Here is a 144,179-nt window from a genome sequence, read left to right on the forward strand (position 1 = left end):
GACGTTGTGGTCATGACGATGCCAGGAGTCGCTGGTGCAGCAGTGGGCAATGCCCTCTGCCGGCCGGTCTCCGGGGGCAACGTCACTACTGATGACGACGACGTAACAGCGACTGAACGCCCAGTCTCTCGAACTGATGCCAACGCCCACCTCTGATGCCATTAAATAGTGCAGACCACTGCTGAATCTGCTGGTTACACAGCGCTGTGTTTATTAGAATGTTCTCGATGAGTTGGCTAACGTAACTGCACCACACATGGCCCGCGCCTGCTTAATTCTGCTAATGCTGTGTTCTGGCCGTTGATGGCTGCCGCCCACATACACACATACCTACGCTTGTTGCAAAGCTGTGTCATCTGCATAACGTGCCAACCAGCCCTCATCCGCTGTCTGCTGTGAGGCTGGCACATCGCCCATTGAAACACACTAAATCACAATTTCGCACCATATTTCCTAAAAATAATCCCTTGCCCTCTACAGTACTGTGGAACTGTATCCATGGAACAGAGTTAAATTTATCAAAACAGTACTAATTGGAGTGTTTTTTTGTGTCTGAACTGAAACTGAATCTGTTTTCTGTAGGAAATTTGTTAGACAAAGATATGTGTTTAGTATCAAACAAGAAACAGTGTGAATTCTTAAACAGTAAGGGTGGAGTTTGTGCATTATCCAAACATGTCAACAAAATGTATTATATGTTGTTTTCACTAAATGAAACACAATCAGAGCTGCCAGTAGTTACTTTGACATGTGCAGATAAAACAGACACTGTGGTTGACAGCAATGGCACTTGTGAGCTTTTGTCATTCAATATTGATAGTGGTCTGGTCAGTTTGTCTAAAGATGTTGAAAACGTGTGTGTCTGGCATGAAAAATTGTACAGGAGTGCATTATACAAATGAAAGAGTTTTTGTCATGTAAAGGAGTGAGCTTCATTGATGACTTTGTCACTTATGAAGAATGTTTGGCAGGTAAACAACATCACTCGCCTTTCTCTGTCAGTTCATTGAGAGCTAATGCTGCATTTGAACTGGTTCATGCAGACGTCTGTGGACCAATGGAGATGCATTCACTTGGAGGAGCAACATATTTTTTGCTTTTGAAGGATGACTGCGCTGGTTATCGCAAAGTATTCTTTATGATACAGAAGAATGAAGTTAAAGGTTTGATTAGAAACTGTAATGCAAAAACTGAGAGAGAAACTGGTCTGAAAATTAAAGTTCTAAGGAGTGATAATGGAGTTTATGAATATGACTTGGTGCATTTCTGAGTGAACATGGCACAACCCATTAAAGAAGCATTGTGTACACATCACAATAAAATGGAAAAGCTGAAAGGGAAGTGTGCACCTTGGTTGAAGCTGCTCGGTCAATGTTTTCAGGAATGCCCAAACATTTTTGGACTGAAGCACTTAACATGGTGGTTTATGTACTAAATTGAACTGGTCCAAGTCCTGTAGAAGGTAAAACTCCTTTTGAAGCTTTTTCTGGCAGAGAGTTACCCTTAGCAGATTTGAAAATGTTTGGAGCTTGTGTGTCTGTCCTGGTACCCAAAGAAAAGAGACTGAAACTAGACCCCAAAAACCAGATAGGTTTATTTACGGATTATGACAGTGATGTGAGGGGGTATAGAATATTTATAACTTCCATAAAGAGCATTTAGGTGCATCAAGACATAATTTTCTTGCCATCAGCAGTATCTGAAAGGGACAAGAAAACAGATGATTATGTGAAATAATCAGATACTATCTGTTTTGATGAAGAGAAAACAGATAAAGCTTCAGATTCAGAGGACCAGAAAAAAGTAATAAGGACTGAGGCTGTGGAAGAAAATAAAACTCACCCTAGAGAAGAACAAGAAATCAGTAAAGATTGTGAAAACAGAGACGTTTCTTTCGAGGATGCAGAAAAGGATGTAGCTTTTGATGACAAGAAGACATACAATCTTAGAGCCAGGAGGAAAATTCAGCACACAAATTACTTGTAGGATTATGAGCTGACAGCAGTGAATGATGAATACATCAGCACCTACACTGAAGCAATGTCTTGTAGTGAAGCTAAAAATTGGAAAATGTGATAGCAAGAGAGCTGCAAGCCCTGGAAGAAAACAGCACATAATATTTTGTGTGTAAGCCAAATGAATATGATGTTATTGACACAAAGTAGGTTTTTAGATGAAAAAGGTAATGTTGTTTCTTATAAAGCTTGTCTTTTAGCAAAAGCTTTTCTTATTCAGAAATATACAGTCCAGTAGCAAAACTAACTACAGGGAGACTTTTCTTTTTTAAAAAATGAGAATAACATTCGCATCCATCAACTCGATGTTTATAGTGCATTTCTCTGTGGAGAGATAGTTGGAGACTTTTATGTTAAATTACCTACTGGATGTTGCAGTAAGATGAATGATAAAGTTTGTAAACTTAGAAAGGCCCTTTATTGTTCAAAAGACTCCCCAAAAAATTGGAATGTTAAATTTCACATGGTAATAACTGGCTTAGGATTTGTGAGAAGTGATTTTGAGTACTGCTTGTATGTAAAGACAGGAAATAGCCATAAAGCATATGTACCTGTTTACATTGAGAATCTGCTGATAGCTTCATCTTCCCAGAGTGAAACTGATAATTTAAAGCTGTTACTGAGTGACAACTTTAAAATGAAAGATTTGGGTGTGATGAGGAACTATTTGGGAATGAATATTATTCAAAATTTAAGGGAAGGTGCTGTGGCATCTCTGACGTGAAGCAACAGTTCTTTGACTATGCTCTTTGGTTTTGTTTCCTTGTCTTTGTGTTCTAGCACTATGTTTGACAGTCATCTCTCTGTATTCATTCTATAAAGTGACAAAATAAATGTCGTTTTGATCCTAAAAGTGTATTATAAAGATTCAATGCCACGTAAAACTCACAGTGGTGACCCTGACTTCAACGTTGTGCATTCAGGAATTATTTTGTGCTTATTTTCATCAGTAACAGACTCAATGTGCCAGCACACATTATCTTGAGAACAGTACATCTACCTGGTTGTTTTGTGCTAGTGCCCCATGCCCTTTTAACTGTGCTCACACATGTACAAGTGTACCTAATATGCGTTTAGTTGAAAGTGAACAATTACTGGGCCCCAGTCATGCCAGCGGCTACTTAACCATTACTGGCCCAACATGGCCACTGTCAAATGCTACTGTGCAGCAATTCCTGCAGGAATTGCTGCACAGACAGTGCACACCACTGTGAATGATAATTGTGTGAAGGACGTTGTGTTTCAAGCCTCAGCTAAACAGTCTCCTTTGGTTTGGTTTGATGCACCAATGATGTTCGAGAATTGTAATTCAAACAATCAAGTGCATGGGGTCACACACTCTTATATGTGTGATGTCACAACCCCCCACCCCCCTGTACACCATCTCGGTGATGCCAGTCGCCTTGACTGTGCTGGTTTCCACGCCCACCACTCTGTGGTCACACCACGATTACCTTCCACCTGCTTTCGTAATGGCTACAGCCATTCCGTCTGCGCCGGTTACCAGATAAGCCCCCCCTGTGGCTGCACCACGACCGCCTTCCGCCTGCTGCCACAACAGCACTGGCCGTTACACCCACGCCATGTTTGCCATCGGGCCTGCCATTGGGACACATCGAGCTGTCGGTTGCTCTGGCTCACTCCACATCGTGTGCTGCTTGTGGCCACCCCCCATACAGACCTCGGGCGATGCACCGTCCACTGCTACTGCACTCCTGGTGTTGGGTGCTTCCTACCCTGCAAGCACAGATATTCACCTGCCAGTGCTGCATCAACATGTGTTACCCGACAGGTTTCCTAAGCTGCCTGCTTTGCAAAAGGACAACCCTAGGACTCAGTTCACATTGATGGATCACATACTGGATATCCACGGGATTTTGGGGTGACGATGCACATTTCGTCTGCCTGGTGAGCCACCTCCATGCTCATCCAGACCTGATCTGAGATCTGCTACTCTCGCCGCCCGCCTCACCCAAGTATTTAACGGCCAAAACATTACTTATCAAATGCCTTTCTCACCCTCTGGCAGAGGCTATCCACCAGATCATCCACCTCGATGACTGCAAACTTTCGCAGCTTTGGCGGCACTTTCATGCATTGGTAGATGATCATACAATACCAGACATCGCGCTTTGGACTTTGTGGTTGGTCAAACTGCCATCAGACCCGCAACTTCACCTGCTATCTCACGTCACCAATCCTCTCGAGGTTCACCTATGCATGGCCGACTGGGCATATGCAATCATTCTTCCTCGACACCGCCTGTCACAGACGACATCCCCGTCGCCATCAGTTGGCATGCCTGCACCTTCACTTCCACGCTCTGCTGACAGAGACCAGTGTGCTCGCCTCATCACCATAGCTGCCTATCAGGAACTGCCACCTAGTGCCTACAGGAGGTACTGCCTGCGGGCCCCTGACAGCCCAAGCTGCAACCCGATTGGCTTCCAGCCTTGTGCTGTTTCCACACTACTTACAGGGACGCCACCGGCAACTGTTGTGCACCTTGAGCCTTTTCCAACTGAGACAGGTGGGCATGCTTAGGCACCACATCCTGCCATGATTCTTCACGGTGCCTATCGTTTGATGCTGCACCACTTGCTCTGGCGACGCGACGCCTCTATGTCACTGACTTGTCATCAGGCGCTTGCTTTCTCATCAACACCAGCACTGCTGTCAGCGTTACACTGGTCAAGCATGCAAGCAACATGCTTTCTCCTGCTAACCTCTATTTGATCACTGCAAATCACTCTCCTAATGTGGTCCTCGGCTCCATCAAGATGTTGCTTCATCTATCACTGAGCATAATGTTTCCTTGGACCTTCCACATCATCAACATGGACAAACCTGTAATTGGGTTTGACTTTTTACACCATTACAAACTTTCGCCAGACCTACAGGTCACTATGCTCTGCCATGTGTCTGGTTCTACTGTCCCATGCTTGAACAAACTTGGCATGCCTCTGTTCTCCACCTCCTTGACAATGCTTTCCACATGTGCACCTCTGCTCGAAGGTATTATGGCACGTCTCTCTGATTTAGCGGACATCAGCAAACAGATCAATGGGCTCCGCACACATAATGTGGAGTTACACACCCACATTGCTACCAACTCCGCTGAATTGGCTCATGCACGGAGTACCTTATGTAGCCTCTCTGCAGAGCTGCTTCTTTTGATACCACCTCCCTCTCCTAATGCATTTTCACTCTGCTTCGCTCCTGTGTTGAGCTACACTTTCCCTGCTGCCGGTTCCGCGCTGATGCAGTTGGACCGGCAGGGCACTCCTGTTCTCACTTTACGGGAACCTTTGCATTGTGTGGCTGCCACACTACACCCTCCATCCTCATCTTCTGCCAACACCCTGTCCACTTCACTCTGGCCTGGCACGGATGCTCATGTTCTCACTTTGCGGGATCCCTCACATTTCATGGCTACTGCGCCGCATCCTCAATTGTTGCCTGCTGACGATGCTCCACCCATGCCATCCCGGCATGCCGAGGTCAGTCATCCGCCGCCATTCATGCCCTCCTCTAGCCCCTCCACACATGCCTCCCTTTGCGCGTTTTGGCAATCAGCAATGGCACTGGTCACTGAAGCCGCACCATGGATGGCCTGCCCATACATCACAAAGCTCGACGTCTTGATGCTTCAAAACTGCTATGAGCAAGTATGGTTTCTGTTCAACAAGATCCTGCAACAACAAATACTTCTGTTATAGAAGCATACAAAACCCTGCTTTACCTCTGTACACAGATGTCAGCCAACAAGTACTACGTCTCTTGCCTGTCAGTAGAGGACCACCCAGTAATCGCAAATATTTCTGGAGTTTCTCTTCTTGTGTCTTCAGATATATCCATAGCATTGCCTTCTCAATATATATCCAAGACTTTATGCAGAATTTCATATCATTTGGACAGAACACAGTTTTGTCTTCATGTACAGTTCAAAAATAGGTTCCACAGATAATGTGACCTACACATTTTTAAGCCTACAATCATAAATATTTAGAAAAGTTAAACTCCTGGCAGTTTTTACAGCTGAATAAATTATTATTTTGGAATCACTGAAACACATATCTGAAATAGCTCCAACCAAAATCTTGTTTATATGACATTATATGTCAGATTTAAGAGTAATGATCTCAAAAAACTCGAAACACAACTAAAATAATTGTACCTTTGGTGTCATGGAGATATGCCACCAGTGTAAAGAACAAGGTAAATCAATTTTGGCACAATGGATTAAATCTCACTGTGTGAAAAGCGTAATGAGGTGGATCTTCTTATGAAAGATATAATCACAACAGGGTCGCCTTTACTTGTTTTGCAACCTGTTATGGACACATTCAATCTTATTAACATCTGCTGAAGAAAGGCAAGGCAAGAAGAATGGGGTACACCAAGAAAGATGAAAGGCAATCTATATTTCAAAATTCAGTACATGATTCCCAGATGCCTTGACTTAGTAAAACCAACTACAGCTGTTAAAACACTACTATCTTAGTTAGAATGAAGTAAAACCATGGCTCTTTCCTAAGGCATTAATACTGACTTTCTTGTGCATACTTCCATGTACTGGTGAAATGCTACTAGCTTAATTAGAGTGAGGCCCAAACACACATTTTTCCCCAATTCATATGTGCTAACCTAGACTGTGAGCAATGCCAAATTTTGAATATGACTAGGGAACAGTGACGGACATTGGACATCTACTTTTCTTGTGATGCCTTTTTTATCCTCATCAAGAAGAATTTATCAATAACTTATCATGCACCATTTCCCTTTACCCGTATCCAGTAAAAGTCCTTTAGGTTCAAGAGAACTAGACATATACAACATAACTTAATAGAACATAATCAATAGCAACTTATCAACATAACATCTCATCAACTACAGGACAGTGGGCTGCATGATTCAGCTAAGCTTTGCATTTAAGACATTTCCTGAACCTTTTAAAATATTCTAATTCTGTTTTCACATGATTGAAGTGTGAAAAGGTCCTCATTAAATGACAAACAGTTTCTTTTCATAGCTATAAATATCACCATCACCTTGAACAGTTTGCAACTACAGGTTGGGTCTGTTTGGAACATAATCCTTGCCATCTAGTCCTGTTTTCCCATCATCTTTCTGTAATCAGTGTGGTCCAGCCCTCACCTCTTTTTTCAACACAAACCTCCACACCTTTCAGCCATGTATCCCTTAGTCTTTCACTTGGTCATTTCCTTTACATCTCTATTTCATGTATCTACTAGGGAATCACCTTATTTTCCACTATCTTTAAGTGCCCATACCATCTTAGCCCTGTTGTTTCTCTCCTGCTCTGCACGAGTTCCTCTTTCACTATTTACCTCATGCTTTCATTCCTTATCCTATCTGTCCTTTTTACTCCTATCCTACTTCTGAGGAACTTCATTTCACATGCCAGTAATCTGCTTACATCTATTTCCTTCATTACCCATGTTTCAGATGCATAGATCAGTACTGGGATATAGTAATTACTATATACCATTTCTTTACTTTTCGCTGGGACATCTTTGTTCCAGACCACACTCATAACAGTTCACAGGAATGCTTCTGCCTGTCTGACATATTCACTTATCTGTTTCTTATTTCTTCCATTTTGCTCTGTCACACTTTCCAAGTACTTGGCACTTTCCACCATACTCAATTGTTCACCTCCAATCCTTATTCTGCTTGTTTGGTCTATTTTTCTTACTAGTTTAACCAGGATCTCACATTGTGTACATGATATTTCATTCCATACTGTCTCACAGTTTCTTCCCAAGCATCTAGCTGCTCCTGAATCTCCTCCACCTTGTATTCCCAGATCGTCAAATCAAATAACACTGAAGTGTTATTAATCAGTGGATGAATACATGCAAGACAAACTGGAAGTTTGAGGTAGATACAATGTGTTACATATTCCAAGAAATATCCTTATAGTGTAATTCAGTCAGTTCTCAGGGGAGAGAATGATGTGGCAGATGAACAAACATGGCCTCTGTGTTGCACTGGACAGTGATGTGTCAAACAACAATCATAGGAACAGCAGCACTTTGTACTCTCATCTTGTTAATACTGTTTCATGCAACATGACAGTGCCATGTGCTGTAAATACTGGATGACTTGTAACTGGTATAGGAAAAAAGAACATCTAGCATCTTCGTGTTGCTTCCAGCTACACACATGGATGTGGGCATTAATTGTGTGCCTCCAGTGCTCAGTGCCGATCAGTTCCAGTCATTCCACCAGGAATGAGGTACACAGCTCGTGTCATCTGTAGTTCAACCATGCCTAGACGGTCAGTACTGTGGTTCAATCACATCTGCATTGTTACTTTGCGCCAGTAAGGGCTCTAAACAAGGGAAGTGTCCAGGTGTCTCAGAGTGAACCAAAGCGATGTTGTTTAGAGATGGAGGAGATACAGAGAGACAGGAACTGTCGATGAAATGCCTCACTCGGGCCACCCAAGGGCTACTACTACAGTGGATGACCACTACCTATGGATTATGGCTTGGAGGAACCCTGATAGCAATGCTACCATGTTGAATAATGCTTTTTGTGCAGCCACAGGATGTCATGTTATGACTCAAACTGTGCGCAGTAGGCTGCTTGTTGCGCAACTTCACTCCTGATGTCCAGGGCAAGGTCCAGCTTTGGAACCATGGCACCATGCAGGATGATACACATGGGCCCAACAACATGATGAATGGACCGCTCACGATTGGAATCACGTTCTCTTCACCAATGAGTGTCGCATATGCCTTCTACCAGACAATCATCAGAGATGTGTTTGGAGGTAACCTGTTCAGGTTGAACACCTTACACACTGTCCAGCGAGTGTAGTAAGGCGGAGGTTTCCTGCTATTTTGGGGTGGCATTATATGGGGCCGACATACGCCACTGGTGGTCATGGAAGGTGCTGTAATGACTACACGATACATGAATGCCATCCTCCGACTGATAGTGCAAACATATTGGCAGAATATTGACGAGGCATTCATCTTCATAGATGACAATTCATGTCACCATCATGCACATCTTGTGAATGACTTCCTTCAGGATAATGACATTGCTCAACTAGAGTGGCCAGCATGTTCTCCAGACATGAACCCTATCAAACATGCCTGGGATGGAATGAAAAGGGCTGTTTATGAATGACGTGACCCACCAATGACTCAGAGGCATCTATGCCAAATCGCCATTGAGGAGTGGGAACCATTTGAAGGCTAGTCCCTGGACCGAGTAACAATCTAGTATCATTAGCAGTAAATATGGCTGATTATGTCAAATGTTTTGATAAAACTAAGCATATCCCACAGCTTAATTCATTCCTGTCAAAGGCATTTAGGACCATTTTCATGAACTGTAAGACTGCTGTTCCTGTTGAACTGTTCTTTATAAACTCATTTTGAGTATTAGCCAATATTTTATTTTTATTCATGGAGTCTGCTAGCCTTTCATATATTAGTATTTTAATTACTTTAGAAAAAACCTGTCAGCAGTGACAAAGGTGAATAACTATATATGTAAGCTATGTTATCCTTTTTGTGGAGTGGCTGTATTATGGATAACTTTAAGTCTGATAGAAACACCCCAGCCCTGAAAGAAATATTAATGTCAGTTGACTGAGAATCTATACTGGTGGAACTATGATTACCTTGTCTGAAATTCTCTCAATACTACTAAATATTTTAGTTTTTAGTTTATTAATACAATTTATCACCTTATATTTTGTTGCTCGGTACGGAAACATTGTCTTTTCACAAGTTGGCACATTTAGATTTTAATTGTTTGAATTGCACATAATTTTAGTTTGGTTTGGTGTCATGTTCGCATAAAGTTCATTGAATATATTGGCAATTTGTTGAGCATCTTATGTCACTTCATCCTCACTTTTGATTTTGAATTTATGAGTTTTTGTTTTACATTTTCCTGTGCTGTTGTCCACAGCCTTCCAAATTGATTTTGTTTCATTGCTTCCCCTGTTGATATCTGAATCACTGATTAGCCTTTTTGCAGCCTATAAAACTTCCCTGCCTGTATTTTCTATAGCATAGTTTTATTGTTTTATTTATTTTGGCATGTCAGCTTGGGTGTCTAAGGTTGATTTCTGATTTTTTTATATAGTGGTGATCATTATTTTGTTACTTGCTTTCCTTCCATGATAGATTGCAATTGTTACTTGAGGAGTTAATAATTTTCCCACAAGTTTACTCTATTGAAAGAGCTATAATACCAGAAAGAGAATTATTATTTAGATTTTACATACTGTGGAAAACAAAGAAGTCTATACTAGGGGTACATAATAACATAAACAGATTTGGTCAAAAACTGTTATATATAAGAAAATCACTAAACAATGAAATAACTACCTCCAAGATTTTAACATTAGAAAAATATATAATTCTGTGTAAAGGCTGCAGCAAGAGGGAGAAGTGTATTTCGTTTTAAATATTGTTGTTCTCTATATTTGTATGTATTTTTTGGATCAAGTATTGATATCTTATATGACGCTTTTCCTATTCTGTCATTTCCCTGAAATGTGTTCTTTGTAAAGAACTTTACTTTGGCACTTAAAAATTTAATTACTGCAGCAATAAGTTCTATAATGCTTAGACTATATGCCTACTGACTGTAAGTCAGACAGCCCCTTACAACTGTTTAGTACTGGTCAGTGTGATGTGGGGTGGATATTGTCCTCAGGCAAAGTGACTGTCACTTAACTGGATGAAACTGCTGGTGTCCACTGTCATGTGGAGCTTTGTAGCATCATTCATTGACTAGAAAATATCACTTAACTAGCAGCATTAACAATATCACAAGAAGTTGTGGCAGGCAGCAGCTCTTTCCTGAATAATCCTATTGCTGGGACATGATAGTGACCACTGAGAAACTCTGAATTCCAATCCTGACGCTGTTTTGCTAGAAGGCCTGAATGTTTAAATAATCTTAGGAGTCATTTCTGGCTCATGTAAACTAGATGTTGTCCAGCAACCATTGTAGATACAGGAGGCCATTGTAGGCTCTCTGGGGTTGGGATGGTGTTCAAAAGTGTTTCATACTTCTGAATTTGGGAGTTAGTTGTTTTTAGTAATCATTAAAGTTATTAAGGCAGTATAGAAAACTTGGAAGTTTTACAAATGAGTTCCTGTGCAATGGCAAGAATTATTTTTTTAATTATCTTTTGGACAAGTTTCAGCACTTTGTGAATGTGCACTTGACCAGCAAGAATAAGACTCACATGTGATCATGGAACCATTTGAAAGTTGGAGATGGTATGTAATCAGAAAGACAGTCTTGTCAAGCTGTAGTTAAAACTAGTAAACTGCATTTGTTTCTGTAGAAACTTTAGCTGTTGTGTATTTGGTGTGGCTGTTCACCTATATAGCTGTGAACTGCTACCATATTTTCTTTATGTGGAGATTCTCTGCATAAGCTGGAAGTGTAATGTAATAGACTGAGATTCATCTGTGGTAGAATACACTATACTTTGTTTACAACACAGTACATGATGTTTTTGCTATGTACTTATATATTTATGATTGTGAATTTACTTTCAGCTTAAAATAAGCATTATTTAACGACATTTACTATGGAAAATAATTTAGTAGAAGTTTTTTCGATATTACAAAGAGATGAAATCAGTTACTGAAAACATAAAGAGTTACCACATTCTCAGTATTCAGTAATTTCAGTAAATTGGCATTTATATTGCAGATGTTGAAGGAAAGTAGACTACTTATTTATTGTCAACAAAAATTTACATATTTCTATAGTAATTGTTAAAGAGATTTATTTTATGCAGATTCAATAGTAATTGTTAAAGAGGTTTATTTTATGCAGACTGATCTAAAGGTTGTGATAATCATGAAGACCAAACAAACAAACAAAAATATCTGCTAACAGAAACTGATACAAATTTTACAATTTTTGACTCTGTTTCCTTGTTCAAAGCAAGGCTGATGACCCATGTTAACACAATTTTGGAAGTTTATAAGTCACAATGCACTTGTTTGGGACAATGAACAACACTGTCACAGAAATAAATTAAAAATAATTCCAATCCCTGGATTCTGACCGAGGTTTTCAGGAGGTTTTCCTGGGACTCTTTAGCAGTGATGAAGTTAGAGGCCATTGTTCGGCACTATGTACTAATAAACTTCAAACCATGGAAAATCCTGGATGGAATGTAACAATACTATGAGAAGGAAACTTGCTACTCACCATATAGCGAAGATACTGAGTCACTCTCACAGTTAGAGCTTTTGGCCATTGGCCTTTGTCAGCAACGGATACACACACACACACACACACACACACACACACACACACACACACACACACACACACATATTCACACAAACGCAACTCACACACACAAGTGCAGTCTCAGGCAACTGAAACCACACTGCGAGCAGCAGCACCAGTGCATGATGGGAGAGACGAGTGGGTGGGGGTAAGGAAGAGGCTGGGGCGGGGAGGGGGAGGAATAGTATGGTGGAAATGGCAGACAGTGAAGTGCTGCAGGTTAGACAGAGGGCAGGGGAGAGGTGGGGAAGGGGGGGAGGAAGTAGCAGAAAAGGAGAGAAATAAAAAGACTGGGCGTGGTGGTGGACTGATGGCTGTGTAATGCTGGAATGGGAACAGGGAAGGGGCTGGATGGGTGAGGACAGTGACTACCGAACGTTGAGGCCAGGAGGGTTACGGGAATGTAGGATGTATTGCAGGGAATGTTCCCACCTGTGCAATTCAGAAAAGCTGGTGTTGGAGGGATGAATCCATATGGCACAGGCTTGAAGCAGTCATTGAAATGAAGGATATGTTTGGCAATGTGTTCAGCAACAGGGTGGTCCACTTGATTCTTGGCCACAGTTTGTTGGTGGCCATTCATGTGGACAGACAGCTTGTTGGTTGTCATGCCTACATAGAATGCAGCACAGTGGTTGCAGCTGAGCTTGTAGACCACATGACTGGTTTCACAGGTAGCTCTGCCTTTGATGGGATAGGTGATGTTAGTGACTAGACTGGAGTAGGTGGTGGTGGGAGGATGCATGGGACAGGTTTTGCACCTAGTTCTATTACAGGGACATGAGCCATGAAGTAAGGGTTTGGGAGCAGGGGATATGTAAGGATGGACGAGTATATTGTGGAGGTTCAGTGGACGGTAGAATACCACTGTGGGAGGGGTGGGAAGGATAGTGGGCAGGACATTTCTCATTTCAGGGCACGATGACAGGTAATCAAAACCCTGGTCGAGAATGTAATTCAGTTGCTCCAGTACTGGGCAGTACTGAGTTATGAGGGGAATGCTCCTCTGTGGCCGGTCAGTAGGACTTTGGGAGGTGGTGGGAGACTGGAAAGATAAGGCACAGGAGATTTGTTTTTGTACAAGATTGGGAGGATAATAAAGGTCAGTGAAGGCTTCAGTGAGACCCTCAGTATATTTTGTAAGGGACTGCTCATCACTGCAGATGCAATGACCACAGGTGGTTAGGCTGTACGGAATGGGCTTCTTGGTATGGGACTGGTGGCAGCTGTCGAAGTGGAGGTATTGATTAGTAGGTTTGATATGGATGGAGGTACTGATGTAGCCATCTTTGAGGTGGAGGTCAACATCTAGGAAGGTAGCTTGTTGGGTTGAGTAGGACCATGTGCAGCAAATGGAGGAGAAGTTGTTGAGGTTCTGGAGGAATGTGGATAGGGTGTCCTCACCTTTGATCAAGGTAGAAAAGATTTCCTCAATGAATCTGAACCAGGTGAGGGGTTTAGGATTCTGGGTTTTTAGGAAGGATTCCTCTAAATGGCCCACGAATAGGTTGACGTAGGATAGTGCCATGTGGGTGCCCCTAGCCATGCCCCGGATTTGTTTGTGGGTCATGCCTTCAAAATAGAAGTGATTATGGGTGAGGATATAGTTGGTCCTGGTGACTAGGAAGGAGGTTGTTGGTTTGGAGTCCCCAGCCTCCTCCTTACCCCCACCCAGTCACCACCCCCATCATGCACAGGTGCTGCTGCTTGCAGTGTGATTTCAGTTGCCTGAGACTGCAGTCATGTGTGTGAGTTGTGTTTGCGTGAGTATGTGTGTATGTGTGTCTATTGTTGACAAAGACCAATGGCCAAAGCTTTAATTGTGAGAGCCTTTTTGTTGTGCCTATCTGTGACTCAGAATCTTTGCTATATGGTGAGTAGCAACTTTACTGCTCATAAAATTTTTATTTCATTAATTTAAGCACCAACAGATTCTGTGTTGCATGATTTTTGTACCATTATCTGAGAAATATAATCAACATCACTCAAGACACTAAAAGCGACTGGCAAAGTTCACTTTAATTATGAATATTGGGCCTAACGATTACAAAAGAGAGTAGAATTTTTGTAAGACTACCTACTGAGGTCGTGTATACACTGAAACTGATCAAGTGACCAAGGAGCTCATACTTTTGTTTCCCAGTATGACAAGCTGTTTCGAATGAAGTCGAATCACTTCAGCTGATATCAATAGCTTTCAAGATATGATGAAATTAAAGATGTGTGACTGGGATTCGAACCTTGGTCTCCTCCTCACTAAGCAGATGCACTGACCACTATGCCGTCTGGACACAATGGTCAACACAACTACATGGATTACCCTACCACTTCTCCCATTAGACCCAAATTCTCAACTTAGCCACACAGTTCTGATGTAGTGCCCCTTGTCCACTACTGTCTTTGCTTGTGACATTTCACTGATTTCCATAAGAGTTCAAGATTGGTGTGCATCTTCACTGGAGGACTTTTTAGCCATCCTCACCTTAATTATTTATGCGTGCTAGGGTAGTATGTGCAGTTGGGTTGACCTCTGTTTCTTGGTGGTATAGTGCTCAGTAAATCTGCGTAGTAAGTAGGGGACCCAGGATTGAAACGCAGTCCTGCATTTTCAGCTTGTACCATTGATATAAATCAATGCCCAGTGACAGCTAATGACAGTAATTCCTTTGTGTCTTGATTCATAGTAGCTGCAGGATCAAAACGGTATCTTTTCTTTCAGACAAGGTGAGGATGACCAATGATCCTTTAAGTGCAGATGCACACCGAGCTCAAACTCTTCCAAGGACTGGTGAAATGCTGTGATCATGAGCATAATGGGCAACATCAGTAGTGTGTGAATAAGTTGAGAATTTGGGTCTGTCAGAAGGCATGCTGGGGTAGCCCATGCAGTTGTGTTGATCACTGTGTCCAGGTGGCTCAGTGGTCAGCACATCTGCACAGTAAGCAGGGGACCCACGTTCAAATCCCAGTCTGGCACAAAATTTCATTGCAGTCTGTCTTCAGCAGTGGTGAGGTGACCACATCTTGGTTGCGCCTTGCCTGTAGTGCTGCTCGTGAGTGAGTGTGCATTTGTTTACTTTCGCGTAGTGGTTTACCTTCATGTTTATCAACTACTGTGGTGGTTTTCCTATCACTAAGCCAAGATTAAATTACATTTTCCTTTGGGTCACGCAAAACCAAAAGCATATGAAGTCAAACAGTTTATACAGGACAAATGTGTTTCTCACTGCAAGATCCTCTTGGAAATTATTTTTCAAACACTGTGTGTATCAAGATGGTGAATGAAAAGCTGTGCACGAATGTGGTGTGGTGCCATGCTCATGATTCCAAGCTCTGATAATCTGACGGCCACAAAGGGGTTGTCATGGTTGATCATGCTGATTTTGGCCTCGAAACACTGAGGGTTTTCGAACTTGTGTTTGAGGTACCATCAAATATTGTGGTAGCTGCCTTTAAACCTTGCAGTAACATTGTCAGTCACGTTGCTCAAATGTGGAAAACATTCGTAGCCCACCATGTCCTCAGTGGTGTCCATTAGATAAAAACTGGATTGAGGAAACATGTGCCTTCTTATCTGGCTATTGACAGCTGCAGGGCTACACACTTGTTCAGGTTGTGGCCAGGAAGGCCACACCCACTCGGAATGACCCCAACACACACTGGTGCAGAAGCTAATTAGAGATGTTGCTCTCTCTGCAGCACCCACTGTGTTACCATTATTATGTGTGCTTACGGTGGGGCTCCCTTCTGTACTCACTTTGCATCAGTTAACAACAGCATTGACTCCTCTCAATGATGCAATGGACATTTTCCCTGTCTCTCCTACACTGTTGATGGCGGAAGTACCAATGTACAATAGCTGACAGCAGCAAAAAGACATCTGTCCTGACCCAATGATTGTTGATTTTGGATCTGTACCAACCTCCACTTTTCTCCCATCTGGCCACATGACAAATGACAGCTGTCCACCATCCAACACAGAACAGCATGTTAGATAGTAACGATTGCTGAGAGAACAAAAGAGACAGCATCATACCCCACATGATGACAGCATCCACCTACAGACACCAACCATCCCATGCCTGCATCTGACGTGGTTGCCCCTCTTTCTGTGTCTAACACTACCTGTGGATGCACATCTGAAAGTGTTCTACTGAACTGGCCTGTTGAGATGTCTGGCCCCTGTGCAGACAATGTTGATGCTGAGGATGAATGTACTTGAGGTGTACCAGATGATGGAACTCCCTTGGCTCAACAGTGCTGTGCCTTTTCACAGGGGCCTAGTGGGAGCTCCCTGTACGTCCTCTATGCCTGAATCGCCCACCTGCCTGGCAATAGCAGCTTTTCAGACTTATAACATACCCATGGTCAGAGTCAATACCAATTGTGTGTGCCATAAATGGCATTACTCCACGAAATATTGTACACTGCAGACATTGATGTTGCTTTTTATTTTTTTTTTATTTATTGTATTTTTTTGCATGGAGACACCAAATGGTGTCTTTTGCAAACGTCATAGCATTTTTTTACAAGTTTAGTACAGTCATATATATGATTACATATACATGTACAAATGTACCATTGTAGCTAATAAGGCACAATATTGGGTGTTACATCGTACCTATTACAAATATTCAGATTTTATATATATATATATATATATATATATATATATATATTTCCCCCTAAGGTAAGTCTTTCCGGTCCCGGGATTGGAATGACTCCTTATCCTCTCCCTTAAAACCCACATCCTTTCGTCTTTTCCTCTCCTTCCTTCTTTCCTGATGAGGCAACAGTTTGTTGCGAAAGCTTGAATTTTGTGTGTATGTTTGTGTGTCTGTCGACCTGCCAGCACTTTCATTTGGTAAGTCACATCATCTTTGTTTTTAGATATACTTTTCCTATGTGGAATGTTTCCCTCTATTATAACTAATATATATATATATATATATATATATATATATATATATATAGTTTAATATTAATATTCACTTAAAGAATATAAACGCTTGTCAATCAAGAAATATTTCAGTTTCACTTTGAATAAGTCCCCTTTGTGGCACCTTATAGAGCTCGGTAATCTGTTGTACCATATTTGACCACTAATGCATGGACTATGGTCTGTTGTTTTTAATTTTGTTCTTTGTCTGTAGTAGCAGTCTTTATTTCTTGTATTATAGGCATGCATATCAGAGCACTTTGTTACTTTGTTTTGATGTGTCACAAAAGATACAGTGAGTAGACTGTGAGGTATTTATGATGAACAAAGATTTCCCTGCATGAATCTCTATACCCTAATCCATGGATAATTCTGATTGCTCTTTTCTGTAGGGTTAATATTCTGTTCATATGTATGTCGGCAGCACAACCCCATATCTCTATCCCGTAATTAATCTGTGAAAAAGTGGTTCCATAATAAATTGGTTTTAATGTATGATGTGGGACTACTTTTGATAACTGGCTGATTAGATGTAATGAACTGCTAATTTTATTGCATAAAAATTTGATATGGTTTACCCATCTTAGATTTTCATCTAGGTGAATACCTAGAAATCTGCAGCCTTCTGTGTCCACTACTTCAATTCCACCTATGTTACTGATAGAGGTTTGGTGTGAGTTTGTAAGTTTAAATGGCAATAACTGAGATTTACTGATATTAACTTTCAAACCTTGATCTTGGAAATAAGTAGTTATTTGATGTAGGCCCTCAGTTGCTACCAACGTTAACTCATCATTTTGTTTACCAAGAAATAACAGTGAGGTATTGTCTGCATAGGTTACCAATTGGGAGTTGAAAGGTTGCTCTATATCATTTATGTAAACTAGGAAAAGGAAAGGGCCCAAAATTGAGCCTTGGGGTACACCTTGTGTGACTGTCTCATATTTGGACTGGAAATTAATGATCTGATTATTGATTTTGTAAGTCAGCTTTGTACACTGCTTGCGGTTAAATAAATATGTAGCCAGCAATTGCATGGATGCACCATTTACATTGTATGACTCAAGTTTACTTAAAAGTAACTCATGGTTTACCGAGTCAAAGGCTTTAGTGAGGTCTAGAAATATGCCAGCTGTTTGCATTCCTTGATCAAGGGCACCACACGTTTTGTGAAGAAATTTCGTAATTGCTGTGATAGTACTATGATCTTTTCGGAATCCATGTTGTGTGTCTGTTAGGAACTTATTTTTCAAGAAATAGTCACTAAGTTGTGTCAGCAGCATAACTTCAAATACTTTGCTCTCCTTCAGGGGGTGAATGTTGCAGCTTTTGACACCCTGCCTGGCTTTACATCACATGTCTCTCACTCTTCCTCCACTTGTAGTGGGGTGGCGGTCCTCTTATGTGATGGTATCCTCACTGAAGCAGTTGCCTATCTTCTGGATGCCCAAGGTATGACTCTCACATTTGATGGTGTCAGGATCATCAGCGTCTATATACCATCTGGTCTGGGTCACCACTGCGAATGTTCCACTTGCTTCTCCAAGGTGGTCACACCTCTTCCTGGTCAGCAGGAAGCATTGATCGTGGCAGGCAACTTCAGCTCTACCCAGGCATCACTCTTCATGTGCGGCACTAGCAGCAATTGTCCAGTGCATCAACCCTGTGGACTCTTGGGAGCATCTTCATGGCAATCGTCTGGGGTTTACCCATTTCACTAGCCATTATACCAGTCGCCCCGATCGTGTTTGTACCTCCTGCAATATTGTCGGTGGAATTCTGCCTGCTGAAGTCTGGCCCATCACCCCTAAATCTGTGCCATCATTCTCTGCCACCAGGCCAGGGACCATGGAAACTGAACACATTCCATCTACTTCACTGCCCTTCGAGACCGTGTGGACAGCCTGTCAATATGCCTCGACATAGCCTGTCCTCTGAGCAAAGCGTGGGAATCAAACATGATGCCAGGTAACGGAGATGCAAAGGCACAGTTCATTGCTCTCTCTTGACACTACATTGAAGGAGCTATGGTCAGGGCATGCACGCACGAAGGGTTTATGCATGAGTGTCTGTCTATGTACCATGTGGTAACGAAATAATGCCACTTTCAAGGGACATTGATTAATGTTCTTATGGTTCATGACAGACGGCTTTTGGATAACCAATGTGATATAGGGTCTGCCCTACATGCACACAATGTTATGCTTATCCACACAATGTCACCACCCTGCCTACCCTGGCAGCGACCTCCTGACTCTCATTTGGCCTTGTTCGTGGGAATGCAATGATGGACCTGCTAACCATTGTCACAGAGAAATAAATCCATGATGCACTCAAATTGGATTCTATGAACAAGTCGCCTGACCCTTACCGCCTCCCACTTAAGTTTTATCAGATACTTCGTCCCCTGATGTCCTCTGTCGTGCAGATCCCTGACTGTTTCCATGACTATCTCCTCATTCCCATCCACAAGCCTTGCAGTACATCAAATATTTGCAGTTATTGCCCCTTGGCATTGTTCTACGTGATACGAAGATCTTTACTTGACTATTGGCTGCACAGCTTAAATGGTCGCCCTGGTATATGGTTTCCTCTGCTCAAGCCTCTTTGGGAGGTGCCAATAACATCCGCACTGCCCTCTGTCACTATCGAGACATAATCACTCTTGGTCAAGCTCGTTATGTGCCTGGGCTTTTGGCCACTCTTAACTTCAGCCAGGCTTTCGATCAGGTTGATCACAACTACATGGAAGGAGTGCACTGTCGATATTGTGATGCGTCTCCTTAGTGGAGTGATGGCCCATGTACTCTACAATGGCGATGTCACTCCTCCCATCTTGATGCGTCATTCGATGCATCAAGGCTGCCGGCTATCTCTACTGTTGCATCCTTTGTGGTCTCCATTAATGCATGTCTGGGATGTCTCTTGGTGGCCACATCTTTTGCTGCACTAGTTACATGGATGATCTCATCCTGATTATTTACAGCAGTGCAGAGGTCAGGAAATCCTTAGCAAGGGTTATCAGTTACGATGAAGCTTCTGGTAGCTGCCTTAATGTCCACAAATCGAGCACTATGGCTATAGGTGCGGGGCTTCCTGAGGACAGCACTGATCCATTGCATGTAGCTGCTACTATCCGATGCTTAGGACTCGATTTTATGGGAGATCGGCAGCACAAGATTGCCCTCAACTGCTAGCTCCTAGATCATCGTTTATGAGCCTCAATTTTCTGCAACAGATGCAACATGTTAATGTGCATTTGGCGCCAAGTACCCCCACGTGGGACAGACATTTCTCATACTGCCCACTGCTCCAATACATGCTAGCAGCATTGGGTTCATATGTTTCCCACAGCTTACTGTTCAAGATTCGGTATGAGACTTTCACCCTCCCACGGTGCAGGTACAGTTTAGGCTCTGTCCTTGACAGAATGATGGCTCTTTTCGTCAGCTCTCAGATGGTGCTCTGGCGCTGTTGTCCAACGAGCCTCATCAGACTGTTTCTGGAGACCCTTGCTCCACGCTCTCTCTCAGCCCCTATTCAACATTCAGACTTCACGTCATCCTTCTTTTACTTCTGCTTTCTTTCCCTCGAACTGAGCTATCTCCATAAAACGCTATTGCAAATGCGCTTACGTCAATGTGCTTATTCCACGAAGGCGATCTATGGCTTTCTCCAGCAGAACGGGACACCAAATGTGGTTGAGAGGCAGCAGCGATTGGCGTACCGTCCGGCGGATGGTGTGCGCTACTTATCTTGCACTGATGTCCAGTCTGCTTGGTACCTTACAGTCAATGGGAAGCAAACCATGCCTTCACAGGATTCACCTTGCAGAGACAGAATAATCGGTACTAAGAGTGGCAAATGTGTAGATGACCTGCTCATCGAAGTAACACCCCAGCTCTGGGGTGGTTAAGAAGAACACTACAAAGAAAATTAGAGAAAAATTTCTGTGGTGTTCTGGACACCGACGAGCGTCGCTTGGTGTGCAGATCAGTGATAGGTGTCTGCTCCCTGATGCGACAGATGCTGGTCTTTCGTAACCATACAGCTTCTCATCAGATGTGACCTCACCAGCTCCTCTTTGCAGACTCAGGATACTTCCCACAAACAAAGACAAACTCCGTAAAGTGGATTTTTAGACATGCAGTTCATTAGTTGTTTGCTGACGTTGAGAAAAATTTCCTTCAGTTATGGCAGTTCCTAAATGAATGGCATTGTGCAGTTGTCTGCAGTTTCAAATAAAGAAACTTCCTCTAATTTTCTTTGTAGTTTCTTCTTAACCCATCCCACAGCTCGGGGTGTTATTGCAATGAGCAGCTGATCCATACATTTTCCACTCTTAGTACCGATTATTCTGTGGTCATTGGAATGCTCTTCCCTGAGAAAATATTCACTGATAGTCCCACTGAGTGTGTGAATTGACGCTCCCTCCTCCTTGTGACGTATGTTTCCTGCTACTCTTGGTGGCGTTAAAAAAAAACCCTTGTCTCATTGACACACATTGTACCTCTACTGGTTTTTATTCCCTATGCTATCCTTGGTTCCTGGGGGGGAGGGGGGGGGACATTTTGTCCTTGCCATTTTGCCGCTGTCCCTCCCTTTGGTGTCAGGAAGGTTCCACTGGAAAAAAAAGAAAAAAAGGATAACATAGTGGTCAGCGGATCTGCCTAGTAATCGGGAGACCAGGTTTTGAATCCCGGTCCAGCACAAATTTTTAACTTCCCCCATTGATATACACGCGTGCTCATAAATTAAGGATAATGCTGATACATGGTGAAACAACGCTCTGGTGGGCGGTTTGCGGGTTTAAGTCACCTCGGAGTATGATCATGCGGTGCATTTGACCTGCGGTCGTCGCGCAGTGGCGCTGGCAGCAGTCCAAATACACAGAGGCGTGTTGGTGCATGTCAGAGTACGGTGCAGCGAGTAAGTGTGCAGACGTTTTCAGACGTGCTAATGGTGACTGTATTGAAAATGGCTCAAAGAACACATATTGATGACATTATTAGGGACAGAACACTAGGGCGACTGGAGGCTGGTCAAACACGGCAGGTCGTAGCACGGGCCCTCTGTGTGCCACAAAGTGTGATCTCAAGATTATGGCAACGATTCCAGCAAAGAGGAAACGTGTCCAGGCGCTACAGAACGGGATATCCACAGTGTACAACACCACAAGAAGACCGATATCTCACCATCAGTGCCCGCAGACGGCCATGGAGTACTGCAGGTACCCTTGCTCGGGACCTTACTGCAGCCACCTTAACAGCTGTCTCCAGACACACAGTCTACAGACGACTGAAAAGACGTGGTTTATTCGCCCTGAGTCCTGCAAGGTGCATTCCACTGACCCCTGGTCACAGGAGAGCCCGTAAAGCCTTGTGTCAGGAACACAGTACATGGTCATTGGAAGAGTGGTCCCAGGTTATGTTCACGGACTAGTCCCGGTATAGTGTGAACAGTGATTCTCGCCGGGTTTTCATCTCGCGTGAACCAGGAACCAGATACCAACCCCTTAACGTCCTTCAAAGGGACCTGTATGTAGGTCGTGGTTTCATGGTGTGGGGTGGGATTATGATTGGTGCACGTCTACACCCCTGCATGTCATTGACAGGGGAATTCTAACAGGTCAGGTGTATCGGGACGTCATTTTGCACCTGTAAGTCCGCCTTTTCAGGGGTGCAGTGGGTCTCACCTTCCTCCTGATGGATGATAACGCACGGCCCCACCGAGCTGCCATCGTGGAGGAGTACCTTGAAATAGAAGATATTAGGCGAATGGAGTGGCCTGCCTGTTCTCCAGACACAACCCCATCGAGCACGTGTGGGATGCTCTCGGTCGACGTATCGCTGCACGTCTTCAAACCCCTACGACACTTCAGGAGCTCAGACAGGCACTGGTGCAAGAATGGGAGGCTACACCACAGCAGCTGTTCGACCACCTGATCCAGAGTATGCCAACCCGTTGCGTGGCCTCTGTACGTCTGCATGGTGATCATATCCCATATTGATGGCGGGGTACATGCGCGGGAAACAGTGGCATTCTGTAGCACATGTGTTTCGGGACGGTTTTCTCAACTTATTGCCAATACCGTGGACTTAAAGATCAGTGTCGTGTGTGTTCCCTATGTGCCTATGCTACTAGCGCCAGTTTTGTGTAGTGCCACGTTGTGTGGCACCACATTCTGCAATTATCCTTAATTTATGAGCATGAGCGTAAATCAATACCAACTGGCAGCTAATGTCTTTAATTATTTTGTGTCTTGATTCATAGTGGCTGCAGGATCAAAGTGGTATCTGTCCTTCCAGACATATCCAAAAGGGCAGATACCACATATACATTCACAGCTTTCTCAGCACAGCTAACATAGTCAAAGGTAGCTAGCAGTCGGCACTGCACTCTGTGCAGCTCGATAAATGTAAACGAAACGGTGTCATTAACTGCAAATAAGGACATGTGGCTGTCCTCTGTATATGATCATAGTCACAGGGTGACCGTAACACGGAATCAAAAATGCTGCAACAATACTAGTGTATTGGCATAAAGTATTTGAAGCTCACGTTCATGGAACAAGTGACTATCTGTCCGAAATCAAATTTTATCAAAACAGCTACTCTCGTCAGCCACCGAGCCGAGTATCTACTTACTGTGAATAATTAATATACACAATTATACACTGGAGCGCCAAAGAAACTGGTATAGGCATGCATATCCAAATGCAAGGCTATGTAAACAGGCAGAATACAGCGTTGCGGCCAGAAATGCCAATATTAGACAAAAAGTGTCTGGCGCATTTGTTTGATCTATTACTGTTGCTGCAATGGCAGATTATCAAGATTTAAGTGGGTTTGAACGTGGTGTTGTAGTCGATGCTCGAGCGATGGGACACAGCCTCTCCGAGATATTGATGAAGTGGGGATTTTCCCATACGACCGTTTCACGAGTGTACCGTGAATATCAGGAATCCGGTAAAACATCAAATCTCCGACATCGCTGCGGCCGGAAAAAGATGCTGCAAATACAGGACCAATGATGACTAAAGAGAATCGTTCAACGTGATAGAAGTGCAACTCTTCAGCTGATCGCGGCAGATTTCAGTGCTGGGCCATGAACAAGTGTCAGCCTGTGACCCATTCAACGAAACATCATCGATATGGGCTTTCGAAGTCGAAGGCTCACTCATGTACCATTGATGACTGCATAAAACAAAGCCTTACACCTCGCCCGCCAACACCGACATTGGACAGTTGATGACTGGAAACATGTTGCCTGATTAGAGGAGTCCCGTTTCAAATTGTATTAAGTGGATGGACGTGTACGGGTATGGAGACAGCCTCATGAACACATGGACACTGCATCTCAGCAGGGGACTGCTCAAGCTGGTTTTTTTATTTATTCGTATGGCTAGGTCCCCCGTCGGGCACACCGTTCGCCGGGTGCCGGTCTTTCAATTTGACGCCACTTCGGCGACCTGCAGTCGATGAGGATGATAGGATGATGACGTGGACAGCACAACACCCAGTCCGTGGGCGGAGAAAATTCCCCGACCCAGCCGGGAATCGAACCCGGGCTCAGAGGATTGACAAGCCGTCACGCTGACCATTCAGCTACCGGGGGCGGACGCTCAAGCTGGTGGAGGCTCTGTAATGGTGTGAGGCATGTGCAGTTGGAGTGATATGGGACCCCTGATACGTTTAGATACGACAGGTGATACATACGTAAGTATCCTGTCTGATCACCCGCATCCAATCATGTCCATTGTGCACTCCGATGGACTAGGGAAATTCCAGCAGGACAATGCGACACCCCACACGTCTGTAATCGGTACGGAGTGGCTCCAGGGAAACTCTTATGAGTTTAAACACTTCCGCTGGCCACCAAACTCCCCAAACATGAACATTATTGAGCATATCTGGAAAGCCTTGCAACGTGCTCCGCCCACTAGTACTCTACGGATTTATGGACAGTCCTGCAGGATTCATGGTGTCAGTTCCCTCCAGCGCTACTTCAGACATTAGCCGAGTCCATGCCACGTCGTGTTGCGGCACTTCTACATGTTCGCGGGGGCCCTACAGGATAGTAACAGGTGTACCAGTTTCTTTGGCTCTTCAGTGTATGCCGATGATGTATTATTTCAAATACTTTTAAAAATACTGCACAATTATGCGCACAAATGTCTTTACAGTGCTGTCAACGCAAAACTTCTATCAGTTTATTCCCCGGCGAAAAGTCAGTCATTGCGGTGCATTGTCCCTGACACTGCCGAGTCCACAGCATGAGCTTCTGCTTCAGCCCCACTACCAGTTCTCACGGTAATTGGTTTGAAATGAACCACGCCTTTAAAAATGTGCTGGAACTCAAACAACGTGCTCTTCTCCTTGGAGTGAAAAATAGTTCAGCAGAACCGATGTGGGATTGCCACTAAACGTTTCCTGGCTGATCTCAGGTGACAAAGCACGGGAACGTTTCAGGCGAGGAAGGTGCGAAATGAATGACACGGAGATTTATCAAAAAGAGTAAAAAATTTATTTAGAAAAGTGTCGCTATGTACAAAGAGAGCGGGGCCGCGTCAGGCGGCTTCCTGGGGCGGGGCGCCGGCGGCGTTCTCCTCTGCGACCTTGACGAAGGCGGCGCTCAGCTCGCCACGCAGCCTGCTCACCCCGCTGGCCGCCAGGTCGTACATCCAGATGTCCTTGTCCTCGCCCGCAGCCGGCTCCGACCTGACAACAGCAGGGCCGTGTTTAAGAACCGCGGGCTCCTACAATGAACCTGTGGTTCGGGCCATCGCCTGGAGAAGTTTCGTGACAAGGAATACGCAAAAATAGCATTAGAGCACAGTGCGGCTCGTACATATACATTCTCGATGTTCACAAATTTTTAAATTCAGATAAATGTGAGAGAGCGAAGTTAGTAGCATCTGCTGTATAACAGATATGCTGAGCAACATATTTATACGACTTCAGTTGCTGTCAATAATAATAATAATAATAACAGAAATAATAATAATAATAATAATAATAATCAGAGGAAAACGAAATCTTAAGGCAGCCACCAGAACAAGCACAAATAGAACACAAAGTGACACAGATATTAGATATAGAAGAAAAATTTCAGCTAACATATATAGAATACAAAGACACAAATACAGACATTAGACCATTCTTGCATAGACCACCAAATAACCCACAAGTGGAAACAACAATAAAAACTATCAACACAATCATACACAACAAAATAAATGAAAACACAACTATGGAAGAGTTACAACTACTGCTTTATATAGGAGCACTCACTACACTAAATATACACACTAGGCAGAGATCAGAACCAACCAACACACAGAAGAAACCCACAAAACCAGCATGGCAACACAGGCTACAGATCAAAATAGAAAAACTGAGAAAAGACATCAGACAGCTAACACAATTTATAAGAAATGAAATCTCGGAAAAAAAAAACGAAAAAGGTTAGGTAAAATCTCACAACAAGAAGCGACAGAGCAATTAGACGAAAAGAAGCAGAAATTACAAGCATTAGCCAAACGACTCAGAAGATACAAAAAAAGTGAAAATAGAAGGAAACAAAACCAAACAGTCAACACAAACCAAAAGAAATTTTACCAGACAATAGATAACACACACATTAAAATAAACAATCCACCAAACATAACAGACATGGAACACTTCTGGAGCAACATATGGTCAAACCCGGTACAACATAACAGGCATGCACGGTGGATACAAGCAGAAACAGACACATACAAGATGATACCACAAATGCCTGAAGTGACAATTTTGCAACATGAAGTCACCCAAGCAATTAATTCTACTCACAATTGGAAAGCCCCTGGAAATGATAAAATAGCAAATTTCTGGTTAAAGAAGTTCACCTCAACACATTCACATCTAACTAAATTATTTAACAGTTACATTGCAGACCCATACACATTCCCTGATACACTCACACATGGAATAACTTATCTGAAACCTAAAGATAAAGCAGACACAGCGAACCCAGCTAAATATCGCCCCATAACATGCCTACCAACAATATACAAAATATTAACTTCAGTCATTAAACAGAAACTAGTGACACATACAACACAGAACAAAATTATAAATGAAGAACAAAAAGGCTGTTGCAAAGGAGCACGAGGATGTAAAGAGCAACTGATAATAGATGCAGAGGTGACATATCAAGCTAAAACTAAACAAAGGTCGCTACACTACGCATACATCGATTACCAAAAAGCTTTTGATAGTGTACCCCACTCATGGTTACTACAAATATTGGAAATATATAAAGTAGATCCTAAATTGATACAGTTCCTAAACATAGTAATGAAAAACTGGAAAACCACACTTAATATCCAAACAAATTCAAATAATATCACATCACAGCCAATACAGATTAAGCGTGGAATATACCAAGGAGATTCATTAAGTCCTTTCTGGTTCTGCCTTGCTCTGAACCCACTATCCAACATGCTAAATAATACAAATTATGGTTACAATATTACTGGAACATACCCACACAAAATCACACATTTGCTATACATGGATGATCTAAAACTACTGGCAGCAACAAATCAACTACTCAACCAATTACTAAAGATAACAGAAGGATTCAGCAATGATATAAATATGGCTTTTGGAACAGACAAATGTAAGAAAAATAGCATAGTCAAGGGAAAACACACTAAACAAGAAGATTACATATTGGATAACCACAGCGACTGCATAGAAGCGATGGAAAAAACGGATGCCTATAAATATCTAGGATACAGACAAAAAATAGGAATAGATGATAGAAATATTAAGGAAGAGCTAAAAGAAAAATATAGACAAAGACTAACAAAAATACTGAAAACAGAATTGACAGCAAGAAACAAGACAAAAGCTATAAATACCTATGCTATACCAATATTGACCTACTCATTTGGAGTAGTGAAATGGAGTAACACAGACCTAGAAGCACTCAATACACTTACACGATCACAATGCCACAAATATAGAATACATCACATACATTCAGCAACAGAAAGATTCACATTAAGCAGAAAGGAAGGAGGAAGGGGATTTATCGACATAAAAAACCTACATTATGGACAGGTAGACAATTTAAGAAAATTCTTTCTAGAACGAGCAGAAACTAGCAAAATACACAAAGCAATCACCCACATAAATACATCGGCTACACCACTACAATTTCATAACCACCTCTACAACCCTTTAGATCACATAACATCAACAGATACAAAGAAAGTAAATTGGAAAAAGAAAACACTACATGGCAAGCACCCGTATCATCTAACACAGCCACACATCGATCAAGACGCATCCAACACATGGCTAAGAAGAGGCAATATATACAGTGAGACAGAAGGATTCATGATTGCAATACAGGATCAAACAATAAACACCAGATATTACAGCAAGCATATTATTAAAGATCCCAATACCACAACAGATAAATGCAGACTTTGCAAACAACAAATAGAAACAGTAGATCACATCACAAGCGGATGTACAATACTAGCAAATACAGAATACCCCAGAAGACATGACAACGTCGCAAAAACAATACATCAACAGCTTGCCTTACAACATAAACTTTTAAAACAACACGTTCCTACATACAAGTATACACCACAAAATGTACTGGAGAATGATGAATACAAATTATACTGGAACAGAACCATTATAACAGATAAAACAACGCCACATAACAAACCTGACATCATACTCACCAATAAAAAGAAGAAATTAACACAACTAATTGAAATATCCATACCCAATACAGCAAATATACAGAAGAAAACAGGAGAAAAATTTGAAAAATACATCCAACTGGCTGAGGAAGTCAAGGACATGTGGCATCAGGATAAAGTTGACATTATACCAATTATACTTTCAACTACAGGAGTCATACCACGCAATATCCACCAGTACATCAATGCAATACAGCTACATCCAAACTTATATATACAACTTCAGAAATCCGTAATTATTGATACATGTTCAATTACCCGAAAGTTCCTAAACGCAATGTAACATATACCGTACAGTTAAAAGGAAGTGACGCTTGATCAAGGTCCGCGTCACTTTCCTTCCGAACCAGACCTAAGGTCTGAGAAAGGAAAGATAATAATAATAATATGCATAACTAATCTGAATAAAGAACGAACTGTTTTTGTGGAGTTTTGTTTTGTACATAATTAAGTACGGTTTATGGCAAGAACGAAATAATGTTTAAGCTTTCGATACTGCTGCGGAAATTAGATTAGGAAATGAGACGCTTAAATTAGTAAAGGAGTTTTGATATTTGGGGAGCAAAATAACTGATGATGGTCGAAGTAGAGAGGATATAAAATGTAGACTGACAATGGCAAGGAAAGCGTTTCTGAAGAAGAGAAATTTGTTAACATCGAGTATTGATTTAAGTGTCAGGAAGTCGTTTCTGAAAGTATTTGTATGGACTGTAGCCATGTATGGAAGTGAAACATGTTCGATAAATAGTTTAGACAAGAAGAGAATAGAAGCTTTCGAAATGTGGTGCTTCAGAAGAATGCTGAAGATTAGATGGGTAGATCACATAACTAATGAGGAGGTATTGAATAGAATTGGGGAGAAGAGGACTTTGTGGCACAACTTGACAAGAAGAAGGGACCGGTTGGTAGGGCATATTCTGAGGCATCAAAGGATCACCAATGTTGTATTGGAGGGCAGCATGGAGGTTAAAAATCGTAGATGGAGACCAAGAGATGAATGCACAAAACAGATTCAGAAAGATGTAGCTTGCAGTAGGTACTGGGAGATGAAGAACCTTGCAAAGGATAGAGCAGCATGGAGAGCTGCATCAAATCAGTCTCTGGACTGAAGACCACAACACCAAAACCTCCCCGTTTCGCATTTTCGTGTAAGTGGGAGTTTTCGTGCATTTTTATTTTTATGGACAAAAGTACAAGTTCCCTAATTCATGTATTAGTTAACCAACACACCTAACGTACAGGTAATGCAGCACGATCTTAACTGATTGTTGTTATGACGAAAACTTCCGTAATCCATGCTGACTTACTGAATTCTATGGTAGTCAAGATGTACAAGAGCCGAGAGGGAATAAAAAGAGTGGAAGACCAAGAATGAAGTGCCCAGATTAAAAAGTGTGTAAGGTAGGAATGTAGCCTCCCACCCTTACTGTTCAATCTGTACATCGAAGAACCAATGATGGAAATAAAAGATAGGTTCAAGGGTGGAATCAAAATTCAAGGTGAGAGGATATCAATGATAAGATTCGCTGATGACATTGCTGTCCTCAGTGAAAGTGAATAAGAATTACAGGATCTGCTGAATTGAATGACGAGTTTGATGAGTACAGAATATAGATTGAGAGTAAATCAAAGAAAGACAAAAGTGGTGAAAAGTAGCAGAATGTGAACAGCGAGAAACTTAACATCAAGATTTATGGTTACGAAGTAGATGAGGTTAAGGAATTCTGATACCTAGGCAGCAAAATAACCCATGACAGACGGAGCAAGGACGACATAAAAAGCAGATTAGCACTGGCAAAAAGGGCATTCTTGGCCAAGAGAAGTCTCCTAGTACCAAACATTGGCCTTAATTTGAGGAAGAAATTTCTGACAATGTAGGTTTCGGCCACAGCATTGTATGGTAGTAATGGAAATGAGCGTTTGGTGTAGTAACCACAACCAACAGCGGGAACGCCTTGGGCCGCGGATCGGAACCGCCAGGCGGGGAAGCCCCCGGCGGTGGAGCACGCACCACCGGGTAAACACAGGACGAGTCGGACGACAGACCAACGACAACTGACAACAACCGGCCACGACCGACTATGAGCGACACAACAAGAAAGAGATAAACAACGGAGGCTTGTGGAAACCACCACACCAAACACCAAACGTAAATCCACTCGGAACCAGAGTCAGGCAAATGTCAACAACGAGCAACGACCAGAACGCAGTACCGCCGAGATAGAAACGAAATCCAGAGCGAGTACCAGACTGGCTGGACTAGGGCAGAGGGGGTCCCTATATACGAAACTGGAGGGAGCGGCTATTGGCCGCTGTCTGCACGCGGCTTAGCGGTGGCGCCCTCGCTGCGCGAGAGCCGCTGCGCGGAATAGCTGCCGTGGATGCGGAACCCTCTATGAGCTGACCATGTCCATTTGTTCTGCCGCGTGTTCGACTTCAACGGCGGAAGGTACTAGATCCCTCCCTCCCGAAATTGGTGCATAGGGGCAGAAATGCCCCAGACAATGCCAAGGCGGGTGGAACGAGGGCACGGGTTGTGAGACGTCCAGAGGGACCACTGAGGGAGGGGAGGGCAGACTGTCTGTGGCATCCATCAAGGTGTCACCAGAGGGCAGGGGGTCAGTGGGTGTCTCTATACCCCGGCGAGGCGGAAGGGGTGCCTGCAGAACCGGCAAGGAGATGGGGGTTGAAGGGAAGGGCTCCACCTCAAGGGACGTGTCCGCACCAGGAAGCAGGGAATGTGGTGGGGGAGGAATCAAGGCAGGGGCCCAAGTGCGGAGTTGGTTATGGTGGCGACGCTCGAGCCCTCTGTGTGTCTGTACGGCCGTCACTCGCCGCCTATGAGCCGCTGTCATCGTAGCGGGCGTCCATGCAGGTGTGCTGCCATAGGAGCGGGCCCACACGGCCATACCCGGGGCGTAGCGCTGGGAAGGGCGAGAGCGGGGCCCAGAAGGGGATGGTGTCAGCAGGTGGAGGAGGGTCCGAGGTTGTCGCCCGTGAAGGAGTTCGGCAGGACTATGACTGGCCACCGGTGTAGTGCGGTAGGTGCTTAGAAACAAGGTGAGGGCCGAGGTGGTGGCCGACGGCTCCACTGATTTCATCAGCTGCTGTTTGAAAGTGCGGACCAGGCGTTCCGCCGCGCCATTGGATGAAGGGTGGAAGGGGGGAGAGCGAATGTGTTTGATACCATTAGCGGAGCAGAAGGCCTGGAACGAGGACGCCGTGAATTGGGCCCGTTATCTGTGACCAACGTCTGAGGAATGCCTTCAATGGCCTACACCTGCGCCAAGGCGGTGAGGGTGGCTTCAGTGGTGGTGGACGCCATGCGAACCACATATGGGTATTTGGAATAGGCATCAATGATGAGGAGCCACATGGAGCCTAAGAAGGGGCCTGCAAAATCGAGATGGATCCTGTCCCAGGGTTGGCTGGGTGTTGGCCAGGGCGCGAAAGATTGTGTAGGACTAGCCTGATGACGCGCACACACTGTGCAACCACGGACCAGGTGCTCAATGTCTCCATCGACCCCTGGCCAATAGACATGTCGTCGAGCCAACGCCTTCATGCGAGACATCCCCGAGTGTCCGCGGTGTAATAAGTGCAGGATGCGGTGGCCTAAGTCCGGATGGGCGTCCGAGTCTGTGGACAACAGGAGGCGTCCTCCATCACCGAAAGTCTGTGTGAGACATCACGCCACGGGCTGAAGTCAGTTTTCAAACGTCGAGTAAGGTAGGGAGGCCAACCATGGGTCACATAGCGGAGGACTTGCTGCAGAATGGGGTCCCTGCGCGTGGAAGCGGCGATTTGCGTGGCTGTCAGAGGAAATCCATCGAGAGCCTCCTGGCGGGCAGAGTCGATGTGGAAGCACAGGACTTCCTGCTGGTCGAACGCCAGATCGGGTCCTGCTGGGAGACGTGACAAGGCATCAGCATTAGTGTGTTGACTGGGGGGCCTATAGCGGATGGTGTAAGTGTAATTACGCAAGAACAACGCCCAGCGCTGAAGACGCTGAGCCGTCCGTTCTGGGAGATGCGAGTGGGGCCTTAAAAGCGACACTAAGGGCTTGTGATCCGTGAGGAGGGTGAACTGCACCCCAAACAGGTAAATGTGAAATTTTTGAACTGCAAAAATAATGGCAAGAGCCTCCTTTTCGATCTGAGAGTAATTCCTTTGCGCAGGGGTTAACGTCTTGGATGCATATGCCACAAGTTGTTCCGACCCATTCTCATTCCTGTGTGCCAGGACTGCCCCAATCCCGTACGCTGAGGCATCGGCCGCCACCACCAAGGCGCGATCCGGAGAGAAAGGCATCAGGCAAGGGGCAGATTTCAGCATCGTCTTCAGGTGGGTGAAAGCCTGATCGCAGGCAGAAGTCCACGTGTAAGGTACCCATTTGCGACGCAGGCGATTTAGGGGATGCGCGATGTGGGCGGCTTGGGGTAAAAACTTTAAGTAATAATTGACTTTCCCCAAAAATACCTGGAGTTTGGATAAGTTTTGTGGACGGGGAAGGGCATCGATGGCTGCGACATTGCGGTCCGAAGGGCGAATGCCTTCTTTACTGAGCCAATGTCCTAAGTACTCCACTTCCGGTTGAAAAAAACTGCACTTCTCCAGTCGACAACGTAAACCCGCAGCCTGCAGGGCGTGAAATAAGGTACTGAGGTTGCCCAGATGTTCCTGGCACGTGCGCCCCGTGACTAAGATATCATCGAGGTAATTGACACAAGCCGGTATTGGTTGCGTAAGTTGCTCGAGATACCGTTGGAAAATCGGAGGGGCAGAGGAAATGCCAAACGGAAGAAGCTTGTATTTATAGAGACCGAAAGGTGTGTTGATGACGACGACGGCCTGCGATTCCTCATCCAACGGCAATTGGTGATAGGCTTCTGCCAGATCAATCTTAGAAAAGTACTCGCCACCTGCCAGTTTAGCGAGAAGGTCTTCCTGTCGAGGAATAGGATAAGTTTCGACCAAAGACTGAGCGTTGACCGTAGCCCCAAAATCCCCACAAAGACGAAGCGATCCATTGGGTTTCTTGATGACCACTAAGGGCGTTGCCCAGGCACTCGATTGTACTGGCTCGATAACCCCCGCAGCCTGGAGCCGATCGAGTTGCTGCTTGACGGCCGCGCGCAAAGCTACAGGAATAGACCGAGCCTGACAAAAGCGAGGCCGTGCGTTCGGCAGTAAAGTGATGAGTGCCTGGAAATCGGAAGCGCAGCCCAAGTCTGCCGAAAACAGAGAGGAAAAGGACGCGCACAGATCGTCTAGGTCCTGAAATGGAACCGTAGTCGAAACGAACTGCACTTCGTCTTGAATGGAAAAGCCAAACCGTGTGAACGCATCGAGTCCAAAAATGTCCGAAGCCGACGGCTGGTCCACCACAAATAAGGTAAGGGGCCGGGGAACGTTTTTATAGATGGCCATAACAGAAAACTGCCCACGGAGAGGGACAGAACCGTCGCCGTAGGCGACCAACCTCCGAGAGGGTGGGGACAATTCTGGAGACCCGAAACGCGCGTATGTCGTCAGATTGACCAAAGAAATTGTGGCCCCCGTATCGACATGGAAACGGACGTCTTCGTTAAAGATGCGTAGGGTGAGGAATAACGTTTGAGCCAATGTGTCGGTCCGAGGGGCGACTGCGTGTAAAGCATGGACGGCCTCCTGTTGGCCCGCAGGGTCGTGACGGGGGCGGGTCGAGCGGCTCTGACAGACAGATCGAAGGTGGGCCTCTTTCTCGCAGAGCGAACAGGTCTTCCAGCGATGGGGACAGTCAGCTCGAGTGTGGGCCGAGAAGCACTGGGGGCGCGACGGGAGGGGGCCACGCAGCCGACATCGAGAGGCGACCGGCGGTTCGGACGCCATAGAGACGTCAGACAGCGAGGAATCTCAACGGCGGTGCCCTCTGGAGACTGCGCCCCGTCGACGGCGATAAGGAGTGGAGCGGGAAGTGGACTCGACCGCCGCCACCTGGGGCCACGCCATGAGACGTTCGTTCGCCGCTTGAGCAATTTCGAAGGAATGGGCAATATGCAGAATGTCTTCCAACGAGGTGTTGTCCAACTTTAACGCCGCAGTGCGGACCTCTGGATCGGGCGCCAGTTGAACGACCACATCCCGAATTAACGAATCTGCATATGACGTCTTGCACTGCTGATTGGCGCACGTGAAGTTGCATTTGCGGCTGAGGCCTTGCAAATCCGTCACCCGGGAATGGCAGGACTGACCCGGCTGCTTGTAGTATTGATGGAATTCCAAGCGAGACACAACCACATGGTATCGCTGGGAATAATAGTTAGCAACACACAAATCTCGTGAAAGGAGAGAGCCACGGGGTCGGCCAATGGTACCAACTTGCAGAGCAAGAAAAACGTGTCCGGTGAGGCCCAAGACAAGAACAACGACCGCTGCAGAGAGTCATCTGACACCTGAAAGGCCGTGAAATGTTGCTTCCGACGATGCAGGTACGTTTCCCAATACTCTTGTGCGTAGTTGAACGGTGGGAACGACGGCGAACGTGGGAACGTGTCTGAAAGCGGGCCACCTGGGGAAAGAGGTGGGAGGGAATCCCGCTTATTGACCCTGTCCGAGAGCAACTGCTGCTGCTGCTGTCGCATGAGCTGCTGCTGTTGCTCTAAGAGAGTGAGCAATATCTCTTCCATACTCCTATGTTCCGTTTACCCCGTCGCCAAATGTAGTAACCACAACCAACAGCGGGAACGCCTTTGGTCGCGGATCGGAGCCGCCAGGCGGGGAAGCCGCCGGCGGTGGAGCACGCACCACCGGGTAAACACAGGACGAGTCGGACGGCAGACCAACGACAACTGACAACTACCGACCACGACCGACTATGAGCGACACAACAAGAAAGAGATAAACAACGGAGGCTTGTGGAAACCACAACACCAAACACCAAACGTAAATCCACGCGGAACCAGAGGCAGGCAAATGTCAACATCGAGCAACGACCAGAACGCAGTACCGCCGAGATAGAAACGAAATCCAGAGCGAGTACCAGACTGGCTGGACTAAGGAAGAGGGGGTCCTTATATACAAAACCTTAGGGAGCGGCTATTGGCCGTTGTCTGCACGTGGCTTAGTGGTGGCGCCCTCGCTGCGTGAGAGCCGCTGCGCGGAATAGCCGCCGCGGAGGCGGAGCCCTCTGTGGGCTGACCACGTCCATTTGTTCTGCTGCGCGTTCGACTTCCGCGGCGGAAGGTACTAGATTTGGCGTCATTGGCTGGGAGGCCCCTTGTGGGGCCACGTCCGGCCGCCTTGGTGCAGGTCTTATTACATTTGACGCCACAGTGGGCGACCTCCGCGCCGGATGGGGATGAAATGATGATGAAGACAGCACAACATCTAGTCCCTGAGCAGAAAAAATCCCCGACCCAGCCGGGAATCGAAGCTGGGCCGTAGGACGGCAATCCATCACGCTGACCACTCAGCTATCGGGGCGGACATTGTATGGTAGTGAAACAGGGACTGTGGGAAAACCGGGACAATAGAGAATTGAATGATCTGAGATGTGGTGCTAGAGACGAATGTTGAAATTTAGGTGGACTGATAAGATCAGGACTGAGGGCGTTCTGTGTAAAATCGGTCAGAAAAAGAATGTATGGAAGGCACTGACACAAAGATGGACAGGATGACAGGACGTCTGGTAAGATGTCAAGGAATAACTTCCACAGTACTAGAGGGAGCCGTAGAGGGCAAAAGCTTTAGAGGAAGACAGAGATTTGAATATAAGCAGCAAACAATTGAGGACATATGTTGCAAGTGTTACGCTGAGATGAAGAGGTTGGCACGGGAGAGGAATTCGTGAGGGGTCGCACCAGGCAAATCAAAAGACCGAGCGAGGACTAAAACGGTGGTAGCCTACGGTAGTTTTGCAACTCTAGTGACAAGCATTACCAAAAAGACGACAAAGTGATTTTCGAGGTGGAACGTTTCCTGAACAGCCGAGAGGCTATCTGGTAAAACCGAAGTCTACGTCAAGGCATCCATCGTTGGGAAAAAATATGTCATAGAGAGGAACGATCACCAAGTTTCATGTTCTCTGCTAGGTTTTCCCTTCCTACGAGGGCCACTCCAAAAGAAATGCACACTATTTTTGTAAAAATACTGTTTTTATTCTGCAAGTTTTACAGTGTGTAGATACATCCTTCCCGCTTGTTTTCAAACTTAGTTCAACCTGTTCCTGTGAGTGGCGCCATCACAGCATGTCTTCAAGATGGCTGCTACACTTGACGTTCGTCAGAAGCAACGTACTGTCATAGAATTCCTGTGCTGTGAAAACGAGACAGTGGGAAACATCCACAAGAGGTTGAAAAAAAGTATGGAGATGCTGCTGTCGATCGCAGTACAGTTAGTCGGTGGACAAGCAGGTTACGTGATGAAAGCGGGCACGGCAATATTGAGGACTGTCCTCACAGCGGCAGGCTTCGTACTGCACACACTCCAGACAATGAGCAGAGAGTTAACGAATTGGTGACTGCTGACAGACGCATCACAGTGAACGAATGGTCACGCTACGTTGGGATAGAGGAAGGAAGTGATTGCAGAATACTGAAAGTGTTGGCGTTAAAAAGGTTTGTGCCAGATAAGTTCCCAGGATGTTGACAGTGGCTCACAAAGAAACAAGAAAAACGGTATGCAGCGAATGTTTGGAACAGTACGAGAATGGTGGAGATGAATTTCTTGGAAGAATTGTGACAGGTGATGATACATGGCTCCATCATTTTTCACCAGAGACGAAGAGACAATTGATGGAGTGGAATCATGCAAATTCACCCAAGAAAAAAAATTCGAAACCACACCTTCTGCTGGAAAAGTTATGGCTACAGTGTTTTTCGATTCCGAAGGACTCTTGCTTGTGGACATCATGCCAAGTGGAACAACCAGAAATTCTGATGCATATGTGACGACACTGAAGAAACTTCAACCTCGACTGAGTCGTGTTCGACCACATCGGCAAAAGCAGGATGTTTTGCTGTTGCACGACAATGCACGGCCACGTGTCAGTCAAAAAACCATGGAAGTGATCACAAAACTCGGATGGACAACACTGAAACACGCGCCTTACAGTCCTGACCTGGCTCCATGTGACTATCATCTCTTTCGGAAACTGAAAGACTCTCTTCGTGGAACAAGGTTTGAAGATGATGACTCCCTTGTGCACGCTGCCAAACAGTGGCTCCAACAGGTTTTACCATGCGAGTATATAGGCCCTGGTTCCAAGATGGCGTAAGGCAGTTCAGAGGGATAGAAATTATGTGAAGAAATGAAAATATTGTTCCTAAAGGATGTATCTACACACCGTAAAACTTTCAAACATGTAGAATAAAAGATGGAATTTAAAAAAAAGAATAGTGTGTATTTCTTTTGGAGTGACCCTCGTATGACGTAGTGAATTTGATTAATCTTTGAAAGAGAGCCTGTAGAATGTGGCAGGTGAAATGGTGTGGGTACTCACGGCGGCGTGACGAGCAGCACGATGCTCTGCTTGGTGGAGGGCAGCTGCCTCTCGGCCGCCAGCCAGTCGTCGATGTTCTTGCGGTCGGCCACGGCCAGCACCTTGGCCAGCCTCGCGGGCAGCGATGGGGGGTCCTCGTCAGAGCGCGCGCTCGCCGCGCCCTCCTCCTGCAAACAGGGAACAGCGTCAACCGGCTGCACGGTAGCGACAGCCACACCACCTGGACGAGACTCCGTCCCGGCAGCGTAGACCTACTGTCAGCTGCCCCACTATGACCGCGTCTCGTCGTCGACTAATAACCAAAATACGATCACGTGGACAGATGCGATTAGCTAGAAGAAGTCTTAAGTAATAGAACCAGATCGTTATATCACGGCACAATAGGCCATTGTTAAACCCCCTCATAAGAGAGGTGACTGGAGAGACGTCGATAAGTACCTACCTGTTCGCTAATGACATCATTCTCCAAAATATCGGAGAAGACGATGTACTCTAGAACAGTATCTTACAATAATGTCCTTAGTAAATAGCAGTTTGGGTTTCATAAGAGCAATCACCTGAGAAGCATTAAAAGCATTTTCTGTGACCTATCTAACACATTTGACTGTAGGAATCACAGTATCATCCAGTATAAACCGAGGCTTAACGGAAGTGATGATATAGTCAAGCAGTGGATAATGCTAATGAAAAGAACGCTGGAAGCTGTATTTAGAAATTCAACCAATGTAAGCAGGAGAAATTCTTCTGAGCACACACACACACACACACACACACACACACACACACACACACACACACACACACACAGAGGCAGACACAATATTTGAACAACAAAACCCAACTCATATGCCACGACACAATCAGCCACTGTTAAACTCCTGTATAAGAAAAGTGATACATGGTGGTTCAGTTGCCCCTGCCTATAGATTTTATGCAACCTGCAACGGCTTCAAAAACCATACTTGAAATTTTATTATTCTCTTGCTCTCTATGTGCAAACTATTAGTGCTACAGAAAAAATTAACAGGACTTTTCATAGGAAATTTAATTTAGTTAGATTTTATATTGGGATATGCTTTTGCTGATTGCCAGTTTTCGTATTATTCAAGAAAAACCTGTTTAAAGTTCACTTTTGCATGTCATTTTTGAATAATTCAGAAACTATGGCCTCTGTCGAAAACTTATCATAGTACAGAATTTAACTAGATTAAATTTCTTGCGAAAAGGTCCTGTTAATTTTTTTTGTAGGACTATAAGTTTGCATGTAGTGAGCAAGAGAACATGAAAATCTAATGCTTGGTATTTGAAGTCGTTGTGGGTTGCAAACCCATAGGCAGAAGCAGCGAATATATATATATATATATATATATATATATATATATATTGCCTTTCTCCGAGCATAGAGGAAGGCAATGGCAAACCACCTCCGCTAGGACCTTGCCCAGTCGGCAGTGCAGGTCTCCTGCATCGTCCCCTACACTCCTCGGAGTGTGGGACCTCACCACCACCGCCATATATATGCTACCCATTCACAAGCTTTTCCTCTAAAAATGACTAATTATTTCGATTCAAAACCATACAAGAATTTCTCTATTGTATAGAAACTCTTGTTAAGGAGGAACATATTTAATCTACATATTAAAACACTTCTGCTACCTGTCAGATATTTTATTTTCATCAGTAGATTGTCAGAGTTGCATAGCGTCATATTTCACACATTTCTGTGCCGAAGTTAGTTACATTAAAGGGCAAATGCGGATAGTTTATCCTTCTAATCTTGTACTTCTGAATATCTCTGTTACTGTCAAACTCAGGTGGATTGTTGATAACAAATTTCAGTGAATAAATGTATTGTGGGGCTGTGGATAGTATTCCCAGCTGGTCTGAGAAGTGTCTGCAAGCTTTAGAGAAGTGAACCACGCACATAATTTTAATTAGTTTCTTTTGTGCAGTGAATATTTTTTATCTGAGAGGAGAGTTACCCAAGAATGTTATCCTTCAAGATATCAGTGAATGAAAATATGCAAAATATTTTAATTAACTGTCTTCTGCATCCCCAAAATTGGGTATTATTCTTATGCCAAAAGTAGGCAAACCTAAACTTTTTGGCAAGTCTACTAAGTAGTTTTCCCTGTTTAAGATTTCGTCAATATGGACACCTAAGGAACTGAATGAATTGCTTTTTTTCTTGTTTCTCTTCTTTTTAGTTTAAAGCTAGCACATTCATGCAAAACCATTCAGTAAATTTGAGAAAAAGATAAATTAGTATTCTCTCTGTTCATAGTTTTTTGCATGGCTTCACAACAATGCTTGTATCATTTGCAAACAGAACTAATTCTGCCTCCTGATGCAAACAAAATGGCAGAGACTTGACAAAATAAGGTGTTTCAGGGTTTTGCTTCAAACATCTAGGGGTGACAGAACAAGTCATGGGGAACAACTTTTGTCAGACAATATGCTCACTGATACCTCTCGGCAATGCTACGTTTCTTTTTACTGAATTTGCCAGCATGTGATGACGAGGTTTCTCCGAACTATCAGTATCTACTAACTACGTGTGCTGCGTTTGCATACTAACTACTCCAGTAAACTGATAGAGTGATTTCCAACAAGAAAACCTCAAGAATGAGTGTCTTTAATTTGGAAAAAAGTATTTTAGAAGTAAATCAGGAACCCATCCTACCCCCTCTCATGCAGAGCAGATGGCTGGATTATTTAAGGAGCAGTCAAATGAAAAGCGACTATGCACCACTACGGGACCATGGGATGGTTCTATTGAAAAGTGATCGCCACATGTTAATATATTTATTCCACTTGGAGACGAGATGAACAATTTCTGTTTCGTAGAACGCGGTTGCCTGTTGACAGATCCACAAACACAGCCACTCTTGCACTTCCTTGTCCGACTAAGACTGATGTCCACACACGTCTTTCTTCAGGTTGCCAAAGATTTAAAAATCGCACACTGAAAGACTGGGGTTCTACAGAGGATGTTGCAGTGTTTCCCAACCAAATTGCTGAAGAGTAGCCTTCGTCCGATTGACAGTATGGAGGCGGGCGTTATCGTGTATCTTACAGGAACTTGAGTGAATAGCTTTGGATTTCGTTGACGGTGGAGATGTCGGATATTTCCTCCGACTGCTTTGTCGTTGAGCTCGAGGTGATGGCACCACGTAAGGCCATGATGACCTCCTTGTTTGACTGTAGGCACCTTCTGGTTGTCGAGTTCCTCGAGAATGGAACCACAATCAATGCATAGTGCTACGAAGACACTATGCAAAACTGCGACGTGCCATAATATCTAAATGCTCAGGAATGGTGTCAGATGGAATCATCCTGTTGCTAACGCTCGTTCCTCAGTGCCAATCGGACGAAGGCTACACTTCGGCGATTTGTTTGTGAAATACTGCAACATCATCTGTTCAGCCAGGATCTTTCAGTGTGATTTTCACACTGGCGACATGAAGAAAGACATGCACAGACGTTGGTTTTGGTAGCTGACCACGTTCTATGAAAGAGGAATTGATCATATTGTCTCCTTGTGGGATATATGTCTTAACATTTGTGGTGATAGTGCTGGCGTAAGCTGCTGCCAGCACAACCATCGGCAAAAATGTAGCAAGAAGATCGATAGCAGGCCGAATGAAGCTCGCATATCAGGAGAGAGGCCAAAGACAGACTCACAAGCAACATGCCGTCAACGCCCTCTCGACCCCAAGTATTTAGATCGCCACCGCTGACTGGAGGGCTCAGTCTCAGTCACTAGCTCAGTCTCAGTCACTACCTCAGCCACTCAGTCACTGGTGCACTAACTCACACTATAAATTGCGATCTGTCAGTATGTTATGTTATGTGTGCCTCCTGCTTTTTTTTCTTTAACTAATTTGTGCCTGATTTTATTCTGAGAAGCTCAGTAATGTATGTAACTACCATAAATGTAAATATGATTAAACAAAAAGCGCAGCTGGAGAGCAAGAAACTCTTTAGCGCGCAGTCCCCACAACGATAGTATTAGAGAATCTTTGAGTATGGACTCTAAAAAAGAAGACAATTGATTTTATTTAAAAAAAGACTGTTAATCGGTATCTTGTGGAAAGAAGACGTGTTGCTAGGCCGTCGCTCAGAACGTGTTGTTACAGTTAATGAAAATTGATAAAACCAAGAAGACGTGTTGCTAGGCCGTCGCTCAGAACGTGTTGTTACAGTTAATGAAAATTGATAAAACCGAGTAAAGTATGTGAAAGAGTTGCCACACGGTTAAGTATGCAAATTTTCTGGAAGTGAAGAATAGAAATATCTTGTTTTTGGAATAGGACTGAACTTCATTGTCGTTGCCGTCTATCAATCGACCGAATTGTAAGTGTACAAAGTTCACTAAAATTCAGGAAAAGAAATGCATTCTCTATATCAACGTCAGGGAGAAGAAGTTCTACAGATCGACCACGGCAACTTAGCCCGGAAGAGTTTACTGATAAAGACGCCGGCCGTGAAAGCCTACATGGAATGAAAGCATTCTCTATAGTTTTCATTCAATAAGTAACAACCTCTCAGATTTCTTAATTACAGTAATTGGATTATGTTCTTGTACAATAGTATGGTGCTGAACTCCACTGACCAATTTTGATGTAGCAGGACGTGTAGTTTGAAGGAAGTTTGTGTGCTAAGCAATCTCCTTTTCTCACGGAAAGCACATTGCAATTTCATCTTTCTTACTTACAACAGTGGTCCCGTAGGTACGAAAAGCCGCGAAAACTAGGGCTCAAAGCTATCCGCAATACGGCCAAATAACTAACAGAGGCGTATTTTAAACCTTAAAGAACAATAACTTCCTCCAAATTGCAATACGTCAACAACTGGTGCAGAAGCTGATCATTCAAGGAGGCAGCAACCAAAATTCAGGTACCAGTTACGACTTAAAGCAAAAATATCAATCAAAAATCAGTCTCTCTCTCTCTCTCTCTCTCTCTCTCTCTCTCTCTCTCTCTCTCTCTCTCTCTCCAAACACAAATATAAATATTGATATTATTATTATTATTATTATTATTATTATTATTATTATTAAAAAAAGTCATTTTTATAAGTACACTGCGATCAGATTAGTGTAAATAGCGGGACTTGTACTTCACCAGCAGTGAGGCTAACGTGGATTAATATTGAAGAGCTTGTACCCAACACATGGATGCTGTTAAAGTATCTGCTATCTGTTAAAGTAAATAAAGAAGCCTGTTAATACACGTGTGCAGTTGTGTTGTAAAAAGAGGACACCGGCCACCGAACAACATCCTCTTCCTCGACTCCTATGGTACAAGACACTACCGTGGCAACGAGGATACAACAGTGATTATTTTTGAATGCAACGATACCAAGGCACCATTGTGGCGGGTGTTCTGTTTTCATTTGACTTGCCCTGATAGGTAACACACATCTCACACACAAGCTGCATGTCGCTGGAAAACGCTAGCGAGCATTTTGTCTCCAACAAAAGTCGTGCCCCATGTGATCTATTACCCCTAGACGATTAATGCGAAGACTTTTCTCTGTAAGTGTCAGTACCACCTTAGTCTGCTCTCTTGTATCTTTTCCCCCATGGGTCACACTTTCACCTTCAGTCTGGAGCCGCGCGACCGCTACGGTCGCAGGTTCGAATCCTGCCTCTGGCTTGGAGGTGCGTCATGTCCTTAGGTTAGTTAGGTTTAAGTAGTTCTCAGTTCTAGGGGACTGATAACCTCAGAAGTTAAGTCCCATAGTGCTCAGGACCATTTGAACCATTTCGAACCCACTTTGGTTCAAATGGTTCAAATGGCTCTGAGCACTATGGGACTTAACTGCTGTGGTCATCAGTCCCCTAGAACTTAAAACTACATAAACCTAATTAACCTAAGAACATCACACACATCCATGCCCGAGGCGACCGTAGCGGTCGCGCGGTTCCAGACTGTAGCGCCTAGAACCGCTCGGCCACTCCGGCCGGCTAAACCCACTTTCACAACTCCTCTAACAAATTCATTTCTAATCCTGTCCTTCCTTGTTACCTCACACATCCACCTCAGCTTCCTCATTTCCGCCCCTTCCATCTTCCTTTCCCGGGCAACTGTGATTGGGCATGTCTCTGCCAATCGCAGTAGCCCAAGAAATGGCCATGTCTCTGCCAATCACAGTAGCCCAGGAAAGGAAGATGGAAGTGGCGGAAATGAGGATGCTGTGGGGTAACGAGGAAGGACAGGATTAGAAATGAATTTGTTAGAGGAGCTGTGAAAGTGGGACCCATGGGGAAAAAGATACAAGAAAGCAGACTAAGGTGGTACAGACACTTACAGAGGAAAGGGGAAGAGAATATTGGTAAGAGAATTGAAGATATAAAGACTGAAGGAGCGAGAAGGAGAGGAAGACCATAGATGAGGTGGAAGGATAAGATATCCGGGGACCTGAGGGAGAAAGGATGGAAGAAGGAAGAGGCAATGGATAGAGTACTACGGAGGAGAAGGATCCAGAAGAGCAACGCCAACCCTACGTGACGTGGGACAAGGTGACGATAAAGAAAGAAAGAAGAAAGAAAGAAAGTTTAATACGAAGACTTCGGAACTCCCCGTATTCCGAGATCAGATGTACGCCAAAGACGTAACTTCTCGCAGCCTGCTTGTGAAACAGCGGCGGGGTGTTTCGTGGCTGACCTGGGACGGGCTCTCGAGCGGCGCGAGGATGACGACGCTCGTGATGTTGCGGCCGCGCAGCGCGTCGGGCACGGGGAAGGCGGCGCCCGCGACGCTGAGCGGCAGGTAGCGGCTGTAGCCGGCGGCGGCCTGCTGCAGCTGCGCCTCGGCGCCTGCCTCGCCCGCCACCACCACGGCGCGGTCCAGCGTCTCGCGCGCGTCCGCGGGCGCCGACAGGTGGGACTCCACCACGCGCCGGCCCTCTGCTGTGCCGGGCGTGTACCGCACCACCTGCCGAAACAACAGCACCGGCGTCACACTCGTGTTTCTCTCTCTCTCCGTACAGACGCTGCACAGTCGTTCATTCCGAGAAAATGACGTAGGGTAAGGTCGCTCACGTCCGACCCCTTAAGAGAGAATTACTTTTGGTTCTTTTTATTATTCTCGAGTCAGAAACATGCAAATTTACAGTAGCTATATATATATATATATATATATATATATATATATATATATATATATATATATATATATATATATATATAGGGCGAGTCACCTAACATTACCGCTGGATATATTTCGTAAACCACATCAAATACTGACGAACCGATTCCACAGACCGAACGTGAGGAGAGGGACTAGTGTAATTGTTTAATACAAACCGTACAAAAATGCACGGAAGTATGTTTTTTAACACAAACCTACGTTTTTTTAAATGGAACCCCGTTAGTTTTGTTAGCACATCTGAACATATAAACAAATACGTAATCAGTGCCGTTTGTTGCATTGTAAAATGTTAATTACATCCGGAGATATTGTAACCTAAAGTTGGCGCTTGAGTACCACTCCTCCGCTGTTCGATCGTGTGTATCGGAGAGCACCGAATTACGTAGGGATCCAAAGGGAACGGTGATGGACCTTAGGTACAGAAGAGACTGGAACAGCACATTACGTCCACATGCTAACACCTTTTTATTGGTCTTTTTCACTGACGCACATGTACATTACCATGAGGGGTGAGGTACATGTACACACGTGGTTTCCGTTTTCAATTACGGAGTGGAATAGAGTGTGTCCCGACATGTCAGACCAATAGATGTTCAATGTGGTGGCCATCATTTGCTGCACACAATTGCAATCTCTGCCGTAATGAATCTCGTACATGCAGCAGTACATCTGGTGTAATGTCGCCGCAGGCTGCCACAATACGTTGTTTCATATCCTCTGGGGTTGTAGGCACATCACGGTACACATTCTCCTTTAACGTACCCCACAGAAAGAAGTCCAGAGGTGTAAGATCAGGAGAACGGGCTGGCCAATTTATGCGTCCTCCACGTCCTATGAAACGCCCGTCGACCATCCTGTCAAGGGTCAGCCTAGTGTTAATTGCGGAATGTGCAGGTGCACCATCATGCTGATACCACATACGTCGACGCGTTTCCAGTGGGACATTTTCGAGCAACGTTGGCAGATCATTCTGTAGAAACGCGGTGTATGTTGCAGCTGTTTGGGCCCCTGCAATGAAGTGAGGACCAATGAGGTGGTCGCCAATGATTCCGCACCATACATTTACAGTCCACGGTCGCTGTCGCTCTACCTGTCTGAGCCAACGAGGATTGTCCACGGACCAGTAATGCATGTTCCGTAGATTCACTGCCCCGTGGTTTGTGAAACCCGCTTCATCGGTAAACAGGTAGAACTGCAACGCATTCTCTGTTAATGCCCATTGACAGAATTGCACTCGATGATTAAAGTCATCACCATGTAATTGATGATGTAGCGACACATGAAACGGGTGAAAGCGGTGACGATGTAGTATGCGCATGACACTACTTTGACTCAGTCCACCGGCTCTCGCAATGTCCCGTGTACTCATGTGTGGGTTCATGGCAACAGCAGCTAACACACCAGCTGCACCCGCTTCTCCTGTGACGGGCCTGCTACGGATCCGTTTGCGTGCTACGACCATACTTTTTGCATACAGTTGGCGGTAGATGTTTTGCAATGTGCGGCACGTTGGATGCTCTCTGTCCGGGTACCGTTCTGCATACACCCTGCAGGCTACAGCTGCATTTCGTCGACACTCGCCATAGATGAGTATCATCTCCGCCTTTTCAGAGTTCGAGTACACCATGGTCACAGTTCCTACAACTCTACACTATCACAGACGTCTGGTAACACGGTGTACTACAGTTGGTCTGCGTACGGAGACGAATGCAGAATAACAATAGCAGCAAGCGCTACATGCGGACACTGCGACAGCTAGACCAAACCACAACAGTGCACTACAGCCACACACGTAAACACGGTCGTCATCGTAAACATGTCCCTGCAGATGCTGCTCGCCGACCGTGGCCCGTGTTTGTTACAACACGCAACTGAACGTCGGAGGTTTCAAGCGTCAACTTTAGGTTACAATATCTCCGGATGTAATTAACATTTTACAATGCAACAAACGGCACTGATTACGTATTTGTTTATATGTTCAGATGTGCTAACAAAACTAACATGGTTCCATTTAAAAAAAACGTAGGTTTGTGTTAAAAAACATACTTCCGTGCATTTTTGTACGGTTTGTATTAAACAGTTACACTAGCCCCTCCCCTCACGTTCGGTCTGTGGAATCGGTTCGTCAGTATTTGATGTGGTTTACGAAATATATCCAGCGGTAACGTTAGGTGACACCCTGTATATACAGGGTGTTACAAAAAGGTACGGCCAAACTTTCAGGAAACATTCCTCACACACAAATAAAGAAAAGATGTTATGTGGACATGTGTCCGGAAACGCTTAATTTCCATGTTAGAGCTCATTTTAGTTTCGTCAGTATGTACTGTACTTCCTCGATTCACCGCCAGTTGGCCCAATTGAAGGAAGGTGATGTTGACTTCGGTGCTTGTGTTGACATGCGACTCATTGCTCTACAGTTCTAGCATCAAGCACATCAGTACGTAGCATCAATAGGTTGGCGTTCGTCACGAACGTGGTTTTGCAGTCAGTGCAATGTTTACAAATGTGGAGTTGGCAGATGCCCATTTGATGTATGGATTAGCACGGGGCAATAGCCGTGGCGCGGTACGTTTGTATCGAGACAGATTTTCAGAACGAAGGTGTCCCGACAGGAAGAGGTTCGAAGCAATTGATCGGCGACTTAGGGAGCACGAAACATTCCAGCCTATGACTCGCTACTGGGGAAGACCTAGAACGACGAGGACTCCTGCAATGGACGAGACAATTCTTCGTGCAGTTGACGATAACCCTAATGTCAGCGTCAGAGAAGTTGCTGCTGTACAAGGTAACGTTGACCACGTCACTGTATGAAGAATGCTACGGGAGAACCAGTTGTTTCCGTACCATGTACAGCGTGTGCAGGCACTATCAGCAGCTGATTGGTCTCCACGGGTACACTTCTGCGAATGGTTCATCCAACAATGTGTCAATCCTCATTCCAGTGCAAATGTTCTCTTTACGGATGAGGTTTCATGCCAACGTGATCAAATTGTAAATTTTCACAATCAACATGTGTTGGCTGACGAGAATCCACACGCAATTGTGCAATCACGTCATCAACACCGATTTTCTGTGAAGGTTTGGGCAGGCATTGTTGGTGATGTCTTAATTGGGCCCCATGTTCTTCCACCTACGCTCAATGGAGCACATTATCATGATTTCATACGGGATACTCTACCTGTGCTGCTAGAACATGTGCCTTTACAAGTACGACACAACATGTGGTTCATGCACGATTGAGCTCCTTCACATTTCAGTCGAAGTGTTCGTACGCTTCTCAACAACATATTCGGTGACCGATGGATTGGTAGAGGCGGCCCAATTCCATGGCCTCCACGCTCTCCTGACCTCAACCCTCTTGAATTTCATTTATGGGGGCATTTGAAAGCTCTTGTCTACGCAACCCCGGTACCAAATGTAGAGACTCTTCGTGCTCGTATTGTGGACGGCTGTGATACAGTACGCCATTCTCCAGGGCTGCATCAGCGCATCAGGGATTCCATGCGACGGAGGGTGGATGCATGTATCCTCGCTAACGGAGGACAGTTTGAACATTTCCCGTAAAAAAGTGTTTGAAGTCACGCTGGTACGTTCTGTTGCTGTGTGTTTCCATTCCATGATTAATGTGATTTGAAGAGAAGTAGTAAAATGAGCTCTAACATGGAAAGTAAGCGTATCCGGACAAATGTCCACATAACATATTTTCTTTCTTTGTGTGTGAGGAATGTTTCCTGAAAGTTTGGTCGCACCTTCTTGTAACGCGCTGTATATATATATATATATATATATATATATATATATATATATATATATATATATATATATATATTACATGTGCCCAGTACTTTGCAACCTCCAAGTCACTTGGAGTGGCTTGCAGATCAATCTTCGTGCACGACGCAGGATACAAAAGGCACTGGAGAATGTGGCTTGTTGTTTCTTCTTGTCGACAATCACAGGACGTATCTTCTGTTATGAAGCCCCATCTCTTCAGGATGTCTCTGGATCGTCCAACTCCTGATCGTAATCTGTTTAAAGATTTCCACTCGAGCCAGCTCTCGTTGTGTCCAGGTGGTAGTTATTCAGCTTCTGGCTTCTGCAGGTAGCGTAATTTACACTGAAGCGCCAAATAACTGGTATAGGCATGCATATTCAAATACAGAGATTCTTAAACAGCCAGAATACTGCGCTGAGGTCGGCAGCGCCTATATAAGACAACAAGTGCCTGGTGCACTTGTTAGATCGATTACTACTGCTACAATGGCAGGTTCTCAATATTTAAATGAGTTTCAACGTGGTGTCACCGTCGGCGCGCGAGCCATGGGACAGAATCTCCGAGGCAGCGATAAAGTGCGGATTTTCCCGTACGACCATTTCACGAGTGTACCGTGAATATCAGGAATCCGGTAAATCATCAAATCTACGACATCGCTGCGACCGGAAAAAGATCCAGCAAGAACGGGACCAGCGACGCCTGAGAGAATCGCTCAACGTGACGGAAGTGCAACTCTTCTGCAATCTGCTGCAGATTTCAATGCTGGGTTATCAACAAGCCTTAGCGTGCGAACCATTCAAACAAAACATCGTCGATGTGGGCTTTCGGAGCCGAAGGCCCACTCGTGTACTCTTGATGACTGCACGACACAAAGCTTTACGCCTCACCTGGGCCCGTCAACACCGACATTGGACTGTTCATGACTGGAAACATGTTGCCTGGTCGGACGAGTCTCGTTTCAAATTGTATCGAGCGGATGGGCGTATACAGGTATGGAAACAACCGCACGAATCCATGGACCCTTCATGTCAGCAAGGAACTGTTCAAGATGGTGGAGGCTCTGTAATGGTGTGCGGCGTGTGTACTTGGAATGATATGGGACCCCTGACACGTCTAAATACGATTCTGACAGGTGCGACATACGTAAGCATCCTGTCTGGTCGCCTGCATCCATTCATGTTCATCGTGCATTTCTACGGACTTGGGTAATTCCAGCAGGACACTGCGACAACCCACACGTCCAGAATTGCTACAGAGTGTCTCCAGGAACACTCTTCTGAGTTTAAACTTCCACTGGCCACAAAACTACCCAGACTTGAAAACTATTGAGCATATTTGGAGTGCCTTGCTGCTTGCTGTTCAGGAGAGTTCACAATCCCCTCGTACTCTTACGGATTTATGGACAGCACTGCGGGATTCATGGCGTGAATTCCATCCAGCACTACTTCAGACATTATCCGAGTCCATGCCAGTTCGGGTTGCGGCACTTCTGCGTGATCACGGGGTCCCTACACGATATCAGCCTAGTGTACCAGTTTCTTTGGCTCTTGAGTGTAAATAACACAACTTGCTTTGCGTACACTGGATCTTTATTTTTTAAGCTATAAATTAAAAACTCGTTCCTCAAAACCAGTTTTCAACCTTTTTAAGATCTATACCTTCGGTACAGTGAAGGCGCCAAGTTTCCTAATCCGAACCCCCTATAGCCTAAGTCGCACTTAGGATGCGAAATCAGCGACGACGTAATAAATCCATAGAATAATGCAACAAAACATCACAATAACAAATTAAAAACTATAAACGTAGGTTTACTTCCACAGCTACACGTAATTAAATTACACAAAATAAACAAAATATAAATTCTCAAAAAATTAAGTTCCTTAAATTGGCATATCTTAATTTGACTGATTTGAACATAGATTTCACAGAGATATCTCTTAATTTTGCTTTTCACGCCTAGCGCGTATGTTACATATCCAAACTTTACATTTCGTACACTGAATCATGTCATCTCAATCTTCCTTATTTAGCTGACGTAACTACTCTGTCCTTCATTTTTTCATTCCTTTTAAAGTCTTCATCCATCTGTCTTTTTTTTTTACAGGTCAGTGCAAAGAATATGTTTTTTTATTAGCCCTTTCTGTGGATTCTATTTCCTTTCTGCAAGGACTTGATGTTAATTCCATTGCTGGCTCCGGTCGTTTCGCATTTTTCTTGATTACTGTTGTTATATACGGGATGGGACGTAAAGTGTTCAACTAAGACTTTATCTATTGGCTGTTCATTTCGGCAACTGTTGCAGTATTGTTTTCGGCTCCATATTCTTGAGACATTGTAGAAAGTCCACACTGATCATATTGCAACATTAGGAGGCCTACCAGATTCTCTCATTGTCGCTTCAGTTTCACCGGCCGATTCTTGACCTGATTGATCAATAATATGTACATAATAGCTACAAAGTCCTCTTCTTTCGCGACATTTCGATCACATGGCCACAGACCTTCTGCCTGAAAACTGCTTAGTTCTGTGTCCAGGCAAACTGTTCTGAAGTATGCATTAGCCAGGAGTTCTGCAATGTTAGTTTGTTTTATGACATTCCATGGTGTGAAGGTAGCCACGGAGATGCCACGTCACTGTAGCTGGTTTTAATTATTTTAAAGAATGATCTGTCCAAAGGTTCTAGACGATGACTCGTTTGAACGGGAAATGACACTATGATTATACCACAACCATGAGCCAGCTGAAATGTCTCTAAATTTTTGGTGTGTTTACTATGATCATCCAGTACAAGCAAAATTGGTTTCTGATCATTTTTTCTACTTTTGGACGTTATATGAAATGTTCAAGTCACCGGACAAACAGTTCTGATGTTATCCATCCATTTGTCAAGCAGCCAAATGCTGTATTTGGTGGAGCTCCCCTTTATAGCACCTCATTCATTTTGCTGCACTTAAATATTAACATTGGAGGTATGAATTCGTCTGCTGCATTCATTACACGTACGCATGTCATTATAAGACTTCTTTCTCCACTTGTGATTGCGGCCATCTGTTGTTTGCTTTTCGGGCAATTTCTTTACACGGTTTGTGAACTGTGGATTGTGGGTTTTCATCCATGTTATGTATTTGGTCAGCAGTAAACTTACGTTCATCTGGTATTTCCTCATATTTATCAAAAAACTTACTACCACAATCTTTTTCAACCCCCCCCCCCCCTTCGTGGTATCGATATTGTTTCAGGAACTCGAAAGGACGAAGTGGGATGATTTTTCAGAAACCTGTAATACCATTTTTTACCTGCCATCTTTCGTTCTTTATTGAAGCGATGCGCTAGATGACATTTCTGGGGAAATTGGTAGGCAAATGTCCTTAATTGAGTAATAGTTACTCTGAAAAACTAGACTCTTAAATTAACTATATGCTGTGCTAATACATCTTCTCTTTCGGCTGTCATATCATTAGGTCTTCCAATTTTTTATGTTTTATTTAAACCCTTCAAATGCAGTGCAGGCTTTAGTATATTATATCTTCTACACGTTTCCTTAAACCAATTTCACCATTCTGATTTTTCAGTAAAGGTTCGTCCATATCCTCCTGCTTCCACTTATTATTCGCTCTCTTCGTCATATTAATCAGCTGAAACAAATAATTTTTAATTGCTATGTAATTTCCATCAACGCCTAAGTCGTATTGGTACGATTAACGAATTCCCCACAGTTACGACTTAGGCAATGAAACCTCTACCGTTTCAAACCAGAACTACAGACATAACCTCAAAGTTTTCTACCGTTTGATTATGCTTTAATGAATGGCAGAGTACTACGAAAATAGGCATGATATAAAACTATCACCACATTATTTCCGGAAATTACTTATGAATGAATGAGACGGTGTAACAAAAACAGTCAAACTTATTTGTTAATTGTTCGTCTGTCAGGATAGCCAGCGGTCCTTTTACTCGTTTTTGAGTCTTACACCACTATTTAGTTCAGTTTTATACAACTTGATGTCGCATTTTATAAAAGTGGGATCAGATATTACTGGAATACGACTTAGGATGTGGTACGACTAATACAACCTTACCCTACTTAGAGTTCACGCAAGATAACGTCGCACCAGCGCTGAAAAGCATTCTAGTCGTGAGCATTCAACTATTCCGAAGAGGCGACAGCCTCAGCTAATTGTCACCTGCCGAGCTGCAGACCTCGATCGCTACCATTTCTATCTCATTACTTTATAGCATGGCAGAACAGTCCTTGACCGACCCAGATAGCTGAGAGCATTGAAATGCTGCTTCCAACATTTGGGGAGGCAAACCTGCTCGGGACGCATCTGCCTCGCGGTTTAACAACTAGGGATGGTGAGTTGGCCAGCCTGGATATGGTTTTCACATAGTTTCCCTCATACAACTAGGTACCTGTGCTGTGCCACAGATCCACACAACGAAAATATTCTCACACTTGCACAAGCGATTTACTCTGGGTGCATGCAGATGGGGTACACGAATTTGGTCCCAGGGAGAGTGGTGGCGTTAGGAGGGGCATGTGGCCACCAACTGCCACAAACTGTGCAATGCTAACCCTTTAGAGATACAAGAAAAGGCGAGAAAGGCAGCAACACAGTCTTCACACACCTTAGTTGCAGGGAAGGTTTCCTCATAATCTGGCCCAAGAATCTGCCACTGTGGCCGAGGTCGCTAACACACACTTCTGTGGTGGCACTTGATCCAGGGGTAAGTCGGTTCAAATACTGGTGGTGGAAAAAGTTGCCACTGCGACCATTTGGCTGGTAAGGGAGTAGAGGTAGTAGTGTGATCTTCCTGGTCACCAGACTTTGCACTAATGTCCTGGTTTAAATATGAAACCTGTCTATAGTGTCTCATGAAGTGAGGACATGTGACACTGTTAATGGTGATTCGTCTGTCAGATGGGGACATTAAGCTTGGCTATCCCTTTGGCATTATTCGCAAGGAGTAGGCTATGTGGTGGCACTGGGTTCACCCTTTCCCTTCTCTCACCATCATTGTCATCATCATTATACAACAGAAATACTGTAGTACACACACACACACACACACACACACACACACACACACACACACACACACACAGTACATGCATGTAGTATTGCAAGTATTATAATGAGCATGTTGCAAAAAAACAAAAAAAAAAGAAAAGAAAATCAGGCACAAGTGATTATATGCAAGGTCATCTAATTTTTGTTGTAAGAGGCAAACGAGGAAGCAAAAATTGTTTGAGAGGGTTGCAGGGACCACTAGCAATTCTAGTTGCACTATAAAGAGAAGTAGCCTGTTCTCTGCAGCTTCGACTGTGTATGCATTTGACACATATGTTTAATGCACCTCCTTTTCACTCTACCTGTATCCACCTCTTCCTTCCTGTGTCTGTCCTCCTCATTCTCCCAACTCCACCTATCTCTGCCTTCTAACTCTCTCTGTCCATTTCCTCCCCCCCCTCACTCTGTACAGTCATCCTCTATCTATCTCAACCTGTCCCAAGCCGTACGCATCAGTACATGTAGCTCCTGCAATACAGCAAAGCAGTAAGTCAGTAAAGCAGGCTGATGTTACACCTTCAACGCACCAGACATAAAGGGCACGTTACACATCAGGGGACTGACCTTCATTTGTTTGCTCTTGAAGTACAGGCTGCCATGCAAAGCAGGCTGATACTATTACAACACAAGACATTTGCCATGGAGGGCAGCTTGCATGTTGGGGACCGGAAAAACCAGTTCTTGCCCCTGACATGTAGGCTGCCTTGTAAAGCAGCTTGATGCTGTTCCCACATAGCGTGCCTATCATGCCTGCCAGCCTATGTGCCAGGGGCTGGAATATAAATATTTTACTTAATAATTCAGTCAACATGCACATTGCAAAAGAAGTTGAAAGAGAATAGATTATCCAGGCGTTTAAGCTGATGAAGGTAGGAAAAACAGATGGGCCTGATGAGATCCTACCAGAATTCTTGAAGGAACTAGGAACATTGGGAAGAAGGTGGTTGGCCAAACTCTGCGCAGAATGCATCAGAACAGTCACAATCCCTAAGGTCTGGAAAGAAGCAGAAGTCATACCGGTGCTAAAACCCAAAGAATTTCAGACTAATATCCTGCTGTGAACCTCCTACAAACTATTTTAGACAATATTACCGACTAGTTTAACTGTATACATCGAAGTCAACTTTCCTACATACCAAGCGAGTGTTAGAGCAGGTAGAAATTGTTGCGATCAAGTGCTGTCCCTCATAATCTGTACTGAGAAAAGCTTTTAAAACAAGATGAAAACCGGTATGATCGTAGCTCTTACATCAGCTTACGATACAGTATGGACTGAGGGGCTATTGCGTAGGCTAATTAGAATTATAAGATGCAGACTATCTTACACCTTAGTCAAAAACTTGTTAACAGACAATAAAACCAAGATTTCCCTTAACGGCTTGAACAGCAAGACCATGGTTCTCAATAACGGCCTGCCACAGGGTTCGGCACTAGCACCCATTCTCTTCAAACTATATATTGCCGTCATGCCAGACACAAATGACAACTTGGCCATCCAATATCAATGTAAAAATTTTAATGACCTCGACAAAATATTGAATGCAGACCTGGAAGTACTGAAAACCTACTGCCTCAATTGGCATCTACATCCAATCCGCTGACCAGCACCATATCGCATCTTAACAATAGAGATACAAACAGAATACTACAACTCTCTATTAATGGACAGCACATCAGGCTTGAGGATAAGCCTAAATACTTGGGAGTGAAATTAAATCGCATTCTAACGTATAGCTCATCTCTAGAAGATACAAAACAGAAGCTAAAATCCCGTAATGCTATCCTGTCGAAATTGTCTGGAACGGCAAGGGGTTGTGGAGCGAGCATACTGAGGACTTAAGCACTAGCCTTTGGCTACAGTGCTGCTGCATACTGTTTGCCAGTCTGGGTGAGAAGTGCTCACATAGAGGACGTCCAACTGAAGGAGACAGTCTGGATAATCTCTGGAACACTCAGGGCTACACAATATGACGGCTCTCCGTCCTAGCAATCACAGAGCCCCCTGAAATTAGGTGATCTCAGTTAGTCACAAGATTATACCGAAAAATCCTAGACGACCCAGAACTCCTCTACACCAAGACCTAGCAAAGCTCAATAGCCTTAAATCCAGGTCGCCTTTACGGAAAACTGGGAATAACTGCAAGGCTTCGACTCGAAGACAGCTTAGAAAGAAGTATGAGCTTTAAGCAAGCATAACTTGGTGGAGGAACCCGAACAAGCAGATCGACGGATTCAATCACCCGAGGAAATAGTGGAAAACTTTGAACTGTGTTAGGACTAGTCTTCACAGATACAAACAACTGATGAACAAAAGGGACCTGTCAAACAGTGGTGAATGTGAGTGCTGGGAAATTCAGTCAATGGACATTTACTGGTCGTGAAGTTCATGGCTATGAGGGAGGTTTGAAGAACATACACAGACCCTCCGATTCAGCAACAGAGTGGCTCAAGAATATTTTTGATACTGTATGGTATTATGAGAATATTGTGACTTAGTATAGAGCAATCAGAATATTTTAATTAATACGTTGTATGATGAATACCTTTGTAAACCCCGAACGAGTAAATAAAGAAACTCTCTTATGACTTCATACGTGTATTATTAGGATCACCTGAATATCTTTTATCTGTGGGAGGCACATATACTCTACATCTGGAACTGTGTACGGAAATGTCATATGAGACGATGCACAAACTCGTACATACAGAGCATACGTAATTTGTCTTGACCTTAGTGAGAGAATACTCTTCGTATTCACATGGAGTGTTTGAGAAGACTAGCTTGTTGCTGAGCGCTTAGATTGCCTCAAAATAAGACGCGAAAAATTTGTGGAAGAGTTCTCGTATAAATGTTGCAGTCAAATTACTGGTTCTCGTCCCTTTATTTAATGCTATTTGCCACATTCGATCTGAGAACTGTAGATCGACAAAATGTTACCCATGAATGCACTGTTTACGTATTACTGTTAAGGAAGAGTAAATGCTGAACAGTCAGGAATGAGACAAAATTACGCCGTTGTTAAACTGCATACTACGGTCCTTAGATTAAGGAAAGCACGCTAGTGCCACTAACGAGAGGAATATCGTTGTGCAACAGATATCTTGTACGCTACTGGTACTTTCTTTTCGCAGTACCTTTGGGCCAAGTATCAAGGTGCTGCTGCTTTCTACACTGAAGAGCCAAAGAAACTGGTACACCATCCTAATATCGTGTAGGACCCCCACGAGCACGCAGAAGTGCCGCAACACGACGTGGTATGGACTCAACTAATGTCTGAAGTGGTGCTGAAGGGAACTGACACCATAAATGCTGCGGGGCTGTCCAGAAATCCGTAAGAGTACGAGAGGGGGGGGGGGGGTGGAGATCTCTTCTGAACAGCATATTGCAAGGCTTCCCAGATATGCTCAATAATGTTCTTGTCTGGGAAGTTTGGTGGCCAGCGGAAGTCTTTAAACCCAGAAGAGTGTTCCTGGAGCCCCTCTGTAGCAATTCTGGACGTGTGGGGTGTCGCATGGCCCTGCTGGAATTGCCCAAGTCCGTCGGAATGCACAATGGACATGAATATATGCAGGTGATAAGAAAGGATGCTTACGTACTTGTCACCTGTCATAGTCGTATCCAGACGTATCAGGGGTCCATATCACTCCAACTGAAGACGCCCCACACCATTACAGAGCCTCCACCAGCTTGAACAGTCCCCTGCTGACATGCATGGATGTGTGTGTTGTCCTTAGGTTAGTTAGGTTTAAGTAGTTCTAGTTTCTAGGGGACTGATGACCTCAGATGTTAAGTCCCATAGTGCTCAGAGCCATTTTGTCAAGCAGGGTCCATGGATTCGTGAGGTTGTCTCCATACCCGTACACATCCATCCACTCGATACAATTTGAAACGAAACTTATCCGACCAGGAAACATGTTTCCAGTCATCAACAGTCCAATGTTGGTGTTGACGGGGACAGGCCAGGCGTAAAGATTTGTGTAATGTAGTCATTAGGGGTACACGAAGGGCCATATCGATGACGTTTTGCTGAATGGTTCGCACACTGACACTTGTTGATGGCAAAGAATTGAAATCTGCAGCAATTTCCGGAAGGGTTGCGCTTCTGTCACGATGAACAATTCTCTTCAGTCGTCGTTGGTCCCGTTCTTGCAGGATCTTTTTCCGGCCGCAGCGATGTCGAAGATTTGATGTTTTACTGGATTCCTGATATTCGCAGTACACTCGTGAAATGGTCGTGCGGGAAAATGCCCTCGTCATTTCTACCTTGGAAATGCTGTGTCCCATCGCTCGTGCGTCGACTATAACACTACGTTCACACTAACGTAAATCTTGATAACCTGCGATTGTAGCAGCAGGAACCGACCTAACAACTGCACCAGACACTTGTTGTCTTATATAGGCGTTGCCGACCGCAGCGCCGTATTCTGCCTGTTTACATATCTCTGTATCTGAACATGCAGGCCTGTACTAACTTTTTTGTAGCTTCAGTGCACAAGGTGCCTCGACCGAGTCACAGACATCAACATATCAATCAGTCTGGTTGGGACGATGTTGTATTGACGAGTCTATCGAGTATTGCTACAGAGTGGAGAGCTACTCCAAGTCGATTTCTCTCTTTTAACTGAGCTCACATCTCATTTCCTGCCTCAGAAGGTGGGTGACTTCTGCTTCGCTGCTCTCGTTTCCGGAAGGACTGGTTGCGTTCTGCGTTAATTTCGGCGTAAAGCTTGTGAACCCGCCGTGAAGCGTAGGCGGAGAAAGCAAAGAAAACTTGCATCCATCCGAGCGCAGTAAGCAGTTCAAGGCCTTATTTCACGCCGCGTTGAGAACACATTCCGGCACGGAGTGAAAGTAATTTTTATCGCTACCATATTATGTGAAACAATCGCGGAAGCCGGGAGAGCACTGGTTTTTTATTCGAAAGCAATTTCGAACACCGACCATGAAATATCGTGTTGCATCGCGTGCCTTGAATTATAGGCAATGAAGCACCATTCGCCATGGCGAGTGAGATCTGATGAGTTGCTGTTGTCGAGATTACATTAAGTACTGCTGGGAATGGAAACTGCGAGCAGTAAATCTCAAGTAATGAAAGGCAGTCGACAGCACTGCATTAAATGCAGTATCAGATCGAAAGTATCCGGACAACTGTTAATGTACACTACTGGCCATTAAAATTGCTACACCACGAAGATGACGTGCTACAGACGCGAAATTTAACCGACGGGAAGAAGATGCTGTGATATGCAAATGATTAGCTTTTCAGACCATACACACAAGGTGGCGACACCTACATCGTGCTGACATGAGGAAAGATTCCAACCGATTTCTCATACACAAACAGCAGTTGACCGGCGTTGCCTGGTGAAACGTTGTTGTGATGCCTCGTGTAAGGAGGAGAAATGCGTACCATCACGTTTCCGACTTTGATAAAGGCCGAATTGTAGCCTATCGCGATTGCGGTTTATCGTATCGCGACATTGCTGCTCGCGTTGGTCGAGATCGAATGACTGTTAGCAGATATGGAATCGGTGGGTTCAGGAGGGTAATACGGAACGCCGTGCTGGATCCCAACGGCCTCGTATCACCAGCAGTCGAGATGACAGGCATCTTATCCGCATGGCTGTAACGGATCGTGCAGCAAGGTCTCGATCCCTGAGTCAACAGATGGGGACGTTTGCAAGACAACAACCATCTGCACGAACAGTTCGACGACGTTTGCAGCACCATGGACTATCAGCTCGGAGACCATGGCTGCGGTTACCCTTAATGCTGCACGAATGGCAAAACGTCATTTTTTCGGATGATTCCAGGTTCTGTTTACAGCATAATGATGGTCGCATCCGTGTTTGGCGACATCGCGGTGAACGCACATTGGAAGCATGTATTCGTCATCGCCGTACTGGGGTATCACCCGGAGTGATGGTATGGGGTGCATTGGTTACGCGTCTCGGTCACCTCTTGTTCGCAATGTCTGCACATTGAACAGTGGACGTTACATTTCAGATGTGTTACGACCCATAGCTCTACCCTTCATTCGATCCCTGCGAAACTCTACATTTCAGCAGGATAATGCACGACCGCATGTTGCAGGTCCTGTACGGGCCTTTCTGGATACAGAAAATGTTCGACTGCTGCCCTGGCCAGCACATTCTCCAGATCTCTCACCAACTGAAAACGTCTGGTCAATGGTGGCCGAGCAACTGGCTCGTCACAATACGCCAGTCACTACTCTTGATGAACTGTGGTATCGTGTTGAAGCTGCATGGGCAGCTGTACCTGCACACACCATCCAAGCTCTGTTTGACTCAATGCCCAGGCCTATCAAGGCCGTTATTACGGCCAGAGGTGGTTGTTCTGGGTACTGATTCCTCAGGATCTATGCACCCAAATTGCGTGGAAATGTAATCACATGTCAGTTCTAGTATAATATATTTGTCCAATGAATACCCGTTTATCATCTGCGTTTCTTCTTGGTGTAGCCATTTTAATGGCCAGTAGTGTACGTTAATATGGAATTTCCGCTCCCCGCCTGGCCTTTGTTTATCTCTGTTTGCTTCTTCGCGTTTCCACTTCGCAATCACATCACAAAGATTCGACCTGGGCAGTCTTAGAAGGGTCCCTGATGAATTTATTACTCAGGTGACATCCAATGACTACTCTATGTTCGAAGTCACCGAGATTTCCTGATCGATCCATGCTGATGTTACTGCTTCTTTCTGACAAGACAGTTTCTCTTTATACTGCGCGGTCTAGGTTGACCAGCCACGGTTCGCGCGGCTCCCCCCGTCGGAGGTTCGAGTCCTCCCTCGGGCATGGATGTGTGTGTTGTCCCCAGTGTAAGTTAAAGTTAGATTAAGTTGTGTGTAAGCCTAGGGACTGATGACCTCAGCAGCTTGGTCCCATAGGAACTTACCACAAATTTTCAGACTTTTTCTCTTTATACTGCCAGGCCCGCCTCTCGTGACTCGAGGGGTCTATTTGTATTACACAGCAGAGTCCGAACATTTTGCGTCAGCTAATGTATTACAAGGGACAGGATATAATGGTCGTAATTGAGGATAAATGTATTCTCGAAATTTTTATGCGTAGATAAAGCAAGCACCTATCTTTCTAGAAATAAATACAGTTTGATATACGAGGTCAGCTCGACAAATTCCTGAACATGCGTAATATCACGCCAATGGTGTGTTGGAGTGAAATGCGGTTGACATCCTTGCACACGCTTGCCTTTAATGTGTAATTGTCGGAAGTTTCATTGTTCTGTGTCTGTTAGTTATTGATCAGTGCAGTGTTGAGTAGAACATTTTGTCGCACAGTTTTCGAATTTCGAGACGGCAGAGTTAAAGGAGCAACGCGCCTGCATTAAATTTTTCGTAAATCTCAAGAAAACCTTTACAGGGACACACCAAGTAACTCAGGAAGCCTACGGTGATGAGTGCTTAAGCCGTACTCGTTGTTGCGAATGGTTCACACGGTTTAAAAATGGCCGGACGGAAGTTAAAGATGACTCTCGTGCGGCACACCCTTCGACTTCTACCGACGACGCTCATGTCATTCCTTCAACTAAATGGTGCATGGCAGTCGAAGACTGACCGTCCAAGAGATTGCAGAAGAATGTAACCTTTCTGTTGGACCATATCATGAAATCCTGACACAAAATCGGAATGCCGCCAAATTTATCCCACGACTCATGAGCAAGACGAGAAAGACCTTTGACTATTGCACAAAAAGGGAAATCACTGTTCCTGCCTCTTCCTCCGTACTCTCTACACGTGGCCTCTGCGGACTTCTTTTATTTCTAAAGTTGGAAACCCGGTTGAAAGGACGAAGATTTACAACGATAGACGAGATAAAAGAAAATTCGCAGACGGCACTTCGCGTGATCCAGCAAGAGGCGTACGGATGTGGAAACGCCGTTGGAAGCGGTGTATCAATTGTGGAGGAGAGTATTTCGAAGGAGAGTACGAACAAGAAGTACAAGGTAAGCGCAGAAAAGTTTTGTGGACAAAGTTCCGGAATTTTTTGAACAGACCTCGTATCTTCACAAGATTTACTAATTAAAGTAGCGGAACGCGATTCTGCAGCATACTGTTATCATAAGGTTCTCACAACGTGACTATACGAGGAGACTCCAAAAAGTAAGTTGCTCATTATCACGGCATGGCAAGAAACTTCAAACTGATACAGATACCTATCACTATTTTTCAAAATCGTCAGCAACTCTCTGTAAACATCGGTCGGAACGCTCTGCGGAGCATTCAGTCACCCGACGACAGAAATCAGCTCCTTGGTCGTGGCCGCAGACCAGATCTCGTGATTGAGAATGCTGACACGATACAGTGTATCTAATGATTTTTATATGATTGGCTTAACACTGCCTTTGAAAACTAAAGAAATTCGTAACGTGTAAGATGCTTTTGGAAATAAAAAAAGTCTGGTCAAGACATAAGAAAAGTTATTAAAGAAATGCGTGTACCTGAAACCGATTAATAACCTGGAAAATATGTGAATAAATTGCAACATCTCAAGATGGAGTTGCAAGGACCGTAGTGCTTTGTGTAAGAACTAAATACAGAAAATTTGTAGAAGAAGGCACTTTTTGACACATTCGTTTTGGATGTGTATGCAGTCACAGTTTGTTTTTGGTCAGCTGTCTTCTGACTAGTCTGGCGCGACCCCGCACGACTTCCTCTCTTGTGCCAACCTCTTCGTCTCAGAGTACCAGAGTACCAGCCCGAGTTCTCGATTAACTGTTGGCTAATCTCTGTCTTCCTCTATGTTTTTTTACCTTTTACAGCCTAGAACTGTCTCTAGGACCACAGACGTTATTCCTTGATGTCTTCACACATGTATTATCAACCTGTCCCTCGTTCATGTAAATGTTTCCCACCTGTTATTCTCCCCGTCGATTTTGCGGAGACCTTCCTCATCTTTTATCATTTCATCTAATTTTCAACATCCTTCTATAACGCCACATCTCAAATGCTTCGATTCTCGTTCACCCCCATTTCCCCACAATCCATGTCTCACTGCCATACAGCGCTGTGCTCCAATTTACATTCTCAGAAATTTGTTCCTCAAACTAAGGCCTATGTTTGATACTAGCAGACTTCTCTTGGCTAGGAATGCCCTCTTTGCCAGTGCTAGTCAGCTTTTCATGTCCTCCTTGCTCCGTCCATCATGGGTTAGTTTGCTGCCTCGGTAGCAGAATTCCTTAACTTCATCTGCTTCGTGATTACCAGTTATAATGTTAAGTTTCTCGATGTTCTCTTTTCTGTTACTTCTCATTACTTTCGTGTTTCTTCAATTTATTCTCAATCCATATTCTGTTCTCAGTAGACTGTTCATTCCATTCAACAGATCCTATAATTCTTCTTCACTTTCACTGAGGATGGCAATGCCAGCAGCGAATCTTATCATTGATATTCTTTTACCTTGAATTTCAGTTCCACTCTTGAATCGTTCTTTTATTTTCGCCGTTGCTTACATGATATGTAGACTGAACAATAGAGGTGAAAGACCGCATCCCTATCTTACATCCTCTTTAATCCGAGTATTTCGTTAGTGGTTTTCCATTTATTGTCCCCTCTTGATTCTTGTACATATTGTATATTACCCGTCTTTCTTTATTACTTACTCTTATTTTTCTCAGAATTTCGAAAAACTTGCAATCTTGTTTTACATCGTCTACGCTTATTCTAGGCCGACAAATCCTATAAGAGTGTCTTCATTTTTTTCGATCTTGCTTCCATTAGAAACCGCGACGTCAGAACTGCCACCCTGGCGCCTTTATATTTCGTCATCTAACAGATCTTCTATTTTATTTTCCGTTCTTCTGTATATTATTCTCGTCTGCAACATTGATGCATGAGTCATTAACTGTCTTATTTAATTGCCCTTGCTATTTAAAGGATTGTGTGGATGACATATTTTCTGGAAGTGCCTTAAGTCTCATAGAATCTATACAGTCACAATTACGACATATAATAATCGGTAAAATAGACTTGGAACAATATCGATCTCCATAGAGAGGTGTCTGCAAGACTTAGATTTAAAGGAAGAGTACTGAGTACTTGTTGGACGAACTGTAAGGTCCCAGATTCTCGGTATACAACAAAAGTAATCTCACTTGCCAAGAAATTGTAATGAGTGTAAAAACTATTGTGGCATCGGTCTTCTAACACTGGCTGCAAACTATATTCGAAGACGACCAATAACCGAGTGAGGAATATCACAGAAGCTATTCTTTCTGAAGAATAAAATGTATTTAGATCAGATCGTTCATGCACAGATTACGTGTTTGTAATTAAAAACATTATATTTAACATAGAAATACATTTAGCCTTTATCGACCATGAGAAGGTTTTTTACCGTGCGAGCCGTGACAGCCTATTGAAGATTATGTCTGAACCTAACAGAGGCAGTGAAAAATCTTAATAAAAATACACGCATTATAATAAACATAGGTAGGAATCGATTGGAAGAAATAATTAACTGTCAAGGTGTTGGACAAGGGTGTGAAGTATCATTCTTTGTAAATGGAAAAGTAAAGTAAACAAAAGAATTAAGATGGCAAATGAGCAATACCGGAATGTACTTCTGTTTGCTGGTTATTATAGCTATTAACCAAAAGAATGAAGATGACCTCCAAATATTAGTATACCAGCTGAACGGAACATACGAGAAATACAACTATAAAATGTCTGGTAATAAAGAAAAAAATTGAAACAGCAAAGATGAGGTTTCCTAGGGAAGACGAAGGGCTACAAAAGGAGAGACATAATTAGAAACTGAATCTATTAGAACAGAATAAAATATTTTCAGCATGAATACAAGAACTCAACAATGTCGTGAAGACTATAGGCAATACCTCATGAGAATGTCAGGCCACAGAATTTCCCAGAATATCCTGAACGAGAATCTGAAAGGGAGAGAGGTGTTCGAAGACCTTGAAAAAGATGCGCAGATTTTGTTTATGAGTTGGGAACAGGCAACAGCCTAATCCTTGAAAGGAAGTTGGTGGTGGTGGTGATGATGATGATGATGATGATGATGATGATGATGATGATATATTGATGATAACGATAATGATAATACTGAGTACGTGCTGTGGATATGTAAAGGAAATCGCATGCAAGATGCTAAGTCGACATGTTTTAGACTATTATTACGGCGTTGGAATTCTTATCAATTAGGCTTGGCAACATACGTTGAACGCATTCAGAGGCGCGCTGTCATGATCGCAACAATTTGGTACAGCTCATACGAAAGTGTAACAGAGAGCCCCGAGGAACCTGAAAGGCAATCTTTCGATGAAAGGCGAGGTTATTGTCGCGAACTCAAGTTGCGCAAATTAGGAGGACTGGTATTCAAGGATGATAGCACGACAATGCTTCTGATCTAACGTTTGTTTTGTGTAAGGTTCATTGGGGAAAGGGGCAACAAAAAGACTATACACGTTGGTGTGTAGAAAATATGACTCTGACGATATACCATCTGACTTTCGAAAAAATATCGGCCACATAATTCTGAAGACCGCAAGAGTGACAAGTGCTGGAATTACAGCACAGCTAGCTTAACAACTCATGGATCCGTGTTGCTGACAAGAAGAATATATAAAAGAATGGAAAAGAAAATTGATGATGTGTTAGGTGATGGTTAGATTGGCATTAGGAAAGGTAAAGGCGCCAGAGAGGCACCTCTGACGTTGCGAGTGATAATGGAAGCAAGGCTACAGAAAGATAAAGAAACGTTCAAGGATTTGTCGACCTGGAAATAGCGTTCGACGAAGTCAAATGGTGAAAGATGTTCAAAATTCTGAGAAAAATAGGGTTAACCTGTAGGAAGAGACGGGTAAGATGCAACATATGTAAGAGATGAGAATGAATAATAAGAATGGAAGACGAAGAACAAAGCGTTCGGATTAAACTGATGACATTGCTATACTGAGTGAAAAAGAATTACGGGATCTGCTGAATGGAATGAGCAGTCTAATGAGTACAGAATATGAAATGAGATTAAATCGAAGAAAGACGAGAGTAATGAAAAGTAGCAGAAATGAGAATAGCGAGAAACTTAGCATCAGGGTTGGTGATCACGAAGTAGCAAAATAACAAATGACGGACGGAGCAACGACATCAAAAGCAGACTAGCGCAGGCGAAAAGGGCATTCCTGGCCAAGAGAAACCTACTAGTCCCAAACATAGGCCTTAATTTGAGGAAGAAATTTCTGAGAATGTATGTTCGAGCACAGCAGTCTGTGGTCGTGAAACATGGATTGTGGGAAAACCAAAACATAAGAGAATCGAATCATCTGAAAAGTGGTGTTACAGACAAATGTTGCATTGACTAGAAGAAGGATAGACTGATAGGACATCTGCTAAGATGTCAGAGAATAACTTCCGTGGTACTAGATGGAGATGTAGAGGGTAAAAACTATAGTGGAAGACGGAGATTGGAACGCATCCAGCAAATAACTGAGGACGTAGGTTGCAAGTGCTGCTCTCTGAAATGAAGAGGTTGCAACAAGAGAGGAATTTGTGGTGGACTGCGTCAAGCCAGTCAGAAGATTGATAAAAAAAAAGAAAGAGAGAGAGAGAGAGAGAGAGAGAGAGAGAGAGAGAGAAGAAAGAAAGAAAGAAAAAGCATGTGAATGGAGTAGGAAAAAAATCGGAAACTGATAATTGTGGTACGATGTACCCTTCGCAGTCAGTCAGTCTGCAGTGGTTTGCGAATATATATATATATATGTATACGTAAATGCTGATTGCTCTATACGGGTCCCGATTAGGAGCAATACGCACACTCAATTTCATGTTGCGTTCAGACCGGATGGGGCCCCTTCTGTGGCGTATGGCGGTGTCCTGATCACGGAGCTAGCGACGAACTGACCACAGATACCCGGGAGAAAGGAGCAGAGCCTGAGGAAATACGGTCTGACCCAGAGGCGGCGGTTACCGCAGTGAAACTCTCACTCACTGCGGCGAGAGTTACGGTCCAGGGAGAGGCCTCACGCGCTGACTGATGGGCGAAAGTCCGCGGCTGCGCACCCTGGGAGGACATCGTCCGCGGATCACCACTGGAATACGCCTCTCGTGCAGAGCTGACAAACGATTTAATCTCATTTGTCCCGAACTGTAAGAATACAACAGCAAGGAATAAATAAGCTCACCAGTCAACATACGAGAGACGTTCAATAAGTAACGCAACGCATTTTTTTAAAGCAGGTTGGTTTTTTACGGGGTTCCTATACACTATATTATTCCCCACTATTTTGACTACAAAACCCTATTTTTCAACGTTATGTCCGTTCAATGTGACAGCCTTAAGACACCTTACCGGAAGACCCTGTATGCCCGCATGATACCACTGTGCCGGTCGACGCAGGAACCAACGTCTTGCTGTATCAGTCACCTCCTCGTCATCCACGTGCTGCTTCCCGGAGCAGTTGGAAGTCGGGAAGTGCGAGTACCGGGCTGTAGGGTGTATGAAGAAGTACAGTCTAATGAGGTTTTGTGAGCTCCTCTTGGCTACGCAGAGTTGTGTGAGGCCTCACGTTCTCATGGCGACGAGCACGCTGAAGTCGTTTCTTCAGTTTCCTGAGGGTAGCACAATACAGTTGAGAGTTGATCGTTGTACACACCTTGGAATGCCCCAAGTGGTGGACGAGTGTGTCAACACTACCAACAGAGACATACAGTTGAGTAGCACAGTGTTTTTGATCCTCCGGATCAGCTTGAATGGGAATGCCCGCGCATTCCGATATTGCAGGAGTCACAGCCATGAGGAGCCAGCCGGGGCGCGAGAGATCAGTCACGTTTGCACGACCTTGTTGCGTTGATGACAGACGCCGCGCTCAACGACTCACCGTGCTTTTGTTCACAGCCAGATATTCGTAGACATCGCGAATGCGTCTATGAATATCTGCGATGCTCTGGTCTTCCGCCAAAGGAAACTCAGTGACAGCTGTCTGCTTGCAACGCACTTCCACTACAGACGGTATTTTGAACGCTACGTGTAGCGCTACCACCTATCGGAATTTTATTCAACTATAGGGACTGAAGCGGGAATATTCCACGACGTTCCACAATAAATTTAACACTTTTTCCACCGAAACTGGCCGAGGAAAAAAGGTGCTGTGTTACTTATTGCCCCTCGTATTAGTCACCCACTTAAAGAACCACAGTGGTCGCATCGGAGCTGTATGGATGGTGGAAAGTACCAGGCGACCGCCCAACGCTGGGGTTATTTATGACGAAATGGTCTGTATGTACTAGTCGTTTGTGTGCAATCATCGCATTAAGATAGGTCAGCCGCGCGGGATTAGCCGAGCGGTCAGGCGCTGCAGTCATGGACTGTGCGGCTGATCCCGGCGGAGGCTCGAGACCTCCCTCGGGCTAATTTAGGTTAAGTAGTGTGTAAGCTTAGGGACTGATGACCTTAGCAGTTAAGTTCCATAAGATTTCACACAAATTTGAACATTTTTGAAGATATGTCGACGAAGAGATCTAACAGAATGGCAGGAAGGAGTTATCGTGTTTGGACGTCCCCGTTACCACATCGTGAATGAAGTTGGCCCATTTGTTGCTTCATGCCTGCCGATGTGGCCGAGCGGTTCTAGGCGCTTCAGTCCGGAACCGCGCTCCTGCTACGGTCGCAGGTTCGAATCCTGCCTCGGGCATGGATGTGTGTGATGTCCTTAGGTTAGTTAGGTTTAAGTAGTTCTAAGTCTAGGGGACTGATGACCTCAGATGTTAAGACCCATAGTGCTCAGAACCATTTGAACCTTTTTCTTTTGTTGTTTCATCATGGCGGAATGGGGTATCTCCCGCAGCTGTGTAACACGGTGCAAGAACACTGATCATAGAAAGATCCTAACTGACAGAGACTGGAGACGAGTGTCACGCCCTGTCAATGTAATGCGTTTCAGTCTCTACAGTAATCGGTGCTCTTAGTGAATGCTGGACCATCTTAATCAGTTTCCGAGGCAATATAGCGACGAAATGCACGCAATAGGCATTTGGTGTCAGTACCTTGCAAGAGAGCATTGCTCACACCAGCACATAAAGCTGCACGTTTTCAGTGGGTCAAACAAAACAAAACATGGACAGTAGCTGACTCTGGTCGTGTAGCGCACTCCAACGAGTCGTGATTTTTTCCTCTTTCCAAATGACACAAGACGTCGAGTACACCAGTGGCCCAATGAGACGTCTAACCTGCAATGTGTGTAGTTCAAACTGGAACAGATTCTGTGACGTTTTGAGACAATTTTTCGTAGCATGTATAGGTCCCGCTCATTCACGTTATCTTGAACATGAACCAGTATGTTTATGTCAACTTTCTCGGTGACCAAGTGTTGCCCTTCTTCTACATCTGCGTGATGAGTGTACTGTGATCACTCGCGTCTTCCAAGATGAAAATAGTAATGTCCACAGGGCTTTAACCGTACGTACCTGGTCCGGCCAACATTTAGCCACCAAATCGCACCTCGACTGGCCCGCTAAATCACCCGATCTCGGTTCAATAGAAAATATTTAGGACTACCTGGAACAGCGGGTGAAATGTAGGAATCAACTATTTGCAATTTGGGATCTAGTCATCATTGAGTAGTTTGATCTGGGTATAGCGTACATAACGGAACTTGCGGACTTTCTCCCTCGCCGAATTGAGTCCGTTACCGAGGCCAGAGGCGGCATTATCCAGTATGCTTTTGGAGGTGACTGATTTTTGTCCGTTCTGCTTACCTCGAGCTGCAGCTGTATGACTAAATCAAAATAAAGTATAACGATAAGGATGACAATGAGAGGTTGACGCTAGCCCCGATGGAAACCATGGCTAGTTTACTCACGATTATTTAACGGCCCTGTCACAAAAAAAGTCGTGTGGAACACTATGTCAATAGTTAGAAATACCGTGTCACATATTGACGACATAATATCTTGTACGTTGTTACGCTTAAGGCTATTTGGAGCCATCAAAGGCTATACAAGGTAGGAAATTAGAGACACAATGCAGAGACCAGGCAAACGTAGTAGCGGTTAGGTTACCAGAGATAAATAGTAACATTAGAGACGTTGTAATATTTCTGGCTTAGTCAGCCATCATATTAGGCTCCAAGGAGCTGTTCCCAGAGCAGTGGAGATGCAAGAAGTATATGGATGACGAAATGTGTTGTGAGGTACCTGTGACAGACGTCAGATTCGGTACCCTTCCCGTGAGAAAGACCGCCTGCATAATGCTACTGCTCTGCGATTGGCTGCTGTGTTCGGAGCAAGGGCGCCAAAACGCTAAAGTATAGTTATTATTATTAGTTAAACTATTCACTGGAATGACTTCACGTTTTAATATAAATATCTCTCAACAGCTGACTATCAATCAGTCATTTTAGAATTATTAAAAACAATTTAAACCAAAAACAAAAGACTGACGAAATTGCAGACGAAGCACTTCAGAAGCGTTCGGGTCGCGCCTTTTCTGGTATGGCGAGCGAAGTGTTTCGGGCTGCTCGTCACTCTGGATTAGGCAGTCGAGAAGAACAGACATGTTGTCTGTCGTAGGATGTGTTTCCAATTTTTATGTAAGTTCCTGTTCGTCACTCTGGATTAGGCAGTCGAGAAGAACAGACATGTCGTCTGTCGCAGGATGTGTTTGCTAGTATTCAGTATTAAAAGATTCACTCTGGTAGCCATGAGGTACAGACTCGTGCCACAAATAGTGCAAAGATGCATTTTCGTGATCATTGTGTTTGATCATGTACTTTGCTGTATCAGAAGGTGTTGTATTAATGTCATGTAGTCTTCTCGTGTGGCTATATTAAAAGACGCGAGTGGCATCCCAAAGAAGTGGTATATTATTCCAGAACAGAACCTCGCTAAAAGTCAGTTTCAGCCTCAAGATACAGAACCTACGACCTGCGTGCTGTTTTCTGCGCTGGGTACATCAACCTGAAGACAGCAGGTTAGTGAACTATAACAGAACCTTCGTATTCCACACAGTGCAGTGGGAACAACTAGGCGCCTCACGTGTACTGCATGCACAGAACAAATGTGCTCAGTGACACGTCATCTGCAGTAATGCAGAGGAGGTAAAGAAGGATGGTCGTTATTAACACCAACAAACGATTCATTCTTCCTTTCTTGCCGTAACGTGAAATATCAGACGCTCTGGGCAGCTATCTCGGGGGGGAAATATCACTTCAGAGTATTAACCGGTTAACTCCATCCACCGCCTAGACGATGTCGTAAGGCGTCACTGTAGAAGATGGTCACGAAAAGGCACGTCTTAGCAGAGGCAGCAAGCTCGATACTTGCTCCTGAGCACTGCAACGTCAGTGGGTCTACACAGGTTAGAGTACTACTACAGCAGTTCCCACTCAGAGACGGACGGAGCGCCGGGCAAAATGAAGTAAAACATTGTTGTTGCCGGCCATAACAGCATGGCAGTGAGTTTAGATTTCAGCTGGACGCTATTGATACTAAAGTTGGAGTTTGTTAGCGTAAAACCCAGAAGCATACCTACCTACCGAGTAGGAGTAGGGGAGAAATCTACACCACTGGCCATTAAAATTGCTACACCAAGAAGAAATGCAGATGATAAACGGGTATTCATTGGACAAATATATTATACTAGAACTGACATGTCATTACATTTTCACGCAATTTGGATGCATAGATCCTGAGAAACCAGTACCCAGAACAACCACCTCTGGCCGTAATAACGGCCTTGATACGCCTGAGCATTGAGTCAAACAGAGCTTGGTTGACGTGTGCAGGTACAGCTGCCAATGCAGCTTCAACACGATACCACAGTTCATTAAGAGTAGTGACTGGCGTATTGTGACGAGCCAGTTGCTCGGCCACCATTGACCAGACGTTTTCAATTGGTGAGAGATCTGGAGAATGTGCTGGCCAGGGCAGCAGTCGAACATTTTCTGTATCCAGAAAGGCCCGTACAGGACCTGCAACACGCGGTCGTGCATTATCCTGCTCAAATGTAGGGTTTCGCAGGGATCGAATGAAGGGTAGACCGCCCGACCGCTACGGTCGCAGGTTCGATCCTGCCTCGGGCATGGATGTGTGTGATGTCCTTAGCTTAATTACGTTTAATTAGTTCTAAGTTCTAGGCGACTTATGACCTCAGAAGTTAATTCGCATAGTGCTCAGAGCCATTTGAAGCATTTGAAAGGTAGAACCACGGGTCGCAACACATCTGAAATGCAACGCCCACTGTTCGAAGTGCCGTCAGTGCGAACAACAGGTGACCGAGACGTGTAACGAATGGCACCCCATACCATCACGCGGGGTGATACGCCAGTATGGCGATGACGAATACACGCTTCCAATGTGCGTTCACCGCGATGTCGCCAAACACGGATGCGACCATCATGATGCTGTAAACAGAACTTGGATTCATCCGAATAAATGTCGTTTTGCCATTCGTGCACCCAGGTTCGTCGTTGAGTACACCATCGCAGGCGCTCCTGTGTGTGATGCAGCGTCAAGGATAACCGCATCCATGGTCTCCGAGCTGATAGTCCATGCTGCTGCAAACGTCGTCGAACTGTTCGTGCAGATGGTTGTTGTCTTGCAAACGTCCCTATCTGTTGATTCAGGGATCGAGACATGGCTGCACGAGCCGTTACAGCGATGCGGATAAGATGCCTGTCATCTCGACTGTTAGTGATACGAGGCCGTTGGGATCCAGCACGGCGTTCCGTATTACCCTGCTGAACCCGCCGATTCCATATTCTGCTAACAGTCATTGGATCGCGACCAACGCGAGCAGCAATGTCGCGATACGATAAACCGCAATGGCGATAGGCTACAATTCGACCTTTATCAAAGTCGGAAGCGTTATAGTACGCATTTCTCCTCCTTACACGAGGCATCACAACAACGTTTCACCAGGCAACGCCGGTCAACTGCTGTTTGTGTATGAGAAATCGGTTGGAATCTTTCCTCATGTCAGCACGTTGTAGGTGTCGTCACCGGCGCCAACCTTGTGTGAATGCTCTGAAAAGCTAATAATTTGCATATCACATCATCTTCTTCCTGTCGGTTAAATTTCGCGTCTGTAGCACGTCATCTTGGTGGTGTATCAATTTTAATGGCCAGTAGTGCAAATGTGGTTGGCCTGAGGCGCCCTGGAGGTGAAGAACGACTTACCTGATTGGCCAAAGCTTGTTAAATGCCGGTGGATTGGTGGGTCGACTATAGGAAGACAGAAATGGTTCCACGCCACGATAATTTAAAAACCCATGTTTTTGTATTCAGAGGGAGTTCTCAGTCAGATCGCTGAGGCGCCGACTCCGTGTCGCTCGTGGCCAGCCTCGGTAAACTCCTACATGTCTGTTTTCTTCACTTGGAGTGCTGCTCTCAAGTTTGTGCGTAACGTGCTGCTAGTGTTTACTACTTCTGTTAGCATCTGCCCCCGTGGCTTCACACATTGACTTCTGTTGTACAACCAATTACCTCCTTTGCTTTTTTCTAATGTTTAGAAGTAGCCTTCAGCGTAATAGTTAGTGTGATCGCAAATAAATAGTGTTAATCAGACCCCTGAATTGCATGAGTCTCCTGACGAGTCCCAGAATCTGCATCTCTCGTACGTGCCCTGTGACAGTGTTTGGTGCTGATCCAAGTCATCAGCCAGCCTTCACGGGGAATTTATCTTTCTGCGTTTGCTCCTCGCAGCTCGGAATTGTAGACTGACCTTAAACCCCTAAATGTCCTCCATCCTGTGCCAGAATACGACAACCGTAAGTCATCACAGGGCTACTTAAGCAAAGTAGTGCCTGGAGTTACTGTACCAAAAATACGATATGTTAGTAAACTTCAAAAGCAGGGGAGCAGAAATTTTCATCGTGGAAATGAGCGCTCCCGGTGGTGGTGAGCAGTGACGTGACGTACCTTCATCTGCACTGGCTGCGCCTGGGGCACGCTGCCGGCGCTGGCAGTAGAGTTGTCAGGCCTCACAACGGAGGGGACAGGAGCGCTGCCCGCCGCGTAGAAGTTCTCCAGGGCCTCCTTCGGCAGCTTCTCGATTGGAATGTCGCCAATCTGCAGCAAGGCGCATCAAATTAGGTTATCCTCAAATCTTCCATTTGCAGAGACTACACACACACACACACACACACACACACACACGAATATACAAGCTTGCACATTCAGTCAGACATACACACACAAAAGGCAGAGAGAGAAACACCAATGATTAACTAATCCAGTACTTCTTCTTCTTCTTCTTTCGCTTACGCCATAATCCTGCAGCGATCGCAGGCTCGGTGTGGTTACAACGGATTTGGCAATGTTAGTGTTAGGGGTGGCCGCATGTTCTTCCTACCGCCACCCCGTACCCCCCAGGACGGAATCAGTGTACCCCAACTGTCTGCGTATAGTGTAAATCGTGAAATAGTGCGGACAAGTTTCAAATGTCTGCGACGCGTGTAACTGAGGCGGAACGTGGGGACCAGCCCGGTATTCACTTCGGGATGTGGAAAACCGCCTAAAAACCACATCCAGGCTGGCAGGCACACCGGCCCTCGTCGTTAATCTGCCGGGCGGATTCGATCCGGGGCAGGCGCGCCTTTCCGAGTCCAGGAAGCAGCCCGTCAGCGCTCACGGCTATCCTTGCGGGTGAATAATTAATCCAGTACGTGAGCATTTAAGTGTTATACGATGCTAGATGAAAAAGTGATGCCAGCTGCGTCATAAAAAAGGAATAATGAACATACACTGAAGAGCCAAAGAAACTGGTATAGGCATGCGTATTCAAATACAGAGGTATGTAAACATCAGAATGCGGCGCTGCGGTCGGCAACGCCTATATAAGACAACAAGTGTTTGGCGCAGTTGTTAGATGGGCTACTGCTGCTAAAATAGCAGGTTACCAAGATTTAAGTGAGTTTCAACGTGGTGTTACAGTTGGCGCACGAGCGATGGGACACAGCATCTCCGATGTAGCCACGAAGTGGGGATTTTCCCGTACGGTCATTTCACGAGTGTACTACCCTGAATATCAAGAATGCGGTGAAACATCAAACCTCCGACATCGCTGCATCCGGAAAAAGATCCTGCAAGAACGGGGCCGACTGAAGAGAATCCTTCAACGTGACGGAAGTGCAATCCTTCCGCAAATTGCTGCAGCTTTCAATGCTGGACCATCAGCAAGTGTCATCGTGCGAACCATTCAACGAAACATCATCGATATGAGCTTACGTAGCCGAACTTTTTATTTAATGTTACCGCCGCGAGACTCTGCATTCTTACAGTATTCTAGAACTGGTACACTTGAGGACTGCACGACACAAACCTTTACGCCTCACCTGGGGCCGTCAACACCGTCATTAGACTGTTGATGAGTGGAAACACGTTGCCTGGTCGGACGAGTCTCGTTTCAAATTGTATCGAGCGGTTTGACGTGTACGGGTATGGAGACAAACTCATGAACCCGTGAACCCTGCGTGTCAGCAGGGGACTACCAAGCTGGTAGAGGCCATGTAATGGCGCGGGGCTTGTGCGGTTGGAGTCATATGGGACCCTTGATACGTCTGCATACGTGTCACAAACGTAAACATCCTGTCTGGCCACCTGCATCCATTCATGTCCATTGTGCATTCCGACGGACTTCAGCAATTCCGGCAGGACAATGCTACACCCCATACGTCCAGAATTGCTACAGAGTGGCTCCAGTAACACTCTTCTGAGTTTAAACACTTCCGCTGGCCACCAAATTTCGCAGACATGAACATTGTAAACCATATCTGGGATGCCTTGCAACGTCCTGTTCAGGAGAGATCCCCACCCATCGTACTCTTACGGATTTATGGACAGCCCTGACGGATTCATGGTGTCAGTTCTCTCCAGCACTACTTCATACATTAGTCGAGTCCATACGACGTCGCGCTGCAGCACTTTTGCGTGCTCGCGGGGGCCCTACACGATATTAGGCAGGTGTACCAGTTTCTTTGGGTCTTCAGTGTATGACAGTGGTACTAGAACAGATCATAGCCTCAAATGTGTTCTACGAAACATTAGAGTTCAACGTAGACACCTTACATTTTCACATTTCCGCTATCGTAAGTATAGCCATGGTAACCAGGCAATAACCTGGCAGTACCGGAATTCGAACCCGGGTGCCCCAGATGACAGCCGCGCTAAACACTTGGAGGAGGACCTTCCGTATGGCTGAGTGTGGAGGAAACAAAGCACAATTCCTGATTCAAAGTTATTCGAATACTTTGTTTATTAATCGTAAAAAATACTACTACCCTTATTTTTTCTGAGGTTCAAATCTCCTGTCGTCGTTTGTGGTGTTAGTGCATTAATATCAGTTCTTTAAAAATACTCCGCGTCCTGCGCAATATTTTTCTCATTATTTAGCCACACAAACACCGACACCTAGGTGTTATCGTCGGTAGATTTGTTTTTCTTTTTATTTTTTATTTCTGAAGCTGCATTAATTTAAAGGATGGGTTGCACAGATTCCCTGTTGCTACCACTTAGTAATAAGTAATATTTACCTACATTGTTCATAAATGAGAGATTATAATTCATAAGAGATTTGTAGGTATCATTTTGTTGTCAGACAGGTGGTGTTCAGTTACATGCTCACACATTCATAATAGGAGAAAAGCATCTATAACTGAAGGTACAACGCTACTCTCTACCTAGAGCTATCCGGCATTTTCAGTTTGAAGTAGAATGGTGGCGAAATAGTTCGAGATTCCATGGCGGCTCTGGCCAACATTCATTACATGTTCTGATTTTCTTCAAAGTGATGCTGAATTGTTACGGTCTGTGTAGCATATAAGGATGCGAGCTCGATTTGTGTAAAAGATAATTACTTTACTGGCGACCAAGAAGGCCACCGATAGAATACAACAAGTGCTAAATGAGGTGCTAAATGGAAGATATTTGAGGCGACCAACGAGGCCAAGAAAGAAGTGGCGTCTGTCATCCAAACAAGCAGTCAAAACACTTCTTATGGCTGATGCACCGGTACTGGATAATGGAGACGTACAGTGCCTGATACCACAGTACACCCTTAGAGTTCTCATGTAAATACCAAACTTCTCACAAGATCACATGGAGAGATGACAGGTAACCCTCTCTATTTAGGGTGTTATCGGCGATTTTTATTTCAATGACTTCTTTAATCATACAGCCCCGCAAGCCGTTAGTGCGAGGCACGAAGGATGTTTCATGAAATTTTATCCGGACACGGACAAGGGATAAAATTTGACGAAACATCCGTCGTGACTCGCACTAACGGCTTCCAGAATGGCAAAATTAAAGAACTCATTGAAATAAAATTCACCGATAAGACCCTAAGCAGAGAGGATGGCTAGCAGCTCACAACGGCGTGGGATCCAGCGATCGGGGCGTTGAAGAGGACGCATCGAACGCCGCAGAGTCAACGCGGGCACCAGTGACGTCACAGCCGGCAGCTAGTGTACATGAGGACCGAAGGTCGTGTAATTCTAATCACTTAACTCGACTGGAAAGTCAAGGTCTTTTTATTCAGTATTACCGCCGCGAGATTCTGCATTCTAACAATACTCTAGAGCTGGCCGCAATAGTGTATTTTTTGCGATTTCTTTTACAGGTGCAGAGCATTTTCTCACAACCTTTCGAACAAATCCTTCCGCCTCCCAGATACAGATAATAAGTGAACGTCCTGTTTCATACCGCTTGTTAGTGTTACCTATAAAATATAATGTGGCATGTTCAAATTGTTCACCACAGATTTTGTAATCGGACATTATCAGGTTGTTTCTCTTTGTTACAGACTTCATCTGACATTCATCCACATTTTTTAAGTGTGGTGAAGTTGAATGAGCATTCTTAAAAGTTATCTGGCAGACTGGACCAACCTTGTCGTAGTCGAGGATCGAAATGTCGGCGTTTGACAGAACACCAGACGACAGCAGCTGCTGGCGCAGGTCAGCTGGAACTTCGTCTGGCAGCGAAGCGAGCGCTGCGGCAGTCTTGTTGGTCTTGTCACCAGCTTTGCTGTCGCTGCTGCTGCTGCTGCTGCTGTCGGCTGCGCCAGTGGTGGGGCTGCTACTGCTGCCGGCTTGCCTGCTGTCACTGTTCCTGTTGTCACGCGGGCTCTGTTGCTGCAGAACTGGTTGCTGCTGAGGCTGTCTCTGCTGCTGTTGCAGGAAGTATTGTTGCTGCTGCAGCTGCTGCTGTTGTTGCTGCTGCTTTTGTTGTTGTTGCTGTTTTTGCTGTTGCAGCAGCTGTTGCTGTTGCAGGAAATATTGCTGCTGCTGCTGTTGATACTGCTGCTGCTGTTGCTGTTGCTGTTGTTGTTGTTGTTGTTGCTGCTGCTGCTGCTGTCGCTGCTGCTGCTGTTGCTGTTGCTGTCTTTGTTGCTGCAGGAGTTGCTGCTGCTGTTGTAATAAAATCTGTTTTTGTCTCTCCTGTTGCTGCTGCTGCTGCTGTAGCAAGAGCTGCTGTGGCTGTTGTTGCTGTCTTTGCTGTAACAACAAATTCTGTTGCTGATTCTGTTGGAATACAGCCTGCTGAGATATCTGCTGCTGTTGTTGTGTTTGAGGTTTCTGCGTCGCTCCAGGGCCTTCCTGGAGGTGCTCTTCATATCGTGTTACTGATTGGACGACGGTGGGCAGCTGTGATTGTGCAGGGGCTGACTGACCTTGCCCAGTAGGGTTTTGGAAAGAATTTTGTCCATTGGACTGGAAAGTGTTTAATGTTGGACGCGGCTGGGTTTGGAAATTGCTTTGAGCGAGATTGCTGCTTTGCAGTGTGTTCTGGAAGGGACCCGTTGGTTGCAGTCCACCCTGGCTGGGGAATGTTGATTGGAAATTGTTCTGTAATGGCTGAGATGGTCTGAATGATACCTGATTTGAGGCAGGGTTTTGGAATGAGGTCGGCCTCTGGAAAGGATTTTGACTGAATGACACTTGTTGTTGCTGGAAACCAGTTGGCCTTGTCTGCGAGGCTTGTAAAGTATTCTGGCTTGGTACCTGTGATGTCTGTTGGAAACTGTTTGGTCTCTGGAATGAAGTCTGGAAGTTATTTTGCGAGAAGGTGGGTTGTGAGGACTGTAAAGGATTTGGCCTTTGGAAAGGAACTTGCTGCTGCTGTTGGAAGGAGGCGGAGTTCTGCTGGAATGCAGTGGGAGCAGATGCGGGACGTGACTGCTGGAAGGCGTTCTGGGTGGAGAGCTGCTGTCTTTGGAAAGCAGTGGCTCCGACAGCAGTCGGCGACTGGAAGGGGTTTGGCCTCTGAGTGGATCCCGTGAAGGTCTGCTGGAACTGGAAGCTTCCCTTTCCATTCTGCTGGAAGGTGTTGGGCTGCAGTGGCGCCAGACCAGGTCTCTGGAAGGAACTTTGAGCCTGTGCCGATGGCGGGAATGCGGGCCTCTGAGATTGCTGGAAGGTGCTGTGCTGCGGCCGGAAGCTCTGTGGCCGGAACTGCGGCCTCTGTCCCTGCGCAGTCGGCGGCTGCGACTGCTCAAACGGCCGCGGCGTGCCGAATGGCGATCTGCAAACAGATCACACCGACGTCTAACCGTCATTGATGTGTTATTTCTAGAATGTTTAAGAAATCTATGTAGCAAACACTTCGTCCACATCTGCATCTGTACATCACAAGTCCTCTTTTTTTTTATCAAATGATTTAATGTGGTTGAGAGAAAATTTATATTTTACTGCTCTACTGTGACATAGATCGCCACCTATATGAATGTGGGGCGTTAGGAATTCATTTCTACGGGGACTGTGCTCATCAGAATGACTCAGGCATCAGACGATGTACTCGTGTTAGTTCGCCTTCCCATCACATTTCACCATTAATTGTTATATTTATTAATTGTAGTTTATTCGCTTATTTAACGTGGTCAGAGTAGGGTCTTCAGATCCTCTCTTACGTCGCACTAGAGTTCTGCACGTGAAGTTTTTTTGCTTCGTAATTTCTTAAGAGGTAACAATAATTTTAAAACGATAAATAGTACTAAAATGGTATTAATAAAATTGTTTGGAATGTAGCTAGTGATAGTTTGAATAACAGCGCTAGGAACTGTTGACATTAATAATATGTCTAGTATAATAGTAGTAATAATAATAATAATAATAATTATTATTATTATTATTATGATAGCAACAGTAATAGTATTAGTGAAAGTGACAGTACAAGGTACAAAGTGTGTTTGTACGGAAGTCTCTGGCCTTTTCTGCACGCAGCCTGGGTAGCTGCTGATAAGATGGCGAAATATGATAACGAATTCTAACGTCACACATATATCGCACACAGGCGTCACTCAGGACCACACCTATATTTATTACCGAAAGTACGATCATATGAAGTACGAAGTGAAATCTGTGACTGTACTGAGGATGTAGGAAGGACGCAGATTATTATCTTGGATGACGAGTCATCAACTGATTAAGAAGTAAAGTAAGGTGTGTTCGAAGGAAATTTGTGTTGCGACCCATGGTGTTCATGCTGCACGTTAATGACCTTACAGACAAAGTAAAAACTAGCCTCAGCTTTTCCACAGAAGCGATTATCTATATCGTACTGCCTGAAAAATGTTGGATAAATATTCAATCGGATATAGGGGAAATTCAAAGTAGTACCAAGATTGGCAAGTCTCTTTAAACGTTCATAAATGTAAAATTGTGCAATTAAAAGAAAAAAGAAAAAGCGTGGTATGCTATGCCTATAATATCAGTGAGACAAAATGGAAACGATCACCTCATAAAAATACGTGGATGTTACGAAGTGTAGGGCTATGAAATAGAACAATCACATAGGCTGAGTTGTAGGTAAAGCTGGTGAAAGACTTCGGTTCATTGGCAAAATACTAGGAAAATGCAATCAGTCTACAAAGGAGAATACTTGCAAAACATTCTAGAATATCGCTCGAATGTGTGGGAGCCATACCAAACAGGAAAAACAGGAAACATTGGATGTATGCACAGAAGTGCAGCACGAGTGGTCACCGATTTGTTCGATCCACTGGAGAGTGTCCCGCAGATGCCGAAGAAGCTTAACTGGTAGGTGTTTGAATACAGACACAAACTATCCCGTGAGAGCGTATTTACAAAGTTTCAAGAACCAGCTTCAAGTGGTGAAGCTGGAATTGTACTGCAGCCGCTGGTGTATCGCTATTCTGCGGATAGCAAGGACAAGGTAAGATTCATCACAGCGCGCTCAGAGGCGTTTATACAATCATTCTCTCTGCGCTCCGAGTTTGTGACACTTGTGTGGGATGACTCTTATGCGGAGACGGAGTGCGTTGACATTTCTGCGGAAACGAAGACATTTCATTTAGTGTTTAATAAAAGAATACATTGTCCGTTGTAGGCTGCGTTATGTTTTATTAAAATCGTGCTGTTATCTAATTTCGGCCGTGAGCCATTTAAGTGGCTCTGAGCACTATGCGACTTAACTTCTGAGGTCATCAGTCGCCTAGAACTTAGAACTAATTAAACCTAACTAACCTAAGAACATCACACACATCCATGCCCGAGGCAGGATTCGAACCTGCGACCGTAGCGGTCGCTCGGTTCCAGACTGTAGCGCCTAGAACCGCACAGCCACTCCGGCCGGCCGTGAGCCATTGTCAAGCACATTTGCTATATCATGTATTACATATCACGCTCATCACATTCTTATGCAACACATATAAAAGCAGAAGTCGTACTCCATCGCAACATATTCTAAGTGCTGGAGCATGTTTTAGCTGTCAGTCTGCAGCACTTGGAGTGTGTTACGATGGAGTACGACTTGTGCTTTTATGTCTGTGAGAGAAAAGAATGTGATGAGCTCGATATGTAACACATGACATAGCAAGATTTTAATGTAGCAGAATACAGCCTACAACGAACACTGTATTCTTTTATTAATTTACTTAGTTTAGTTTTTAGATTTTATATTCGTTGGCTTCGCTAATTCAGAACCATGTGTCTCATTCCAAGCGAAACCAGCCGGAAACTTACGAAGACAAATGAATTACCATAAGAAAGTGACTGGTCGCAGTTTTTTCAACGTTCCAACATACAAGGTACGTCTGAAAAGATCGATTAACGGTCTCAGAAGATAAAGGAAACAAGAATTAGAAACAAAATACCCTTACTGGCCTTGAAAGTAATCACCATTAGCTACACCTCACTTTTGACAGCGGGTATAAAACTTTTGGAATCTACTAGTATATGCTTATTGTGGAATTACATGACGCGCCCTCGTCACGAGATATGTCTGAGAATCGTAAGCCATTCAGGGCTGATTTAAGGCGAGGAAACAAAAAGAGCCGGCCGCTGTGGCCGAGCTGTTCTAGGCACTTCAGTCTGGAACCGCGCGACCGCTACGGTCGCAGGTTAGAATCCTGCCTCGAGCATGGATGAGTGTGATGTCCTTAGGCTAGTTAGGTTTACGTAGTTCTAAGTTCTAGGGGACTGATGACCTCAGAAGTTAAGTCCCATAGTGCTCAGTGCCATTTGAACCATTTGAAACAAAAAGAAGACTACTGGCGCCAAATTCAGAGAATAAGGAGGGTGTTGAAGAACAGCCACCTTACATTGACCGAGAAAGTAGAGCACGCAGACGTTGCGGATATCCAACAACGCGTGACCACGGTGCTTCGCGCGATTCCACAACAAGCTGACAGTTTCCAGCAGCTTCACAGCCGATGTTAGAAGCGTACTGTAGCTAGTGGCCATTACTTTGAAGGCCAGTAAAGGCTTTTTCTTTTTGTAAGTCTTTTTTTCCTTTATTTTCTGAGACCATTCGCTGACCTTTACAGGAGCACCTTGTATACTAAAGCTAATTCCTAGTACAAGTGATGTAGACTGCAGCACGCTGTGCTACAGTGCTAGACGGGAAACATATTATACTGTGCCTTGAAAAGGCGCCTATAAGGACCAAGAGCCATAGACTACACAGAATGGTCGCTTCCCACAAGTTTTCCATCCCCTGCAATCCATCTACACCTACATCTGGATACTCTGCAGATCACATTTAAGTGCCTGGCAGAATGTTCGTCGAACCATCTTCACAATAATTCTCTATTCCAATCACATAGAGCACGCGGGAAGAACGAACAGCTATATCTTTCGGTGCGGTCTCTGATTTCCCTTATTTTATTATGATGATCGTTTCTCCCTATGTCAGTCAGCGTCAACAAAATATTTTCGTATTCGGAGGAGAAAGTTTGTGATTGAAATTTCGTGAGAAGATTCCGCCGCAACGAAAAACGCCTTTGTTTTAACGATGTCCACCCCAAATCCAGTATTATTTCAGTGACACTCTTTCCCCAATTTCGCGATAATACAAAACGTGCTGCCCTTCTTGAACTGTGTCGATGTACTCCGTCAGTCCTATCTGGTAAGGATACCACACCGCGCAGCAGTATTCTAAAAGAAGGCGGGCAAGCGTACTGTAGGCAGTCTCTTTAGTAGATCTGTTACATTTTCTACGTGTGCTGCAAATAAAACGCAGTCTTCGGTTATCCTTCCCCACAACATTTTCTATGTGTTCCTTCCAATTCAAGATGTTCATAATTGTAATTCCTAGGTATTTAGTTGAATTTACGGCCCTTAGATCTGACTGATTTGTCGTGTAACCGAAGTTTAACGGATTTCTTTTTTTTTTTCCACGCACGTCTGGATGGCCTCACACTTTTAGTTATTCAGGGTCAATTGCCAATTTTCGCACCATACAGATACCTTTTCTAAATCGTTTTGCAATTAGTTATGATCTTCTGATGACTTTCCTAGTCGATAAACGATAGCGTCAGGTGCAAACAACCTATGACGGCTGCTCAGATTGTCTCCTAAATCGTTTATATAGACGAAGAACAGCAAAGGGGCTATAACACTACCTCGGGGAACGCCAGAAATCACTTCTGTTTTACTCGATGGCTTTGCGTCAATTACTACGAACTGTGACCTCTCTGTCAGGAAATCACGAATCCAGTCACATAACTGAGACGATGTTCCATAGGCACGCAACTTCTGTACAAGCAGCTTGTGTGGTACAGTGTCGAAAGGCTTGTGGAAATGTAGAAACACGGAATGAATTTGAATTGTCAATAGCACTCTGCACTTCGAGTGAGAAGAGCTAGTTGTGTTTCACGAGAACGATGTTTTCTTACGTAAATGGAAAGGAAAGGAGCCCTAATGACTGAAACAATGGAAAGTAGATTCTGCCATTCCCTTCACAGTGGCTTACAGACTACAGATATACACTCATGCTCATAAATTAAGGATAATTGCAGAATGTGTTGCCACGCAACGTGGCACTACACAAAACTGGCGCTAACAGCATAGACACATAGGGAACACACACGACACACATCTGTAAGTCCACGGTATTGGTGATAAGTTGAGAAAACCATCCCTAAACACATGTGCCACAGAACGCCACTGTTTTTTGAGCATGTACCCCGACATCAGTATAGGATATGATCACCATGCACACGTACACTGGCCGCTCATCGAGTTGGCATACTCTGGATCAGGTGGTCGAGCAGCTGCTGGGGTATAGCCTCCCATTCTTGCGCCAGTGCCTGTCGGAGCTCCTGAAGTGTCCTACGGGTTTGAAGACGTGCAGCGATACGTTGCCATTAGCCTGATATCTTCTGTTTCAAGGTTCTCCTCCACGATGGCAGCTCGGTGGGACCGTGCGTTATCATCCATCAGGAGGAACGTGGGACCCACTGCACCCCTGAAAAGGCGGACATACTGGTGCAAAATGACGTCCCAATACACCTGACCTGTTACAGTTCCTCTGTCAAAGACATGCAGGGGTGTACGTGCACCAATCATAATCCCACCCCACACCATGAAACCACGACCTACATACAGGTCCCTTTGAAGGACGTTAAGGGGTTGGTATCTGGTTCCTGGTTCACGCGAGATGAAAACCCGGCGAGAATCACTGTTCAGACTATACCGGGACTAGTCCGTGAACATAACCTGGGACCACTCTTCCAATGATCATGTAATGTGTTCTTGACACGAGGCTTTACGGGCTCTCCTGTGACCAGGAGTCAGTGGAATGCACCTTGCAGGACTCGGGGCGAATAAACCACGTCTTTTCAGTCGTCTGTAGACTATGTGTCTGGAGACAACTGTTCGAGTGGCTGCGATAAGGTCCCGAGCAAGGCTACCTGCAGTACTCTGTGGCCGTCTGTGGGAACTGATGGTGAGATATGAGTCTTCTTGTGGTGTTGTACACTGTGGACTTCCCGTACTGTAGCGCCAGGGTGCGTTTCCTGTCTGCTGGAATCGTTGCCATAATCTAGAGATTACACTTTGTGGCATACAGAGGGCCCGTGCTACGACCTGCTGTGTTTGACCAGCCTCCAGTCGCCCTAGTAATCTACTCCTCATAACGTAATAGACATGCGTTCTTTGAGCTATTTTTAACACACAGGCACCATTAGCACGTCTGAAAACGTCTGCACACTTACTCGCTACACTGTACTCTGACCTGCACCAACACACCTCAGCGTATTTGGACTGCTGCCGGCGCCACCGTGCGACGACCGCAGGTCAAATGCACCGCATGCTCACACCGCGAGATGATTTAAACCCGCAAACCGCCCACCAGAGCGTTGTTTCATCATGTATAAGCATTATCCTTAATTCATGAGCATGAGTGTATATCAATGGGGAAAGTTGAAAATTTGTGCTGAACCAGGATTCTCCTGGTTACTAGGCAGATACGCTGACCTCTATGCTATCCTTTTTTCTTTTTTTTTTAGTGGAACCTTCCTGACACCCAAAGGGAAGAACAGCGGCAAACTGGGCAAGGACAAAATGTTTCCTCTCTGCTGGAATCGTTGCCATAATCTTGAGATCACACTTTGTGGCACATGGAGGGCCCGTGCTACGACCTACTGTATTTGACCAGCCTCCTTTCGTCCTAGTATTCTACCCCTTATAACGTCATCAATATGTGTTCTTTGAGACATTTTCAACACACAGTCACCATTAGCACGTCTAAAAAAGTCTGAACACTTACTCCCTGCACACTGGACTCGCATTCGGGAGGACGATGGTTCAATCCCGCGTCCGGCCATCCTGATTTAGGTTTTCCGTGATTTCCCTAAATCGCTCCAGGCAACCTGTGAAAGGGCACGGCCGACTTCCTTCCCTAATCCAATGAGACCGATAACCTAGCTCTGGTCTACTCCCGCAAACAACTCAACCCAACTTACTCTCTGCGCCGTACTCTGACATGCACCAATTCACCTCTGCGTATGTGGACTGCTGCCAGCGCCACCATGCGACGACCGCAGGTCAAATGCAACGCATGGTCATACCCCGAAGTGATTTAAACCCGCAAACCGCCCACCAGAGCGTTGTTTCACCATGTATCAGCATTATCCTTAACTTATGAGCATGAGTGTAGATGTACAGGGTGTCCGAAAAGACTTTCCCCGATTACATAAATTGATAACTCAGGCTAGAAGTAAGATACAAATATGAAACCTGTGTCGAATTGTTTACAACTATCAAAGTTTTTTTCTGCTTTAGGTTCGCAATACGTAAGTAGTGGATGAGGTGCAGTGCCCAAGAAGCCATGTTAACCAGTCAGGAGAAGGCACAGTGTGTCCTATGGTACCATGAGACACGATCACCAATCACAGTGCAGAGACCCTTCCAGACAACATTTGGAAGGAATCCACCTGATGTCAAGAGCATTAAAGCCTGGTATGAGAAGTTCAAGAACACGGGATCGGCTGCTGACCTTCCGAGGTCTGTTCGACCAAGAACCTCGGCAGACAGGGCGGAAGCTGTAAGGCTGTCTTTTCTGCGAAGTGCGAAGAAATCGGTGAGCAGGGCCTCACGTGAATTACAGACGCCAAAATGCTCTCTCCATGACATTTTACACAAACGTTTATTGTTTCGTGCATACAAAGTGCAAATCGTTCAGGCCTTGTTGCCCATGGACAGTACACGTCGATATGACTTTGCGGTCGAAATGCTATCACGTATTGAGGACGATGATGGTTATCTCAGACGAATTGCCTTTTCCGACGAAGCGACCTTTTTTGTCAGTGGAGTAGTGAATCGCCACAATGTGCGCATTTGGGGTTCACAACCCCCTGGCGAGGTCATGGCGTGCACCAGAGGCAGTCCAAAGGTGAATGTTTGGTGCGCGCTATTGCGCGATCGAATTATCGGGCCATTCTTCTTCGCTGAGGCTACCATCACATCTGCAGTGTATCTGGATATGTTGCAACTGTATGCTGCTTCTCAGCTGCCTCAGTATCACCCAGATGTCTTGTTTCAGCAAGACGGTGCACCGCCTCATTGGGGTTTGGACGTCCGTGCCTTTCTCGTTATGGCCTTTCCTGGGCGATGGATTGGTCGTGATGGGCCAACGGTTTGGCCTCCACACTCTCCTGACATAACCCCATTATACTTCTTTTTCTGGGGTTATGCCAAGGACGAGGTCTACCGAACACGCGTAGCAGATCTTGAAACCCTGCGGCAACAGATAACCACAGTCGTTGAATCGATCCCTCCAGTGATGTTGGCTAATGTGTGGACGGAAATTGAATATCACCTAGATGTGCTACGTGCTACCAAGGGTGCTCATGCAGAAGTTTACTGATGTGTGAAAAAAAACTTTGATAGTTTGTAAACAATTAGACACCAGTTTCGTATTTGTATCTTACTTCTAGCCTGAGTTATCAATTTATGTAATCAGGGAAAGACTTTTCGGACACCCTGTAGATCATCAGTTCCAAAAGCTGGAACTTGGTTGAGAAACGCGGTGCAGGACGATCAGAGTTTGCACGTAGGCCGACTGACCTGGGGAACTGCTGCGGCGGCACCTGCTGCCGGTTGATCCTGGAGGAGGCCTGTGCGGTGGGGCCCACGCCGAGCCCCGTTCCGGTGCCGGACGGAGCCGCAGCGACGGCGGGTTCCGGAGCGGACTCCTCGCGGGCCGACTCGTCGGCGGCCGCCCCGAACGTGACCCTGAGGCCGGCGGAGCTGTGCGCCTGCTCGGAGTCGGGGCGGATGATGGCGCTCAGCGTGGTGGTGGCCGGCTGGGGGGGCGGCGTGGCCCCGGCGGAGTCGGGGGCGGACTCTTCGGCTCCCTGCGCCACGCGCAGCACCCGCGAGCCGTAGCGCCCGCCGCCGCCGTTGCCGTGGTGGCCGCGACCGTGACCTCCCTTCCCGAACGTGACCTTGAGGTTGCTAGAGGTGTGTATCAGCTCCGAGTCCGGCTTGACGATGGCGCGCAGCGTGGTGGAGGGCGGGGGTGGCGGGGGCGGCGGCGGCGGGTAGGGGGACGGCTGCACCCCGTAGCCGGCGCCCGCTGAAGGCCCCGGGTCGGCCTCGTTCTCCACGGCGGACTGCACCGGCTCCGGCGTCACCGCCGGCACTGGAGCGTCGTAGGCGATGCCGCCCGCCGGGTCCTTCTCGTACTTCACGTAGAACACGTGCACCTGCCGGCGGGAGGCGACGGGTTACACGCGGCACATCTTGCAGCTCAAACACCTTCTTTCCTTTGTCGTTGTATCATCCATGTCGCCCACATGGGCGGGTGGTGGGCTGTCAGCAGTTACACTACTGGCCATTAAAATTGCTACACCACGAAGATGACGTCCTACAGACGCGAAATTTAACCGACAGGAAGAAGATGCTGTGATATGCAAATGATTAGCTTTCAGAGCACTCACACTAAGTCGGCGCCGGTGGCGACACCTACAACGTGCTAACATGAGGAAAGTTTCCAACCGATTTCTCATACACAAACAGCAGTCGACCGGTGTTGCCTGCTGAAACTTTGTTGTGATGCCTCGTGTAAGGAGGAGAAATGTGTACCATCACGATTCCGATTTTGATAAAGGTCGGATTGTAGCCTATCGCGATTGCGGTTTATCGTATGGCGAAATAGCTGTTCGCGTTGGTCGAGATCCAATGACAGTTAGCAGAATATGGAATCGGTGGGTTCAGGAGGGTGATATGGAACGCCGTGCTGGATCCCAACGGCCTCGTATCACTAGCAATCGAGATGACAGGCATCTTATCCGCATGGCTGTAACGGATCGTACAGCCTCGTCTCGATCCCTGAGTCAACAGATGGGGACGTTTGCAAGACAACAACCATCTGCACGAACAGTTCGACGACGTCCAAGCAGCATGGACTATCAGCTCGGAGACCATGGCTGCGGTTACCTTTGACGCTGCATCACAGACACGAGCGCCTACTCTGGTGTACTCAACGACGCAGCTGGGTGCACGAATGGCAAAACGTCATTTTTTCGGATGAATCCAGGTTCTGTTTACAGCATCATGATGGTCGCATCCGTGTTTGGCGACATCGCGGTGAACGCACATTGGAAGCGTGTATTCGTCATCGCCATACTGGCGTATCACCCGGCGTGATGGTATGGGGTGCATTGGTTACGCGTCTCGGTCACCTCTTGTTCGCAAAGTCTGCACATTGAACAGTGGACGTTACATTTCAGATGTGTTACGACCCGTAGCTCTAGCCTTCATTCGATCCCTGCGAAACCCTACGTTTCAGCAGGCTAATGCACGACCGCATGTTGCAGGTCCTGTATGGGCCTTTCTTGGATACAGAAAATGTTCGACTGCTGCCCTGGCCAGCAGATTCTCCAGATCTCTCACCAATTGAAAACGTCTGGTCAATGGTGGCCGAGCAACTGGCTCGTCACAATACGCCGATGAACTGTGGTATCGTGCTGAAGCTGCATGGGCAGCTGTACCTGTACACGCCATCCAAGCTCTGTTTGACTCAATGCCCAGGCGTATCAAGGCCGTTATTACGGCCAGAGGTGGTTGTTTTGGGTACTGATTTCTCAGGATCTATGGCACCCAAATTGCGTGAAAATGTAATCACATGTCAGTTCTAGTATAATATATTTGTCCAATGAATACCAGTTTATCATCTGCATTTCTTCTTGGTGTAGCAATTTTAATGGCCAGTAGTGTACAATTCGCCACTCTTCAGTCGAAAGATGTTAAAAACTTAAAAAATTGTAATAATGTACGAGGCGTGTTTTTTAAGTAAGTACCGTTTTGAAATTAAAAAAAAGACGTGCTAAGTTATCTCAATAATTGTATTTTCACATGAAAACCTTTACCTTAATCTACGCACTGACCCCATAACTGTCTGATTCTTCCTTGTTTACGTTGTGTACTGAGTGTTTAAGATGCCTCCGATAATCGTGAGTCCCGCCGACTGTGAAGTACGGGCTCTTATAAGATTTCTTAGTGCTAAAGGCCTAAAAGCGGTAGACATTCGTCGTGAGATCTGAGCAGTTTACGGAGAAAACTTTATGAGTGATGGAATGGTAAGAAAGTGGGTGAGAGAATTTAAAAGATGGCCGCACAAATGTGCATGATGAATAACGGAGTGGGCCTCCTTCGGTCGTTAATAAAAGTTTGGTGCAGGAAGTGGACAATAAGGTGAGAGGAAACAGACGCTTTACGATTTCCTCCTTGCGGGATGACTTTCCTAATGTTTCTCGTTGTGTTTTGTATGGCATTGTGCCCGAGCACTTGAATTACCTTAAAGTGTGCGCACATTGGGTACCGAAAATGTTGCTGGATGTGCACAAAACCAAACGTTTAGACAGTGCATTGACTTTCCTTGAGCAGTACCACAACGACGGTGACGGTTTCTGAAGCCAAATTGTTGTTGGCGATGAAACATGGGTGGCCTACGTCACACCAGAATCAAAGCAACAGTCCATGGAAGTTGAGCAAGGGCATCGTTTTGCTGCAAGACAATGCCCGTCCGCATGTGGCGAATCAGACCAAAGATCTCATCACATTTTTTCGATGGGAAACTCTAGATCAACCTCCGTATAGACCCGATCTTGCGCCCAGTGACTACCATCTGTTCCTGCACTTGAAGAAACTCCTGGACGGTGAGAGTCTTCAAGACGATGACGAAGTCAAAAAAAAAAAGTTCAAATGTGTGTGAAACCTTATGGGACTTAACTGCTAAGGTCATCAGTCCCTTAGCTTACACACTACTTAACCTAAATTATCCTAAAGACAAACACACACACCCATGCCGGAGGGAGGACTCGAACCTCCGCCGGGACCAGCCGCACAGTCCATGACTGACGAGGTCAAAACAGTGGTGATGCAGTGGTTAACAAGTCAGGCAGCAGACTTCTATGAGGAGGGTATTCAACAACTGGTACAACGTTATGACAAGTGCCTCAATATTGACGGAAATTATGTAGAAAAGTAGATTAAGGTACAGGCTTTCATGTAAAAATAAAATTATTGAGATATCTTAGCACGTCTTTTTTAAAATTCAAAACGGCACTTACTTAAAAAACATGCCTCGTACATTGCGTTAGAAAAAATGAATGTTTACTCAAAATAGAATACCGATTGTCACTTGCGTGAATTAGAAGATATTAAACTGGTTTGTAGCTTGATTAAGATATACCGGGAGAGAATTTAAAACCGTTGTTGGAAATACATAAAAAAGCTACAAATTAGATTAAAGAAGATTTTAATAAAAGTCGTTCATCTCAAAGGTGGACATCCAACAACACCAAACTCGACCCCTGACCCATCCCCAGGGGACGGGATGGCGGGTCAACTTCGAAATCTTAAAGAGAAATCCCCATTTTTTATTGCGGGTTCGGATATTCCGGAAAAAAAGTAACTTTTGAATCTAAAATTTTTTTTCGTTAGTGACAGATGTCTCTGTAAGCGACAAAAATCAAAGTGGGTTAGAAACAGTTTAGAAATGATAATAGCTCAAGAAATACCTATAACATTAGGATCACAGAGGGTTTAAAAGACAGTTATTCTAAAATCTTTAATGAGAAACCCGATTTTTATACCGAAACAACTTGAATCTCCAGAACGAAATACATTACTTTGTCCACATTACTGGTGGTAGTTGTTTCACAAATGTCGTCTAAATGAAAGGCAGTTGAAACGATTTGTTGCTTCGTGTTTCACCAAATTCTTCCAACTGCTTTCCACTTCAGCGACATCTGTGAAAGAAATTGCACCAGTAATGTGGACAAGGTAATGTATTATGTTCTGGGGACTCACGTCGTTTTTGCTCCAGCGACGTCGTGCTGCCCTCTCATTGCATTCAGTGAATCCACACACGAGGTTCATACTGGTGAAATATTCATCCGTAAACCTATACATATTGCTGTGTACTATTGTCACGGTACAACTAACAATGTCGGAAAACAAAAGCCTGGACAGAACCGTGCAGTACTGAACACAAACTCGAGAGCGAAGAGTATAGTGTGCATTACTGAAGAACCGTGAGGGAATGATTCAAGTTTGTTTCCAAACAAGACTCACAGCCCATACCTCCGACATTGATACTGCGGTACAGATATTTTCAATGCACTACTGAAGGAAACATACATCAGGATAAGAAATTAAATCTAATACAATTAACTAGTAATGACTCACCAGAGCCCGTAGGTCCGTTGTACCAAAATACACCGAGAACATCCCTGAACAGCCTCTGAAATTTTGTCGGCTGAGGTCGGGTGTGTAAGATGAAGCAACGGTAAACCTGCTGGACCCGTTTTCGGAAAGAACGAGTTTCAAAACCCGTACCACCGTTCTTCCTGTTTTCCCTAAGTCGATTAAGGCAAATGCCGGAAGACTTCCTATCTTAAGGAATTAGTTGATTTCCTGTACATTTGCTGCTTCAAGAAGCTCTATAGTTATGCCGCAGAAAGAAAGAACATGACAATACCTTCAGTGAGAAAGAAATAGTTCTCAAGTTAGACACAACTAGTTTCTCTTTTCTCTTCAGTTTATCCAGACGGTAGTTACAGTTTTTAGTCATTCAACGACCGCTTGTGACAGTAAACTACGATCATCTTTATGTCTATAAACAAGAAAACCAAACTAAGTAATACTAGCAACTGAACGATAACATTATAAAGGGAAAAGTTAAAAATATGATACCAAAGCAGTAATTACCTCCTAATATCTAAGTTGTCTGTCTAGTCATTCTGTCTAAGGTAATCACTTAAGGACGATATATAAGAATGTACAAAGGAACAGTGTATGAAAAAAAAAACACTTTTCGTTTCGGACATCTCTCTTAATATAATGTTGTTGAATATAATATGTTATATAACTTTTCATGTATTTTACCAGTTTTTTCCTTTAATGTTATTTTATCGCACTCGTCACTATGGGAGGAGGATGAGCCATTGGCGATACAATATTCCGCTCTTCAGCCAACCGAATTAAAAAATATGGAATGAGAAACAAAATTTGGGTCTGTTTTTATATTTTAAATTAAAAAACAAAGACGGACAGCCAAGAAATAAAAATATATGTGTTTTAAAAACACATCACAGAGAGGTAAAATTCTTCTGATAAAAACAGTGAAGCACTGCTCTTTCACTTAAAATCTGAAGGACCTGCATTGGATGAGAATATTGTCGGAGGAGACAGTACGATCCATAGGGTTGTGGGAGTGGGTAAAAAGATAGGGGTCTGTTAGGTACGAAAACTATGGAGATGACAGGCAGGACGTGAGGTGGAAAGTGGGGAATAAAGTCCGTGGGAATTTTACCAACACTGTCAGGTACCTTATACTGACTTCTTTTGTTACTATATGTGTGTTCTCGAAGTTTTCTTGAACATCATTTTTATGTTGTTCGTTTAACATTACTCATAAGCAGTAACTGAGGACATATAATTTATCGATTGTTGCTTTTGTCTTATTTTATAAGCACCTGCAGTTGATATGTACTTATGTTTGATTTGTTAACATATTTCATGTAATTCTTTTATGTCATCGATTGTGTGATCTCACTGTTTCATCGCTAGAGGGGTTATTGGTATTAGTCTGACCTTTATTTGGCTATAAGTAAGCTCTTTCATGTGTTACCGTAAACATAGCAACTTCAAGAATAACAACGCATGAGCCTCTGTTGTTAAGACTTTCTTTTCGCTGCAGCATTTGATATTACACTTTTAATCTTTCCTTTTATAATGTTGTTTTTAGTTTGTTAGTCTTTCTTAATTGAATTTTTCTAGTTTACAAAACCAGAGATTACTGTAATGCTGCTGTCTTGGGCATACACACAGAAATTTATCGAAAAAGGGGAGGGGAGCAGCATTCTAAAACCAAAATAACTGATTCTGTGAGTCTGAGAACAAATTGTTGTCAAGAATGAAATTTAATAAGAAGAACGCAAATGTTGTTGTGTCTCAGACAACTGATGCCACATTTCTCATTTAACGATCTGAAATTACATTGTCATGTCATTAAATTTGACCTATTCAGTTGGCTAGGTAACAGAACTACAAAATATTAACAAAATATATCTTTATCCGTAAAGCAGCAATGTTAGGCTGACACTGAAAATGAAACATCTGAAACTGGATCAAAACTCGGAAAGAATATGGAAATCCTGTTGTATATCAACAAAAATAATCTAGAATTCCACTGATGGAAAGCTCACAGAGTGAACAAATATGAAAAAAGCTTTTAGAAACGCTTATTTAACTTTAATAACATTTGCAAGTGTTCTTTTAATTGCAGCTCTTGAATGTGATCATGTAAATGGATTTATTGCATTATGTTCACGCCTTCTTTTTTTTAATGTTGACTGTCATAATCAAAGCGGAACAAAATATGTTTCGAGACCAAAATGTTTTGTATTGTTCGAGTAAAATGTAGTCCATGGCCAACATTCGACGACGTGAATACGGCATTGAAAATCTCTGAAAACAATCTTCAAATTTTGCATTAAACCGATTATAACTGATGAAATATGAGTCTTGTCCCCACATTTCGTTAAATTATAATGCAACCATGTCAAGTGGACTGTAGGATTAACAACTCTATGATTACATGTTGTCCTACATTGTGCCCCATAGAGTTTGAGAAACTCCAAACTGCTGTACAGTTTCCCGTAAACAGCCTGGCAGTCTAACAAGGGATCCGACTTGAATGAAACAAAGTTTTTTTTTCATTTATTTTCATACTCAGACCTGTTTTGCTGAAGTTTCAGCGTCATCAGTGGGCTTTCTTTTCCTTCTATTAAACAACAAGAAAAGTTCTCTTACTACTTATACATACGTAAAGTCGAGTTTATGAGAAAGTATTTACAACTTTGGAAGACAGCTCAAATTTTGTGTTTACGCATTACATTACGCGAAAGACAGATTCTGATGAATTTTATGTTCAGAATAGTTTGATGTAATTTTGCCGTGGTGATTCGGAATTAATTGTAGAGCTTACTTGGAAATACCTGGCAGAGCGTTGAAATAGTCATCTTGAGGTTGAAGCTCTTGTGTCCGCGTCTACTCATTATCAAATTTATTGGTGAGCAAAACACAATTTTTCTTGCCCACTGATGATGCTGAAACTTCAACAGAACATCTATGGCTAATAGAAGAAAAGGAAAAAATTGATTTGCTCAAGGTGGACCCCTTCCAAAAACAATTTATTTGCAAGCAACCACTGAACGAATAGCAGTTATGTAGTGATGCTAAATGCCGCTGTGCACAGTAGTGTTAAATCTGAAGTTTAATAGAATCAGATACACTTCTAGAAATGCGTGAGGGCTCTGTAATGAATCATCAAAAATGTGTACCCTACATTCCAAAAGCGGGATCCCACTCTCTTTTACCCCCTCCGCCGCTCACCACCCAGCCGATGCCTATAGCCATCCAAGAAAAGTGGTGGAAATTTTCACTCTTCGAAATAGTTGGCTTCTGAGAAAGATATTACATTCTCAATAGTCTTTGAGGATTCCTCCGATAGCAGGAAACGAAATTGAGGGGTTTGGCTCTAGAAGGAGACAGCTCCACTTTTTGGTTCTATTGAGTTGAACATTCTATCACATACAAAAAAAAAGCCTCTTCATTTGGTGCCAGAAAGAGGCCGCTCCACCCACTAGTTTCAGAGAAATCCAACAGATGGAGCTGCCTGTACTCAGAGTTTGCATCAAAACAGAGGCAGCTCCGGGAGCTTCCCCGAAACTATAGCAGGAAGGAGGTTGTAATACGTATTGTTCAGCAGACCAGTTTAAACATCACGCGTTCTCTGTGAGGGACATTTTTTATCAGGTTTACAATCTGTTTCGTGACTTTATCGTCATTTGATTTCACGGTTTCTGAGAATATGCGTGAAACAGTAGAGGAAGGACTAAATGGTTCAAATGGCTCTGAGCACTATGGGACTTAACATCTATGGTCATCAGTCCCCTAGAACTTAGAACTACTTAAACCTAACTAACCTAAGGACATCACACAACACCCAGCCATCACGAGGCAGAGAAAATCCCTGACCCCGCCGGGAATCGAACCCGGGAACCCGGGCGTGGAGAGGAGGGACTCTTCAGAAAACTACGAGCCTGGTGGAGATGAGACTTCTACTGGTTCAGAAGAAGATTCAAGAAGCAGAGACGCAGTTGTTGGACCACCGAAGAGGAAAAAAAGGATCGCACAAGGAACAACGGGAACGGAACATAAGAAAACAGCGAAAGGTTGATGGAAATAAGTACAAGTGCACGAGTGGAAAAAACATGCCTCGCCAGACTACAGGTAATTATTGCAGTTGCAAATACAACTGTTCTACTAAATTTGACGTTGAAGCAAGGCATCGTATTATTAATGCTTTTAATGGTCTAGCGACTAAGCATACCCAAGATGTGTATTTGGCTGGATGCTTCAAACGATCCTGAGGTGACTGAAGGGGAGCTAGAAGACTGAATAAGAACTGTAGTATTAATGTATTATGCCAATAATGTTGTACTTTATTTATTAATAAATGTTTTTTAGACTGACATATGGTTAGTTATTAAGAAAATGGTCCTACAAAGAGTTTTTCATTCGCTTTGGAGCAAAACTGAGGCAGCTCCAAAATTCAAAACTCTGTTGCACCTACCTGAGTGCATGCATTTGTGTGTATTCTCGTCAGTAGTATTAGATACCCCATAGCCTAAAACAAGGATGACAATTTTTTCGATTTGGTGAACTGAATTTTTAAAACTTTTTTTTAATTTGCCACAAACTGGATAAAGTGGAGCTGCCTCCTTCTTGCATCAATCCCTTCAACTATAGACAGGAAAGTATGCTCGACATCACCAAGCGTGACACAACAACAAAAATATCCAGTTGGCACCTAGTGAGGGAAACAGGAGTTTTGAGCGGGGCGAGTGAGGTGTGTTGAGACGAGGTAAGGTGTGGAAGGCTACTCACGGGCTCCTTGCTGGACTTGGTGGGCGGCAGGGGTGGCAGCTCCGGCGCGGGGGGCGGGGGCAGCGTCGTGTTGGACTCCTTGACGATGATCTCGATGATGGGCTCCGGCTCCCGGATGTAGTAGGGCACCACCTTCACTGGGGGCGGCGGCGGCCCATACACCGGCCGCCCGTGCTTCGACACCACCGCCGACGCCTGCAGACCACACGCATACAATCACTCTACCGTGTATTGGGCACAGCTAAGTACTGGGCTGCGCATCTTCTACACGCTGCTCGAGAAACAACATACACATAACAAATCAACAGTCAATAATTCACAAAATATCACAGGGTGATTCAGCTGCTGCTATCAATGGATTTTATGCAGCCCGCAACGCCTTCAAAAACCAAGCGAGTGATTCTCATATTCTGCACTCACTATGTGCAGACCACAAGTCCTACAGAAAAAGTGAACGAGCCCTCTTTTGTAGGAAATTTAATGTGGTTAAATTTTGTACTGTGGTACGTTTTCCCTGGAGGCCACGTTTTTCAAGAAACACTCCTTTGAAGGTCACTTTTGTAGGTTTTCCTTTTTTTAAATTATTCGAAAACTGCGGCATTCAGCAAAAACGTATATCTCTACAAAATTAAGCTACATCAAATTTACTGCTAAATGATCCTGTTAATTTTTTCTATATGACTAATAGTTTGTGTGTAGCGAACAAGAGAATATGAAAATCTTGTGAGTGGTATTTGGACGCGTTGCGGGTTGCATTAAACCTATCGTTTGATCGTCTAGGGCAGTTGGATCTCACTGTATATCCAACACTCAATGTTTGTCAAGCACATATGCATATAAATTGTGTGTATGTGCGATGGAGACAGAGAGAGAGAGAGAGAGAGAGAGAGAGAGAGAAAGAGCGTGTGTGTGAGTGCGAATGTACTTTTATTTCTGTGTTCCAACATAGCTCTGGAATACCTTGAGATGTGTCCACCCTTCACCTTTACAACATCTTGAACTCCCCGTGGGGACAGTTTCAGCGAGATGTCTGAATGTCTCTGGAGGAACGGTAACATATTCTTCCTTAAGAGCCGAAACCAGATAAGGTAGTGGTATTGAACGCTGGTGTCAGCACCGAGTCGACGTTCTAGCTCAATCCAAAGGTGTTCCATTCGTTTCAGGTGTAGACTCAGCGCCAGGAAGGGTTTTGTCGGCAGAGCAATGTCTGTCACGCCGGCCGTGGTGGCCGAGTGGTTCTAGGCGCTCCAGTCTGGAATTGCGCGACCACTACGGTCGCAGGTTCGAATCCTGCCTCGGGCATGGATGTGTGTGATGTCCTTAGGTTAGTTAGGTTTAAGTAGCTCTAAGTTCTAGGGGACTGATGACCTCAGAAGTCCCATAGAGCTCAGAGCCGAATGTCCGTCGCACCCGTCATGATGACAGAAACAAACATAGTCTCCGAACTGTTCCTCTACTGTACGCAGTACACTATTCTGTAATATGTGCTGATATTCTTCCGTATTTTCGTTTTCTTAAGCACAATAAGGGCACCACACCCTAACAACGGAAAACATCCCAGTATCGTAACATCACGTCCTCCGCACTTCAAGGTTGGCAGGACACATGACGGCAAGCAACTTTCTCGAGGCATTCGCCAAACACAAGGCCTTCCATCGGACTGCAACGGAGTACACCGTGATTCATCACTCTACATCATTCTTCCCAATCACGTATCGTTCAGTGGCATCGTTCCTTGTACCATCTGAAGCGTCGCCTAGAACTGGCTGGAGAAATGTGTCTTACGAGGAACGCTCACTATTGTAGCCCAACCTTCTAAATTCTCTACTCACAGTCATTATGCTATCTGTGCTGCTGGTAACACCTGGGAAATCATGACGATTTCTTCCGCCGGTTTCATGCCATTTTTTACAAACGCCTTCCGCAATTCTCTACGGTCGTTGGCGTCAGCTTGGTGCTGCTTTAGCAGTAGTTGTTCTTTGCACTTCCCCTTCACAATCACGTCACTAATAGTAGACTTGGGTAGCTTTAGATGGGTTGAAATGTCCCTGATGGACTTATTAGTGAGTGTGTGAATGTGTGTTTTTTTGTGGTGCTGACGGGCCCTCAACGGCGAGGTTATCAGCGCCCTTACACACTTTAAAGAAACGAATATGGATAAAATTACTAAAATGTGGACAAAGGGAAAGAATAAAAGATGCTATACATGAGGCCAAAACACAGGTAAATAGACGAAGGATCTAAAAGAAAGGCACAGGGAAATGTAACTGGCTGATCACTTAAGTAAAATATGGGTGAGCCAGTCACCCTGTTAACACATTAAAACCATCTCCAAGTAGAATATGGTTGAGCCAATCACCCTGTTAACACATAAAAACCAGCTCCCTAAAATCTTGGAAAAAAACACTGGACAATTCACAAAACTTTTAAACTGTGATCACATTTGTTTGAACGTTACCTAAAATAGACTGCAGATCCATCGGCAAATCAGCCGCGGCCTGCTGGTCGGTAAATAAAACTCAGTCGAATAACATGTAGCGCACAGTGATCTGAACATCACATGCACCACACATTGGAGATGGCTCTCGTCGGAGCAAGAAGTCATATGTCATAGGACTGTGTGACCTCTGCGAAGACGAGTGAGGAGGAAATACACCACGACCACGTTGTGAGATTCACTATACGAATCATATTGTCTTTCACTTCCAGCCACTCATCCTCCCGCCGACGCAAGACTCTGGAGCTCAACAGCGAGGTTATAGCGTGCAGGGGAATGGCATACTGAAGTACCTGAGGATCATGACACGCCTCCTTGGCTGCTAGATCCGCCCTTTCGTTCCCCGCAATGCCCATGTGCCCTGGCACCCATCAGAAAGACACCTCCTTCCCCAGTCGTAGTTGGAGGAGGTCATCCTGGATAGTCTGGACTACGCTGGTGCAAAAGTTTCGGAGACTGAAGGACACTCAGAGAAACGGAACGGACAAGAAATTTAGCACTTGAAGAACGTCTCATCTGCTCCATTGCCCGCAAGATCGCATATAATTCTGCACGAAAGACAGGAGAGTGTTGCGCAGTTGGACCTTGAAGACACGAGCCGGTAAAACAACAGAGCAACCAACCGAGTCCCCCTGTTTCGACCTACCCGTAAAAAGAACCGTATCGTTGTGATGATCATATAAAATGTCAGAAAATATCGCATTAGAAACAGAACCAGGAGTGCCATCTCTCCTGTACTGCACTAAATCTAAAATGACGCTGGGCCTCTGCAGTAACCAGGCCGGAAGACGGTTAAAACCCTGGATTTAGGGTTGTAGTAGTTCCACACAGAGTGACTCCAGCACACGCTGCATGTGGATCCCAAACTGCTCAAAATGGTTCAAATGGCTCTGAGCACTATGGGACTTAACATCTGAGGTCATCGGTCACCTAGACTTAGAACTACTTAAACCTAACCAACCTAAGGACATCACATACATCCATGCCCGAGGCAGGATTCGAACCTGCAACGGCAGCGGCAGCGCGGTTCCGGACTGAAGCGCCTAGAACCGCTCAGCCACAGCAGCCGGCTCCCAAACGGCAATGTGGCTCGCGGATGGTCAGAGAAAAGGCGTTTCAGAGGCGGACGAGCAACAGTATGGCATGCGGGAAAAGTCGGGGCTGCGAAGAACTTACACGCCTGACGCTCCATGAGGAGCTGTCGCCGGATGGTGAATGCCTGTTCCCCGTCCTCAGCAAGAGACTGGGTATGAGTCTGGTCCTATAACCATCCGTGGCCAGCCGAATCCCGCCGTGGCGGACAGTGTCAATGACGTCAAATATGAAGGCCTCTCCGATCCATAAACCGTGCACCCATAGTCCAGCCGCGAACGCACGAAAGCCCTATAAAACTTGAACAGTGGCGCCCTGTCCGCTCCCCAAGCCCGGTGGCTCAGGCACTTTAAGATATTCAGTGCCTTCAGAGATTTGGCTTTCAAGTCTCTCAAGTGTGGACTTGTTACTCAGGTAACATGGAATGATTAGTCCACGTTGGAAGTCAGTGACCACTCCTGACCGACCATTTATGCTGTTACTGCTCCTCCATTGAGAACAGACTACTCCCCGCCTCCTTTTATATTGACGGGTCCCCTTCTCGCTACGTTCGGTGGTCGATTACACATGAGTGTCCACGTGCTTTTGATCAGATAGTCTATCGCTTGCTATCGGGAGAAAATTATCGCGGGACTAGGACAACCGTAGCAGCTTTACTTGTCCACATGAGGAAGGAAACGTGGCGACATGTAAGAGCAACTATGGAGCGCCTGGACAAATTTTAAACAGACATTCGGTACACACCGTGGTGGACAAAAGTATTTACATTTTACTGAACGTCGTAGTCAGAAGCAACAATAAGAAAAAATATTTCCCGCTGCTATGTTTTTCATTGCGGAGAGGGGTGAGATGTACGGGGTTATGCATAGGTGTCTCCGCGGCTCCAGAAGACGGCTGTGCAGGTGCTATTAGACATACAGGTAACAGGGCCAGCCGGTGTGGCTGTGCGGTTCTAGGCGCTTCAGTCTGGAACCGCGTGACCGCTACGATCGCAGGTTCGAATCCTGCCTCGGGCATGGATGTGTGTGATATCCTTAGGTTAGTTAGGTTTAAGTAGGTCTAAGTTCTAGGGGACTGATGACCACAGATGTTAATTCCCATAGTGCTGAGAGCCATTTGAAACATTTTGAACAGGTAACAGACACACATCAATGGACGGAGCATTTCTTCAATTTTTTGACTCACATTACACGTGGAATATGGGCACCGTTAGTGACGCTGCAAACTTCAATAAATGCGTGGAGTTCATTGACACGAATTGTTTGGGGAGGGGCGACAGCTGCCTGCTTTGCAAATCTTTTCATTTCGTTGTACATCTGCAGGGGCGAAATAATTCAGGACAACAATAGGGAGCGGATGATTTGTCTACGTATGGGCTTAACAACTTGTTGAGTTTGAGTGTGAACACTCGAGCCTGCTCAGGCTCTTGCTCGCGAGCAAAGCTGTTTAACGTTGTGGGGAATGAGGGATATGCGCGTTCACCACGTGGTCACGACAGCATGTCCACTGTTTGCGTCATTGTTCTGTAAGCCTTGTAGTTTCCGCGTAGTCGTCTTATGAACCCGATGGCAGTTGAAGGGTTGTAACAAGAGAGCCCAAATGGAGCCGTGCCGTGGCAGGAACAGTTACCGCAGCGGAAGTCTGCGGTTTGCCCCCCGCCTCCTCTGCCCTGCTCTTCTTGCGTTGCGCAACCGAGACGGCCAGTGCCACGAACAGCGCCCCGGAGGCGTCGCGTCTCATTAGGTGCTCCAGTTTATGTTACCGCACTCCTTTCACTTAATTTGCATCTCTATAACACGGAAGCTGGAAGAGAGTGGTCTCTTCCTGGTTTCCGTCAATTTTTCTCACAACACACATTTATACACAGTATCACCCGGTCCGTATTTTGTCCGTGAAACAGTTGCAGTGCCCACATTAGATTTGGCTAATAGCACGGCTTCAATATACTCCTGGGGCTGGGCCCGGTATGTGACTGAAATAAATTATTCTATTCGACATCAAAGAGATAATTCTTTCTACTCATATTAATCAATAATTGACTAGTTCTTTCTCACTTGATCTCTTAGTTTTACAAATACTTCATTACACCAAGAATGTTCAGATGTTTGTGAATTCCTAGGGGACCAAACTGCTGAGGTCATCGGTCCCTAGACTTACACACTACTGAAACAAACTTAAGGTAAGAACAACACACACGCCCATGGCCAAGGGATGACTCCAACCTTCGGCGGGAGGTGACACGCAATCTGTGACATAGTACCTCTAACCGAGCGGCTCATTACACCATATACAAGCATTACATGCCTATTAATTCGCTATAATTCATTATTATTTTCTGAAGTAATCTCTGTCATGCTGAAGGTATAAGAAAGCGGAATGATCATATAAAATTAATTGTTGGTAAGGCGGGTGCCAGGTCGAGATTCATTGGGAGAGTCCTTAGGAAATGTAGTCCATCAACAAAGGAGGTGGCTTACAAAACACTCGTTCGACCTATACTTGAGTATTGCTCATCAGTGTGGGATCCGTACCAGGTCGGGTTGACAGAGGAGATAGAAGATCCAAAGAAGAGCGGCGCGTTTCGTCACAGGGTCATTTGGTAAGCGTGATAGCGTTACGGAGATGTTTAGCAAACTCAAGTGGCAGACTCTGCAAGAGAGGTGCTCTGCATCGAGGTGTAGCTTGCTGTCCAGGTTTCGAGAGGGTGCGTTTCTGGATGAGATATCGAATATATTGCTTCCCCCTACTTATACCTCCCGAGGAGATCACGAATGTGAAATTAGAGAGATTCGAGCGCGCACGGAGGCTTTCCGACAGTCGTTCTTCCCGCGAACCATATGCGACTGGAACAGGAAAGCGAGGTAATGACAGTGGCACGTAAAATGCCCTCCACCACACACCGTTGGGTGGCTTGCGGAGTATAAATGTAGATGTAGATGTAGAAATACCAGCTGGAAAATTGTATCACTGGAGAGGACGTAAAGGGTTATAAATCCATACTGAGCTTTATGCATGTTGATGAAGTAATTTTCACAACTAATGAAGAGTTTTACAAATGGTATTGTTTCATCTCTATAACACAACTGAAGATTTAAATGTGATCGTTTCTTAAACAAAATCCTTTGTAATAAAATTGCCTGTTATGTGCAAAGATACTCTAGAAGAGAAAATTGTTGAAAAAGTGACTTTAACTTTCTATGAAGATATCGGCCCCAGGAATTCTAATACTTTCGAGCATTTTTTAATTTATTTTTTTCGTGTGATATGATTACAAATTCACAATTTTCTGATTCTTTTCCTTTGCTTGTACTTTAAAACCTTTCTTCTTGCCACGTTTTGTGGTTCGATGCCAACATGAAGTAATCTGTAGGTTTTAATGAGTGAGTTTTCCGTACATCAAAATGTGTGACGTAAATGGCCGTATCTTTGGACTGCATTGACTCAGAAGCTTAACAATTTTACGTCACCAAAGGACTATAGACCTCAGTGCACGATTCTAATTTCAACTTGATACGCTTGCCTCTCCCTGAGAAAAGGGTCTTAACACACGAACGGAAAGACAGACAATGAGTCTGATGACAAAAGAAAAAAAAATTTTTTCGTGTGATATAATTACAAATTAACGATTTTCGGAGTTTTTCCTTTGGTTGTATTATGAAACTTTGGTTCTTGCTAAATTTCATGATTCTTGACCAACGTGAAGCATTCTATTGGTTTTGATAAGTGAGTTTGCGAATATCAAAATATGTTACATAAATGGCCGCATCTTTTGAACGCATTGACTTATAAGCTAACGTTTACTATACCGCCAAGGGACCATAACTGTTAGTATGTCGTATAAATTTCAACTTGCTGCGTCTACTGGTTCCTGAGAAAAAGGGTTTTGAACAGATGGCCAGGCAGAAGACGCCCAACAAAGTGATCCTATAAGGGTTCCGTTTTCACCGACTCAGGAACGGAACCCTAAGAATGAAGCTAGCAAGGACATACCAATAAAATTTTACAAAAACATACTAATTTCAGGGGTCTCTGAGTACGTGGAACAAAGACACTGTGCAGTTTGAGCAGCCGAAATTTGATTTTTTGAACGGGTGGAAAGAATCTCACGGCTATAGCAAATAAGGGAAGAAAGAGTCAATGACAATCTCAGAGGGCATAGTATTCTGGAGACATTTGACAACTACGAAAATAAATCGACAACCCACATACAGTCGGACGGGCGGGTGACGTCAATCTCCCCTTAAAGTATCAGAAAAGTAGCATTGAACTACCTACTAAGAGGAGTACTCATAAAGTTTTAATTATCACCTCACCAACATACAACTGCGTAATAAAGATTTTGGTTCGCTTGCAGCTACATGTATGCACCCTGGTGTACACTGAAATCCTGCCATAGTACCTTAGCACGCCGCTACAGCAGCCAAAGCAAAATACCTCAACCATCAGGTGAAGTGGGGTATAGTGCGCTAAATTGTTTTCAGTAGCAGCGGAAACGTTAAAGCTGCGTCAGACTAATAGAGACGGCAAATGAAGTTAACCGGGCCGGTCCGGCTCAGCTGGGTCATTTACGCTGCTACCGAAATGAATTACTGCACGGTACTCCACGTTACCAGAGGGTTGAGGAATTTTCCTTTGGCAGCTCTAGTGCCGTGTTAAGGTACTACAGCGCGAGGATTTCAGTGTGTACCAGGACTGCTGATACGTACCGGCAGACAAACAAAAAATTTAATTATGCAGTTGTACCTTGCTGTGGTGATAATTATAATTTTATAATTACTTCTCCTAAGAATGGAAGGAAAGTAGGAGCTACAACACGCCTGTTTAGTACCTAATGCGTGAAGGGGGAAGAGAATGAAGCATAAGAATCTTCAGCCGTGTAATTGTTTTTATCTACTATGACGAAAAGAAAATCGCAACACCAAGGAGTTGTGCGACACTAGATTGGCATGTTTTTACATTTAAAAGATAATGCCTTTTCAGATTTCGTGCCAGTCGCATAAGAGTGGCGCCAGTAGTGCCACTATGATGTCGCAAGTTAGGTTTGTTTTAAATACGCGTTGTAATGGTCCTGAGCGGTAGTTACCTTTGAGTTTGGACTTGGTGAGTTGATGTTAGTCAAGAATGGCTTTAAGGCGACAAAGACGCCATTATCAGCATCTCACTGAGTTTGGACAAGGTCGTGTAATAGTGTCACCAGAAGCTGGATTTTCCTTTTGCGATACTGGAAAAAGATTGTTTGCAGATGATGCTGTCATTTACCGTCTTGTAAAGTCATCAGATGATAAAAACGACTTGCAAAATGATTTAGATAAGATATCTTTATGGCGCGAAAAGTGGCATTTGACCTTGAAAAAAGAAAAGTGTGGGGTTATTCACATGAGTACTAAAAGAAATCAGCTAAATTTCGATTACGCGATAAGTCTCACAAATCTGAAGGCTGTAAATTCAGCTAAATACTTAGGGATTACAATTACTAATAACGATCACATAGATAATATTGTGGGCAGAGCAAACCAAAGACTGCGATTCATTGGCAGAACACTTAGAAGGTGCAACAGGTCTACTAAAGAGACTGCTTATACCACGCTTGTCCGCCCTATTCTGGAGTACTGTTATGCGGTGTGGGATCCGCATCAGGTGGGACTGACGGACGACATCGAAAAGTACAAAGAAGGGCAGCTCGTTTTGCATTATCGCGAAATAGGGGAGATAGTGTCACAGACATGATACGTGAGTTGGAGTGGAAATCATTAAAACAAAGGCGTTTTTCGTTGCGACTAGATCTTCTCATGAAATTTCAATCACCAGTTTTCTCCTCCGATTGCGAAAGCTTCCTGTTGGCACCCACCTACATAGGGAGAAATGATCATCACGATAAATCAAGAGAAATCAGGGCTCGCACAGAAAAATTTACGTGCTCGTTTTTGCCGCGTGCCGTTCGAGAGTGGAACGGTAGAGAGACCGCTTGAAGGTGGTTCATTGAACCCTCTGCCATGCACTTTATTGTGAATAGCAGAGTAGTCACGTAGATGCAGATGTCTCCAATCGAGCGCATGTGGGGTACCATCGAAAGACAATTCTAGCGACATAAATAATTAGTATTAACTGTCCCTTTATTGGCCGACCAAGTGCAATAGGCATGGAACTCCATCCAACAAAATGACATCCGGCACCTGCGCAGCACAATGCATACACTTTTGCGTGTTTGTATTCAACAAGCTGGCGGTTACACCCGGTTGTTAATCTACCAGCATTTCACAATAGCAGTAGATTGTCTCGCGCTTACATTATCCTGTGATATTGCAATACCAATCGCTCCAGCATGTTATCTAGATAAACGTATTCTCGAATTGTGGTTACTGAATATCAATTAATTTTTGGTGCTGCGATTTTTACCGATATTGTATTCCAGTAAGTTTACATAAGACAGCGGAATACAGAGGTAAGGTGCCTGTTCTTCCTTAGTTACAGCGTGTATCTGTTCAGAATAGATGGCTGTCATTGTACTGCCTGTGCTGTGTGAAGCTGTTTTTGTATTGCAGCAGTTGGCTGTGGAAATGAAAGAACCGAGTCGGCGAGAACCAGCACCGCCTCGCAACTCCCTCCTCTTGAGGAGAACCGAAGGGACAGCAGAGCTGAATGTCACCGAGCTACGGGCATTTTACCATTATCCGTGTCAGATTCCTTCACTGCATGACACACTTATACCCAAATGTCAGTGGTGCTAGGAGAAAGCTCCACCACTAGAATTTTGCTGCCAAAGAAGGACGGGTAATGGCATACAATTTCTGACCTTTTAGGAAGTGCGTCGATGTCCAAGACATAATGCGAAAGGATTTCGTGACCTCATGAAATGTGACACGGATAATTCAGGTGCGGTGGTAAATTTTATGTTATTAATTTATTTCTGTGGCCGCCTCATAGAACAACTTCATATTTATAAATGAAATGCACAAAAATTAGTGTTTACTTTAGCATTAATTTATTTAGTTTACCGGTCTTCGACTCAAAAGGCCATTATGCGACACGAACTAACTATTGTCAACAAAGGGGATATAGCATTGGTGGCGAACTTTGAAAAAAGGTAATAAACACAAAGAGTGAGATGCAAAAAACAGCTAACTAAATAAATTAATGCTACGAAACATCAACATTCTTGTCTTTTCATTCATAAAAGTTATGGGACGTGATGGGGACCCGTCTACTGCATGGGAATGTCAAGCTTTCCAGCTACCCCGAACAGAATAGATTATTATGTGCCAGCACTTTCTCCCCTCTCCCTTCCTTTAATTTTTGGAATCATCTGTAACACCACAAACATATCGCTACACCACAAACACATCCATTATTGTCATGATAACGGTAGAAGGATGATGGTACACAAAACCGAAGAGACTAGGTAACTCCTACTTCAGTACTTTTATACTCCACAAAAATTCATACAAATATGTTACAATATTCGAGCTGAAGCATATGGACTTTTACTAACTTGAAGTAACAAATTTAAAAAAAGATATGGTAAACTGAAGAACCTTCTAAAAATACAATGTTTAATCGTTGCTCCCTCTGGTGAAGCACAAATTTTTTTGGTACGTATTCTAAGCCGTGGTGATGAATCTACCCCTTTGTAGGGGCCCGTTCTTTCCAGACAGATCTTAGCGAACAGAGAGTGTAGCAGGTGCCATTTGTTCCGGCGTTTGGGTTACATCCAAACCTCCAGATGTCAGACACTCAGATCGGTACCAAACGTTGTACGTCGGTAGAGTATCAACAAAAACACCGATTTAGTTAGTGTTGTGTGCTGTCATCCAGTGGACCATGCGTAAACGGTAATTAAAATTAACACCAAAACTAAAGAGTAGGGAAAGGGTATCAGTGAAGGATAGCTTTTTAAATCTGGCATGGGTGACTTGGTAGCATATCAGGCCGTCGAACCTAATGTCCTACCTCTAAACCCAGCTGACGACTATTTATATCAACTGTTCACACGTGAAACTGTTATATGGAAGAACATTTCCATGAAGTCTAAAAGGACTTTTCGGAGTTTGTAGCAATGTTCTTTTGGCAGTCTGCTTTCGCTTCTTTAGCTGAAAGTAGCAAATCTATAGAGCACATTTGTATAGATAGGTGTGGTGTTCTGTCGGACATGTGGGACAGAACGAGACACCACTCGCGATGAAACAGCTAGTTCACTTGTGATTTCACAGAATAAACATAGACAATCGGAAAACTAGAACAAAGAAACAATTGCATTACACGTGCGGAAGTATTAATAGCCCCAAATAACACTTTCAAGCATAACACAGTAAAAAAATGTCATCTTTGGGGTGCGTTGATACGACGATCTATCGCTCTACCGACTTTCTCACGGGAATTATACGTGTTACTTATTCACAGTTATGCTTTTCCTGTGCTCCGTAGTTCTGGTGTTACTTTTAATTAACATTTACGCCCGTTCTGCCGGACGGCAGCACGTAGTACGAACTAAATCGGAATTTTGGTTGATGCTCTGTCGAAATACAACATTCGGTGCTGATCTGAGTGTCTGACACCTGGATGTTTGGAGGTTAGAACCAAGAAAACGTATCGTAATCTTCTTCGGAATCGGGCAGTGCAGCAATTTCAAATTTGTTCCTGGGAGAATGTGTCGCGTACAAAAAATGAACGCACAGTGTGAATATGTATATTTGTTAGTGGGTATAAGAGAGTGAGGTAGTTGATTTGATCGATATGTAATGTCCTTAGATACTCATGAGTATATGTAGGCCCACAGCACTACAATTAGTCCCCACTGCATTCAACCATGTAACACCCCCCCTCTAGCATTGACAATCGCCTCAATTCGGCGCGGGAGAGAATCCACAAGTTTCTTTGGATATATCACATACAGCTAAAGCCACACTCTGGAGATTACATCTCGTAGAACTAATAAACTGCGAAGAAGTTCGTTGTTAAGTTTCAGGTGTTGTTCCAGATAGTTCCAGACATTTACTGAGAGGTTAAGTTACTGTCGCATGAGAGATAACACATGAGGACGTAGGATGTCCCTGACGTACCGTTTCCTTAGTCCCTAGCAGCCGTCACCTGAAGTCATATCTGATGGCTCCCATCACACCAGGAGTAACACCACTGTGCTCTCAAAACAAAGGAAGAATGGACCTCTACTCAAGTCGCCGCTAGAGTAGTGCGAAACGGCGAATCATTGATGAACACACAGACTGGTGATCTCGCCGTTTGATCCCCAATCTCAAATCAACCATTGATGAACACAATGCCACGGCACTCATCAGCAGCCCATGCTTCCCAGTAGCGATACCACTCCAAATGCATCTGTTTGCAGTGTGACGTTACCAGCAGCCTACGCAAGCTGCGTAATTTCATAGTTGGGCTGCTGCTAGTTTCTGACCAAAGGTGCGGGCTGACACAGAATGTTGCATTCAGACCATCACTTGTTCTCGTACGTCGAGCGTCGTTGTGATGGGGTTACGATGTACTTCGAGCACAATATTGTGATCCTCAACTGTGGTGATCACACATGGTCGATCGGAACATTGACGACCCGTAAGCATACCCTCACGTTTCCACGCATTCCAACATCGGACCACTCTCACATCTGAGTTCCCTACAAATCTGGATATTGTATGATTAATCTAGCTGGCCAGTCCCGCCTCCTATCTCCATGGATGCGAGTGGTTCTTACCATCCAAAGAACTTCTTGCTAGGTACTGAGTGATATACTACCAAGTTCGGTTTAAAAAGAAATTCAATCGCTTAAGAGGAGATGACTTACTTCTTGACTTAATTTCTTTGGCCGCTGTGGGGGCTGGAGCATCCAGAAGAATTCGCCATCCATCTCTGTCTTTGGCCATTTTCCTTCAATTCCGCAAACGTCTTATCAACTCTCCTTGCCTCCCCTTCCACCATTCTCTTCCATGTACCTCTAAGTCAGTCTTTCTTCTCCCCTGGGAATTCCATTCCAGTGCCTTCTCGATTGCTCCGTCTGGTTTTCTCACTGTGTGCCCCAACGATTTCCACACTCTCTCACATATCTTTTCTTTTATAGATATTTGGTTTGTTCTTCTCCACAGCTCCGCAACACTTGTTTTCAAGGTTACCAGGTATTCGTGATATGCCGGAGACATCTAGAGCCTTCACATTCGTATTAAAAATAAAAATTTTAGTTTGCATGTGATGTTTCTGTTTCTTCATACTAGATACGGTTGTATGAAGGCAGCATTTACCTTATGCGGTTCTTTAAATCTTCTCCCGCTCCGCTCCGGAATACCCAGATACAGCAATGAATTGACAGTCGCCAGACGGTGTGGCCGAGCGGCTCTAGGCGCTACAGTCTGGAACCGCGCGACCGCTACGGTCGCAGGTTCGAATCCTGCCTCAGGCATGGATGTGTGTGATGTCCTTAGGTTAGTTAGGTTTAAGTAGTTCTAAGTTCTAGGGGACTGATGACCTCAGAAGTTAAGTCCCATAGTGCTCAGAGCCATTTGAACCATTTTTGAGCCAATTGACAGTCTCCACCTGCTACTTCTCTATTAACAGCGGCACTTCAGTGGTCCCAGATATTACAAGAGAAGGTTTATATATTAGTCGTATTCCATTGATCCCGCCGATAGTTGTCTCCGGAATGTGGGAAGAAATCAGAGATCTGCATTTACCGTAATTCACGTGCAACACGATGAAACTACTTGACATTATGAAAGGCATTTGTACTACAGTGACAGTTCTCATTATAAACTAGTGTACAAGACGTAAGTGCAATCAATTTTAGAGTACTCATCAACGTAGCTGTCTCGAAAAGCTACTGAGTTAATTTTGAGAAACTTTGTTCGACTATCATGGTGTCAATATCGTATATGCCACTTAGAGATCACGAGAATAAGATAAGATAAATAAGGACAAATATAGAGGCATACTGACAGACAATTTTCTCTCGCTCAGAAAGCGGATAAAACAAGTAAAAAGATCAATAATTCTGATACATCCATCAGACCCAAGCAGTATATACTGGCGAATTGCGTGACTTCCGAAAGGCGTTTAGTAAACTTCCACGCGGCTGTCTGACGAACAAAATACAAGTTTAAGGAATGTCGATCATTTGTTTGAATGGGTTTGAGAGTTCCCAGTAAACAGAACACAGCATGTCAGTCTCAAAGGAGATAAATCTTGATACTGAATGTACACTGAAGAGCCAAAGAAACTGATACACCTACATTATATTGTATAGAGCCCCCGCGAGCACACAAGTGTCGCAACACGACGTGGCATAGACTCGACTAATGTCTGAAGTGCTGGGGGGAACTGACACCATGAATACTGCAAAGCTGTCCATAAATCGGTAAGAGTAAGAGGGGGTGGAGATCTCATCTGAACAGCACCTTGCTAGGTATCCCAGATATGCTGAATAATATTCATGTTTGGGCAGTTTGGCGGCCAGCGAAAATATTTAAACTCAGAAGAGTGTTTCTGAAGCCATCCTGCAGCAATTCTGTGCATGTGGTGTGTCGCATTGTCCCACTGGAATTTCCCAAGTCCGTCGCAATGCACAATGGATATGAGTGGATGCAGGTGATCAGACAGAATGCTTATGTACGTGTCACCTGTCAGAGTCGTATCTAGACGTATCAGGGGTCCCATATTACTCCAACTGCATACGCCCGACGCCATTACAGAGCCTTCACCGGCTTGAGCAGCACCTTGCTCACATGCAGGATCCATGGATTCATGAGGTTGTCTCCACACCCATACACGTCCATCCACTCGATACAATTTAAACGAGACTCGTCCGACCAGGCAACATGTGTCCAGCCATCAACAGTCCAATGTCGGTGTTAGTTAGGTTTACGTAGTTCTAAGTTCTAGGGGACTGACGACCTCAGATGTTAAGTCCCATAGTGCTCAGAGCCATTTGAACCAGTTTCTCTGGCACTTCAGTGTATATTTTTGCTTTTCATAAATCGCAACGTCATATTTACTGTACTTAGCGTGTCTGCTGTACTCAGCTTCGACTGATCAAAATAAGACTCCTGAGAAAATTCTTTGTATGCCCAATGAGGCACTTTCGTATCTTCGGAAGGTCGGTTTGGCTCTCAGCTAATAGGAAACTTTAGCATTTTAGAAGCCACGTGGTGTCCCTTGTGCTTCCACCATTCTTTGCCATGTTCTGGTTGTCTTTAGAGATCTCCGTGATTTGGAAGGATGACTGGTTTTGTCTGGTTGGTACGAGCTCTATCGGAGTTTCTACAATGGCGAAGAAATCGGATGAGATCGTTTCAATTACTTTTCGTGGTGCATACTTAGGTTCTTTCGGGAGTGTACTCTAAATTTCTGCAAAGTTCGCACGATTACTCCACACTCAGGTATCTGGAAATATCCATTTGCATGGCGAAATTGAACATCTTAGGTTACTCAGTTTTGGTAGTATGGAAGGTGATTATTAGAACGAATTTTATCTTTTCAGTCCGTGGTACTGTAAATTCAAAGTTATCATCATCTCTCCTCATTTATAATAGTATATTTTAAAGTTGCATACTGAGAATATAGTATGCCGCTTGTTGATTGCGACATTCAGTGTGTGTACTGCTCTAAGCACCCATGTTGGTTTCTAAATCAAATGTAGTCTTTTGATACGAATATATATATTAATGAGATTGTTTTCTGAATTATTTACGTCCAGATAATGTAATATCTTTGTTATTTGTACTTGATGTATATTTGCCTGCTGCAGCTGGCGTCCATAAATAATAGCAGTATGGCTCCACGTTGCATCGGAGACAATCCACTGAGTTAAGTCTGCAGTTGCAAACATTAAGAATAATTATTTTCTTTTTGCATGAAATGTGGTTCCAAATGCAGAAAGGTAATCGATGGCTGCCGTTACGGACAAGCTCTACTTTCCCAGTATGCTACAGGGTGACACAGCATTTTACTGATGTATTAGGTGGAAATGGCATTCATAACTTGTATGCTGATCTTAATGGCTCAATTGTTCCCCCGTGCTAAGAATCAAACACAAGAGAACTTCATCTGCATTGTTGGAAACTATAAGTCATAATCGGAAAACAGACACTTTATTCAGTTCTTAATCAGTTCCTTGATGACGCATTTATCGTTTAATGTTTGAGCTGTAGGTACGCAAAATCCATTTTTGTTTGGAAAGAAGATTAAGTTTTAAAGTGCCGTCGACACCTAGATCTAGACGTTTGCAGCAGCATGGACTATCAGCTCGGAGACCATGGCTGCGGTTATCCTCGATGCTGCATCACAGACAGGAACGCCTGCGATGGTGTACTCAACGACGAACCTGGGTGCACGAATGGAAAAACGTCATTTTTTCGGATGAATCCAGGTTCTGTTTACAGCATCATAATGGTCGCATCCGTGTTTGGCGACATCGCGGTGAACGGACATTGGAAGCATGTATTCGTCATCGCCATACTGGCGTATCACCCGGCGTGATGATATGGGGTGCCATAGGTTACACGTCTCGGTCACCTCTTGTTCGCATTGGCGGCACTTTGAACAGTGGACGTTACATTTCAGATGAGTTACGACCCGTGGCTCTATCATTCATTCGATCCCTGTGAAACCTTACATTTCAGCAGGATAATGCACGACCGCATGTTGCAGGTCCTGTACGGGCCTTTCTGGATACAGAAAATGTTCGACTGTTGCCCTGGCCAGCACATTCTCCAGATCTCTTACCAATTGAAAACGTGTGGTCAATGGTGGCCGAGCAACTGGCTCGTAACAATACGCCGGTCACTACTCTTGATGAACTGTGGTATCGTGTTGAAGCTGCATGGGCAGCTGTACCTGTACACGCCATCCAAGCTCTGTTTGACTCAATGCCCAGGCCTATCAAGGCCGTTATTACGGCCAGAGGTGGTTGTTCTGGGTACTGAATGCTCAGGATCTATGCACCCAAATTGCATGAAAATGTAATCAGATGTCAGTTCTAGTATAATATATCTGTCCAATGAATACCCGTTTATCATCTGCATTTCTTCTTTTAATGGCCAGTAGTGTAGATGTAGAGGTACACTCTTAATTTGCACGCCGTCTTGTTAGCGGGAGTTCTATGGCGCTATCCCTTCGCCTCTTGGTGGCCTAATGCTGGTAATGAAAAAATTTCTTTCACAGTGAGGATTGGAACCTGTTACTTGAGGGCAACGTGCGTTGGCGGTTTCGCCCACTGGGACGCGTTGCAGTGCAGTCTGCGACGGCGGGAGGAAGCCTGCCCTGCAGCAGCAGTGAGTGAGTGTGGTACTTTCTCCGCTGAAGGCCGTCCGTACAATGCCAGCGGCGGGCGTGAAAGTCCGCACGTGAGAGCACGAGCCGCGGCCAGGTGCGGCGGCCCTGCCAGCGGCAGCCGCCTAGCACGCACTCCAACTACCCAGTCTCTACCCGTCCTCACACGGGACCTAAAAGCTGATACGGACGTGGAGCTGTGCGTGTTCTGTGACGTCAGTTCTTGTTATTTGACGACGAGGAAGCACTGCCGAGCAAGAAACGCGAAATAAGCTCCGCGGCATTTCGGCAGTGTACGGCGACTCTTTTAACCAAAATGCAGCAAGACCGCTATCTATGTCAGAAGCAGAACTTGGGAAGCTCATTACTGGATTTCGTTGTTTATAGTCAAAGCCCACATTTGGTGGGCTTCATATATAACTTACATGCTATGAGTACACTCGAAAACGCATCATTAGTGGTATGATTTGCTGTACTGAAATGATGGGAAACGTCGTATTGGTGGTTAAAGAATTTTCGAATTTCGTTGCTTTTGGATTATAGTTTGCATGATCTGAAAATAAGTCGTTTCGAGACAACACCATATTTTCGATCAATCAAACACGCATCGTTCTCTATCAGATATGTTATGATCGAATGCCAGTTAATAACATATCGTAAATTAAAGACTTCCGGAGGCTGAAACATAAGAGACATGATCAGTCTTACCCAAGTTCAATATAGTATAAAGGATAGAGGTGCGGAGTTGCAAAGTAATGTGTAGCTGGTTCGCATATTGCAATATCCAAAAAAAATTTATTTATCAAATGGCTCTGAGCACTATCGGACTTAACATCTGAGGTCATCAGTCCCCTAGAACTTAGAACTTCTTAAACCTAACTAACTTAAGGACATCACACACATCCATGCGCTAGGCAGGATTCGAACCTACGACCGCAGCAGCAGCGCGTCTGCGGACTGAAGCGTTTAGCACCGCTCAGCCACAGCGGCCGGCAGATGTGTTTTATACTCACGGTAAGTGTCACACCGTGAATCGGAGACTACCAAAGTAATATTCGCGTATATCTACACCTGTGGGACACGTCGACTCAAATATCATCCTCATGCTAGCTCACTGCCCATAGGGGAGACTGCTGCACGCAGATGTTAGTCTACCTAGAAACACACTATGTTTCTTAGTCAGTAGTTTAGTCTAGTGCCTGATGTTAAAGTCACACGAAGTACTGCGTACTACAGACTGCCATAAGAAGTGTCCGTCATTTTTCATAGTTTGTTGTTGCTAGACACGGAGTAACTTTTTGAGCAGCATTTGTAAATATTTCACGTTCTACACATTTAAGTGCTGTATAATATATCAAACTTATTTGAAATATATTTGTTTTTTATTCAGGTACAGAATTTTATGGTGAGTAAAGTGTTATCTAGTTTTAGAGATATTTACATAACATATGGCCAGTTAAGCCATACTTTGTCGATTGTAGATAATCTTGTGCCATGAAACGGAAGGACGTCTTCTATCATGGAACACGTAATTTTTGCAAATGAACTGAGTTTCTTTAATGTCTGAACAATTTTATCTGTCTTGAAAAGGGAAATTTATGTTAGGTGCCAATAGCTTCTATTTCAAAATGTTTTTATTTGTAACTGTTTTTTTTTTATAATACACATACGGAAAAAATTAGTACAACTGGAAAGGCGACTTCGATTTTGATTCGATGGCAGAATATCCCACCTGGGTGATAGTAGATGTACTGACAATGGTCCCAAGTCGTCCGCCAAAAGATGGTGTAGTGGTATAGGTACCAGAGCACCATCTGTATCTTCTTTTTAATACGAAATGTTCACAGTGACGAGGCTCAGTGTGGTGCAGAAGTATGAAACAAGCAGACAATCATGCCGCAGAGACGCACTCGTGCTTCCTACAACCAGGTAAGCAAGTCTGGAAGGGCTCAAATGTGGCCTTCCGAGTTGCGGGGTGGTCCTTTCGAAGAACTGCCACACAAGCTGGACGTGCTGCATCAGTTTTGTAACAATGCTGACATCAGTGGTGACGTGAGCGTTCTCACACCCATAGACGAGGTACTGGACATCCATGCAGCACAGACGCCCGCCAGGATCGTCGTATTGTAAGGGCGGCAGTGGCAGATATTACAACACCACAGCACAGATAAGAAGGTTTGTGAATCCAGACGTGTCAGTACCAACCGTTGCGAACTGGTTATTAGCAGTGGGACTACGGGCACTGTATACGTGTATGTCGTCGTTGTCGTCTCTTATTTCCCTCGTCGATATCAGAGCATGAGAAATGTTTATGATAGTGTTTACCTATTTGCTGTCGACAATACACAACTACACGGCCACGGTATCACCTGATTCAGGAATAGCTAGCTTAATATAGTATAAAGATAGTTGATTTCGATGTTGCGTTATTTAAGTGTGATATTATTATTGACGTAACCTTTGAGACTTTAAGAACCAGCTACTCTTAATCGGGCCCAAAACTCTACTTGTAACGAGAGCACTTGCGATCAGTCTGTCACAATATCAATAATACGTACGGCTCTACACCACTACAAGAAAACATCACTGTTCACGAAATAACAAAATATACCAGTAAACTTCTTTATATTTTTCCTTTTTATTTAATCAAATGCTTTCAAATGTTTATTTCACGCCCACAAATCATCCACACCTCAATGTAGACTGTAAACGTGTGCATGAAAAATAGTACACTGTTTTTGCTGATAACCACGTATGAGCTTTTGGGTTGCTAGGCTACTTCGATCAACAGGATTTATATTGGATTTTGAAAATGATCTTTCTATCCAAACTTATGTCCTCCATAATGGCTCATCAAGTATTCTACCCTTTCACGATAATTAAGAATTAGCGTAAATTGTATTTTCGCGAGTTTAAAGCAAACCATCGGCGGCGCGAAAGCAGTCTTGATGCCGCGAGACACTCGCGACGCTTACTAGCCTGTCACGAAATTGACCTGCATACATCTACAACCAATTTCAAGGTCACACGAAATTGACCTGCATACATCTACAACGAATTTCAAGGTCATAATTCGCCCTACACGATTGTGTACAATTGAACTTCGTCCATTCAATTATTTCTGGAATCGTAATCACTGATCTCGACACTGACCGTACATAAACGCACAATTAACATTCTTTTTTTCTTTTTTTCTAAGAGTAAACGCATGACGTCATGTCATCTACATAGTTATTAAAATATTATTCCAAATGATCTCAAACATTTATCGTCATTATATTTTAACGGTAATCAGAAAAAATATGGTTTACTATCGGAAAGTAACATATAACAGATCGCAAATTGCATGTAACTAAATGACAGCTTTACATAGCGTCGGGACTTAATCACGCAAAACTATATTAAGGAATCCCCCAAATTTCAATTTCTCCATAGCAACTGACAGATACAAATAATATATTCAAGACCTCATAGGTCAATCCCGACCTGTAATGTTATAGCACGCACATTTCTAGCCCATCCATCACTCACGGGACAGCATCGACACGCACGGCTTTACTGGTGCCGTCAGAGGATTGCTTGTAAGATGGAAAAGCACGCCGTGGTCTTCAGCGATGAAAGCAGATTCTGCGTGTGCACAAGTGATGGTCGTTTGCGCGTACGCTTGGTGAGTGCTGTCTTGTAAAGTGGATTCGTCGAACACGCATTGGTCCCGACCTAGGCCTTGTTGTCTGTACAATTCTCGTTCACCGTTGATATGTTTGGAACAGACGCTAAGCAGCACTTGATACGCGCTGAATGTTGTTAGATCCGTTCTGTTTCTGTTCTTGCAACAGGTACGTGACGTGTCGTTCCCACAGGACAGTGCCTGCCCACTCACTGCCAGTGAATCTCAACGTGCTCTGCAAGATATGCAGCAACTTGGCTGGCCAGTGGCTCGTGTGACTCGTCAGCCAACAATTCTTAAAACTACGTGAACAGGTCGATCAGGCTTGGCATAACGTATCCCGGGACAGTATTCGCCAACTGCACGATCGACTGGACGGTAGAGTGCATTACTACCTGTGGAGGCTACACCACATCCTGATATTGGTCTCAGCGTTGGTCGATATCTGGTACCTCAGAAACGTTTGTGCTGTAAAATGTAATCATTTCATGTACTTCATATGAATTGTTGCAATAATAAATCTTGAATGAATTGGAAACCTCTCAAAAATGGTTCAAATGGCTCTGAGCACTATGGGACTTAACATCTGAGGTCATCAGTCCCCTAGAACTTAGAACTACTTAACCCTAACTAGCCTAAGAACATAACACACATCCATACCCGAGGCAGGATTCGAACCTGCGACCGTAGCGGTCGCGCGGTTCCGGATTGAAGCGTCTGGAAATCTCTAAAAGAGGTTTTCCAGCAGCGTACTTCTCCTTAATTTCATTTCACTTAATGTTTATTGGGATGTAGCAGGCTAATAATGTAGCACATAGACATTTACATACAAAATAGACAAGATTTTCTCAACTGCAACAATTTTAAATTTTAATATAATGTTTATTCCTAGGAAACGAACCGTATTGTGTCTTTCAACAGTTTTTGATATTTGGTAGGACCTAGTTTTTGCGAAGCGATTTTTGTACTTTCAGAGAAAGACTGCAGCACACATTGGCGCCGGCTGTTGGCAGTTCTAAGCGCTACAGTCCGGAACCGCGTGACTGTTACGGTCGCAGGTTGGAATCCTGTCTCGGGTATGGATGTGTGTGATGTCCTTAGGTTAGTTAGGTTTAAGTAGTGCTAAGTTCTAGGGGAATGATGACCTCAGGTGTCAAGTCCTACAGTGCTCAGAGCCATTTGAACCACACATTGGCTCTATAACCCATGAGGGAATCGGGATAGCCACGGACGCTCACAGCAGCACCTCATACACGGTTTGTGCTGAGGCTGGTGAACCGCCACTTACCATCCGGCGGCAACTCCTTATGGTGCATCAGGCATGTAAGTTCTTCGCTACTCCCAATTCACCAGCGTACCGTATCGTTGTTTGTCCAGCTATGGAAAGCCTCTTTACTATTCTTCCACGGGCAACGAGGCCGTCTGGAACCCGCGCGAAGTGTGTGCTGGAATCCCTTGGTGTGGATCACTTGACAACCGAAACCACGGTTTTAGTCTCATGCCACCCTCGTTACTTAAGAGGCTCAGAGTAATTACAGACTTAGTGCAATACAGGAGCGGCTGAATGTTGGGCGGCGGCAGATTTGCAGACAGACTTGTCCTCTATTTTATGTACTGTTCAAATGAGTGCGATTAGAATGTTAAAGTTCAATGTCCAACCCGTTTACTAAAGTTTTAGGGAGATGTTCTCAATGTGTTAATATGGTGACTGGCTCACACTTGCCTTTGTAAGGGGTCAGCGAGTCTTTTTCTCTGCGCTGTTAAGTTAGCTCCTCTGTCGTTTTACTCCCAGGTGCGGCACCTTTCACCCTTTCTCCATTCGCTTAAGGCCTGTGAGATGGTGATTGTGTGGGACAACACGGATGAAGTGGGATGGTTGGTTGATTCGGGGAAGGGGAGCAAACAGCGAGGCTATCGCTCGCATCGGATTAGGGAAGGGTTGGGGAGGAAGTCAGCCGTGCTTTCAAAGGAACCACCCCCGCATTTGCTTGAAGCGATTTCGGAAAATCACGGAAAACCTAAATCAGGATGGCCGCACGCGGGTTTGAATCGTCGTCCTCCCGGATACGAGTCCAATGTACTAACCACTGAGCCACCTCGCTCGGTGGTGAGGTGGGAGTGGGTGAGTACCATTTTGTAAATTTACGCCTCACTATGACACAATGTTTTTAGCCATTTTTATCCACATTCGTTTTTTTAATCTTTATAAGGACGCTGATAACCTCGCTGTTCAGCACCTGTGAACTCTCTCTCTCTCTCTCTCTCTCTCTCACACACACACACACACACACACACGCGCGCGCGCGCCCTCGCGCGCCAATGCTGTCATTTCAAAATAGAATGATAAAACTTGTGTTAAAGGTCTGGTTAGAGGTGGAAGTCTAAAAAATATACCAAGATACAGCTCACTTCCCTAGAGAGAAGCCATTCCTACATATGACGGATGATATGTAATTGGACTTTCTTAATGGAGATCGCAACACAGCATGTCCAGAGGACGTGTACGTCTAGTTTATCGCCATTTTCGGTCTTTTAAAAAGACTGTATCCTAGACGCAAAGGACACGAGAGCTTCATACCGTTACATCGCACAGATTATGGAGCTTTCGACGATTGACTACGGAGCACTGAACACTGAGTGCAGAACGAATGGTGATGAAAGGGACTCAGGACAACAGTGTGGGAAGAAGCGTAGGCACCAATGTTTCCAGGACTACACAGTAACACCAACTCCTTTATACTACACTGTTGACAGTACACCTTATGGCCGGTAACGTTTTCCTGGCATTCATCAAACCCAAACGCTTCTATCGGATAGCGACTAATTACAGAGTGATTCACCGTTCTAAATCACTCGTTTCCAGTCATTCACCATCCAGTGGCGGTCTCACATTACACCACCTCAAGCGTCGCTTAACATTGATTACAGAAGTGTGTGTCTCATGAGTAACTGCTAGACCATTCTACCCCATTCTTTTTAAACCTCTACGCACAGTCATTGTACTAGCTGGACGGCAAGGAGCACTTTGGAAAACAAGAGTGATTCTTTCCGCTTATCTTATCCTAATTTTAAGGTTTGAACCACTTTCGGTAAAAACGGAACCCTTGTAGAGTCACTTTGTTGTCTGTATGCCTGTCTGTGCGACTGTTCAAAACCCTTTTTCTCAGAAACGCGTTGACGAATCGAGTTGAAATTTAAGTAACATATTAAGGTCTATGATTACTTGGCGGTATAATAAACATTAGCTTCTAAGTCAATGCAGTCGAAAGATAAAGCCACTTATGTCATATTTTGACACTCGCAAACTCACTCATCAAAACCTATAGGGTACTTCCCTTCGTCCTAGAACCATGAAAATTGACAAGAAGTAAGTTTTCACCCTACAACCAAAGAAAAAAATCTGAAAATTCGGAATTTTAAGTATGTCACAAGATTTTTTTCATTTGTTTTCAGGCTGACTGAAGGTCCTTCTGTTAAGCACCGTTTTCTGAGGAACTGAGAGACATATCAAGTTCAAATTTATACCAGATACTAAGATCTGTGATCCCTTGCCGGTATAATAAACATCAGCTTCTAAGTCAGTGCATTTAAAAGATACGGTCATTTATGTTACATATTTTGATACTCGCAAACTGACTCATCATAACCTATTAGAGTACTTCCCGTCGTCCTAGAATCATTAAATTTGAGAAGAATTAAGTTTTCACTGTTCAAGTAAAGGAAAAAGTCAGAAAATTGTCAATTTTTAACTATACCACACGATAAAATTCGTCTTGCTGATCTACTGCACACTGCAGGCAATGCGTACCTTCAGTAAGAGAACGAACAACCTCTTCAGTTCCGTGATCTGTTAGAGTAAGTCAAGAAACACTCCTTGGACATAAGTGATTCTGTCTGTATGGTCATCCATACAGACCTTAGTGCTATAAAACACGACTGGGAAGCAATTGTACGAGATATGTACGCTTTGGGCTCAGCTAAGATATTTGAGCATTTGCGGGCCGCAGTTGAGCGGCCGTTGCTCCAGAATGCTCTCTATTGTTTTTGTTTCTGTCTGAGTCCACGCCATGACGGTTGGCACCACTATGAGCTCGAGACGGTGTGCTTCAAGCCACTAATTAGGTGTTTCTAATTTAATTGCTCAGGATTACATATCTAATCTTCGAACTGCACCTGTTCAAAAGGCACCTGTCAATCCATTTTTGTGCGCTATTGCAGTTTTTCCAAAATTTGCCTACTTTTGCAGTGCAGTGAGAAGCGAAATGAAAAAAAAAAAAAAAAACCCAAAGCAAAAAAAGAAAAAAAAACGAGCAGGTATAGGATGAATCAGTTAAATGCAGGTCATTAAATAACCAGAAACTCATTGTGAAACTTCCTGGCGGATTAAAACTGTGTGCTGGACCGAGACTCGAACTCGGGACCTTTGCCTTTCGCGGGCAAGTGCTCTGCCAACTGAGCTACCCAAGCACGACTGACGCGCACTCCTCACAGCTTCAATTCCGCCAGTACCTCGCCTCCTACCTTCCAAACTTCGCAGGAGAGCTTCTGTGAAGTCTGGAAGGTAGGAGGCGAGGTACTGACGGAACTGAAGCTGTGAGGAGTGCGCGTCAGTCGTGCTTGGGTAGCTCAGTTGGCAGAGCACTTGCCCGCGAAAGGCAAAGGTCCCGAGTTCGAGTCTCGGTCCGGCACACAGTTTTAATCTCCCAGGAAGTTTCGTATCAGCGCACACTCCGCCGTAGAGTGAAAATTTCATTCCAGAAACTCATTAACGGACGATGTTCTCGCTTTCTGCGACCGTGTAGTTCGTGAGTCATGCCAAGTCCAGGAAGGCAGTGAAAGAGGTAGCTGAACGCTTTCTTTTACTTGGAGAGCAACAGAACTCCAGATGAGATACTTTTCGCCTGATAATCTTCTTCAGGCTAAAAGTAATTAATTATCTTGAGCAAGTCAGAAATGATTAGTCCCTTTTTCTCGCAGAGCTACAGATAAAAATAACGGAATAGAACAGAAGATTTCATTTGAGAAAAGAGTCGTTGGAATATCGAGAAACAAAATTCTGTTTCAAATAATTACGTGTGGATCTACGGCCTGACGCAATACTTTTAATTGGACGCCACCACTGCAAACTGCGTGTCTATAACCTACCCCAACAGTTCCACTGAGGGAAGGGGAACACACAGTTTAACCTGTAATTCGAGCCACTTACGGTTATTGTTGAATTTTCACGCACTGAGAAGAAAAGGATAGGTTAAAACCAGACTGAAACATTCCGTCGTCCGATCAGGATTTGATCCTGCAGCCTTTCGATTTGCAGGCAAGCTCTTTTACACTAGACCACCAGGCTGGTTTTTTAGTTTAAAAATAAATGCTTCTTTGTGACATTTCTATCAACCAGTAAATGGTGGTACAGATAGATACAAATAGAAATGTGATATGACTACCGGTAAAACGTTCTAAAGCAGTGATTCAGATGACACACTTAAATTAAAACAGGATGCTATACTTCCCAGTAAATATTAAACAGAGATTCTCATGATACTTCAATAAAGAATTTTTCACGAAGTCATCAACATTTTCTTATGCCTTTCTCCATCATCGGGGCGGGGTTGGCACGCTTACTGAACGGATTTGGCATGCTCAATTTATAGGGTGGCCGTGTGCCCTTCCTGTCGTCACCCCCTTAGCCCTGGGAGGAATAGGTGTACCTCAACTGTATGCGTGGAGTGTGAAAATGAGCTAAGGTTTACTAGATGTTTGCGAATCGTGTAACTGAGGCGGTAGATGGGTACTAGCCCGGCATTTACCTAGTGTGATGTGAGAAACCGCCCAAAAACCACATCCAGGCTGGTCGGTCCACCAGCCATCCTCGTTAATCCGCCGGGCGGATTCGATGAGGCGCTGGGGCACCTACCCGACCCGGAAGCGGCACTCCAAAACGAAGGGCTACCAGGGAGGGTAAAGAATTTCACTCGAAGTAGTTCTAAAATACGCTATTTTTGCGAAAACTGACGTCATGAGACAATGGTTTTCTATTGAAAGTAAAAACAGAAACCAGCCATTATTAAAAACGAAATTAGAATTTATATTAATACCTTCAGCTGCTGACGGGCGTTGACGTATATCAACGGGGACAGGTGAAAATGTGTGCCCCGACCGGGACTCGAACCCGGGATCTCCTGCTTACTTGGCAGACGCCCTGTCCATCTTTTTTTTTTTTTTTTTGCTCTTATTTTGTTCTAAATTGTTCGTTGAATTTGTTTGTGGCGGACGTTCGATGACACCCGTTCAGATTGTTCGTTGATCCGTTCACTCAGTTTTTTTTATTACAGAGGGTAGCTAAATCCTCTGACCGAACACGCTAAGCTGTCGTGGCGGCTTCATCTGAGCCACCGAGGGCACAGAGGATAGTGCAACTGCAGCGACTGTTTCGCGCACGCCTCCTGCAAAACCCACATTCTCACCTTATATGTCCACAGACTACGTTAGTAGTGTCCCTACCAAACACACTCATTACTCATGGAAGACATTCTTACCAAGTCCCGTAAGAGTTCGGCAATATGTGTGCATCCGCACAGAAGAAGGAGGTCATGGCCGGTATTGCCAGAACTATATACTTATATGGATATGGTGTTTGTTCTTTCGGACATGTCCGAAAGAACAAACACCATATCCATATAAGTATACTGTTAAAAAAAAGTTGAACCTTTGCCGTTTTAGAACCTACACGTTCATACTCAGACTGATGTTTACTTTTAATTAAACTGTAAACGTCAACAGCCGTCTGATGACGAACCCGTCTGTTCGAAATCGGTAACAGCGGCATTTGTTTTTAATAAATTGTATTATTAACGTTGGCTAGTTGCTGCTTTTCCTTTCCGTGTGAATGAATCAATAGTTGTCAAATAGCAGCTACAATGTATAGATAGTTTACTGAAGAAATTGTACCACAGAAATAACAACTTAGGTTCACTTTTTTTTAAAAATTGTGTGTCCAGTTTTCTTGAAAAATCATACAACGAGCTAATCTCTCATCATGGAAAGCTCGGAGAGCAAGAACAACTTTTCTAATGACACCCACTAGAATGCCAGGGTGGAAATTCTTAGTCAACATTTTGACTGCGTGTCGTAGATTTCTCCAAGGCCGGTACTGGTCATAGCGGAGAAAGTACAAAAAAGAAAATGCCTCAGCCGGAGTGGACAGCATTTCTCTAGTGACGTCACCTGTTACGGACAGGCGTTACCTCGCTACTACCTACTACGTGGTCAGGAAACAACCAACACGCATTTTAATGATAGTTCGAAGATCTCCGAGATAGGTAGCGTAGGCCGGTATGGAAGAACCGGTTCACCGACCGCATATCGCAGTGGGTCTGTGTTAGGTTTTCTTCCGCTTTGTGAAATGTTTGTCGCTTTTCCTCCTTTTGCAACAGTAGAGACATGCTTGGTTCATCTGCACCAACTCACACTTGCTTCGTTGTCCTTGTTGTCGTTGTTCTGGTTGTGGTCTTCATTTCGAAAACTGGTCTGATGTATCTCTTCATGCTAGTCTGTCTTGTGCGGGTTTCTTCATCTTTGTATAGCTACTACAACCAACATTCATTGGAATCTGTTTTTTGTATTCGACCCTTGCTCACTTCCTGCCACACGTTCCCTTCTTTTAGTCAAGTTGTGCCATAAATTTTTTTCTCCCCAATTCTGTTCAGTACCCCTTCATTGGTTACGTGATATAATCATGTAATCTTCATCATCCTTCTTTAGCACCTCATTTCAAAGCTTGTATTATCTTCTTCAATATTCTTCCATTCTCTTCTTGCCTGCACTGTTCATTGTCCGTATTTCACTTCCACATAAAGCTACGCTCCCGACAAATAATTCCAGAACAGACTTCCTAGCACTTAAATTTATATTTGATGTTATCAGTTTTTTATGCACAAGTAACAAAACTCATCTATCACTTCTAGTATCTTATTTTCTAGCCCCGTTCATAGAATCACCTGAACATCTAATGTGTTATTTTCTAGTCTTTACCGTGGTATCACCTGATTTAATTTTACTGTTTTCATTACTGTTGTTTTACTTTTGATGATTTTCATTTTATAACCCATTTTCAAGACATTGGCTATTCCATGCTCATCCAAGTTCCTTGCGTCCCTGACAGAATTACAATGTGACTGCAAAACTCAGTTTTTTTTCTCGCTTGATTTTAATTCGCTATCCAAATTTTTGCGTTGCGCAATGTATTGACCAAATAACGTCGGGGATAGGCTGAAAACCTGTGTCACTTCCGTCACAATTACTTTTTCCCTTTCATGCCCTTCGACTTTTACAAGTGCAGTCTGGTTTCTGTACAAGTTGGAGATAACGTTTCGCTCGCTGTATTTCATCCCTCCTATCCTCAGAATTCCAAAAAGTGCATTTAAGTCTACAATGTCAAAAGCTTGCTATAAATATAGAGATACTATAAACGTAGGTTTGCCTTTCTTCAGCCCATTTTGCAAGCAAAGTAGCAAGGTCAGTACTGCGTCGCGTGTTCCTACTTTTCTCCGAAACCCAAACTATTGTTTCCCGATGTCGGCATCTGCAAGTTTTTCCATTCTTTTGGAAATAATACGAGTCATTATTTTACAAGTATGACTTAATAAACTGATAATTAGGCATCCGTCAGCAACTGCCTTCTTTGAAGCTGAAGTTATTACATTCTTCTGAAACTCTCATGGTATTTGCCCTGTCGCAGATATCTTGCACGCTATGTGGAATAGTTTAGTGATGGCTGGCTCTCCTAAGGATATCACTAATTCTGAGGGAATGTCGTTTACTCCAGGGACCTTGTTTTGACTTAGGTCCTTCTGTGCTCTGTTAAATTTTTCTTAGACTTAAACAGCTACCATGTCATCTTCTTTTACTTTGTCTTCCGTTTCTATAATACTTACTCATGTTCGTTTCCCTTGTATAGCCTTTCTTCATACTCTTTTCATTGGTTAGTACTTACTGGCTTGTGATCTGAGTTCTTGACACTTATACAGCTGCTTCTCTTTCTTGAAATGCTCACTTTATTATTCCTGTATTCAGCAACTAATTTAAAGTACAAAGTACAGTGCTATAAAGCCGCTCTTACACTGAAGAGCGAAATAAACACCTGCCTAATATCGTGTAGAGCCTCCACGAGCACGCAGAAGTACCACAACACGACGTTGTGGCATGGACTCGACTAATGTCTAAAGTAGTGCTGGAGGCAGCTACATTATGAATCCTGCAGGGCTCTCCTTAAATCCGTACGATTGCGACGGGGTGGAGTTCTCTTCTGAACATCCCTGATATGCTCAATAATGTTCATGTCTGAGGAGTTTAGTGGGCAGCGGAAGTGTTTAAACTCACAAGGGAACCTCCCCATCGCACCCCCCTCAGATTTAGTTATAAGTTGGCACAGGGATAGGCCTTGAAAAACTGAACACAGATCAATCGAGAAAACAGGAAGAAGTTGTGTGGAACTATGAAAAAAATAAGCAAAATATACAAACTGAGTAGTCCATGCGCAAGCTAGGCAACATCAAGGAAAGTGTCAGCTTACGAGCGCCGTGGTCCTGTGGTTAGCGTGAGCAGCTGCAGAACGAGAGGTCCTTGGTTCAAATCTTACCTCGGGTGAAAAGTTTAATTTTTTATTTTCAGATAATTATCAAAGTTCAGGCACTCACACATAATCAACTTCGCTCTCCAAAATTCCAGGACATGTTCAGATTTGCTTGGACAAATGCAGGATTTGACGGTCTACGCACGGAATCATTTGAAAACGTAAAAAACATATGTTTTGACAGAGCACAGTGAAAACTGTGCGACTGTGAAACTGTTGCATTCATTTGTTGCAGTTCATGTGACAAACTCTTACCTTTCATCACTTTTTTGGGAGTGATTATCACATCCACAAGAAAACCTAAATCGGGCAAGGTAGAAGAATCTTTTTACCCATTCGCTAAGTGTACAAGTTAGGTGGGTCGACAACATATTCCTGTCATGTGACGCACAACATATTCCTGTCATGTGACGCACATGCTCACACTGTCCTTGATGTTGCCTATCTTTCACATGGACTACTCAGTTTGTATATTTTGCTTATTTTTTCATAGTTCCACACAACTTCTTCCGGTTTTCTCGATTAATCCGTGTTTAGTTTTTCAAGGCTTATCCACTGTGTCTTTACAACTAAATCTGAGGGGGGTGCGATGGGGAGGTTCCCTTGTCAGAAGAGTGTTCCTGGAGCCACGATGTAGCAATTCTGGACGTGTGGGGTGTCGCATGTCCTGCTGGAATTCCCCAAGTCTGTCGGAATGCACAATGGACGTGAATGGATGCAGGTGATCAGACATGATGCTTACATACTTGTCACCTGTTACAGCCGTATCTACAAGTATCTGGGGCCCACATCACTTCAACTGCACACTCTCCACACCATTACAGTGCTTCCTCCAGTTTGAACAGTCCCCTGCTGGCATGGAGGGTCCATGGATTCATGAGGTTGTCTCCATCACCGTCCACGTCCATCCGCTCGATACAATTTGAAATGAGACTCGTCCGACCAGGCAACATGTTTCCAGTCATCAAGAGTCCAATTTCGGCATTGACGGGCCCAGAAGAGGCGTAAAGCTTTGTGTCGTACAGTCATTAAGGATGTGTGTGTGAATTCCTAAGGCACCAAACTGCTGAGGTCATCGGTCCCTAGACTCACACACTACTTAAACTAACTTATGCTAAGAACAACACACACACCCTGCCCGAGCGAGAACTCGAACCTCCGGCGGGAGGGGTCATTTAGGGTACACGAGTGGGCCGTCGCCTTCGAAAGCCCTTATCGATGATGTTTAGTTGAATGGTTCGCACGCTGACACTTGTTGATGGCCCAGCATTGAAATCTGCAGCAGTTTGCGGAAGGGTAGCACTTCTGTCACGTTGAAAGATTCTCTTCACTGGTCATTGGTCGCTTGCTTGCAGGATCTTTTTCTGGCCATAGTGATGTCGGAGATTTGATGCTTTTCCATATTCGTGATATTCACGATACACTCGTGAAATCGGCGTACGGGAAAATTCCCACTTCTTTGCTGTCTTGGAGATGCTGTGTACCATTGCTCTTACGTCGACTATAACACCATGTTCAAACTCACTTAAATCTTTATAAACTGCCATTGTAGCGGCAGTAACCGATCTAACAACTGCACCAGACACTTACTGTCTTATAAAGGCGTTGCCGACCGCAGCGCCGTATTCTGCCTGATTACATATCTCTGTATTTGTATACGCATGCCTATACCAGTTTCTTTGGCGCTTCAGTGTATTTGCGATACAGATACGTGTTTGGCAATGACGTAGTTGTGTTGAGTGAGTGGTTGATTCAGGGTTACTTGGGACAGAATGTCCATTTGGTCCCATAAATGAGAACTTATTTTAAATGTGGATAGATGTAAATGAATGCTGATGAATGGGAGAAATATTTTTGTAACGTGTGGATGCACGATTAATTATACGCTGCTTGACTGGTCCGAAACGATTAAATATCGGGTTGTAACGTCGGGAAACGACATGAAGTGGAAGTTAAGCGAGTGGCTAACTTCGTTTCATTGGAAGAATTGTAAGGAAATGAGATGAGTAATCATAAAGGGGTGTTAGGACGTCTCGTGTAAGTCTTTTAAGTTGATGCTCCTTCGGCGACTTGCTTGGTGATGAGGATGAGACGAAATGATTAAAACAATACAGACATCCAGTTCCTCCGATCTGGCCGGGAATTGCACCCAGGGCCCTGCGATCTAGAGACAGCGAAGCCAATAACTTGACCACAAGTTGAGGGCTTTAGGCTCTGGCTCTGAGCACTATGGGACTTAACAGCTGTGGTCATCAGTCCCCTAGAACTTAGAACTATTTAAACCTAACTAACCTAAGGACATCACACACATCCATGCCCGAGGCAGGATTCGAACCTGCGACCGTAGCAGTCGCACGGTTTCGGACTGCGCGCCTAGAACCGCGAGACCACCTCGGCCGGCGAGGGCTTTAGGAAAGTGCAGCGCACCTGTAAAGGTGCCCGATTATAGACCGATTTTGCAACGCATTTTTGTGCATTCCTCGAGCGTTTAGGATCCGAACTAGGTCGGATTATAGGATGATATCCAAGCAACACAAAAACTAGATGCTGTATTGGCTACTGGTCTGTTTGAAAATTACGTGAGTGCTACGGAAATCCTCTGTGAATTTAAGGGGGAATCTTTGGATGAGTGAGACATTCTTTTCGCGAAACGGTATTGTGAAAGTCTGCGACAGACTGCAGGAAAGTTCCAGTGTTTCCATCGTACATAAGCACACCGAAAAGGAAATTAATCCCCCCTGCCCCCTGCGTCACCCATATGTAGGCGGCCTTGGTCAAATTGTTGACACCACTTCACCTGGGCTGCACGTGTCACTGCACTTGGTCCACATACCGTCAGAGCTTTAGAGTGGATCTGTGTACAATTTAGACGTTCTTCTCACAAGAATCGTACTTGTCACGTACTCTAACTTTTAAGTACGTTTACAGTTGTCGCACATTTCACTCTCACGCTGTGGTGCGCCTCAGCAGAACTGTCTCTGCAGAAGACACACACTATACTCTCATCTGAAAATGTGCCGCTCTTGTTGCGCAGTGGTCTTGCCGTTACGTCAGCTGCACCTTACTTTTTGAAATCACCACGTAGTTACGGAGCGAAAGGGCTGTGTGTGGTGTCACCGCCAGACACCACACTTGCTAGGTGGTAGTTTTAAATCGGCCGCGGTCCATTAGTACATGTCGGACCCGCGTGTCGCCACTGTGTGATCGCAGACCGAGCGCCACCACAAGGCAGGTCTCGAGATAAGGACTAGCACTCGCCCCAGTTGTACGGACGACTTTGCTAGCGCCTACACTGACGAAGCCTCGCGCCTTTGCCGAGCAGATAGTTAGAATAGCCTTCAGCTAAGTCCATGGCTACGACCTAGCAAGGCGCCATTAGCCTTACATAGGAATTGATAGTTATCGTATGAAGCATGTCTCATCAAGAACGATGTATACAACAAGGATGGATTAAAGTTAAGTATTCCAAAAGCTACGTACTTTTCTTTATAGCATTCATTACGTATCCTGTTTTCAGACCTCACGCCATCCTTCGTGTGTTTATAGCGTGCATTGCGGTCCCCTCAAATCACACTGTGTCGGCACTTCTGTCGACACATCACTGTGCAGTGGCCTTTTGAACGTATACATTTCCGCCGGTGCGCGGTAGGTGGACAATGCGCTGGAGCGCAACAAGAGGCGTACCTTTCTTTCATTAAGAAGACATTAAAAACACGTGACTGTGCGCGCTTGCGTCTCTGCAGTGCCAACGGAGTGAAGGGAATGTGCAGCAGTAATCTTCTATATGGTCAACCTAGTTGGACGTTGCACACCTTATTTACTGTTTAGTTGCGTATTACTGAACACAAAATGCTGTATAACTGACTGCTGAAGGTCCTGTTTTAGAACTATCATTACTTGCTAGTAAAATTATGTGTACATAAATGGAAGCAAGATCTTACTTACAACACGCAATGAAAGATTTCTACTGTATTTCTATGAAATAAAGTTCGGGATTCAACTTTCACTACTTCAGAATGCCCGCACGACCAACTAGTGATTGCAGCACAAAGCAAATTTTTAGAAACAGTTGTATGGACATGCGGAAAGGAAGTAATGAATAAGCCAGTGAAAGAAATGCATTTTAATTTCCACATGAGACCGTAATATTTAACTGCGTAATATGTTTACATTCCAGGTTAGAAATGTTGCTCAATGTGACGACCATGGGCCTGGACTCACAATAGATATTGTTTTACTGCTTCCCGGGACGACAGTGGTGCATGTAATATTCAGCTATCGCTACACAGTTCGTGCACCATTTGAAAATCGCACATTTCGTCCAGCATTCTCAGCCATGTCAACAGTAATTTCTTCAACAATTTTTGGTCGTCGACCTCTCCCAGGAGCAATCCCCAAATTGCCAGTTAATTCGTATATACACTCCTGGAAATGGAAAAAAGAACACATTGACACCGGTGTGTCAGACCCACCGTACTTGCTCCGGACACTGCGAGAGGGCTGTACAAGCAATGATCACACGCACGGCACAGCGGACACACCAGGAACCGCGGTGTTGGCCGTCGAATGGAGCTAGCTGCGCAGCATTTGTGCACCGCCGCCGTCAGTGTCAGCCAGTTTGCCGTGGCATACGGAGCTCCATCGCAGTCTTTAACACTGGTAGCATGCCGCGACAGCGTGGACGTGAACCGTATGTGCAGTTGACGGACTTTGAGCGAGGGCGTATAGTGGGCATGCGGGAGGCCGGGTGGACGTACCGCCGAATTGCTCAACACGTGGGGCGTGAGGTCTCCACAGTACATCGATGTTGTCGCCAGTGGTCGGCGGAAGGTGCACGTGCCCGTCGACCTGGGACCGGACGGCAGCGACGCACGGATGCACGCCAAGACCGTAGGATCCTACGCAGTGCCGTAGGGGACCGCACCGCCACTTCCCAGCAAATTAGGGACACTGTTGCTCCTGGGGTATCGGCGAGGACCATTCGCAACCGTCTCCATGAAGCTGGGCTACGGTCCCGCACACCGTTAGGCCGTCTTCCGCTCACGCCCCAACATCGTGCAGCCCGCCTCCAGTGGTGTCGCGACAGGCGTGAATGGAGGGACGAATGGAGACGTGTCGTCTTCAGCGATGAGAGTCGCTTCTGCCTTGGTGCCAATGATGGTCGTATGCGTGTTTGACGCCGTGCAGGTGAGCGCCACAATCAGGGCTGCATACGACCGAGGCACACACGGCCAACACCCGGCATCATGGTGTGGGGAGCGATCTCCTACACTGGCCGTACACCACTGGTGATCGTCGAGGGGACACTGAATAGTGCACGGTACATCCAAACCGTCATCGAACCCATCGTTCTACCATTCCTAGAGCGGCAAGGGAACTTGCTGTTCCAACAGGACAATGCACGTCCGCATGTATCCCGTGCCACCCAACGTACTCTAGAAGGTGTAAGTCAACTACCCTGGCCAGCAAGATCTCCGGATCTGTCCCCCATTGAGCATATTTGGGACTGGATGAAGCGTCGTCTCACGCGGTCTGCACGTCCAGCACGAACGCTGGTCCAACTGAGGCGCCAGGTGGAAATCGCATGGCAAGCCGTTCCACAGGACTACATCCAGCATCTCTACGATCATCTCCACGGGAGAATAGCAGCCTGCATTGCTGCGAAAGGTGGATATACACTGTACTAGTGCCGACGTTGTGCATGCTCTGTTGCCTATGTCTATGTGCCTGTGGTTCTGTCAGTGTGATCATGTGATGTATCTGACCCCAGGAATGTGTCAATGAAGTTCCCCCTTCCTGGGACAATGAATTCACGGTGTTCTTATTTCAATTTCCAGGAGTGTATCAAAGCATGTTCTTCAACGCCGAGGAGGAAAGAGGACTTCTCCATATTATCTTAATGCGTCGATACAAGCGAATAACGGCAGGACTATTTCTATTTTGATAAAACAGCTTCGCGAGTAAAGCCCTGCTCAAATTGTCTGCAGCTGTAATGCACACTGACGCGTGTTTCAACCCGACGTCGCCGTACCAGAACCGGTGCCTAACGCCAAACCGTCGCACTGACAGTACTAACAACTCGTATTCTTCGGCGCACAGTCTGAACATCGTAGCTAGAAAGTTTGGTACCTATACGATAAATAGTTTTCCGACTACAATGGCTAAAGTAGCGAAAATATAATTATAACAACCCTGTAGAAATGTGGATTAAGCAAGGTGTTCCACTCAGTACGAATGCTCTCTCTCTCTCTCTCTCTCTCTCTCTCTCTCTCTCTCACACACACACACACACACACACACACACACACACAAGTAGATATTTTGGCGTCACAGTTGCACCTCTAGGAACAGAAGGATGGAAGGAGTCCACTGATTGTGTAAGAATTTAGTTGTAGAGGGCAGGTAGTGTGCTCGTAAATTATACTACTGTAGTGCTGGAGAACACGTAAAGGCCTAAAAGTGTATAATGGCACTAAATGAAATTAACCCAGAAGTGAGAGATGGTGCTGTGACAAATGTAGAGCCTGCGGATTTCACAGCTGGAGTCGGGATCACCAAAAAATGCGTCGTTTCAAACACATGATTCGCGCCTTGGCTCCACAACATAGCAGGGAGCCCTTTTAATGCATGACCGTACCATAGCCGCCCCTCCTCACAGGGGTTAGTGGTTCCTGAATCAACGCAAGCGAATCCTTCCTGATAGCACTCTAGATGTAATCCATAAAAGGATTATAAGTCTCCGGACCTTTGCGTCTGTGCCGGCCGCTGTGGCCGAGCGGTTCTAGGCGCTTCAGTCCGGAACCACGGGGCTGCTACGGTCGCAGGTTCGAATCCTGCCTCGGGAATGGATGTGTGTGATGTCCTTATGTTAGTTAGGTTTAAGTAGTTGTAAGTCTAGGGAACTGATGGCCTCAGATGTTAAGTCGCATAGTGCTTAGAGCCATTTGAACCATTTGAGCTTTGCGTCTGTGATTTGTTCATCGGGAAACTATGACAGAACCGACACATAGCCTTCCAGGACGTTCAATTCTGTATTGAAATGGGGGAGTCGGGAAAGCTTCTGTCAGAACATCCTTAGTTGAAGTATCTCCGGTTTTGTCGTCTCCTAATGAGTGGTAACGTTGCTGTCCAGATATTTTTAACGGGTGTAGAGTGTAGGCTACTACTGCAAATATTCACTTGATGAAAATCTACTTTCATAAGACGCAGCTATTTGCCATAAACAGCAATACTGGAACTTAGTGACTACGTTCGTATAATAATGCAAGGAACCTACTGCTATTTATTTTTAAACCAGTTTTAATATTCTCCTTTGTGCCGCCATGTGAAGATGTATTGATACAAAAAAAGGTGGAAACCCATATCGTGAGAATAAAAGAAAATTTAAGCAGACTTTTTCTTAATTTCATGGTAGATTTTTATTTCATTGATATCTGTGATTTAGGGAATGTAACAACCAATACTAGACAGCACAGTAGTTTACATAAACTCCCATTTTTTGCGACAGAGGGCCTACAACTGCGTGGGCAAGGCCGGACATGTAGATGTTTCTCTCGTCACGGTTTTAACCTAAAACAGGACACTAACATTCCTCCATCAATCAATAAAAAACCTGAAATGGAACTCATCTATTGAGGAAGGTGTTTTCCGAAACAACTTTAAACGTTTCAGTCATTACTTTGTAAATTCACAGACAAGAACAGAAAAGCACAACATGTTCGAAAAATACGATTTCTTAAAGTGATAATCAAGGTGCACTTACACCCATAAATACTACGTCAGCGTCGTCGTCTAAATCTGCAGCGGATGATGTGATTGTGGGCAAAAAATTTCGAGTCGCGCTCATAACAGGATCTGGCTCGGACATTTAACTTATAGGAAACCCCATGCGGTGAAGAAAGCGGCTTGTCGAAAGTCGCTGAATGAAAGATACATGAGGATGTAGCTTTACTGAGGAGTGGTAACAGAAGATATTGACCACGCATCGGAATTTGATGCCGCTGTTCATAAACCAAGCGGTTTACCTGCATACCATAATTTCTACTGTACGATCTTAAACCTGTTATCTCGAGTAGTAAATGACACAAGTGCTGATGGTCTGCAGTCCAATGTGACGAGCGAGTGACTTGGATACAAGTTGGAACAACCCATAATGCCGGTGATAAAATTTTAGGAGCGGGCTTCAGAATACGTGTATAAGCTTGCTTTCCCTTTGCCCTCTCGTAACGCAGCACATAAATCTAAATGCTAGAAGGTTTAGTTTTTTTGGTTCCTACGCTGCCTTTGAAAGACAATTTCGAATTATTGCTTTCCATACTAGAACAAGTATGAAGTCTGCCATAATACAAGAATTACCATAAAATTGTTTGTCCTGCTAATTATAAATGCCCTGGTCAGCCTTGAACTCTAACCTAAATTCCATGAGATACTTCTGGAAAGAAAGAAACGCGGATACATAACAACCCATCAACCACGTGGAGATGTAAATGGAATTTAAATAAAAAGCATAATATTCATATTTCACTACTGTCAACTAATACGCAGGAAAATCTTGAAGTGTTTTTCAAACAGCTGTTGGAATGTTATTCCTCGGACAGTGAGAATTAATTATTAAGTTTTCTAATTGACAGTTTGATATTACCACGTCAAAATAGTCATAATTATTTATTTTATAGCAGGATGCCACTAAAAGCTGAAATAAAAGTTTTTGGTGTTTCATTACTTTTATTAAGATGTGGAACAGTTTTGTTATTCGATTACTTTTTTGACATTTTGTTGAAATTACTACTATTTCGCCTAACGAGCTTTTTTGTGCAGTAATACTGCCTTTCTGACGTTTATTCTTCTTGAAAGTCACTAGTGGCACGATAACTCACCGTCTCGTAACTGACAGAGATTTCGCAGCTAGGTGTTTATGAATTGTGTATACTAACGAATTATTTTGTTGAGGCAGTTGTTGAAAGAGATGGAAGATTCCAACCTTCATTTACACGAGTCCGTAAGAAACTCCTAGACCCAGTCTCCCCTATCGCATACTTCTAAGTATACTACTTAACAGACTTACTTTTATTTGAATCATTAAATATTATTGTATTCCAATTAGGTCGATATTTTTGACAACGTTTGGGAAGCCACAGAAACGTGTTACTGTAAAACACATCTTCCTTTAGTTGCAATAAAAGTGAGCATCTAACACAGAAGAGAAAAGGCAGAGGAAGGCAACGTCCATACCAGTGCGAGGAAGCATAACTTGATTCACCGAAGGTAATCTACGGAAACCACGAAAAAACCTAAAACAGGATGATCTACCGAATATTACAACCTTACTGCTTTTGAATACTAGAGTCGCTTCTTAAGCTGTCGGTCTGCCTCGTGCATGTAAATATTATATGTTGCTTCAGTTTTTTTGAAGCTGTTTTTCGAAGGACGACTGTGTGACACCATACCTTTAAAAAGGTCACTTAGGACTGGGCTATCGACACAGGCAAGCGAGGAACAAAAAATTCAGCTTCCCGTCGTCTTTCTCACGAAGCTGTATCCATTCAGAAAATGTTAAGTCTATCTGACGACTGGCAATTAATGGAGCTGCAGTGTGCTCTCCTGCCGCTTCCTAAGTGCTTAAGTCGGCAGGTGATAACATCTGAGACGCTGAGACGAAAAAACAGTAGACCGGCTTTTCATGTTTTCTCTCACCTTATCACGACCACCATTCCCTACCTAGATAAGCGCGAGTTTGTGACCAATTTATCACTCAGAAGAGGAGAGTTTCTTTTTTTTTGTATATACCTTCAACACACAATGTTTTCTTGCATACTCCTCTACAAATAAATTTTAAATGGGTCCAGTTTATTCGAGAAATAAACATTCATTAATTCATGTTGTTTGGCTGGCGAATTGGAGAGCCCTTGCACATCATTATACAAGTAGTGCGAGCTAATATTTTACCTAACAATTGACCGTCATCGTATTTGTTACGATTAGTTTCGGTAGTCGGACTCAAAATTAATTATTATTCTCAGAAACATACCGTAACCAGTGTACAAACCAATGCGGAGTGCGAATCCTTTCTCTTGAGCCTACTGGAGCTGTCATTAAACAGGGTGTTTGGGAATTACCGTTACAAAATTCTGCGACTTGTCGAGGGGAGTGCGTACTTAATGTTTTGAATAGGAACCCACGTCCGGAAACTTCGTCCGACGAAGCTACAGAGCGTCAAAATTACGGGCGCCGGCGTCTGTAAATGTATCCGTGATGATGTTACAGACTTTCAAGGATGATAAGGAAGGATAAATGTATCAATGTATAGGTAAAAACTACCTATTAAAGCCAAAGGCCATGCCGCATTAGTAATACTGGTTCCCGTCAGATCACCAAAGCTAAGCGCTGTCGAACTGGGCTAGAGGACACGTGGCTGCCCATCCGGTCTGCCGAGTGCTGTTGCGAAGCGGGGTGCACTCATCCCTTGCTAGACAAATTGAGGAGGTACTTGATTGAGAAGTGGCTGCTATGGTCTCGTAAACTGACAAAACGGCAGGGAGTGCGGTGTGCTGACCAATACCCCTCCATATCTGCATCCGTCACTCCCGTGATCTGAGGATGACATGGCGGCCGGTCGGTACCGTTGGGCCTTTATGGCCTAATCGGGCGGAGTTCAGTTAGGGGTTGAAAGCAATCAATAGTGCCGCCAATCTGTCTGCCTCTTGACCCGGAAAGAATGACTGGCTTTTGAGTTGCAGAGAAACCAAGACGCATCCTTGGTGATGACCAGCTGAAACTTTACCGATGCGACGAGTGTGTGTGCGGCTAGAATCCGCCGTCTGAGGGACTTCGGCTGACGGGCTGAAAGCTGCCTACGGTCTTGCCTTCTAAACACCTAGACGTCATCGGTCAGCGTATCGGTCGATCTCTAGGGGTTAAAGCGCGTGACATGGGAAACAGGAGTAAGCGCGGTAATACACAAGTATAGCTGACAAGATTCCGAAGGAAATGGCCGGGCCGCGCACGTTCTTCACCGCTGGCGACACGCACGGCGCCGTCTCCTGGTGGGCCGCTCAGTATCGCGGTAGCTGCTGCCCACTACCCAGGACAATAGACATCACAGGCGGATCGAGGCGTCAACGCATTCCGCGATCGGTTGCGTTTGTATGCACACAGCGCGGCCGCTAGGATGGCCGGAGTGCTGTTTAAGACTGCTCGAATAAACGCCTGTCAGCACTACCGTTGTTTGACTATACGCCCCGGCGTAAATTTTCCCTCTCCTTCACCATTTCTCTCACCCATCCTGACGCGTAGTTGGGCGGATAGCCAGAGTCGTTACAGCTGTTTAGTGCGGAATCAACCACTAGACGTCACGTGAGGCAGACCCTCCAGTATAGAAGAAGGTAGGGAGCATTGTGTTGCGATATGGAAGCAGTAACAGCGGAAGAACTCACTGACTTCCAACGTGGACTAATCATTAGATGTCAGCTGAATAAAAAATCCTTCAGAAATGGTTCAGCCCTTCTCAAGCTGCCCAAGTCGACTGTTGGTGATGCTATTGTGAAGTGGAAACGTGAAGGTACAGCAACAGCTGCCCGAGCGGTTCTAGGCGCTTGTCTGGAACCGCGCGACCGCTACGGTGGCAGGTTCGAATCCTGCCTCGGGCATGGGTGTGTGTGATGTCGTTAGGTTAGTTAGGTTTAAGTAGTTCTAAGTTCTAGGGGACGGATGATCTCAGCAGTTAAGTCCCACAGTGCTCAGAGACATCTGAACAGCCACAGCCAAAACAAAACCAACCAGACCCGAAGTACTGAGGGACAGGGACAATCGTGCACTATGGAAGGCGGCTGTAAAAAGAAGCACGAAATTAGCAGAAGGAATCACTCGTGAGTTCCAGCGTGCTACTTGCACTCTAGCTAGCACATTGATTGTCCGCAGTGAGTTAAATGGAATAGGGTGCAGTGGTCGAGCAGCTCCTCATAGGGCACCGACATCGGCAGTCAGTGTTACGCGACGCTTGAGGTGGCCTAAAGAGAGATGGCAATGCACAGTAGAAGTTATTTGTAGGCATGAATCGCGCTATACACGTGGCAATCCGATAGAATGGTTCGGGTTTGGCGAATGCCTGGAGATCAATACCTGCCATCAGGTGTAGTGGCAACAATGAAGTACATAGAAGGTGGTGTTAAGATATGGGGGTTTCGTTCGTAGTTAGGTTGCGGTACCTTTATTATACTCAAGAAAATGATAAATGCTGAAGGATATGAACGCAGCTACGCGAGATTAGCCGAGTTGTCTAAGGCGCTGCAGTCATGGACTGTGCGGCTGGTCCCGGCGGAGGTTCGAGTCCTCCCTCGGGCATGCGTGTGTGTGTTTGTCCTTAGGATAATTTAGGTTAAGTAGTGTGTCAGTTTAAGTCCCATAAGATTTCACACACATTTGAACATTTGAACGCATTTTACAGCAGACTGTAGGAGAGGAACAGTTCGGAGATGATGATCGTTTGTATCTGCATGAGGATGCATCCTGTTATATAACAGCATCTGCGAGGCAAAGGTTTGTGGACAATAACATCCCTGAAATGGACAGGTCAGTCCAGAGTTCTGACCTGAATCCAGTGGAACACCTTTGGGATGAGTTAGAACGTCGACCATGCTTCATACCCCACAGTCCAAATCAGTACCTTCTCTCGTTTCGGTGCTTGAGGCTACCATTCATCCACAGACATTCAGAAACGTCATTGAAACTGTCCTCACCAGAGCCTTAGCCGTTACAAAGGCGAAATGTGGACACATCCATATTAATGTCCACTAGCAGCGTCCCTATATTATTGACCAGATATTGTGCTAACACGCGGTACGTCGCAATGGCCTATATAGACAGTCAGCCATTGATAATTCCTCCCATTGTTGATCCGCTGAAGGTCTTCTTATATTTCTCGATCATTTTCAGTCATTGTGATATTCTTCTACACTACAATACCGTCCGCGACAGATTCATTAAGACACCGTTGTTACACAACCACGTCAGTTACGCACATCGTGAACAGTAACGATGTTATACTTCGTTGGGATACGTCTGAATCTATTTACACTTCTGAAGGTTTCTCTCCACTGGAACAGATATGCTCCTTGTTATCCTTTGCTCGTTATCAGTATGATTACTTATCAACTGGACATGTGACTTTAATCAGTCGATGTACGACAAAAACTTGTTTTACTGATTTTATGATTCGAGAGTCTGGCTAACTCGTCACTCCCGCTCACCTGCTGGGGATTTCCGTTACTTTATGTCGATGAAACCATCGTTTACCAGAATGATATTGCACCGTTCTATTGAGGGCACAGGTGGGAAAAAGCACGAGTGCTTGCCGTCATAGCGATAATATCGTTAAATTCTTTCAGTAACTCTTTACCGCTGTTTTATTCACCAGTGTACTCGTAGTTGACGCCCAACACGAATGTCACGGGAAGAGACCGAAAGCAGCAGCGGTTATGAGGTGGCTTGCTTGCACATAGTAACTGTGCAGCCTCATCACAGGACCAAATAGGTTTAGGTACACTATGACAAAACAGGAGGCCACACAAATCAGCAAATATTTACAACTACCTTTCGGGAGAATACACAAACAATATTCTCTCAAAAGAGTATTCTAGATATTACGTATCTTGAATGCGAAGTTCACTAGGACTGATCTAATTTTGAACGCTGGTCTATTCCTGAATCCAATAAATGATGACTGGTACAACTAGCAGAATGTCCAATTGGGCGTTTCTGGACAGCAGCTGTAGATGATCCATGGTGTTGTCTTCAAGCACGACGTTGATTCTGTAGGATTAACTGTTCATACATTCTACACTATGTGATCAAAAGTATTCGGACACTGAAAATGACTTAAAAGTTCGTGGCTCCCTCCATCAGTAATGCTGGGGTTCAGTATGTTGTTGACCCACCCTTAGCCTTGATGAAGCTTCCACTTTCGCAGGCATACGTTCAGTCAGGTGCTGGAAGGTTTCTTGGGGAATGGTAGCCCATTCTTCAAGGAGAGCTGCACTGAGGAGAGGTGTCGATGTCGGTCGGTGAGGTCTGGCACGGAGTCGGCGTTCCAAAACATTCCAAAGGTGTTCTATAGGGTTCAGGTCAGGACTCCGTGCAGGCCGGTCCATTACAGGGATGTTATTGTCGTGTAACCACTTCGCCACAGGCCATTCATTATGAATAGGTGCTCGATCGTGTTGAAAGATGCAATCGCCATCCTCGAATTGCTCTTCAACAGTGGGAAGCAAGAAGGTGGTTAAAACATCAATGTAGGCCTGTGCTGTGATATTGCAACATAAAACAACAAGGGGTGCAAGCCCCCTCCATGAAAATCGTTATCACACCATAACACCACCGACTCCGAATTTTACTGTTGGTACTACACGCGCTAGCAGATGACGTTCACTGGGCAACATTCGCCATACTCACACAATGCCAAAGGATCACCACATTGTGTACCGCAATTCGTCACTCCACACAACGTTGTACAATTGTCCAATCGTCCAATGTTTACGCTCCTTACACCAAGCGAGACGTCGTTTGGCATTTATCGGCATGATGTACGGCTATAAGCAGCCGTTCGACCATGAAATCCAAGTTTTCTCACCTCCTGCCTAACTGTCATTGTACTTGCAGTGGATCATAATGCAGTTTGGAATTCCTGTGTGATGGTCTGGATAGATATATACCTATTACACATTACGACCCTCTTCAACTGTCGGCGGTCTGTCAGTCAACAGACGAGGTGGGCCTGTAGGCTTTTGTGCTGTACGTGTCCCTTCACGTTTCCACTTCACTACCACATCGGAAACAGTAGACCTAGGGATGTTTAGGTGTGTAGAAATCTCGCGTACAGATGTACGACACAAGTGACATCCAATCACCTGACCCCGTTCAAAGTTCGTGAGATCCGCGGAGCGCCCCATTGTGCTCTCTCACGATGTCTAATGACTACTGAGGCCGCTGATATGGAGTACCTGGCAGTAGGTGGCAGCACAATGCACCTAATATTAAAAACGTATGTTTTTGGGGGTGTCCGGATACTTTTGATGACATGGTGTATCTAAGAGTATCCTTGTGTCCTTTTGCATCTGCGTTTGGGGGATGGATGTTCATTGGATGGATGTTACTTGTGAACAACTTGCGTGACGTAAGGCGGAGATGTATAACATCGGCTGTGCTGTTTGTGCTCTTCATTTTTCACCTGGATGCTCGACTTGTGATGTGGCACACCCTCTGTGTATTGTTGTGCACCATACGTTCTGGTGGACACACCAGTATATATGGTGATCAGAACC

The 144,179-nt window shown here is 44.5% G+C and overlaps 1 protein-coding gene across 1 annotated transcript; it reads right to left on the bottom strand.

Moving 5' to 3' along the window:
* Positions 1-25,824: 25,824 nt before the first annotated feature.
* Positions 25,825-103,048, bottom strand: LOC124616323 (histone-lysine N-methyltransferase 2D-like). Its single transcript, XM_047144629.1, has 9 exons — positions 102,938-103,048; positions 97,720-97,914; positions 88,324-88,964; positions 78,823-80,038; positions 78,403-78,777; positions 74,438-74,587; positions 45,191-45,460; positions 38,520-38,686; positions 25,825-25,988 (listed from the first exon to the last, which is right to left on the bottom strand). Exons 1-9 carry the CDS (start codon positions 103,046-103,048, stop codon positions 25,838-25,840), a joined length of 3,276 nt encoding a protein of 1,091 aa, XP_047000585.1. The 3' UTR covers positions 25,825-25,837.
* Positions 103,049-144,179: the final 41,131 nt, after the last annotated feature.

The sequence above is a fragment of the Schistocerca americana genome, chromosome 5, assembly GCF_021461395.2.
Source record: "Schistocerca americana isolate TAMUIC-IGC-003095 chromosome 5, iqSchAmer2.1, whole genome shotgun sequence".
Taxonomy (NCBI): Eukaryota; Metazoa; Arthropoda; class Insecta; order Orthoptera; family Acrididae; genus Schistocerca; species Schistocerca americana.

Coding starts and splice junctions, on each gene's coding strand:
- LOC124616323 (XM_047144629.1), bottom strand. CDS start 103,048: ATGAGACGCGACGCCTCCGGGGCGCTGTTCGTGGCACTGGCCGTCTCG. Junction 88,965..97,719: donor CCAAGTCCAGCAAGGAGCCC/GTGAGTAGCCTT, acceptor TCCCGCCGGCAG/GTGCACGTGTTCTACGTGAA. Junction 25,989..38,519: donor GTGCTGCTCGTCACGCCGCC/GTGAGTACCCAC, acceptor TGCTGTTGTCAG/GTCGGAGCCGGCTGCGGGCG.